This window comes from Staurois parvus, unplaced genomic scaffold (assembly GCF_062004578.1).
Source record: "Staurois parvus isolate SC_StPar_1 unplaced genomic scaffold, SC_StPar_1.0 ptg000415l, whole genome shotgun sequence".
NCBI lineage: Eukaryota > Metazoa > Chordata > Amphibia > Anura > Ranidae > Staurois > Staurois parvus.
The window spans coordinates 2217025-2338920 of record NW_028318211.1 but is presented as its reverse complement, the minus strand read 5'-3'; the positions used below and the strand labels follow the sequence as shown (position 1 = coordinate 2338920).

The 121896-nt window shown below is 40.2% G+C and overlaps 4 protein-coding genes and 1 pseudogene across 4 annotated transcripts; 3 read left to right on the top strand and 2 right to left on the bottom strand.

Moving 5' to 3' along the window:
- Positions 1-2041: 2041 nt before the first annotated feature.
- Positions 2042-26187, bottom strand: OSGEP (O-sialoglycoprotein endopeptidase). Its single transcript, XM_089687027.1, has 12 exons — positions 26065-26187; positions 24692-24814; positions 24092-24211; positions 22073-22248; positions 17127-17222; positions 15984-16033; positions 11854-11932; positions 10242-10307; positions 9287-9377; positions 5734-5809; positions 5242-5340; positions 2042-5121 (listed from the first exon to the last, which is right to left on the bottom strand). The coding sequence occupies exons 2-12, from the start codon at positions 24804-24806 to the stop codon at positions 5082-5084; spliced, it is 1008 nt and encodes a 335-aa protein (XP_089543153.1). The 5' UTR covers positions 24807-24814; positions 26065-26187; the 3' UTR covers positions 2042-5081.
- An 11-nt stretch (positions 26188-26198) lies between these two features.
- APEX1 (apurinic/apyrimidinic endodeoxyribonuclease 1) lies at positions 26199-36277 on the top strand. The gene is made up of 5 exons (XM_089687029.1): positions 26199-26317; positions 28706-28818; positions 28896-29068; positions 31365-31557; positions 33330-36277. Exons 2-5 carry the CDS (start codon positions 28764-28766, stop codon positions 33842-33844), a joined length of 936 nt encoding a protein of 311 aa, XP_089543155.1. The 5' UTR covers positions 26199-26317; positions 28706-28763; the 3' UTR covers positions 33845-36277.
- A 2911-nt stretch (positions 36278-39188) lies between these two features.
- LOC149454845 (solute carrier family 12 member 3-like) lies at positions 39189-65989 on the bottom strand. The gene is made up of 27 exons (XM_089686951.1): positions 65807-65989; positions 65297-65761; positions 65004-65189; positions 64815-64890; positions 63733-63828; positions 62052-62191; positions 61752-61862; positions 61538-61649; positions 60211-60341; positions 59985-60069; positions 59737-59891; positions 59005-59112; positions 58069-58192; positions 57806-57907; positions 57031-57186; positions 56420-56519; positions 56221-56332; positions 55226-55348; positions 53239-53345; positions 52707-52789; positions 48937-48996; positions 48512-48616; positions 47528-47639; positions 46835-46921; positions 45289-45406; positions 42765-42832; positions 39189-39429 (listed from the first exon to the last, which is right to left on the bottom strand). Exons 1-27 carry the CDS (start codon positions 65987-65989, stop codon positions 39288-39290), a joined length of 3447 nt encoding a protein of 1148 aa, XP_089543077.1. The 3' UTR covers positions 39189-39287.
- A 29701-nt stretch (positions 65990-95690) lies between these two features.
- Positions 95691-96845, top strand: LOC149454844 (olfactory receptor 11G2-like). Its single transcript, XM_089686950.1, has one exon. It carries the CDS (start codon positions 95691-95693, stop codon positions 96516-96518), a length of 828 nt encoding a protein of 275 aa, XP_089543076.1. The 3' UTR covers positions 96519-96845.
- A 13560-nt stretch (positions 96846-110405) lies between these two features.
- LOC149454843 (olfactory receptor 10A7-like) lies at positions 110406-111335 on the top strand (annotated as a pseudogene).
- The last annotated feature ends 10561 nt before the right edge of the window (positions 111336-121896 follow it).

Genomic DNA, 121896 nt, shown 5'->3' with positions numbered 1-121896 from the left:
GTTCAGTAATCAATTTCCAAAAATCTGCTTTCCAGCCTTCTCTTCACCTGGAATACTAAGGTCTGGTCCTCGACACATCCCAAGCAAAGGTTTTCCTTCCACAAAAAAAAAACAAAAAACTTCCCTTACTGCCCACACTTGAGATTTAAGATCAAAAAGACATCACACAATGAGATTCTCTATGAGAGTTCTATGCCTCAAGGTAGCCTCTTCTGGGGCTGTATCAGTCCCCAATTTCATTTAAGACCTTTCCAATACTACATCTTGTCAACCTGGAGTAAACATGCCACTTCTCTCGACCTTCCTATGCTCCTGTCCAGCCAAGCAAGGAATTCCCTAACTTGATGGCTCTCCAGCCCAGCCATACGACTAGGGAATTCATTCCTTTCTTATCACTAGAAAGCGATAACAGATGCCAATCTTTTCCGAATGGGAAGTGTGCCAATCCCTCATGGTCTAGGGAATATGGTCACCCATGGAATCCAAGCTCTCCATTAACATCTTTGAACTCTGAGTAATACAAATGGATCTGCAACCCTGGGCCACCTCTCCAACAACACCCAAACAGGGTATGGTCAAACAATGCCACTGCTGTGGCCTACATCAACCATCAAGGGTGCACCAGGAGTCATGCAGCCTTGAAGGAAGCAAGCCAGATAATCTCATGGATAAATACTCACTGTCCAGCATGTACAAAGTGGACTACCTCGGCCGCCATCACCTGGATCAGGGAGAATGGGCCCAACGTCCAGACACCTTCAATCTGATATGTAAGAAATGGGGGACCGGGTGTGGACATCCTAGCCTCCAGATTCAACAAAAAATAACCTCTGTACCTAGGCGCTGGCTTCAGGTGTCTTAATAATTCCATGGTCTCAGGTCAGACTAATCTAAGCCTTTCCCCCATTACAAATTCTACTTCGGCTATGGTAGGTATGATTAAGGCCTCCTAAGGTCAAACACATAAGCTGCTTGTCTTCTGTTTTTTTTTTTTACCTCTAACTATACTAAATAAATAGATTTTATGCGGGGGGAAATCTGACTACATGCATTTGTTTCAAATCTTCATTACTGGCTTGTGGAGCCTATTGATCGGTTACCAGAGCAAGTCTTTCCTGCGGGACTGGATTATTGTGGTAGTAGCACAATTTATAGCTATAAATACTTTTTGCCTGTGTCCTGTACTATACTCTAAAAGATATGGAATTTACAGGCAAGTCAACATTTCTCTTTCTGCCTATGGACAGATAAATACTGTGTATACCGTTTACATTTATTAGTTAACACTGCAATATTACAAAACACAAATACATAAAGATTGACGATCTTCTTTATGAAGAATATATGTAAAACGATGTCCATAAATTTTATTTTACTCTGAGAATGGCTTGGTGCCAGATACCACAGCATACCTTCAGAGGGCTAGTGTAGTCCATGCCTCAACAGGTTACGGACAGCTCTTTTGCAAAGAAGAATAGGCAAAAATTTCACTCTAGCTGTGCAAAGCTGGTAGAGACATAAACCAAAAAAAGACTTGATTGAGATGTGTACACACACACACACACACACACACACACACACACACAAAAGTATTTAGTCAGCCACCAATTGTGCAAGTTCTCCCACTTCAAAAGATGAGAGAGGCCTGTAATTGGCATCATAGGTAGACCTCAACTATAAAGAGACAAAATGAGAAAAAAAATCCAGACAATCACATTGGCTGATTTGGAAATAATTTATTTGCAAATTATGGTGGAAAATAAGTATTTGGTCAATATCAAAAGTTCATCTAAATACTTTGTTATATATCCTTTGTTGGCAATGACATGTGGCCACAGTTGACCTGCAATCCTGAATCTGACTTTGCTTGCTAGTTACTTACTGGTCTGCAAAAACCAAGTATTCAGTAAAATTAGGAAATCTTTACTCCTGCATACATTTTTATAGTGCAGGCACACTGCAATGCCATAGTGTGCACAGGATATAGAATTATTGGGAGGGTTCTGTCAGCAATATCCAGTCTAAAAATGTACGGACTGACTAAAATTTACTAAAAGATTTATTATTGTGATTTAAACAAACTTTATTCAATGAGGTTTTATTCTTTACAGTATAGGTTAACCTGCATTTACAGCACTTTGAGTCTTAAGAGTAGTGACTTGAGGAGAAAAATATATATACATTTTTTTTTTAAATTTAAAAAGCTTCCAATTTTGTTCAGGATAAAAACAATCCCATTTGCAAGTAGAATGGCAAATTTTGTTGCAGGGGCTTATTAACTTAATTTTTGTAAATAGTGGGAAGGATATATCCAGTGAAGCCTGATACCTTCACTCTTACTAAAATACTATTCCCAAAATAGGGAAAAGAAACACCACAGATTTACAAGTTTGTAAAGCAAGATCAACAGCAAACCTAAGACCCATGTGACACTAGTGATCCCTTTCTCTTGAAGCAACTCACCAGCAACAACATGGCTTAAATAGACCCTGTCATTGACTTAAAAAAATTCTAGGTCAAGCACAGAAAAAAAAAAAAACAAAAAAAAACACAAAAATATTTAGAAAGCTTACTTGCAGCATGTTTCCTTTCTATAAACTTTTCTTCCTAATGATTTGCAATTTGCCTCTGAATTTTCTAGAAAACTTGATTACTTCCTGAAGAATCAGTTCTCTAGAACAGCCCCTTCCTTCTTTGCAAATCATAACCCTCTCCTCTTTTTGAAATGTCTGTTTTGGCCTAGCTCTCCTGCCCCCCTCATATCTCTCTGTATAAGTTATGTAACACCCAGGAGGGAAAGGGGGTGAAGAAAAATACTGTCTATGACTCCAAGTCTGTTGGGGCTTCTAAAATCACATCTAAGATGGCAGGGCCCTGCAGAAGTATAAGGGCTTTAGAAGTTCTACACAAGGAAAGCTGTTGCATGCAAAAAAATATGCCTACGAGATGTTAAAATGTACATACTCATTTCAAAAACTATTTTCTAAACGATTGAGCTTGTGACAAGGTCTACTGAAGGGAGCACTGTTTCTGTTGTGTTTTGTCTCTGGCCAAAATACTGGAAAAACTAGTTCTGTAGCAATGAAGAAGTGACAACACACTGCTTCCACCAGCAAGCAAGTGAAGTCATGGAAGCAGGTGAGTGCTTTTTGCTCTCTCAGCAATTTTATTCCTGGTGAATTGCTGCCAGTATGACATAGGCCTAAGGGTGTTGGTGTGGATGCACACTTTAGGCGGCCTATAACTGGAGCTCAAAATACTGTTGATGCACTTACAAAGTATATCTGGCTGTATATTAACCGCTTCCCCACTGCCCTATAGCAGAAATACTGCTACAGGGAGGCAGGGCTGCGCAAAATCATGTATATATATTAATTTACGGGTAGGGGCGGGTGAGCGCACCACCCTACCTGCATCACCATTGGCGGCTACAGATAATCGATCACTGGGTCCCAGCCAAAAATTCCCCGCCATCACCCAGCAATTGCCAAGAAACAGTGACAGGGGAGAGACCTCTGTGTAAACAATACAGGTCTCGCTGCTGCCAGCAGTAACATGCTGCTGTGTATTTCTCTGCACAGCGGCATGTTTCCCTAGTAAAACACACACAGCACACACAATAACACAGTACACAGCTAACCCTTTGATTGCCCCAGCTATTAACCCCTTCCTGCCCAGTGCTATTAATACAGTATCAGTGCTTTTTATTAGCACTGATCACTGTATTAGTGTCATTGGGATGTCAGTGACAGTCCGTTCCCACCCAGTGTCAGAATGCCCGCAGCAGTCCCACTATAAGTTGCTGATTGCCACCATTACTAGTGTAAAAGGAAAAAAAAAAAAAAAAAAAAAATTCCACTATATATACACACTGCCATTTGTAGACACTATAAACCAATTAATTTACAGGTATTGGGATTTTTTTTTTTTCTTTAGCAAAGACATGGCAGAATACATTTTGGCCGAAATTTACGATAAAATTTGATTTTTAAATTTTTTTTTTACTGGATAGGTTTTATAGCAAAAAGTCAAAAATATTATTTTTGTTTTTTTCAAAATTGTCGGGTGTTTTGTTTATAGTACAAAAATAAAAATAACGCACAGGTGACCAAATACCACCGAAAGAAAGTTCTATTTGTGGGAAAAAAAGGACATATATTTCATTTAGGTACAGTATTGCATGACCACGCAATTGTCAGTTAAAATAACGCAGCGCCGTATCGCAAAAAACGGCCTGGTCAGGAAGGGGGATAAATCCTCTGGAGGGCAAGTGGTTAAAGAGAAAAGCTATTTTTTTTTTCCCTTTACATTTTGATTGCAAAATGACTAGTAGCAGTTTTATAAGTCATGACAATGTTTAGCAAAACTGGATTCTTCTATTAAAGCGGTAACAGAGACAAATTTAAGCTTCTTCAGTAAGGGAGAGCAAAGAGAAAGAGTCCAAAATTTACTAAAAAGGAGAACATCTAAGCTAAGCTTAGTTAGAATATTTCTAATTGGTTACCAAGGTTCCTGCAAGGTCTTGCTGCATAATCGGAGAACATTCAACAGAACTTAAAAAGCTGCCATCAGAAGCATAGTGTGCCACTGCAATCCTTTAATTGCACTATTTGAGTCACTAATGTTGACTAAAGGAGTGTTGAGTGAAGTCTTGATTTGCACTCTTGTTGTATATTGATGGCTCAAAGTACTTAAATTTAGTCTGTCAACATTACAGCAAGGCATCCAGCTTTCATAGAAAATCAGAAATGGTAGCCAGCATATTTTCTTTAACTGCAGTTTTCTTTGTATCCTGATGCTTTAATCTGAAGTTGACATTCTGGGCACTTCTACCTGTTGTGAGTTCCCTATAGATCCCTACAGACCGGACACAAATGGCAGAACTCACAGGATCTAGGGGTACTCCGTAACAGGCACTTTAAGGCAGCAGATCGCATACACAAACAGAAATGTATCTTTCGCATCATTGCCTGATCCATTGATCTGCCCTCTGTTAGACTTCAGGTTTTAACTGGCCAATAAAACGTAAAACTGAAATATTAAATACACTATTCCAGTATCTTTTTAGAATTTCTCTGGTTTCAGTCTCTCCATGTAACCTCCACCTCATCTGTTCTGAACCTGTGGAGAGGATAGCAAATACAATTAAATCAAAACCACAAATCACTAGTCTTACATTCTATATAGGTGACAAAATTAAACCAATCTAACGAGAGCATAGCATTGATAGAAGAAGCTAACCTTTGAGTTATCCAGGAGTCTTGCAGCAGTGTGATGTGACCAGAGCGAAACATTTCCCATCCAGCTTGGGCAATCATAGCACCATTATCTATGCAGAATCTTAAAAGTACAGAGACACACATATATTGGAGAACAATGAAATGGTTTTACATTCAAGTCAATGCATGACTGAAGAAGAGAAAGAGAATCAAACGCTAACAATGAATTAATTCATACTCTGGGGCCTCATTCACATGGGACACACAAACCCATACACCATGCAGTGAACTAGGTTTGTGCCTGTGCTTCCCAAGCAGATAGACAGACTGCATTCTAATCAAAGTATTGGTCCTGCATGGATATACACTAAAAAATGCATGCAAAGATCCTTGAAACTGCACACCTGTATCTTAATGTCTGGCTGCGTGGACCATTTGTGCTGAGTGAAAACAGCTCTCTGCATGCGTCTACATGAATGAGGCCTAATAAATCAGGATAGTGGCCAATACTAACCTTTCATCTGTTGCAAACAATTTGGCACCTCGTTCCTTGCACATAACTTCCATCATCTCCTGCAAGCGAACATTACCTGAATGTAGAAAAATAATAATATTTGCAAAATTAAATTTAGAGTTTGACTCGTATGTTGCGGGAGTTTCAGTTGTTATACCAGAGCTGATGCCCGCAGCTGATACGGTCTTTTAGAACTGGTGGAGCACTTTATTGTAAAAGCTATAATAGCAGCGAAATAGCTGCTGGATTGCTTTTACAAGTGGCGGAAGGGGGGCCCCCACTCCCCCATCCCACTGTGGAACCCAGGACTGCAGCAAGCGGTTCTGTTGGCTGACCATTTAACTGATCAGGGACCGAAATGGCACCGATCATTTCTATGGTCTAGGAAACTGGAAGTGATGAGTATTTCACCAGTTATAAACAAACCATTAATAGTTTGAAAAAAGCATCTGATCATACTGATCTCGATGTAATCCAAAGCTTTTAAAAGGCAGAAGAGAGATCTGGGGTCTAATAGATCTCTCAGGAAAAAAGTACCTGTCAATGCCCATGCGATCACAAGGGATGTATAGCAATAAAGTTGATAAAAAAAAAAAAGTGTAAAAAATAAATAATAAAAAAAAAAAAAATTAAAGCACACCCATCTCCCCATACTCTCATACAAAGGCATATGCACACGTTGGTCCCTTGCTGCAATGTAAAACACGATCACACCACACATGTATCACTGCGAACACCAGACCGAGAGCAAAAATTCTAGCACCAGTACTTCTGTGTAAAACTAAACTGATAACCTGTAAACACTTTTAAAGCATCTATAGATAACACATGTACGTAATGAAAATCGTGACATATTTGGTATCGGTTTACTCATCATAACATCCTTTATATTTTACCAAACAACTGTATATTTAAAAACAAAATGCGTTTGAAAAACCGCTGCGCAAATACTCTGTCATAAAAAATTGCAACGCCCACCATTTTATTCTCTAGGGCCTCTGCTTTAAATGCATATAATGTTTGGGGGGTTTGAAGTCATTTTCTAGCAAAAAATACAGATTTTTACATTTAAACAAAACGTGTCAGAAAAGGCCTGGTCTTCAAGTGGTTAAACGTTAAAGTAAACAGGGGCTGTTTTGGGTTTGCTGCTAAAAGTGGTTGTAAAAGCTGAAGGTTTTTTTTACCTTCATGCATTCTATGCATGAAGGTAAAAAAAAAAACAAAACAAAAAAAAAACAAACACCTGTGTGTAGCAGCACCCAACCCCCCCCACCCAAAAAATACCTGAGCCCCCTCTCGATTCAGCGATGTCCACGAGAGGCCTCGGTTCTCCGGGGACTCTCGCGCCGGACTAAGGCTGCTGTCAATCACAGCCAGATCATGAGAGGGTGGGGGGCGCCCAAGCCGCAGCTCTGTGTGTGAATGGCCACGCAGAGCCGCGGCTCGGGAGCATGCCTTCCCCGGTGCCCCCTTAGCAACCTATTTGCTTTGAGGACACCCGACAGGAGAGGAGGAGCCAAGAGCGCCAGTGGGGGACCCGAGAAGAGGGGGATCCAGGCTGCTCAGTGCAAAACCACTGCAAACAGCAGGTAAGTATAAAAATGTTTGTTTTTGTTTTTTTTTTATTAACAAAGACATTAGTATCACTTTAAGCAATTGCTGCAAACAGTGTTGAATGAGGAAGCTCTGGAATATGGTAGATATGCCGTCTGACAATGGTTGTCTATACCTGCGTTATTATTGTTGGATTGAATTCTTATAAGAAACTGCCTTCTCAAATAAAACTAGTAAAATGAAATTATATTTAAAGTGTTACTAAGCCCAGGACTCTGCATTCACTATATCTGGTCTCCCACATTACATACAACATGGAAATGCAATTATTTTAGTAAATATAAACTGCTAAATACCTTTTTTCATCAGCAGTTAGAGCAGTCTTGTGAATTCTATCAGTGTTCAGCAGAGCACTGGTTAAAGCTTGTAGGAGTTTTCTTCCTGCTCTAGGATGCAGACCCCCTGACCTCTGTCTGAACACTGCTGATTGGCCCTGTGCTCATCACATGCACTCTCCCAAGAGAAAAAAAAAACAAAAACACGTGTCTAGCAATACACACCAAACTGAGCATGTGCAGTGTCTCCACACAATATATATGTCTTATCAAAAGATAAGAGGGGAGCACTGGAAAAGGAGAGGATCAGAGAAGTCAGAATCAAAACAGCATTTTTACACAATGCAGAGGAATATCCCCCTTAGGTTCCACAGTGAGTATAACATGCATGCTTTACTGCATATACAGACTGATTTTACTGTTGTGGTTTTAGTAACACGTTAACTATATATATCACACACATAAAACACCTAGCATAGAGTAGATTAAATAGTAGTGAAGTTAAAGAGTACAACCAAATTGAAATAAATAGTAGTGCAGTTAAACTTAACTGAAACGCTTACAGTTAAATGTTTGAAAAACCCTGGAACCCCAAGAAGGGATTCTGCTACTGGACCTTCTCTATGCAGCTAGTGCACCACTTAGCTTTCTCCCCAGGGGGGGGGGGGTTGAGAAGCAACAGTCATTCAAAGAATATATACAAAACATTATTATGCTGCTATTATTTGAATCACTCACACTATTCAGTCCCATAATGTGTTTTAACATCACTTCAGCATACTACTAATGCTGCGCTTCACATCAATTATACATTAAAACTGAAATACGTACATGCAGTTGTACTACAAATTAATAAATCTCAATATTCTTATATAAATCACTCTTGTGAAATCTACATCTATCCAAAAAAAATAATTAAAAAAAAAAAAAAAATCAGTCCAAAATTTTGTCGCAATATCCCAATATTGGGACTAAATTTTGTACCGATTTTTTTATTTTATGGATAGATGTTGATTTCACAAGAGTGATTATATAAGAATATTGAGATTTATTAATTTGTAGTGCACTTGCATGTATCCCAGTTTTAATGCAGAATTGATGTGAAGCGCAGCACTTAATTAGTAGTTTACTGAACAGTCATTCTAGGGAAACACCACTGAAATGCAAATGAACTTTAGGTGTTTCCAACCGTTTTGTGAATTTGCAAAATATCTTAAAGTATAAAACTTTTGCCAGGCTATGGAAATTCCTTTTTTACAGGATTTTTTTTTTTTACAAATTCCAAACAACCAGATATTGAGATTTAACATGAGCCCTCACTGACCTAGCTGCAGAAATTGTGGAGCTATTCAGTCTCAAAATTTACGACAGGAATACTTTACAGCCTAACTCCAGGAATTTGTCAAAATCTACCCTTGCAGTAGTTTTCTTTTTTTATTTCATTTGTTACCCTGATTAAATGTTCACAGTGCTTACAGAATCTATACAGAAAGTAAGCATGCTTTCTTTCTGTATACATTTCAAATGGAGCAGTTATTTTCTATGTCAAGAGGAAATATTGAACGTTTTTTACACCACTGATTTCTGGTTACTCAACAGCTGGTATGTAGTTCACAATTTTCTTAAACAAGTCTTCAAAATATTCGAGTCAGTATGCCACTTACATCCAACTCCACCAACTATTAGTACTTCTTGTGAGCCGCAATGAGCCATAGCCCGTTCTGTGATCTCCACAAGCATAGCAAACAAAGTCTCCTGTCAGAATGGAAAAGCTTAGTAAATTTAATCTAAGCAACACAGGTGTTAAGAATTGGAGAGCTGCTTACAGTTGGGTATAGGAAAGATGTGGAAATCACATACAGCACAGTGAGAAATGTAAGCATCTCAGCAGTTTTATTTGCTTAAAACTACAGTCACAAAAATCTTGGGATTCAAGTTAGCCAAGGTGTCTAAAAATATATATGTAAATAAAAAAGCTGCTGCTTGTACATACACCATATATTTCTGACAGCAACCACACCATGGATGAATTTAGACCAAATGTTGCCATACGAAGGTGGGTTAATCAAGCAGTAGCCTTTGAAGCTAACAAATTACACTACACAAAACAGCAGATTGCACTCGCTGCACAGTCAGCACATGGCACCCATACAGTAAATTGATTTTTCAGCAGCCACTAAAACCACTGTTAGCTGTTGGAGGTGTTTATAAATGTAAAAGGGGGGAGGGAGAAAAAGAAAAAGGAAAGAGAAAAAGAAAAAGGAAAGAGAAAAAGGAAAAGGAAAGAGAAAAAGGAAAAGGAAAGAGAAAAGGAAAGAGAAAAGGAAAGAGAAAAGGAAAGAGAAAAGGAAAGAGAAAAGGAAAGAGAAAAGGAAAGAGAAAAGGAAAGAGAAAAGGAAAGAGAAAAGGAAAGAGAAAAGGAAAGAGAAAAGGAAAGAGAAAAGGAAAGAGAAAAGGAAAGAGAAAAGGAAAGAGAAAAGGAAAGAGAAAAGGAAAGAGAAAAGGAAAGAGAAAAGGAAAGGAGGGAAATCCCTGTGATATTGGGATATAGTAAACCAGAGACATTCATTTTTCACATGTAATGAAATAACTTATGATTATCATGTGTATCTTGCAAACCTGTAAAGAGAAACAGAGGTCCTCTGGGGTACAATCTCCTGAAGACAACATTTTGTGAGCCATGTCCTATAATGTAAATGGAAAAACAAGCTCAAATAATGGCAGCAGTATAAATAAAGCCAGGAGTGTTCTTATAGATGATGGATGTCTAGTAAAGTCACTATAGGGATTCTTTGCTCTACAACCACCACTTTCTCAGTGAACCCATTAAGCAGATGAAATTTAACATGTGAAGTAAAATAAAATAAATAATACTTAAAGCAATGCAGGAAGTTGTGCCCTTAGGTTCTGGGAAGCCTCAAAGTAAATGCACAAGTTACTGATTTGGCACCTAGCTTTTACTTTTTATGGCATTTCCCGTGTCTCACAACATTTAGGGAGAGATTGCATGCGGCTTTACAGTGAACATCTCTGTCAATAAGGACCACTACAGCTGCTATGGATATCTAAAGAACAGATATGGGGTGTCAGGGCCTGGATCTGAACTCAGAACCTCTTGTGTAGGGCAATGTATCTTCTTGTTGAGCAACCTGGACATCTCCCTGGACAATTCTTTGAATGATTTTGCCTTGTACCTTGTTTGTCTCGAAGCTTGAACCCTTTGCTCCTCCCATGAATATCCTTATTCAAGCCATGTATCTGCACTTCCTGTTTGCCAGATTATTGTGCTCTCTCTCCAGCCAATATCTTGCTCTCGACTTCTCTGCTGCCACTTGTTACAGACCTTTGGCTTGTTCCTCAACTATGCTTCTACCTGATCCCAACCTGCAATTACTTGTTGCCTACCACTGGCTTGTTTTAGGACTACACTTCTGTTTGATCTTTACCTGCTATATCCGCTACTGGACCACAGCTTGCTCATCTCCTGATGGGGCGATTCTGGGGGAACACAACCTGGTACTAAAATGCATTAAAACTCATCTCCACCATCAGGAGCTCTGGCGAACACCAGTTAGTACTTAGACTCCGCACCTCAGGTGGGCCCATGTGATCCACTAGGGTGACCGGCTTGTATACCTAGCCTGCAGGTCGGTGGAAGTTCCTTTAATGTTATAGCCTCTGGTCTCTGAGCCTGACCCTTGATTGTGACATGGGGTTGGTAATAACTTGTAAGTGGGACATCTCAAATCACTTCATCACAGATACGACATCAGCTAACATTTTGCTCAGTCTTAAAAAGACAAAAGTGAGTTTTTCTATAAGAAGCATCTTCTGATGTTCATAAAACATGAATATGAAAGTTCTTATACCTGTACACAGATAGCCAACTTGAACAGTGCTTTCATTAGAATATGAAAATACTGGCCACTTCTATATCATCTATTTATTAGATATTAATATTTTTGATAGGCTACCCAATTGTATACAAGGTACCTAGTTAATCCTACTAAACACAAAACATTGTAAATAATCATGCATGAAAATTCTGTAATGTATGTGCTGTAAATGCATAAGGCACATTCCAAAAAGATCAAATCACACTCTTTTAGGATACCATTTTTGTTCTATGAATAAATCACGCACTGATAAGAGATTATATAGACCTCACTAAATCATGAAATGTTATGTTGGAATCCTATCCATGCCATTTTGTTATCGCAAGTGTCCTTACCTCAATGTAAGAAAGAATGCCAGAGAAGGACACGTCCATTCCTTTCACAGTGTATGGCAGCTCCACAAATATTTTGCCCCTAAAAATCAAAATCATTAAACTTTTCAACTAAAGAAGGTACAGATTAAGGAATTTATCATCAGCATAATATCAATCAACTTTTTTTCCCAGCTGCTCATGATGCCAATAATTGATGTATGCTGGTCATTCGGGAACAAGGTCTCTAGCAACCAGTTTGCTTCTTATAATCCCCTATCACAACAACTATTTTGCCAAAGATATTGACTAAATATGGGCATATGTCCATACAAGGGCACTAATGTCACCAGCATTCCCCTTCTTTGTTTACACTGCAAGCACTGTGTTGCTACAAACCTAGTTTTAACTTTAGTATACTAGAAGCACCACATTTAACAAGTAACTCCACTTTTGTTGAGAACAGCTCTGATCAGTGGATTGTCATCTGCTAAATCAGAGCTATTGGTTTCTTCAGCACTGACAGTAGACACTGAACAATTTTTCTACAAGCTCATGGTCAGTGAAATGACTATGAGCTTATAGCAGAAGGAGGAATGTCAGGTCCAGGCGGCATACGGACCTGGCCAGCTGGAAAACATTCTGTAGGTATGTACATCCTATGGGCAATGAAAAAACAGCCACCCAAGTAAGCGGGTCAGCCTACATAATGACTCTCCGTTTCACCATAAAGATGTGGGAGCAAAATGTAAAACAAAAAACAGCCATAGACAGGCTTTGAAAAAAGGCGGTTCTAAATAATCCCAAGCAGAGTAGTATATTGCAGCTTAATACGAAAACCTTTATTACAAACCTTGATCAATAAAGTAAGACTGTGCAAGGTAATCAAACATATAAAAACACACAACAGTAAATTTAAAACTGTGATATCAACAGGCAGGAAGTAACATCAATTAAAGCAGCCACGAGCCACACGGGTGCCCAAACAAATGCCACTGAGAATAATCAACCTTACTGGGAGTATATGAGATAGAACAACAAAGTGCTGTAGATGAAATAGATGTGAAGAGGGCAAAATGGTCATCAATATCACAGGTGCTGCAGAGCAATGTCCTTTATCATGAATGATCATATGGATTGGGTATACAGATTCCAGTAACCCTGGAGTGAAAAGTTACGAGAGCCGTGTAGCAAATTCAAAGGACACGGCAAAATCATCCAAACATAGCCATGTAAGTAGATCATGTATATCAAGATTAATGCAAGCAACAAGTACCATTCATTATTATTAACAAGTACTGCATTATTCTCAGTTAGTGCTGTCCAGATGTCCCTGGCAATGACTCCCTTAACCACTAGCCTACAGGGCACTTATACCCCCTTCCTGCCCAGGCCAATTTCCAGCTTTCAGCACTGTTGCACTTTGAATGACAATTGCGTGGTCATGCAACACTGTACCCATATGAAATTTTTATCATTTTTTTGTGACAGATAGAGCTTTATTTTGGTGGTATTTAATCACCTCTGGGTTTATTTTTTCCTAAACAAACCAAAAACCACTGAAAATTTTGAAACAAAAAGTCCTCTTGGTTTTTGTTATAAAATGTTGTAAATAAGTGATTTTTCTCCTTCACTGATGTGCGCTAATGAGGCTACACTGATAGGCACTGATAAGGAGGCACTGGTAGGTGGCACTGATGAGCATTGACCGGCATCACTGATGGGCACTGAAAGGCAGTTCTCATATATGGCACTGATAGGCAGCTCAGATGGGCACTGATATGTGGCACTGAAATGAGGCACTGGCTGGTGGCATGGATGAGCACTGTGAGCTGGCACTGATGGACACTGACAGGTGGCGCTCCAGGGGCTACGCAGATCATCAGGTCACACTGATAATCAGTGCTCTGATGATCTGTGTACGTCCCCTCCGAGGAATGCCGATTACCGGCTCTCCTCACGAGCTGTCTGTGTGACAGCTCGTGGGGAGAGAAATGCCTATAACCGGCATATCCCTGTTTACATGTGATCAGCTGTGATTGGACGCAGCTGATCACATGACCAAGTCGACATCTTCGGCTCTTTCCGTGGATCGGTGATCCGCTGTGTCCGAGGGACACAGCGCACCGCCGATCGCCGCGGTTAGAAAGGGAGGACGTCCTCCCAGAACGAGAGAAACGCCTTGTGTCCGTCATTTTACTATATGGTGGGCGGGAGGTGGTTAAAAGGCAGCATGCAAGGCATTGTGGTGTTTAGGCATAACACGTGCGGTTCCAAATTCTGCCTTGTTTGTTCACATACTTGTAAAGGCGCTTGTGGACATCGCGTCCGGGTGCGATGGAGTCACTACATTGACGCCTTTCATCCACCAATCACTGCAGACTTCGTCTGATGGCCATATGCAGATAGAATCTAATGGAAGTGTGCAGAGAGATCAACTACTCATTAACAAGTCATGAAGTGTCTGGTACACTCCTCGTGAGTGATTCAACTGTGATCTTATGCAATTACCTACTTTCACTTCAGCTGGATCTGTATCAACACTAGATCGGATGCTGAACTGTCAGACCACCATGTCATTTTAAAGCCAGCACATAAGGCATATATTATGTGTATTTAGCTGGAGCAGCTGCAATTCTTCCCAATTCCTGGCTCTTCATGTGTTGCAGTCATAATAGACGGTACTTGTTGCCTGCATTAATCTTGATATACATGATTAACAACTTCAATACCGGGCACTTATACCCCCTTCCTGTCCAGGCCAATTTTCAGCTTTCAGTGCTGTCGCACTACGAACGACAATTGTGCGGTCATGCAACACTGTACCCATATGAAATTTTTAGCATTTTTTTCACACAAATAGAGCTCTCTTTTGGTGGTATTTAATAATGTACAGCGCTGAGCGAATCGTTGGCGCTTTACAAATACTGTATAATAATAATAATCACCACTAATTTTTTTTATTTTTTGCTAAACAAAAAACACCTGTAACTTTTGAGAAAGCAAAACAAAAAAACAAAAAAACAAAAACAAAAAAAAAAAAAAAACGCACTTTTCTTCGTTTGTTATACAATTTTGCAAATAAATAAAATCTCTTCATAAATTTAGGTCAAAATGTATTCTGCTACATTTCTTTGGTGAAAATAATAATAGAATTTGTATTTATTTTTTTTTTATTAGGTTTTCTTTTTCTTACCAATTTATTTTTCAGCACACTGTGACCAAAGCAATACAATGTTACCATAGTAACATTGAACTACTCTGGGCAAGCGATTAGGATTTTTCTTTTTTTTAGCACATTATGATTGCTAATACCAATGTATTTCATTGATATTTGCAATCATTGTTACTGAATTAAACTGATTCATTCAGTCTATTGTGATTAGGCAAAGCTGATCACATAATACAGATGGGCGGTGATTGGCCCTGTCTGTATCATGTGACTGCCTTGACCAGTCACAGCTAACAACATAATTGTATAGAATGGATGGCATGACATGAAGCCATCCATTGATTGGTCACAGCAGTCACATGACACTGGCAACGGGCCAGTGTAGCGATATGTCATCAGCCGCTGCACAACCGCATGAGCAGCTCGTTTTGACAGGACGTCATATTACGCCCAGTCACAAAGGCAAGTGTCCTGCCCAGCCATCAATCTGCTATAGGCTGGGCGGGAAGGTGTTAAAGAAGTTCACCTTTGGGAACATGGTACACCCATTTTTGGGGTGGAACATGTAACAAGTTTCTGATCGTGCAGCCACCGCCCAAAATTCCCCCCATGATAGCTGTCACTTTTTTAAAAAAGCGTAGCTGCATGGGGCTCCGCCCACATGGTCGCATCATTCACAGTGTTCTGTGAATGAATGGACTACAAGTACCGACAGCCTTAGTGGATGTTTGCTTGTAGTTCTCAATGAACTACCATTGCGCTGTGATCTACTTCATAGAGTCTTCCTGTCAGAAGTATCGGCTTGCCCGTATGGGATGTACGAGCAAGCAGATACACCGACAGTCTGCAGGAGACCTGCATAGCATCAGCGATCTACTGATCACTGGTGCAATGCTGTTGGCGCTACATAAATCCTGAATAATAATAATAAATAATAAAAGGTAGAATACAATGCTTTGGAAACATGCATGAAAGTACTTACTTCTTGGCCATTTGCTCAATATTATATCCAGGACTGGGATCATTTGAGATCTTGAGGAAAAAAAAAAAAACCCAGAAAAAACCAAATAAGATGACTCCCTATTGGATTCACATGACAGCCAATTAGAACATGAATGACAAATGCTAGTTAACTGCGAGTACTGTATAATGATAACTTTACATTGACAATATAGCCTAAATGAAAGTTAGGACTCGAATACAAATGTGTGCACATAAAATTTCTTTATTCAGAAAAAACAAGCTATAATTTGTTAGAAACATCACAAGGGACAATTCCAATTACTGGTATAGGAAAAAAGGTACTATGCAAAGTAATCATGTACTGTTAGCACAACTGTGTTGGTTACCAGGAGAAAAAGGATGACCTTAGGAGACATTCCTGCAGTGCTGACCACTTATACAAATCCGAAAAAAATCAAGTCTCCTGCACTCTATGATATACAGTGCCTTGGTGATCAGTTTACATTTTTTCTACTCTTGACAACAAAAATGGACACGCTCCGATGCATGTTGGCAATTTTCCAATCTCTACACAACATGTAATACTTCCTGCTTCCTCATTTTGCCACTTCTTTGATACATCCATGCTCTTCCATTATATCACTAAAATGATGTGCACACACAGCCAGATCAGTAAATCTAACACTCTGCAATGATCACTGTGCCTTCACTACCGGAGCATAATTACTGCTTCTTGGGCAAACTGAAGAAACACGCACAGTTAACATTTCCCTGACTTGCTGAGTCAACATCTTACGAAGTGTTACAGTACTGACAGATGTCAAGGACTAGCAGTACAAACAAATCTTGATGCATAAGCTATAAACTGACAATATCCAATCTTTTTTGCACACATAAAGTGACACTGTCAAGAAGAAGAAACCACCCATGCGATCAGGCTTAGACTAAAGCAGCCATTCCTTAGCGCAAGTGTTTCGATTTGTTTCAGGAAGTGATTCAGAGTATAAATTCAGTTCAATGCCCCAGGGAATGGCTGAGTCTACCAGGCTGTATGCTTTATGACAGACCCCCTTTAATTACAAATCTCTACAACACTAAATCTTCATACCATGAAGACTAGGGTGTCCTAATGCCTTGTGGTGGGGCCATCAACATGTCTTACCTTTAGGACTCTAGCAAACCGGTCCAAACAGTTTCCTACAGCAATATCTATTGTCTCACCAAATATCCGATACCGGCGCTCAGAGTATGCAATGACCTGTAGAGGCAGGAATCACAAAATATGTCACATCTGCTTTCTGGCAAGTGGTCATTTACATTGCTTGCTTTTATCAAGCGGTTTATCACCTAATGACTGTGATTGAGATGAGGTTAAACAAAGCATAACCTCCCAAAAAATGTTATATACTGTAGCTTATCAGTTCTTAGATGTGGTGGCTGCATTAGTCCCTGTTCTGACATATCTGAAGTCCAGCCTGTGTAACAGCCTTGGCTCCTCTAATAGATAGTGCGGACGAAAATTCAGCCGATAAACGACCCTTCTATGGCCTGAATAATGCAACCCCTAATATAAAAACTGATATATTGCAATTTACGTGTTAACAGAGTATATTGTTTTTTTAATCAGTTTATACCTGCAGTGCCACCAAGCACGAATCTGAATTATGTAATGTGAAATTATGACAGCACAATCTACATATTGTATATATCTACAACAATAACATTCAATGAAAACATTAGTTCAACTAAAATGGAACTTTAGCCGAAATAGTTCTTCTTTAGCTTACAACAGAGTGAGCAAAGCTTAGAATCTGTCAGATTTAATAGCGGTGTCCCTGTTGGGGAGATTTCCCCTCACTTCCTGTGTGGTGACCAAAACAGGACACAAGTCAAATGCCTGCAATGGCAAAGCAGCAATTCAAGCAATAGAAAAAAAAAAAAAAAAAGATTTAGAATCATCTAGGAGCTCAATTATTGGCATCTTCTCAGTTGGCTTCTTGATCTTTGGCTATCTTGACTGGTCAAGCCAGGATTTAAAATGTTACTAAACCATGGACCCTGCATTCACTGGTCTCCCACAGGACACAGAATATGGAAATGGAATTATTTTAGTAAATTTGAACTGATAAATACCTTTTCTCATCTTCAGTTAGCGCAGTCTTGAGACTTCTATCAGTGTCCATCACAGCACTGGTTAAAGCTTGTAGCAGTTTTCATCCTCCCTTGATTGTCCTATAAAGCTACATAACCCCTGACCCTTTTTCTGGACAGCACTGATTGGTCCTGTGCTGATCACATGCACTCTCCCAAGACAAAAAAAAACACAAACACACAACTATCTAGCAATACACACCAAACTGAGCATGTGCAGCTTGCCTCCAAAGGATCAAATATCTTTTACACAATGCAGATGATTAACCCCTTAGGTGCCATAGTGCGCATGCACTCAGGGTGCTGTGATTGTGCAATGAGCTGCGCATGCCAACTCTGATTGGAAGTGAAGAGGAAATCCTCCTGATACAAACAACTAGTCAACATGGGTTTTTCCCCTTCTTTGCTATATCCAGAATGTACAAAAAAACAAAACAAAAAAAAAAAAAAATAGTTCTGGCTGTAATACCAGTTTAAAAATAGATTGCCTATTCAGAAAACTTTTCCTCTAAAGTTAATAAACTGGTCTTTCCTTCAAGACAGTGTACACTATAAAATGCATGAACGTACCTCTTCATTCTGTGCCCTCGCTCTTCCAGTGGCATTGCTGACTTCCAGGGTATAAGGATAGGATGCATGCTACCTGTCTCCACCAAGTGAACATTATGCCTGTCCTGAGCAGTGTCATGTGACATGAGGAGGGAGTGCATGCCCAACTCCGTGCATATACAAATTTATATGAAGTACTGCATAGGTACTACTGCAAACCGCAATATTCCTAGGAACATTGAACATTAAATTCACCTTACGGTGCTTCCAATATTGGGGATTATTAAGTAATATTATCAAATGTAAGCACAAGTCACTTTAATCGGATTTACTGCGGCAGAGTGGCCCTGCTGTGCCGAAACACGCACATGTATGTGATCTGGCTCTTCCCGATAGGGTGCACGAGCATGCTGTGTTGCCATTTGCTCCAGCACATGCCAATCAGCGGGCCCCAGCCAAGGATTTATGGCTGGGACTCACTGATCGGTGGACAGAATGATAGGAGAGAACTCTGTGTTGGTACTGACAGCAGCATTATGCCATTTTTTTTCTCCCTGCAAAGCAGAGAGTAAAAACTAGCACATTGCTTAGTGAAAACAGCACACTGTAAACACATTACACATTGTTAGGCAAAAAGTTAACCCTTTGATTTCCCCAAATGGTGATCCCTTCCCAGCCAGTGTCATTAGTACAGTGACGGTGTATATTATTAGCACTGATCACTGTATTCATGTCACAGGATGTCAGTGGCATTTAGTCAGTTCCCACAAAGTATCAGTTAGTGTCTGATTGCCTGCCGCACTATTACAGTCCCACACTGATCGCCAACATCACTAGTATTAAAAAAAATATGAACAACAATTCCAGTATATATCCCATCGTTTATAGACAGTAAAACTTTCATGCAAACCAATTAGTATCCATTCATTGGGATTTTTTTTCTTACCAAAAGACATAGAATACATTTTGGCCAAAATTTAATTTTTTTAATGGATATGTTTTGTTGCAGAAAGCAAAAAAAAAATTTTTTTCTCTTTTAATTTTCTGCCTTTTCCAGTTTATATAAAAAAATAAAAAAACCCAGTAGTGATCATATACCACCAAAAGAAAGCTGTTTGTGTGAAAAAAATTACATATATTACAGCATTGCATGACTGTGCAATTGCCAGTTAAAGTAGCACAGTGCTGAAGAGCAAAAAATGGCCTGGTCATGAAGGGGGTAAAATCCTCTGGAGCTCAAGTGGTTAATGGATAACTATGCATTAATATAAACCAAATTAAAGGCCCCATGTACGACCCAATAAATTTATTTACCACAACAAAGACTTCAGATTGTATCATCCTCTTGTAGAGCATATGAATACAACTGTTAGCCAGCCAGCAAGCAGTATTGCATCCACGTAAAGAGTAATAGCATAGCTCTCCTCTTGCTAGCTTGCAAAGGAAAGGCCTTCTCCATTAAAATGTATAGAAAAAAGCCACATAGAGTAACACCGGCTCATAGAAGAACTAAAATAAGGCCTTGCTGATCTGAGGTTTTTGGTGGGCTATATGTATTTCATGGGGAGGGCAAGGTAGAGCTTCACTTAAATCAGACAGAACTAACTCTCCAGTGCCTCGAAGGAGAAAATACTAGGGAGAGGCCAGGGATCAGGTGTGTGGATGACCTATGGATAAAGATCCAGAGCTGCAGCCCTCCTCAGATGGGGAGATCAACAAACTGGAAGAAAGCATACAGGTGGCGCAAACCCCAAGGTTTATTAAAAAGTATAAAACGACAAAATAAACAAACATAGTGCATATAGAAGGCCTGTAAGGCCACAGAGATGGCCGCAATGATGGCAAAGTGTCCGACAGGTGGTACGGTTGGCTAGCTGACGCAGTTTCGGGAACGTATCCCTTTCCTCAGAGCCATCATTGATCAGCTGGGAGGAAAGGGATATGTCCCCGAAACGCTTCAGTGGCCGACCCTACCACCAGTTGGGACACTTTGCCATCATTCCGGCCATCTCTGTGGCCTTACAGGCTTTATATATGCGCGGTTTGTGAGTATGCTTTTGGTCCTTTTATATTTTTTAATAAACCTTGGATAATACGCTAGGTGTTTGCGCCACCTGTATGCTTTCGACTTAGAGCTTCACTTAAAGGATGGCACTCTCAGCTGTTTTAAGTGGTTTTCTTTTACTTCTCCCTAAAGTGACATACCCACTTCTTGCAAATTAAGGGTCTATGAGACTTCTTCCCATGGGACAGTGCTGGTGCTGGATGACTGGCCATTTAGGCCCGCAGCTTGCGTAAACCTCCATGTAATGTATTACACAGGGCTTTCTCTCTTCAATCCCAGCAGCTGACTAGAGTGGTGAAATGAAGGTAAGCTGTGGGTGTCAAAATTAACATTGAAGTGGTATTAAACCCCAAACTATAAATGTGATCTATTGCAGCTTACCAATCAGTAGATTTTCTTTGGCTTATTTTCCCCTCACTTTTCACCTGGTGATCTGGCCAGTAACACATCTCCTGTAAGAGTGAGACAACTTTGGAGGAGTGAAAGCAAGAGGCACAGCAGACAGCCGCAATGGCAGTCTGGGGGGAAGGTGGGCTGCAGCGTTAGCTGTATTTAAATCTTCTGGCACATTTAACACTTTATAATCAATAACAGCAAACATGTTTTTCCTTTTGGGATAAAGGTGTAATATGAAGAAAAGCTGATCATTTTAACACCTGCTGTGCTAAATGGTCTGTCTCATGCATGTAAACGGATACATTCTGCTAGAGAGCTTGTGCTTATGCAAAAATAACAGACTTACTGGCTGGATCACCAAATGAAAATAGAAGACAAAGCCTAAAAAAAGAAAACCAATACAGCCATCACATCTAAGAACTGGTAAGATGCAATATAATAAATATAATACAATTATAGAATACAACCAATGCTCTTTTGGCTGTACTTCTCCTGTGGATCACTAGATTGCAGTTCGTTCTACACTCCTGTGACCAGTTTTCAGCAGACAGTGGGGGCAGAGCAGACAGTGGTGACTGACAGTCACCGCTCTCTGCTCAGAGCAGCTGAAATAACTCAGCGATCAGGGGTCATGTGATCGCTGAGTTCTCACACTTAGAGTCGGCGGGGGACAGAAGCAGCATCGGAAACAATAAGTCCACACTTCTCTTTTAATAAGGCTTTAACTTGTTACTTCACCCTGCATGAGTTTAATGTTACCCATCTATTCAAAACTGCCTGTTCAGTACACATTTTGGTCAACGTGTTATACCCAATAACACATGATTAGCTTGGCTATCCTTGGTCTTAACTCCATCGTATTTCCCTTTTGCTCACTTGTGTGTACACAAATGTTTCCACCAATGATGTATAAAATTCAAGTACTGATCATTTTTCTAATACTCTACCTGTGTGTTGCCTCCACTCACATACAAAACAGTGGGGTTTTCCGCACCAGTAATCAGTCGCCCCATTTCAATATGGCCTATGCAATGATTTACTCCTATCAGAGGTTTATTCCAGAGCTGTGCTACTGTGCGTGCCACTATTGCTACCGAAAGCAAAGGTGCTCCCATTCCAGGTCCTAAAAAAGAGAAGATCATTGAGAACATGAAGACAGAACAATACCTCAAAATAAACAAAGCAGCTCTTATTTTACTAAATTGTCTCATTTCTATTTAGACAATATTCAGAACCTTGGACTTGACCAAATGCATTCAGTATAACAACCTAGGAGTGGACAACAGTCTAAAGCATAAAACCTTCCCAATCTATTCCTTCTGTATCATCTCAGATATGTCAGCGAAGGGCATAGCACTCCCATAGTTCTGGAATACCTCTGGCTATCCACATTACATTAGTTCTGCTGCTGCGTTTCTAATAGCTTTTTCACCTGACATATCTGTGGTTCTGTTTCACCTGACATATTTGTGGTTCTATTCAACTACGCTTGAAACTGATACATATCTGCCACTTTAAAGGTTAGGTCTACCTTTAGAACATGTCACATGTTGTAGCACATCTCCCTCAACCGCTGAGACCCCCTTTCCATGTGAAAGAGAGCAAGGTTTCTCTCCTCCACAGCTATCACCTTTAGCTAAGTCTCATCTTCCATAGCGGCAGATGGCTTGTAGTTTAATGGACTATGAATGCGCTGATCAGTGCAATCGTAGTCCATTGACTCTTTCTCCAGCTTTCTAACTGAAAGCCCATGCTAAAGTACAGGCAGAAAGCTGGAAAGAGAGTGTGAAGGAGCCTGGCACTGCACCTGCCGTCCACTGATCATGAATGCAATACTTCGCAGGCTTGTGTGTAGAAAAAAACCCCCCAAAAAACAAACAATAAATGCACATTTTTTTTTTTTACCTGCAAAAATAGGTCCATATATTATTTTTTACTTAACAGTGATTTTTCCTTTCAAGTAAGCAGTGAGATCGGATCACTTTCCTTTCCCTACCTGCTGATTTGCGTTGCGTTATTGTACCCTCTACATTGGCAGTGACAGTTTAAAAGAAATATAAAAAAAGATAAATCTGCAGACAAGAATGATCAGTTGGTGCAATAATAGAAAGATATATACTCTGCCTGTGAGGGAGTAAAGTGGAGCACTGGGCAATCTATAGTCACCACTGCTTTTTTTTTTTTTTCTTCTTTCAAATCAGCAACACTTTATGAAACTGAACAAGCTTTTCCAATGTACCAAAGCCCTTGCTAGGCCAATGATAGTCTGCTGGGAACTGCCAACAGATTTGTTCACACTCCATTCATTGGTGATATTTTTGTTTACATTTGAGCTAAAAGTCTTTGAATCAGAAGAAAATCTATGGCCATTCTTACCACATTGGAGGATTTCATAGGGTTTAAAGTGTTACCAAACCCAGGACCCTGTATTCACTTTATCTGATCTCCCACAGTACACAGAACATTGCAATGCACAATGTACAATTATTGTGGTAAATATAAACTGATAAATACCTTTTCTCATCAGCAGTATACGGCAGTTTTGTGACTTCTATCAGTGTCCAGCACAGCACTGGTTAAAGCTTGTAGAAGGAGTTTTCATTCTGCTGACTGTTCTATGAGGCTGCATGACCCCTGACCCTCTGGGAGGGTGCATGTAATCAAAACAGGGCCAATCAGCCCTTTCTTGACAAATGGAAAAAACCCTCTAGTAATACATACCAAACTGAGCATGTGCAGAGCGACTCCTAGGGCTCTGTTCTAGCATCAGATGGATTGGGGACAGAAGAAGAAGGGGAGGATCAGAAGAGACAGGATCAAACAGCCTTTTTACACAATGCAAAGGATTAGCCCCTTCGCTTCCACAGTGAGTATAACAAGCATGCTTTACTGCATATACAGACTGATTTTACTGTTGTGGGTTTAGTAACACTTTAACATACCCTTATTTTTCTAATTGGTCATACCTTTTGTGTAAGCCACACAGTCTATATCCTTTGGTTGTATCTGTGCTTCCTCTAGAGCCTCATGTAGCACTTCCAGTATACAGGAGCGATGATGACGAGCAGTGTCACTAGGAAGGAAACCTGCAGTGTGGTAGAAGTATCTAGCGTTATTTTCCCTTCCTCCAGTTAGAACTAATACACTGACACATAGCATACCTCTTCACTGGCCAGCACAGGACTTTACAATAACAGGGCAAATAAAAGGAGGTTTCAATCCCCTATCCAAATATGACTTGTTTGTAGGGGAAAACACATTGCAAGAATGTATAGGAATATTTTCCTAAATACTCGCATCAGCCTGTAAGAACCCCACTTGTATATTACAAAGCTAAAAAGGGCGACAAAGGGTAAAAGCCCACTAGGTCACTATTAATTAAAAATGTGAGGGTTGTAGCAGAGAGGGGATCCACAAATATAAAGCTTCTGATGCACTTTGGTCACTATCTGAGTTTCAATTGTCATAATATTGCTCTAACCTAAAACATGCATCTAAAAACCATAGTAAAATATCTTGCAATCGCGGCTGCATTCAAATCCAAGGCTTCTCAATTACAATCTCACCTTGCCCTGGAGGGGTTATATAGGTTCTTCTTGGGTTGCTGAGAACCTTTCCATCTTGAATAATCCCAACACCAATTTTGTTGGCACTGCCTTCAAACCCAAGTACAATAGTCATTGTGACTGCTAGAAAGAAGACAAGTATAAAAACAGCTCAGTAAATTTTATGAATCAAGTTTTTAGGTAGGGTTTAACTGCTTCACTGCCACCAATGTAAAGCTTATATATATTTATTTATTTCAGGTACTTATATAGCGCCGTCCATTTACGCAGCGCTTTACATATACATTGTACATTCACATCAGTCCCTAACCCTCAAGGGGTGTACAATCTAAGGTCCCCAACTCACATTCATACATACACATACTAGGACCGATCGGCTATAAGGTTGAGAACTCCTCAATCAGATAACTGCTAAATTCTCACAAACGCTCTGAGCAGCGTAGTGACTGGCAGTAACTGCCATCTGCTCTGCCCCCCCGGCACTCACCGGATTGCTGGGCTATGGAGGGGCAGGGAGATTGAGAGGCTGAGCCAGGTGTCGCACCAGACTCTGGGGTGGATCCCAATTTTAAAAATCAGGTTATTTCCCCAGCCTGGCCCAACTGAGTGACATCAGCAGCAGAGGGCTTCAACCTGCTGTCAGCTAAAAACGAGTCACTCTTGTGATTTACACGAGAAGTACAGCCAAAAGGATTTACTTACCCTACCCTCTGCTCCTAGACTGATCCCCACAGGCTTCCCCCGCACACTCCAGTGGTCTACAGTTTCTGATCTCATCCAGGGCAGTGCAGGGTCCATAGCCCTGCACTGAACATGATGACGAAGAGGGACCGTCTAATGCTGGAACATGTGGGGGTGCCACTTACTAAGGAAGCGGAGGATCAGGTAAGCAGAACATTTCAGGCAAAATCAGGTGATAAGCCTCAACTTGACCTAATATAGTAAGAGATAGCAGCTCTCCTATGAGCCCTCGTGTACTCTACCATCTCATGTCCTGCTCCAATGCCCACTATCCCCTTGTGTACTCTCACATCTCATGTCTTGCTCCAATGCCCACTATCCCCTTGCGTACTCTACCATCTCATGTCCTGCTCCAATGCCCACTATCCCCTTGCGTACTCTACCATCTCTTGCTCCAATGCCCACTATCCCCTTGTGTACTCTACCATCTCATGTCCTGCTCTAATGCCCACTATACCCTTGCGTACTCTACCATCTCATGTCCTGCTCCAATGCCCACTATACCCTTGCATACTCTACCATCTCATGTCCTGCTCCAATGCCCATTATGCCCCAGGAGCTCTTCTACATGCTCTGGGACCTCCCTCATGTATAGCAGCAGTATGTCCACACCTATCTCCATCCACACTCACGTTCTCTATTCCTCTGACTTCCTCCTATGGCAGTGAGCAGTCCTCATGTACAGCAACTTCTCTTCCCAGCTCCGCCCCCTCCTGTCTGGATGCTGGAGCGTCACGTGACCCAGCAGCGCGCCGATCCCCACGTGTCTGTGTTGTGTGTGTTCCTACGTGTTTCCGGTCTGCAGCGCGTGGAGCTTCCGGTCCGGTGTCTATTGTGTTGTGTGTGATCGGGCTGCAGAGGGAGAGCCGGACCAGGGATCGGTAGGTGCACAGGGGATCGGCTATGGAAACATAATGTATACACGCACTGTTCTTGTGTGGGGGTGTATGGTGTGGAGGAATCTCATACTCCAGCATGATTAGCCATACATTCATTGCATGCTGTCTGCAGCCACATGGGCTAAACAATGGCTGACACTACAGTAGATGAAAACAATGCTTTACATGTATGCTGAATATCCGATCTGACCTATTATATGGAGAGAGGAAGGTAAAAAGAGAGAAGACAAGACATCCATTATAAAATCTGATCCAGTTATTATTATTCATATGTTTTACATGGTGCATGGCCCAGATTATTATTATACAGGATTTATATAGCGCCAACAGTTTGCTCAGCGCTTTACAATATAACGGGAGACAATACAGCAACAATACAGTTCAATACAAGAGGGATAGGAGGGCCCTGCTCCTTGGAGCTTACAATCTAGGAGGGAGGGGCTACTGGTACAAAAGGTAGTAACTGTGGGGGATGAACTGGTTGGAAGAGTAGAAGGATAGGGCAGGATAGGATCTCTAAATTGGCCTAGGGAGAGGTGAAACCTTAGTACACAATGTTGTGATTGTTGATATGTTCACTAGGCAATTTGTAGTCCGTAACCATTTTAAGACCCGTGCTTTTCTGACGATTTGTTTCCATGTAAAAATCTGTATTGTTTGCTAGAAAATTACTTTGAACCGCCAAACATCAAATTAAATTTTTTTTGAAAAATACACTTTTATGAATTTTAATGCACAAAAACACAATATAATACCCAATGGGTTGCTAAATGGTAGGATAATGTTACACTCATTAAATGGATACCAAGCATGTCACTTTTTAACCACTTACCCTTCAAAAGATTTACCTCAACTTCCTGACAAGTCCATTTTTTTTTGCGATACGGCGCTGTTACTTTAACTTACAATTGCGCAGTCATGCTACACTATATAAATGAAATTTGTCATTTTTTTCCCCACACATAGAGCTTTCTTTCAGTGGTATTTGATCACCTCTGCATTATTTTTTGCACTATAAGCAAAACAACACTGACAGTTTAGAAAAAAAATATTTTGCAATACAACTTATCCAATAAAAAATAACAATTTTGTCACAATTTTAGGCTAAATATATTCTGCTACATGTCTTTGCTAAAAAATCCCAATAAGTGTACATTGATTGGTTTACGTGAAAGTTATAACGTCTACAAATGGTGGTGTATAGATGCTGGATTTTTTTTTATAGTAATGGTGGCAATCAGTGACTAGTGGGACTGCGGAGGGCATTCTGACGCTGGTGATGTCAATTGACTGTCATTGACACCACCGGTGATACTAGTATAGTGATCAGTGCTAATAAAAAGCACTGACACTGTACTAATGACACTGGGCAGGAAGGGTTTAACATCTGGGGTGATCAAAGGGTTAACTGTGTGTTAGGGAGTGATTTTGTTATGTACTGTGTTGTGTTTTACTAAGCAGACCTGCTGCTTTCCATTTCTCTGCTGTGCAGAGGGATAGAAAGCAGCATGTCCATGCTGACAGGAGAGAGATCTATGTTGTTTACACAGAGATCTCTCCCCTCTCAGCTTCTCCGACGATCACCGAGTCCCGGTCAAAAATTGCCGTCTAGAACCCCAATCGGTGTGATCAGATGCTTTCCCAATTTAAAAATGGGGCTGTTTACACCTGGTCAATGAATGCTCATTACTTTAGGTTTCATGTACCATAGAGTTGCTTAAAACTTTTCCAGTTTCTGATTACCTTGAAATTGCCGGCTGGTCACTCAGGTTTCCCAGTGGGACAGGAGAGCCCGAGAGAGCCACGGGAGGGGGGATGTCCCCTCCCACTACCTGTAAAAGCAATCCAGTGGCTAATTCGTTTCTATGATTGCTTTTACAAGAAAGCTGACCATCAGGTCTAAAAAAATAATTCTGAGATTATGCCTGCAACTGCAAGCATCATACTGGTATAACCACTTGAAATCCAGTGACATACGGGTATGATCATCAAGTGGTTAAAAAAGAAAAAAAATTCTGTTCATGCTTTAGGCCTCTTCAGACATCATTAAGGACCTGTTCACAGTGAGAAATTTGGAATTGTTGGTAGAATCACAGCGATTCCAAATCATGGCAAGATGCATGTTTGGGTGCCATTATCAAAACACGCAGGTGATGAGTGGAGGGTCAATTAAGTAAAACTGCTTTTCGTGCCCCTAGACCTAAATAAATATTTAACTCATGCAGCATTGGGGTAGCTCCACATTAAGGGAGGGTTTTTCCTTTTCTTGGAGATGGGCTTTAAAATACTGGTACTTATGGTGGTTATATTTGGCTGCTTGTTGAGAAGAGACATAGAAGTTGGGTTGACATTTTTCCGTTGTGTATGCAGGTAGAGCATTCAAGACGATCCGTGCTCTGTTTTGTGTGCGTCTGTTTTCTGTCACCACCAGAATGCCAAAACGTGGGAAGAAGGAGGATGCCAAGAGTGAAGCTGTGCAAGATGAGGGTACGTACAATGATGGCCATGTACAACAGAACAGGGAATTGTCTTCATTTTTCATCATATCCATGTATGCTTTTCAGAACCAGAGAACAAGAAAGGGAAGAAGGGAGGAGGAAAGGATGCAGAACCTGTTCCAGTGTATGAGGATGCTCCTGATAATTTGACTTCTGATGATGGCAAGAAGTACACATGGAAGATAAGCTCATGGAATGTTGATGGAATCAGAGCATGGGTCAAAAAAGAAGGTGTAAATGTGAGTATCTCTTTGTAGCTACTGTACATAGCAAGGTGGAGAATTAGAAAGCAGTCTCTGATATTCAAATTATCCATTCACAGCAAAAAAAAAAAGTATTATACTTGCATGTCTTGCCACCCTTGCCTAGGACTTCCTTCTCTGCAAGAGCTACACCAACCAAAGGATCTGCAGTATAACACACTCCCAGGTGTGTTGGATGCTTGTTTCCTCGTTGCATACTGTGGTCCTACCTGCTGACTGCTTCATTACAATAGTGGCCTGTAGTGACTTAGCAGCCAATCATTGGAACCACAGCATCAGCAGGGTACCAGACATCCAACACTCATATAATTTCCAGATACAGAATATTAAGTGGTTGGTATAGCTCTTCAAAATAGCAAATGTCCAAGGCATGGGCAGCAGGACAGGTAAATATAATACCTTTTCTTTAATCGCCCCCCGCCTGCCATATAAGGTAATGACGGGCGCAAGGCGGTTCTCTCGTTCTGGGAGGACATCATATGACGTCCTCCCACTCTAACTGCGGGTGGGTGGCTCTGGGAGTGCGCAGCGTGGCGATCGGTGGTGCGCTGTGTCCCTCGGACACAGCGGATCACCGATCAACGGAAAGAGCCGAAGATGTCGGCTCGGTCATGTAATTAGCTGTGTCCAATCACAGCTGATCGCATGTAAATAGGGAAATGCCGGTATCGGCATTCTCTGCTCACGAGCTGTCACGCTGACCGCTTGAGAGGAGAGGAGAGCCAGTAATCGGCATTCCTCAGAGGGGACATCCACACTGATCATCAGGGCACTGATGATCAGTGTAGCCCCAGCAGTTCCACCTGTCAGTGCCCATCAATGCCAGCTGTCAGTGCCCATCAATGCCACCTGCCAGTGCCTCATCAATGCCACATATCAGTGCCTACCAGTGCACATCAATGCCACATATCAGTGCCCATCTGAGCTGCCTTTCAATGTCCCCTATTAGTGCCAGTCAGTGCCACCTATCAATGCCAGTCAGTGCTGCCAATCAGTGCCGCTTATCTGTGTGCATCAGTGCCTTCTGTTAGTGCCCATCAGTGCTGCCTAACAATGCCAGTCAGTGCTGCCTATCAGTGCCATATATGAGTGCCGCCTATCAGTGATGCCTGTCAATGCCCATCAGTGCCACCTACTAGTGCCTCCTCATCAGTGCCACCTATCAGTGCCCATCACTGCAGCCTCATTAGTGCACATCAGTGAAGGAGAAAAAAAAATCACTTATTTACAACATTTTATAACTAAAACTAAGATAAAACTTTTTTTTTTTTTCAAAATTTTCAGTTGTTTTTGGTTTGTTTTGCAAAAAATAAAAAACCCAGAGGTGATTAAATACCACCAAAAGAAAGCTCTATCTGTCTAAAAAAAACTGATAAAAATTTCATGTGGGTACAGTGTAGCTTGACCGCGCAATTGTCATTCAAAGTGCGAAAGCACTGAAAGCTGAAAACTGGCCTGGGCAGGAAGGAGGTATAAGTGCTTGGTAGGCAAGTGGTTAAAAAGGTTTTTTTTCTTTAAGACAAAGCCAATATAGGGCATACACCTGACATTGATAAATAAAAAGGATACAGAAGTTACTGAAAACTGTCATTTATGAGAAAAATTCCCATTATGATTGGGTGCAGGGCAACACTCTTCCTACTACCCATAGTGTTTTGCTTGCTGCCTGCATAATGGGAACATGTGCATCTTCAGCTTAACCAGCAAGCCAGAATTTCCACAGGAATCTCAGGCTTCCTGGTTTACTATACAGGAAACCCATCATGATAGAAATATAGAAACTGACAGGTTCCTTGGAAGACTGACACACTTCTGATATATACTAGAACAAAACGGCAAGAAAAGTAAGACCCAGGGATACTTTGCCAGGGCTCCCCACTGCTCCTTTCTCTGTGACAACCTTACTTAAACCCCCAATGCTGGCTCATGTCAGAAGCTAGGGGAAGCAGTGATGTTCTCCCTCAGCCATGTGACAGCGTGTGGCTCTAGCAATTGGCTGCTAGACCCCAGCACTGTCACATAATTCCCCCGGAAGCAAAAATATCAGATATCGTCACTCGCTGTGAAAGAGCAGGACTTGCAAAAGGGCTTTTTTGCAAAGACGCTGACTCAATTTGCTCTGAATGGGCAAAGTGACCGTATTCTTTAACATTAGTGAAATTGGTGTTAAACATTGAATATTTGACAATGGACTGTGTTTATTCAAATGTTTTAAATGTAGTATCTCCATAGTGTATTTCTTATAACAGAGTAAAAACTTTTTTTTTTATAGTGGGTACGAGAGGAGGATCCTGATGTCCTGTGCCTGCAGGAGACAAAGTGTGCAGAAAAATCCCTTCCTGCAGAAATTAAAGACATGCCTGAGTACCCTCACAAATACTGGGCTTGTTCTGATGAAAAGGAGGGCTATAGTGGAGTGGCAATGCTGAGCAAGAAGAAACCTCTAAATGTCTCCTATGGCATTGGTATGTGAAATATTTACATTTCTTCACAGTGGAATTTATATGTAGTGTGTAGTTTAAAAAAAGATTTTAAAGTGGTAGAAAAGTCCACTTTTTGTTTATACCTACAGGTAAGTCTGTAATATCTCCTGATCGTGTACCATTTAGGAGATATTATTATTATTATACAGGATTTATATAGCGCCAACAGTTTGCTCAGCACTTTACAATATAACAGGAGACAATACAGCAACAATACAGTTCAATACAAGAGGGATAGGAGGGCCTGATCCTTGGAGATAATGACTTTAGTAGCAGCCAGTGACGTTACTGGTGCATATGCACTGCTCCCTTAATAGATGGCATGCTGTTCCTCCCATGCACATTTGCAGGAATGGTGTCATGGCTGAGCCATTCAAATGGCCAGAGCCTGTGAACCTAAAAGGAAAACCGGTTTCAGATGAAAGCCCTGTCAGCAGTGACAACGTGCCGCTGGAGAGCTTTGTTTTAAGGGAAGTCTCTAATGTTGGCATTATATAAATCCTGCATAATAATAATAGTATGTGACACGTACTAGCACTTTATGACATTATCATACAGGGGCAAATTTTTTTTTTTTTTTTGCAGTTTACTAACCGCTTTAAGAGAAACTTCAGTGGTTTGGGATAAATGTTATTTTATTTTTGGTTATAAAGTTTTTTTTAACTGGTGGTCAAGACCTGTGTAATACAGAGATCATGTCCATTAAACTGTTGTCATGGAGAATTGTTTTTTTTTTTTTAATAAAGCAGAGTGAAAAGCTGTGTGTGCTGGTCTGAGCATAGCATGGGGAAGAACGAGTCAATGGTCAGATTCATTCAGATGTGTTTGTAACACAAAATAACAAAACTGTGCTTGTGGTATAACAATAAAACATTGAAGCAAAAAGCTCACACAATTTTGGAAACACAATAAATAACTAAAATAGCAAAAAAGTGCAGTACTAAAAGACAGCTAATTCAATAATTGTGAGTGATGCACAATTCAAATTAGAATAAACATGTGAACAATAAATGAATCTAAACACAATAATCCTCATACACCAAAAACTCAGTGCATTAATCATAAAGTACCTAGTGGCGTGTTGTTATAATGATCATACACCAAAAATTCCATGCGGTAAGTAAAAGGTGCAAAAAGCATGTTGCTAGAACACTCAAAATGTTTGTAACACAGGAACTAAAGCTGGCTCTACATTTTTAAATACTTTTTGTTAAGCCTACGGTTTAAACAAAAAAAAAAATCTAACAAATTCCTGAATCCACACTGTGCAGCACAGCTATTGTATTCTGACATCTGTTGCCTGTCAGAATAGCCAAATAGTTCACCCAATGGTTTTCCATCTGGCTCCTTTGATTTTTCAGTGAAAAGATGTTGGGCAGGAGGGTGATGACAGGGCCTAACACAGTGCAAATTGCATCCAGTTCATCCGGAACGGGCCTAAATTTGATCAGTGTTTAGCCAACTTAAGAATAGACAAGTAAATGTGATAAGGAGTTTTTTTTTTTTTTTTTTTTTTTGCTTTTTTTTTTTTTTTACCTGTGTGCTAGAAAGGAAAACGCAAAATAATCGTATGCAATTTTTCATATTGATTTGTAACCTCGCTAATCCTAAATAAATAAAAAATGTACCTAAGAGAATTAAGATTTTTTTTTTGTGTGTGTGTGTTTTTGCCCTCACTGTAAAATAGGCATATTTGTTTAGGTTAAGACAGCTTTTAAAGTTTTGTGCTTGTCTTTTGTGCTTTGTTTCATTAGGAATTGAAGAACATGACAAGGAGGGCCGTGTAATTACTGCCGAGTATGAGTCCTTTTACCTGGTTGCTGCTTACGTTCCCAATGCCAGTCGTGGCCTGGTACGCCTAGATTACCGTCAACGGTGGGATGTAGACTTTCGTGGTTACTTAAAAGGATTGGACAGCAAAAAGCCACTTATTTTGTGTGGCGACTTAAATGTTGCTCACCAAGAGATTGATCTAAAAAATCCCAAAACTAACAAGAAGACCCCTGGTTTCACCCCACAGGAACGGGAGGGATTTGGAGCTCTGTTGGCTGAAGGCTTCCTGGACAGCTTCCGTGAGCTGTATCCTGACAAGCCATATGCCTACACCTTCTGGACCTACATGATGAATGCTCGGGCCAAGAATGTTGGCTGGAGATTGGATTATTTTGTCCTGTCAAAAGCCTTGCAGCCAGCCTTGTGTGATAGTAAGATCAGGAGCAAAGCTCTAGGAAGTGACCACTGTCCTATAACCCTTTATATTGCTATATAACGGAATTAAGTGGTTACTACCTGCATTCAGTATATGGGCATTTATCTAGTACTGTGGCTACTTAATTGTGACACAACATGGCCCTCACACCAGATACTTGTCCATTATACATGGTTCTAGAAATGTAGTTGCTCAGTTTAAACTCGTGCTCCTGTGAATAAGTGTTTCTTCTATATACAACCAATATAAAGCATGAAAAGTATTTTTGCTGACTAGCAGGAACCCATTGAAATATAGCAGTCAGGACCTTGTTCTTTTTTCGTTTGGTCCTTTTCAGGTCAGTTCTTTTCTTCATATGGTCATGCAAGTGAGTGTCCAAACCTCTGAAGAAGCCAAACTTGATGGTGCTTTCTCTTCATGCAACTGCCAAATAGGGATACATTACACGCTTGTTCCACTATAGTGCAGTCAGCAATGAGCCTGAAACTGTGGTTTCACTACCTCCTAGCTATAGTAAATTGAGGAGCTGGAGCTATGACTCGTTCAAGGAAATCTGTACCAAGACATATAAGAAGGCTGCCATTGCTGAACACCTCTGGAAATGCTAGCTGCCTGGCTGTCTCTGACTTCATCACTTTTCAAGTCAGTGCTTCAGAAGGTATCAAAGCTATTGTGCCAGTATAATAGCCAGGCAAGTAGCATTTTCAGAAGTAAAGTATGGCAGCGTCCCTTTTGGTTTTCTTGCAGATTTCCTTTAAGTCAAACTGCTTTTTAAAGTGAATATAGCAGCAGCTTAACGAAGCCAGGTGCATGAAGTGCTGATGGGGTTTTCATGCTATAGTTAGCATTTGAAAGCCACATAATTAGTGTAAATGAAACCATAGACTGGTTTGAGATTCAAAACGAGTTTTTGATTTACCAGGGTGCTTCAGGATACTCTGTTCCATTGTGTTCTTGTTACTGTAGCCTTTTCCCAGCTTGTAGTTTTTATACATGCACTGGATACACATAGCTTGCCTTTTTTCCTAGTTTGTCTCTGCCCTTTCTGAATATGTTTGATTTTTAGTTCAAGTGACAAAACTGTTTTATAATAGTTGAGGCCAAGATGTACTTCATGCAACTTCACGCTAAGTTATCCTATGTTCAAATTGTAATAATGCTTTTGTCTTCTTTGTTCAAACATACATTTGACTGGTCAGATAATTAGCAGCAGGTTATGGAGAGTGAAGTTTTGTTAGATCGTACAGACCAATCAAATGTTCTGACTACACTAAAACCTGGGTGTCTGAGTCACTGAATACCATTGTTTACAAATGTGTCCCTACTGCTGATTATATATTGATAAGACTAGAGTACAATGCTAAAAATGGCATCTGCTTTCTCTGGAATGGGGCACACTTCAATCCTAAGCTAGGTCTTTAGTTCTGCTGGGCTCCCAGATGACAGTAAACACTTATCAGAGGATAAAACACTATCTCTGTCAAGTTTGGGTGAACTGCTCTTACTCTTTCTCATCATTTGTTTTCTCTGCATCCACCTCAAGAGAATTATCAAAAGAGCTGTATATTTTCCTTTTGTGAACAAAATAAATGGGAATGACCTATAGATTTATCATGATGGTGGCCTGGTTTATTAGCTACTTATTGTCTGCCTCCTGAAATTCTGTCTTTCCAATGAGATTGGCCGCATTAGATGCACAGTATAGGGGGGCATGCATACAGGTGTATTAAAATATTCTCATCTACAATGGATTTTTCTGCCAGAAATATCAGTGTAGGGCCTCTTACACACCGGTGCCTGAGCCCATTTAATATAAATTCCATACATTTTTTATGCCCCTGAATACTCCTCTAAAATACATATCTAAGCCAACAATGTGCATGGACACTGCCTAAAAAAGAGCTATGCTAGAGGCATAAAAAATGGAAAATGCCTCTAAAAGTGGACTTTTTTTCTCTCCATGATTGAGGTCTAGTAAATATTTGGCCCAAGTCTCAGTCAAAGGATAGTGAGCCAACTGAGCAGTGCATGCTGCCATAGGAGGGCACATTTATAAGAGAAGAGAAGCAAGTGGCAACATTGCCCAGATGTTTGATATAACTAAAAGCTGCTTGGTAAACCTTGCCAGTCTTTTTGTGTAATATCTAATCCTTGAAGCTGAAAATTCATGCTATCTAGATAGTGTCAAATATTGCTTGCTGGCTCATCATTCTCTGTGCTCTACACAGCCATTTTTGCAGATTTGTAAAATTCAGGTGAGTTTGCTGAATTCATGATTTAACATGTAAATATTGTTCATTAATTAACCATTTTCAATATGGAGAGGTACATTTGGGTGAACATTTTTTTTTTTACCTGTAGCACCTGTAGTTTGAAAGAGTAAACTGTGCTAAAAAGTGCACTGTGAATAAAATTAGTTTTTATACTGTATCCTTTTAAATACAGAATACTATTCTGTAGTATATACTAACATAATAAAATTGAAAATATTTATTTCTTTTTTTGATTTGGAGTCTGTGAACATGTTTAGTATGCTTACCCTGCCAATGGCTTTAAAGTTTGTGAGACAGATCAGTTATTATGGTGTTTTCATTCACTCAGAGGTGTGTGTGTATATATATATATATATATATATATATATATATATATATATATATATACCGTATTTTCTGGCGTATAAGGCGACTGGGTGTATAAGACGACCCCCTAATTTTCCAGTTAAAACATAGGTTTTGGGCTATACTCGCCGTGTAAGACTACCCCCCTTCTGAGGCAACACCATTTTTAAAAACTTTAAATTTTTTTAATTGAAATGGTTATGACTTACCGGTACTTAAAATCCTTCAAAATCCTCATGTTCATCCTCTGACATCATAAGTTCATGAATGACATCTTGTGATACATTTGTAAGACAGTCATCATATGGATCAAATTCCAAATCAGATGGTTACCGCTGGATGTGCGGTAATATGGTAGCTTCAGCTACATACAGTATACAGTATATATACAGCCTGCTGGATGTGCAGTAATGTACATACGGTATACCGTGCTGAGCCGAACTGGCTCAAAACAAATGTCCCTATGACAGAATAATCTGTCATCCCGCTGGATGTGTGGTATATACAGTATACTGAGTATATACCACTGTAGTATATACAGTATACTGAACCAAGCTGTTTCAAAACGTACTGGTACGTCCCTACGGTAATCAGACCGCTGGATGTGTGTATGTACAGTAGCTGAGGCTACATACGGTATACGCTGGGCCAATCATGGCGAGCCATGTATTCTACTAATGAATAAAAAGCCTGCTCGGATTGGCTGAGGTTGTGACATCATCAGCCCACCTCTCTGACTCAGCCAATCCGAGCAGGCTTTGTAGTCATTAGTAGAATACATCACTCGCCGTGATTGGCCCAGTGTATAATGTATGTAGCCGCAGCTACCGTACATACACGTATCCAGCGGGCTGATTACAGTAGGGACGTACCGGTACGTTTTGAAACCGCTTGGCTCAGCGCAGTATACTGTATATACCGCACATCCAGCGGGCTGACAGATTAATCTGTCATAGGGACATTTGTTTTGAGCCAGCTTGGCTCAGCACGGTATACTGTATGTACAGTATTACCACACATCCAGCCAGCTTGACCCAAACAAACTCAAGGTTCACATTTTATACCCCGCATATAAGGCGACCCACAATTTTTGGGGTATATTTGTAAGTATAAAAAGTAGTCTTATACGCCAGAAAATATTGTATATATTTCAGGTACTTATATAGCGCCATCAATTTACGCAGCGCTTTACATATATATTGTACATTCACATCAGTCCCTAACCCTCAAGGGGTGTACAATCTAAGGTCCCTAACTCACATTCATACATACACATACAGGGGACAATATAGACAGGATCCAATTAACCTACCAGCATGTCTTTGGAATATATGTCTTATATATATTTATATATTCCTGTGAACGTGCTACTTAAACTTTTAGATTGTGTTATGTCTTCAAAAAGTGGTGAGATACTGTGGGACTGGACTGGACGTCAAGCTTTAAATTGGGTCATGTAAACTTTAAAACCAAGACTAATGATAGCCAAGGAACCAGCAGACATACCGTAGGTGCACAAAGAAAGGAGTAGGCACAATGCATAATGTTCATACAAGCTCTTGCGGGGTTACATTTATTTTGGTAAACGCTAGTTGCAGAGGGACGGGGCTTGGTAATTCTCCTGGAAAAGGATGTAGCAAAGCAATTCAATAATTGTAGCTACATCACACTTGTACAACAGATTTATTACAAACGCATTGTATTTACAAGATATATTACAGGTTTACAAAGAAATCAGACTTCAAAAAAACAATTTTAACAAAATTATTAAAATGGCAGAGCCTAACCCACCTAGATATCTGCTATAAACTGGAGCAAAGGAAAAATGAAGTGTAGGTCACAGCAATTAATAAGGTGTGGAATGCCTTATTTTAAGGTGTTACTAAACCTCGGACCCTGCAATCACTATATCTGGTCTCCCACGGTACATGGATGTGCAATTACTTTAGTAAATATATACTTCTAAACACCTTTTCTCATCAGCAGTATATAGCAGTCTTGTGACTTCTACCAGTGTCTAGCTGAACACTATTTAAAGCATATAGGAGGAGTTTTCATTCTGCTCTGACTGTCCTATGAGGCTGCATAACCTCTGACCCTCTGTCTGGACAGTGCTGATTGGCCCTGTGCGGATCACATGCACTCTACCAAAGGAAAAAAAAACTACCAATTCACACCAAATGGATCATGTGCAGAGTGACTGCACAAGATATTTCTTATCAGGAGATAAGCGGGAAGCACTGGAAAAAGGGGAGGGTCAGAGAAGTTAGGATCAAATAGCGATTTTACAGAGGCTCTGCGCTGTCAGAAGGTGGATTGTGGACAGTAGAAGAAGGGGAGGAGCAGAAAAAAAAAGGATCAAATGGCCTTTTTATACAATGTGAATGATTAACCCCTTAGGTTCCACAGTGAGTATAACAAGCATGCTTTACTGCATATACAGACTGATTTTACTGTTGTAGGTTTACTAACACTTTAAGTCTACATACTATAAAATGACAGCTAAAATCCAGGTGCTATTGACAATGCTTCTAATTTGTCCTTCATCCAGTATCAGTTTCCCCATTGATAGAAGAACAAATGTCACATTAAATACCTTTTTAGTAGTCAGGAATTTGATTTTAAATGGATATAAATTTGCAGACTTTATAGCTTTAACAATACTGTTGGTGTATCTGTACAAAGAGATCCCTGCCCACTAATTCTACTGTAAGCTAAATATTTTCATAATTACAGTTTTGTGGTAAAGTAAGAATTTGCATATACAATTTATTTGTTACACCTTGAATTTTATGCAGTTTGTATTCATTTACATATAATCACAACTTGAAACATGAACTCTAGTCATTTGGAGATCTTTACATTACTCTGTGATAGCATGTAGCTCACTGGCAGTATATTGTGAGTGAGTCCTGCTGATTACCACGGATGAAGACAACTGGAGGGCTTATGTCACGGGATAACATCTCTAGCCATGCCAGATACAGGGAACTTGGACAAGCCATTTTGCTTGCAATTGGAAGGCTTCTGCAAATAGAATCAGATGTGTAATTAAGATTTTTTATTTAAAAAAAAAAAAAAAGTCAAAGGGTTGTGACTCAGAAAGGGGCAAAATAGCAACCCAATTAGGTCCTGGTGCAGGCTTAAATCTCCCTCAAGACCTTCTGTAACCTACAACCTCCCACCTAGCTATGCTCTAACCTGACCCCCTTTCTACAGTATTCTTAGACTGCTAAGACTGTGGCTTCTCCATTTCTCTGCAGGTACTCCCTGAAAGTCTTCAACCACAGATGTGTGTGTATATACTGTTAGACTATTGAAGCTGTAGGCAGGAGCCATCAGTCAATGAATCCGTTGCGATTGCCACTCAGATCTCAGTACATAAAACATTGGTGCAAGGCTGTTGCCTTTTGGCACTGACAGCTCAGACACCAACTAACTAAAGCTTTGGTTATTTCATTTAAAATATTAGGTTAGGCTTTAGAGATTTTTTTTTTCATGCTAAGTAAAAGATTGTGTTAGGGTTTCAGTAATATGAGGCATTAGGCTAAATGTTATGCTTAAGGCAGGGGTGTGGACATTTTTGAAAAAACTACTTGTCCAGGGACTACATCAGTGTCCCAATCTACTTGTCCCTCATGACAATCTACTGATACAAATAAATACATTTTAAACAAAACCGTATTAAAATCTGCTTTAAGTAATGTCTGGGGCTTTTAAAAACAAAGTTGACCAAAGTTGAATAATACCCTTTTGATAGGTGTAGGCCATTTATGTACCTTCTGAAACTGAAAAACTCCCAGAGATTGCATCATCTCGTCCTGCCTTGCTGCTAGGACCTTGCTAAAAGACTCCAAGCTTTTCCTGATGACCTCCATCACAGGAGCAAGCTCTCAAATGATGCGTTTAGAGCTACTGCAGCAGGGGATAGAAAGCACATGTGAGAGGGATTGAGTCAGAGAAAGAGCTCAGTCCTGTGAAGTTGGAGGTGTAAGGAGCTTCTGGCTTCGTCCAACAGGAGATACTTAAATGACATAATACACCAATAGAAAGGGCATTACTGTATTCAACTTTGGTCAAAGCTGCATTGTGTGTTTTTATCTACATTTTTGTGGTAAAGGTGAACTATACCTTTTAAAGGTTAATTTACTAAAGGTTAAGAGGATGTTCTCTTTGCAAAGCAAATTTTTACCACATTCACTAACCTAAAAGAAAACTCCCTTGCAAAGTAAAAATACCTTTGCAAATTGAGCAGTCTATTTGCCTTTCTTAAATCAACTCCTTATAGTTGGGTTAAGCTTAAAGTGGAACTTTATTCTCTCAATCAACATTGACTATTTTTAATCCTTATGCTGCTAGCGTTAGTAAATAGATAGGAAAGTATAACATGTTTACTTGTTTTAAACAATTTTTTACATTTTTCGTTACTTCCTAGTAACCATGCTTAGGCAAATTATATCATACATTTCAGAACTGGAGGAGGGGCTTCCTCAGCTAAACACACCCTCTTGGCTGTATGTGTAATTGTAAGGGAAGATGGATTTCAGGAAGTAATTGCTACAGGTATCCTCTGTCCTTACTCATAGCCACGGGCAGAAATGCTAAGGGGTTGTTCTTCACAGTGATTTCTCAGCAAATTAAAGCAAGGAGACATGGATTGATGGGTGGGGTAGTTTGCTTTGAATATTAAAAATGACTTAAATACTGCTTTTAGTTTGTGGTGCTCAGATACAGCGTAGTCCCGCTTTAAGGGCAATTAAATAGCCTAGGCTAAGGATTAGGGATGGATTCAGTGTGAGAGCTTAGTTAGATAGACGCTTAAGTATGAAGGCCAAGATAACCAGTGGCCATAGTTCAGAGGCCTGATATACACTATATTGCCAAAAGTATTGGGATGCCTGCTTTTCTGCGCACATGAACTTTAATGGCATCCCAGTCTTAGTCCATAGAGTTCAATATTGAGTTGGCTCACCCTGTCCTCAAGGTTTAGGAGGGTGTCTATGGGAATGTTTGACCATTCTTCCAGAAGCACATTTGTGAGGTCAGGCACTGATTTTAGACGAGAAGGCCTGGCTCACAGTCTCCGCTCTAATTCATCCCAAAGGTGTTCTATCGAGTTGGGGTCAGGACCCTGTGCAGGCCAGTCAAGTTTCTCTACCCCAAACTTGCTCATCCATGTCTTTATGGACCTTTCTTTGTGCACTGGTGTGCAGTCATGTTGGAACAGAAAGGGGCCATCCCCAAACTGTTCCTACAAAGTTGGGAGCATGAAATTGTCCAAAATGTCTCGGTATGCAGACGCCTTAAGAACTCCCTTCACTGGAACTAAGGGGCCAAGCCCAACCCCTGAAAAACAACCCCACACCATAATCCCCCCTCTACCAAACTTTACATTTGGCACAATGCAGTCAGGCAAGTACCGTTCTCATGGCAACCACTAAACCAAGATACATACATCGGATAGTCAGACAGAAGCGTAATTCATCACTCCAGAGAACACGTCTCCTCTAGAGTCCAGTGGTGGTGTGCTTTACACCACTGCATCCAATGCTTTGCATTGTACTTGGTGATGTAAAGCTTGGATGCAGCTGCTCGGCCATGGAAACCCATTCCATGTAGCTCTCTATGCACTGTTGTTGTGCTAATCTGAAGGCCACATGAAGCTTGGAGGTCTTTAGCTATCGTCTCTGCAGACAGTTGGCGACTTCTGCACCCTGTGCACTTCAGCATAGCTGACCCCGCTCTGTCATTTTACGTGACCTGCCACTTTGTGGCTGAGTTGCTGTTCCCAGTTGCTTCCACTTTGTTATAATATCACTAACAGTTGACCGTGGAATATTTAGTAGCAAGGAAATTTCACGGATGGACTTATTGCACAGGTGACAACCTATCACGGTACCACGCTTGAATTCACTGAGCTCCTGAGAGCGACCCATTCTTTCACAAATGTTTGTAGAAGCAGTCTGCATACCTAGGTTCTTGATTTTATACACCTGTGGCCATGGAGGTGATTGGAACACCTGAATGCAATGATTTGGAGTGGAGTCCCAATACTTTTTCAATATAGTGTATGAGAAATTGCCAACAGTTTTATACTAGTTTTCAGTGCTGAAAGTCCCTCAACAAGAAATACTCTGCTGCCTAGATAGTGGAAAACATCTTGTCTATGGATTGTCTAAAATGTAGTGTTTTTTGCTAGTTCGTCATTGCTGCCAGAATTCCAGGCATTATAGTTCCAGTTTGAAAACATTCATCATACTGTGTAAGTATAATACTGTCGTAGCGCTGAAGATATTTTAATAAACATACCATGTTAGAGGAAGTATATTAGTAGAATACATTTGGTACCAATGAGTACTTACATTGCAATAAGAGCGGTATCCTGGGAGTTCTCCTGGAGGATCTCATTTAGTCTCACATATCGTTCAGACTGAAAAATAGACAAAGATGAAGATAAGGAACCAGTCATACAGTTAATGATATGAATCTTCAGATGCTCTAGTTAGTGTATTGATAGCCTTGCCAATTTATTTTATGCTGTTTGTGTTGCATTGGAGAAATTTACCTTCACGACCTGACCCAGAGAGGCAACAGGAAGTTAGAAGAATTCTTCCAACGTCAGGGGAATTCCCCTCTTAGACAGATGTCCCCATTGGAAGATATCCACTTACCTTTTGTTACGGGGAGAACTCTAAATTTTGTTTTCCCCTTGACTTTCTGTTTTAGTGACATGACAGAGTAGTGATCTACACAATATACAGCAATAAGAACATGAAAGAGGGCCTAACCTCTCCCCACACCATCCAAAACTATATATATATATATATATATATATATAAAAAGGTTTGCCAAGAGAAACACTTTCAGCTGATCTTTTATACAGTATTCTCTAGACATCGGGATGTGGCTATTCTTATATTGTGATATTGTGATCTGTTCCAAAGTTGCTAGTTGCCTGACTGTCACTTTGTTTGGCATCATTATTTTCTGAGTTGCTAAACCAGAACACTTGTGCAGATCTGCAGTTTGGACCTAACATACTGTATGTTTGTCCGAGGGCATTGAGTGTGAAGACTGCCATTGCAGACCTCTTCTTTTAAAAATGCCGCTTTTCAATAAACTAAAGCTGCTGCAGCCCGAAATGCATTGATTCATTGACTGATTTGCTGGAGTGCAACAGGCCAGATCAGCATCTGGAGATGGTATAAATATCAATGTCTGGGTTCTGAGAAGCTAGTATTTTGGCTTTCATGCGCACCCTTACTTCAACACTTTGAGTCACTATCCTGGCACAAGAATACAGATCTCTTAGATTGTAAGCTCCAAAGAGCAGGGCCCTCCTATCCCTCATGTATTGAACTGTATTGTCTCCCGTTATATTGTAAAGTGTTGAGCAAACTGTTGGCGCTATATAAATCCTGTATAATAATAATAATAATAAGATCTGACCTCTGATCTACATGTTTGTTCCTGGTTATTGATTCAGTATGTACTGAAGCCAGAGACAGCTAGGCAACTAGTATTCTTAGAGGTCAGCAACGGCAGCACTGTTATTTTGTCTCAGTGCTTGTTTCCTTTAAGAAACCCATAGGGGGTAGATGGGCCCATCACAAAAATGAAATAATGTATTGTTTCTGTGTGTGCTTGACATGCACACACTTTATACCATCACCTGTACATAGGCTGTGATTACAAAGAAGGATTTGTCCAGAAGATAATGCAGATCAGGTTGAACATTACAGTTTAGCCTATAACCATCTATGTTACAAACCCCTAAAGTCTGCTCAGCTGTTAAACTGTTATTCATAATCATTAAATAAAATACAAGTAGTGCAACACTAATCAAAAAACAGTAATTGATAGAAAAGAACAGGAAAGTGATTATTGGAAATTAAAGCTAACATATGTTAATAATCATGCTCAAACATACTATATTTGAGAATGATTATTAACATATGTTGTTTTTTCATTTCCAATGATTACGTTCTTTTCTATCAATTACTGTTTTTTTTATTAGTGCTGCACTGTTTGTATTGTATTATTTGAGGGTTTTTTTTATATCTGTTAACCTTTGTCAGCAGCTTTTTATTCTATTTTTTGGGCACTTTGATCTTTGCGTAGAAATACACATGTTCATATTCTAAATTATTGCCAGTGAACAATATGTTTGTGGGGACCATTTAATTATTGTATGCACCTTAGCAAGCACCCTTGTATATTTTCTATTTATCAAATAATTCTCAGTATATGTCTACCAGGTGTTCCTCCTGATAGTACTGTGCCCATGTTTAATCTTTTATTGAATGAAAGTATGTATGAAAATGAAAGCTAGGTTCACACCTGAGTGTTTTCCGCAGCATTTTGCAGAAACGCACTACAGTCCATTTAACATGATTTCCTATGTTCAAAACTCCACGTTTTCACCTGGTGCGTTTTTTGGAAAGGGTCAAGGCCTTTTTTTACAATGCAAATAGTTGCGTTTTTGGTTCTATAGACTTCATTAGAGATGCTGCAGTAAAGCATATAGTGCATTTTTGCTACGTTTTGCATTTTAATCTGCCTAGCAACAAGAAAAACCAGTAAAAATGCGTGTGCAAAAATGCCAAACTCACCACAAAACGCACTGCAGAAACAGATCAAACAGAAACTGCATAGGTGTGAACCTAGCCTTACTGTTGAAAGTGCATTACAGATACATTTTAGTGCTTGCAGACCTACTGTTTGACCAAGGAAAAATGATCTACTAAAAAGTGAGCCTCCCATGAATTTTATGTCTCTTTCATATGTCAAAGTAAAAGAAAAGGAATATTCTATAGACAAGAAGAATTTGATTTCATGAATCTGTGATACATGACCAGTAAACCTGGTAACGTTTAATAGTTGTACCTTAGATGCATAATGTACAAGGTCCATTTCACGTATTCCCCATGGTGGTATTTGTGAGTCCTCCCCTCTCTGCTCCTCAACACAGTATGGAGCAACTAGCTCTTCAAACAACTGCATGCTGTGAAAACAGAAGGAAAATTACATTATAGATTAGTGTTCTTAAGCAGCATGTGTGCCTTCCAAAATAGCCATTAATATGCCTTAACAGCAAATTGTGCTGCAATGTGCATAAAACTGCTCCATGCTGGAGCAAACGCTGCTCTAGCCTGCAAGGTAAAATACTGTGTTTACGTGTGGCCAGTGAGTACATAGCCTAGACAGAATTCATCACACCTATTTGTTGAGGATGGTGCTATCTTCTCTTTAGTTTGGATCTGTAGATGCCAGGGGTGGACTGACAACTCATGGGGCCCCCGAGCAATAGGGGATCATGGGGCCCATGTCCTTGCCCAAACTCAAAAAAGCCTATGAAAAATGTACCAGGGGCATCTTATGGGGCCCCCTACTGACCCCAGGCCCTCAGGCAGTGCCTGAGTTTCCAAATGGTTAGTCCGCCCCTGGTAGATGCTATGATGCTGCACAAGTAACCAGCTATGACATCAGTCATTTAAGGGATTAAAAGTCCATTTGGGAGCCGACATGAGTAAACTGCATGAGGAATACATTGAATAACTCATACATAGTGTATTCTCTAGTAGGCAAAATGTGAAAGCAATACAGAAAACAACACTGGTATATTTGATTAAGCCTGGACAAATGTAACTACGTATATAATATATCCAGCCAATATCCCTGGAAACTGAAAACCACTGATGTAGACACTGCTATTCCAGTGGTCTACACTAGCTTTTGGGTCTTGTACAGAGTGGTCACCTTGCTAATTACTGAACACAGGAGGTTGCTTCTTCCATATGGACGCCATTCAGAGATTGCGTTTTATTTTTTCAGTGAATGCACAGCATTCTCTGACTGGATGAGATGGAGAGAGGGGCAGTGAAGTCACATTCTCCACCTTGTTCGGTCAGAGAACATTTTGCATGCATTGAGAAAATGTAAGGTTCTCTGAAAAGAACCCATGCCAAACAAGCAACCTCCTTTGTTCAGCAAGCAGCAGGGCAGCTGCTTGGAACAGGACATGAAACGTAGTGGAGATCTCTGAAGTAGTAGTGGTTTCCAGCTTCCACAGGGATCCCACAGGCATGGTATATGCATGGTTACATTTGTCCAAGCTGTATCAATGTAAAATATCTATACCTGGAATTCAGCTTTAACAGATCCAGTAATGTTTTTACTGTAAATATATCAATTATTGATGTAACACCAATGTGACCATTCCTCTTAGTGCACTACATTGAATTGCAAACTTCAGTAAAGAGCTTTATTTCTAACAGCTAAAGAAAGCCATACTTAACTAAATCTGATTATTTTAAACAGTTTTAGTACAAGGAGGCTAACGGATTGGGATCAATATTCATAAAAAACTTTTCTATCAGACAGAGGTCTCCAAAAACCATCAACTAACATCACAGTGAGTTCCAACACTTACTTTTTGGGATGTGGTTTTTGACCTATGTCAGTCAGCACAACAACATCATGGAATCCCAGTCTGAACTTGTGTAGAAGAGACTGCATTCTGTAAAGAGAGATAGAAATTAGATATTTTATGAAGCATAAAAACTAAAATTGGGTTCATTGTGTCAGCCTTTCAACCAGGGTGACTTCTGGCTCGTTCAGGTGTACCTTTGCAAAATGCCTAAAAAAATGTCCTAAAAAGGCAGCTTGTGGATCAAGCCTGCCTTTTAGTTCACAAAACCACAGGTTTTTTATTGTGCACTTTTATGACGTTCTAACTGCCGTCCTAACAACCAATGACATTATCAGTTTATAAGGAGGCCATCGGGTACCTGCACAACATCTTTGTTTACCCCTCCCTCCCTCTCCATCAGCACTGGGGTCACATTAGCTGAGTGATGGGAGAAACACTCCAAGACTAGTCCGTACTAGTGTGTGCAAAGGTATATTTGCTTTGAAAGAATAAATCACCTCTAACATTGGGTGTACTACGTGTGTGGATGTTGCTGTGTAAAACTATTCATTTTTTTTTATGTTTTAGAATCGGGTGCCTTGGGAGCATCCATAATTTTAAAGGGTGGCTTGACTAAAACAGGTTGAGAAACTGCATTGGGTTGTTGCCAGTAATATTCTTTGGACAGGGTGATGACTGTTATCTGGAACTCACTCTCTTCTTTCTTCCTCTGCACTCTCCTGGCTTCCTCTGATGTAGACTCGTACTTTACACTGGCCCCAACGCTTTCTGCGAGTCAGCAAGTATGGGATAAGCAGGGTGAGACCTTCAGGGGAAAAACAGCACTTGGTTAGTTTCAAAATAAATTGAAGGACTCACAGCTCCAGTTTTACTAACTCTACTTACTAAGCTTCAGTTTTAATCATTTTTGGTAAGCTACAAAAAGTCTTTATTTTTTTAAGTTGAGTTTGAAAAGTTTACCCACTTGTTGTCCATGCATTAGCACAAGATTCAGCACTATTAGCACACAGAAATCTATTCTCTATACAGCAGGATGAATTTTTAATTGGTGACATTGCCTCGTTCTTCTGTCCAGCATTCCAGACAGGCAACCCATCTGTTGAGGAACATGAGAACCCAGAGCTGCTTCCTTTTTACACCAGTTGAAAGATTAGATTTTTCTGAACAAATGTATTATTATTACACAGGATTTATATAGCGCCAACAGTTTGCTCAGCGCTTTACAATATGAGGATAGATGATACAGCAACAATACAGTTCAATACAAGAGGGATTTGAGGGCCCTGCTCCTTGGAGCTTACAATCTAGAAGGGAGGGGCTAGTGGTACAAAAGGTAGTAATTGTGGGGGATGGACTGGTAGGAAGAGTAGAAGATTCCATTATTAGCTGAGGGCAGGATAGGCTTCCCTGAAGAGATAGGATTTCAGAGATCGCCTAAAAGTGAGCAGAGTAGGCGATAGTCTGATAAATAGGTGTAGCGAGTTCCAGTGTATAACTGAAAAAGTAAAAAAAATGGACCCCCTTCCTTTTTTGCTGCAAACCCGTCAATTAGTTTCCATTGGAAAGGCCCAAATTTTGCTTGACCAAATAGGACTATTTGCTAAGGCAAAATCATTCAGTTATTTCTTACTATGACAACAGTGGTATGAGGTCATGAGTTTACAGTCATGTGATTACCTCCATCATCGTACAGCCAGTATATGTGGATGCTTTTCTTTCCCTTGCGACTCTGAAATTCTGTATTAGTTTGATTCAAGTTCTCTGGAACTATGCAAGGGGGCTCTGGAAAAAAAATAGCGACCAGTTCATTCAGGTAACATAATATCAGGAACACTATACTATGGCAATTTTTCATTTTACTATAATTTTATCATATCATTTTTTTCGTGTTAGAAATACAGGGTTCAGTTTATGAGAAAGGAAAAAGTCCTCTTGACCTTGGCAAGCGTTTTAGCTCAGGATTTAGCAGGAATTGACTAGCTTATAATGAGATAATGAAACATGTCACGTAGTTGGCTGCTATGGCCATCTGGTACTTGACTATGTGGATCAGTCTCAGAATCCACAATGTGATTTACATGGTGTAAATAAAAAAATCTAACCTTTTTCTGTTTCCTTATCAGATATTGCCTCATTATCTGAGTCCTGGAAAGCCATGTTATCTGTGGGTAAAAGAAATCATTTAAAATGACATATTATTGTACCAGCTGCTCAGTTATGCATGGTACTGCCCATCATACACATTTTAATTACAAATTTGTTTAAATTCACTTCAAAGAATATACCCCTTACTAAAATAGATGGTGATTTACTTACCTATCTTACAGAAGACGGTGCTCTGGGCTTCCTTCAGTGAAGGCTACACAACCAAATACCAGAGCACTGATCATGTCATATGACCTGTGTTCCAAAATTCGGTCATTTGGCTTGCAGAGCACCATTCCCATAAGAAAAAAAGTATTTATATCAGAACCCCTCTTAGAGGTTGATTTACTAAAGGCAAATAGACTGTCCACTTTGCAAGGAGAGTTGCACTTTGTAAGGGAATTTTCCCCTGCTCTGCTGACTTTTATCATTCAATCATGTGGAGCCAAAAAATTCAGGTTTTTTTTTTGCATTTCCTTGGGTATGCTTTGCAAAGTGAAATTTCTCCACATTCACGAAACTCTGAGGCAAATAACCATGCAATGTGCATCCTTTTTTTTTAGCAAAATGAACATTCTTTTTCCATTTAGTAAATTAACCCTTAGCATTTAAAAATGTAATAGAATAGGATAGTGACATTGGGGGTATGATTTTTGCTCAGGACTGTTTTCCTGCCAGAGCACCATCTCTTATTAGTATGCTGCATAAATCTACCCCTCGGCTCTGCTCCCTGAAACCAACTAGGGTGTAGTATTTTCAAAAATGGAGCAGCTGTTCATAGCAACCAATCAGCTCCTGTCTTCAGCTTGTTTAGTTAACCACTTCAAGTCCGGACACTTTCACCCCCTTCCAGTCCAGGCCAATTTTCAGCTTTCAGTGCTATCACACTTTGAATGACAATTGCGCGGTCATGCAACACTGCACATATATGAATTTTTTAGCATTTGTTTGAGACAGATAAAACTTTAGTTTGGTAGTATTTATTCACCACTGTGATTTTTATTTTTTTGCTATATAAATGAAAAACATTTTGCACAAAAAAGTGTTTTTCTTATAAAATTTTGCAAATAAATAATCTTTCTTCATAAATCTTGGTCAAAATGTATTCAGCTATTTTTTTAGTAAAAACAAATAACCTGAATTAGTTTATAACCCAAAATTATAATGTAAAAAAATTTTGTTTACATTTTTTTTTATTATTATTTATGCTTTTTTTTTAAACATACGGTCACCCTAGCAGTACAGTGTCACCATAGTGACACTGTACTACTTGTGGGGGGTGATGAAGATTTTTTTTTTTGTTTAACACTGATTGCTATTACACCCATAAAGGCTGTAAAAGCAATCATTTCTCCTTCTCTCTGCCTGCATTCTTGCAGCCATTGAGAAATACTGTGAGAGCTGTGATTGGTCACAGCTTGTTACATGGTACAAGGCTGTTGTGAATAGTCTTGTACCATGTGACATCTGCTTACTACATGTGAAATATGTGAAAGATCACAATGTACCATGTGACCTCTGTGATCATTCATAGATTTCACATGTAGTAAGCAATGATGTCACAAGTGACATCTTGCTTACTACTATTCATGTAATCACTGATTGGGACCTCACACAGAGGTCCCGTACAACGATTGGACACAGCGGACACTGGATCGCGGTGCTGTGCTCTCACAGGGAGCACACATAGGCAGAGAAGCGGGAGGACGGTTATAAATGGCCACCCGCTCCTGCACTGCTCTCGTACAGGCTGTTTATGTGCATGGCCTGGATGGGAAGTGGTTAAAGAAGAACTAAACTTACCTTTCCTTCAATGGTCCCTGTCCCTTGCTGGTGCCAGTCTTCATTGCCGGCACAGGGTGATAAATTCCGGGCACACAGGGTCTGTGCCGGTAATGTAAGCTGAGAAATTGCACGACTCCTCTGCAATGAAAACCTTCCTGCTCACTGTTTGTGAAAGCGGAACTAAACTCATTGATTTACCAGTTTCAAAAAACAGTTACATTCCCGGCACGTGCCGGGATTGCTGTCATGTTTGCTTGTGTCCTCAGCCAAGCTGTCAAACCATCAAATGGCTGGTGTCATCACTGATCACATGTGCAGCAGAACGGCAGTTGAAAATCAAACAGAGGCTAAAACCCCGAACACACGGACCGAGATTAATAGAAACCGGCTGGCATTCAGCCCATGTTTACAAACGCCAGTCCAACAGAAGTCGGCCGAACGGTTGGCTTCTGTTGAATGGGCATGCTGGAAAACCAGCATTCGATTGGCATTTGATCAGTGCCGACAGCCAATGACTGCCAGCGCTGATGTGTTCTGGCAGGTGGGGAGATCACTGTACTAACATCAGATATTTAGAACAGCGAGCTACTCCCGAGCGCTTCAATTTTTTTTATTCAGCCTCTGAGTTGAACGAAAAAAAACTGATGGTGTGTACCCAGCTTAAGATGGCTGAAAACAATAGGAGGCTTTAGTTCTGCTTTAACCTTTGAATGAAAGCTAGAAACTGATTGGTCACAATATACAGTATCTGCTCTGTTTTTGATAATTATCCTCTATGCATTTTGTGCAACAGAAGCACCAGTTCAACTATTTATTTATTTTTTGAACAACTGGAAACTAAAATGGCAAAATGTCCCATGTACTAATGTACAGTGCTGAGCGAACTGTTGGTGCTTTATAAATACTGTATAATAATAATAATAATGTACTGGAGGAATTCTGTAAACTTACGTAGAAACATTTGTGACTTTGATTTTAAGCTACAACATAGTATGTAAAGAGTGCTTCTGTTTGAGCTGTTTTCACACAGTTGGAGCAAGTGGTCTTGGTGTTTGTAAAACAAACTGAAACATTGTATAAACTGCTAGGTTGCTTTTTTTAAAGTGTTCCTAAACCCACAACAGTAAAATCAGTCTGTATATGCAGTAAAGCATGCTTGTTATACTCACTGTGGAACCTAAGGGGTTAATCCTCCATATTGTGTAAAAAGACTGTTTGATCCTGTCTTCTCTGATCTTCCCCTTCTACTGTCCCCAATCCACCTGCTGATAGTACAGACCTCTAGGAGGCATTCTGCACATGCTCAGGTTAGTGTGTATCGCTCGAGTTTTTTTTTCTTTAGATTGATGCATTTGATCAGCACAGGGCCAATCAGCACTATCCAGACAGAGGGTCATGGGTTATGCAGCCTCATAGGACAGTCAGAGGAGAATAAAAACTCCTCCTACAGGCTATAACAGTGCTTGGCTGGACACTAATAGAAGTCACAAGACTGCTATATACTGGTGATGAGAAAAATTATTTAGCAGTTTCTATTTCCCAAAATATCTGAATTTCCATGTTTTGTGTGCTGTGGAAGATCGGATATAGTTAATGCAGGGTCCTGGGTTTAGTAACTTATGTACTGCATGTTCACATTCTGCTGTCTTTGGAACAGACTGCCTCAGTCAAGATCTGCATTGTATATCACACTATTCTCTACAGACCTCTACTTCTATATTGTGCTAAAGTTACACTTTATATGCTGTTATTTAAAAAACTGTAGGTTCTGCTGGTTTTACATACTGATACCAACCGCTGTAGTAACAATAATGTGCATATATTTTCCGCAAAATCTATAGACAGTAATTTACTTATTTTGCTGTATGGTATACTTTTGTATCCAGACTTATTTCTTAGTAGCAAATATATTTCATGAAATACATTGTACTGTTGCACTTACATTGTCCCTGCATTTTCTGTGACACATCCAGGCCATCCTTCAAGTGTAGAACACATACACCAAACTGAGCGTCAAACGCATCACTGGAAGAAAAAAGGATTGCATTGGTTTTCTTGCTGCAAGTTCTATGAGGCCCTAACAAGTAACAGTAACTGTCAAGAACTACACAGCAAATTATTTTGCAAAGCAGTAGGAAAACAAGGACAAAAAACTATGCTTGTAGTGCCAGCCACACCAAAAGAACTGAAAACCCACCTGTAAAGTACTGTGAGATACAGCATTGTATTCCTATAATAGAAAGCACTGAAGGCTAAATGGGGCACAAATGAACAAATGACATGACTTGGCCTATTTACATAAGCAGAGACTGAGTTTTTAGTTTCTGGGTTTTGTGCTGGAAGTAAGGATGTGTAAATACCTTCTGCTATAAGACAATGTTGTATGTCTTTATTCAATGCAAAAAAAATTATATAAAAGATGAAAATTATACTATAGGGGCTAATTATAAAATAGCTTTTGAAAGAAAACTTACTGAATGACCCCAGCGTATTCCTCCAAGCACTGCCCTGGCACCGTTTGCCAGTTATTCTTATAGCCCAGCACCAAAGTGTTTGGCTTTAAGCGACCCAGACCAGAAACCTGCATAGGTAAAGAATTCTATTAGTAACACAAAATACATCAATATTTGTAGCTTTCACAGTCACTAGTTGTAACCAGGGTCAGACTGACAATTCATGGGCCCCCCGGGCAATAGGGGATTATGGGGCCCCTGTGTCATTGCCCACACTCAAAAAAGTATATAAAAAAGGTACCAGGGGCATTTCACTGGGCCCCCTACGGACCCTGGGCCCTCGGGCAGTGCCCGAGTGCTCGAATGGTCAGTCCGCCCCTGGTTGTAACTCATGTATGAATGGTTACAACTGCTAATCATATGTGTTGCAGCTCTTTAAATAAATGGAAAGTCCTATTTCTTATAGAAATACAAGGAAGATTGATGATGCGCAAAGCATACTAATCCATTGTAAACAGTGACAGTTCACTGTTCAGAAGTACTGACACTATTTGTGAATCCCATAAAATTCAATAGGGAATGAAACAGATTCAAGCAGCTTAGAATCAGGCTAAAGCAGATCAGACATTGGTCAGAAGAAGTTTAAAAGCAACTAAGAAGGATCTCAAATGCAAGCCGAAAGCATCTACAAGCATGTTGCATTTTGCTACCTACACAAGCCCAAAATCAGCCAAAACATTACAATAGCTGTATGACTGTCATGGGCCACTTTACTATACATGCTGTTTTCTGGTTTATTACATTAACAGAAGGGATATAATTCCATAAAAAAATAAAAGTCAGCATTAAACTTTTTTTTACCATCAGTAGGTATTAATTGTAACGTACAAAAAAAAAATGATAATGGTGATGACTGCTTGAGCATGACTGATATACTGTATATCATTGCATAAAGAAGGAAAGCATAACCTCTTTTATTTTAATTGAAAAAAAAAAAAGGAAAAAGGTCTTTGGCATCTCTTAAATTATTCTCAACATCTATAGTGCGTTACATTATTGGAGTGTCATTTATCGAAAAGTTGTGGAGGATTCCAAATATCTAAATTTCTATGAAGTAAATAACTTTTAATTATTTTTGAATGCATAATCTTATTATTATTGGGTAGCACAGTGGCTAAATGGTTAGTTCTTCCGCCTGGCAGCACTAGGGTCATTGGTTCAAATCCCAGCCACGGCACCACCTGCCTGGAGTTTGCATGTTCTCCCTGTGTCTGGGTGGATTTCCACCAGGTATTCCAGTTTTCTCCCACACTCCAAAGACATACTGGTAGGTTAATTGGAACCTGTCTAAATTGGCCCTAGTATGTGTATGTATGAATGTAAGTTAGGGCTAAATGGTTAGCACTTTCACCTGGCATTACTAAGGTCATTGGTTCAAATCCCAGCCACGGCACCACCTGCCTGGAGTTTGCATGTTCTCCGTGTCTGCATGGGTTTCCTTCAGGTACTCCAGTTTCCTCCCACATTCCAAAGACATGCTGGCAGGTCAATTGGAACCTGTCTAAATTGGCCCTAGTATGTGTATGTATGAATGTGAGTTAGGGACCTTAGATTGTACACCCCTTGAGGGTTAGGGACTGATGTGAATGCACTATATATGTAAAGCGCTGCGTAAATGGACGGCGCTATATAAGCACCTGAAATAAATAAATAGAATTATTAGTATACTGAACATATCAGAATTCTGGATGTGGATTAAGCCATTCTAAAGAACTTCACTGCCATCTAGTGTACATCTTATGATATTGCATTTCTTAAAACAAAATTTCATTTTGACCATGTTATGTTTTTTTTTTAGATGATGTTTATCGAGTGGCAAGCAGTGCACATTGTTTTGAATAGACATAAATATTCAGGGCACTTCAGTACTTTACTGTTGATCAGCACAAGGCAGCATTGTGCATATAATCATGCAGGTGAGGTGTGCTGCAGTGGAACATGACTGTACCTGCATGAGACTTTTGGCTCCAATTCGCAAAGTGTTTTCACGAATTACACTGTAGAATGATCTCACTTTCCTGGTGTTTAGCCATCGCAGATGTCCCTCTGAGTCTGGCACTTTATCAGTTTCCTGTAAGAAGATAAATAGGGAACTTATTCAACTGGATACAACGGGTGTCCAACCTTTTGACTTTTATGGGCCACATTGGAAGCAGAAGAAGTGTCTTGGGCCACACATAAAATACACTAACATAAAGCATAGCTGATGAGCAGAAAAAGTCAGGCAGATCACAAGTTAAGGATCACTGATACAGATAATGTACCTATCTGAGTAATAAAACGTAATTCTTTTAAATGATAAAACTAAATGAGGGCAACATAAAACTGTTTAGATATATGGCAGTGTTTTTGATAAACTGACACACCAATATCTGGTTCCATGGATCTAATAGCAATTCTCAGTAAATAGTCGCTCACAAATTGCTGAAAACTGCTGACATGAATAACGTGTGATTGTAAAGTGTGGGGTATTTTTCTTTGGGAAGATAAAACTTCTAAAAGTCCAGTAAAGAAACACTGTGAAAATTTTCTTCTGTGGCATGTGTTCACTAAGTGTAAATGCATTTTTACAAAATAATTCCAAAAAAGATCAAAATTTTGAAATAAGTGTATGATTTTGTGTTGGGCCACATTCATAGCTGTCTTGGGTCGCAGGTTGGACACCCCTGGTATACAAGATGGTAGAAATTGATAAACAGCCATAAACATCTAAATCAATATTGTTAATAAAAAAATTAGAAAAATATCAATTTTGACCTTTTAAATTTTCTTAGGGAGTATAGAATGAAGCGACACATCTTTTCTCAGAACCATAATAAAAACATACATTATAAATTCCATCTCAACCACTGATATGTCTCAACACTCCAGTACACAACCTTCTTTCTCTCAATGTGCAGTATTCTGAACGCAATGTTCATTGTTAATGAAAAGTCTACTCACAGTTACAACATTGCCACAGATCATTAAACTTGTGTTCTTTGTCACGGAGCTGGCAAAGTCAACCAACGCAGGACGAAAGTTTGGAGGTCCAGTGAGTACAAGACATTGTGGCCTAAAGGTAAATAATATAGCATTGCTAGTATATTAACAAGAAAACAAGAAAATATCTACAAATCATGGTATGTTATAGTGAGGGTACCTAAAGTTCTTGACATGGTCTTGCACCCCTGTGAGGCTTACACTGTAGGTCAGTGCCATGTTGTAAGCTCCAGCCTGTACTGAGGATCCCCAGTTCACTTCTATAGGTTGAAAAAAAAAAGTGCTGGTAAATGTTAAAGAAAATCTCATTATAATTAGTAATTCTACTCTGCTTGCCCAGAAATCAAGACATAAAAGCAGTGGTGTATTTAGGTTTTGTCCTGTCCTAGGCAACTCAAAAATCGGACCTCCCTCCCACCCCCGCAGAGACAGAGCCTGACACTGACCAACACCAGACCCCCCCCCCCCCCTTTCCGTGGAGAGAGCCTGACAGTGATCAAAAACACCCCACCCGAGAGAGCCTTCCACTAACACCCCCCCCTTCCCCCATGGCAACAGACAGAAAGATACTCAACTTCACAGCTCTGAACATCCCTGGGAATAACAGTAGGGCTCTGCATACACCATCAGCCTCTCTCGGATCCCACCTGGTCCCCATGCCGCATATGTCCCTTTTTCCAGGGGGCAGTGCTGCCCCCCTAAAAAAAAAATGCCACCCTTGGCAAATGCCTTGTGGTAAATACACCCTTGCATAAAAGTTAACATTCTCACCTGGCTTCTTGTATGTAACATATCCCAGAAGTATTACAATGATACCCACTGCAATCAGAGCAGCCCACCAAGTCAGGAGAAACATAATAACCACTGACACTACAGCACCAAAAAGGGCGGTCCATTTACTGTAATAGCGGAAAGATGGACGCCATCCTGGGGGGGGAAAAGGAATAGAAAATGTCAAAAATAATCTTGAAAAATTTATCACAGAAAAGGGCTTATTGAATAAGCTGATTTTAAGTGCACAGGTGTGGTAACCCAAAGCTGTCAGTTATATTTTTATACCAGTTACTGTAACACTTTATGAGGTGTTCAGTTCATAAAGTTGTAGCACAAGGATTAGCATCTTTATTTTAGCCATGTGATCGTAACCTTCAAATCTCACTGGACTCAACTGAAAATAACTGCCATTTTTTTTTAGAGAACGTGTATCCTTATCCTGGTGTGTTAGCTTGGTGAATTAAGCCATTTTCAGAACACTGAAGGCAGCTAACAGACATAAAGTGCAGGAACCCCGAATGATCCAGTATTTATATGATACTGGCACAGTGATGAATGTTGAACATAAAAACCAAGGCTATGATCTTCATATAATCCAACATATGCTCTTCTGTTCAAAGCTGTTTAGGTTTCTGTGTTTGGATATGTGAAAAAAAACACACTGGCCCCAAAATATCATTGTATTTGCTATAGCTTGCAAATGGTAACCTTAACATCATTTGGATGGGAGAAGGCTTTAGTGAAAGAGATTTAATAAACCCAAGGAATTTACCTGGTGAATTTGTGATGGATGCATGGAAACAGCTAAAGTTGATGAGTGCATAGGAGCAGAGGAAGAAGTTTGAGATGATTGGAGCAATGGTGTTTAACTCAGCTGATGAGAGAGGATAAACAAGAACTGATGAGTTGCAAAGTCTATTACACATCCACAATTTCACGGTTGTTACTGTATACTAAGACTCTTTGCTATAGTACTGAAAGTTATATAATTTGCAAAAATAGACTTTTTTAGGATGGACTGTAAAATGCACTTACCAATGAGGATAAAACCAATAGCAATGATGAAAGCCAAAATGTAGCCACGGATAGGTTCATTGTTCTTCCCATAACCCTTTCCAAAGAATCCAATAAAGGGGTAGAGCCTGTCTTTGCAGAGACACTGCCAAAAGGTAAACCATGTTAATGATAGTAATGTAAAGAGAAATAATGAACTTTAAATTAGATCTTTCAAAAACAGCACTTAAAGGAAATCCTTCAAATGCAACAACATGTGTATGTAGGTGATCCTTGATGCTCCAATTTGCTTTTGTACATATTTTGCAATATACTATACATTGTATAGGACAAAATGTGCGTATTTACAATATATTTTGAGTTCTTTGCTGTAGACAAATACAAAATATTGCATATGAATAATTCTTCTATACAACTTATAGCCAGCAGGTGGTTCTTTATACTGTATTATTTTACTGCCATGCTGTGAATAGCATGTAGGTTGTAATTTGGTGTCCTGCTGTTCAGCTCTATTCACAACACACATAACAGATGAATTAGTCAGAGGTGGCATCCCTCATCCTTGGCTGTAACTGCCATTGAATGATATGGATTCTCTGATAGATATTATCTTTATTATATTTATATGCTTGTAAGTATTAAAGCACAGTGGCTAAATGGTTAGCACTTCCGCCTGGCAGTACTAGGGTTATTGGTTCAAAGCCCAACCATGGCACTACCTGCCTGGAGTTTGCATGTTCTCCCTGTGCCTGCGTGGGTTTCCTCCCACACTCCAAAGACATGCTGGTAGGTTAATTGGATCTTGTCTAAATTGGCCCTTGTATGTATGAATGTGAGTTAGGAACCTTAGATTGTACACCCCTTGAGGGTTAGGGACTGATGTGAATGTGCAATATATATGTAAAAGCACTGTATAAATTGACGGCGCTATATAAGTACCTATAATAATCCTTTTACCTGAAAGACTTTAGGAGCTGACACCAGGCAAGCCAGAGCAGAGGAAAGAGTGGCTGCAAAGATCCCTGCTGTGATCAATGGGCTGAACGCTGACACCAAACTCAATGCCTGTATAGGAAAAGGACAGTAACTACACAGAAGATAAACTTAACATTTCCTCTAATGAAGCTATTGCTTGTATCCTCTTATATTAGATTTCATCCTTTACACCTGTTTTGACATGGTATGGTAACCACCTAATCTATGTGCTCAGTATGCAAACTGTGACTTTAGCTGCAGCTTGGAGCTCTGGAAAAACTTTCCCCATATCCCACAACACATATCTAACCATATACCATACAGCTAAACAGGTACCATACAAGCTGTAGAGAGGTGCATGATTTGTATAGGGATACTACAACTCTTAACATGCAGCTAAAGTAACTATATACTCATTATGTCCCAATTAATGGGATGCAAAGGAAGTCATAAGAAGAATAAACAATAAGGCATATGCAGGTACATTGTGGTTCTTGCCTTCTTATGTTAGTACATTTAGTCTCCAATATAATTTCATATGATCCTTTATGTAATGACTACATGACCATTTACCTATCCAATTTAGTAAACTATTTTAAACTTTAATGGTTAACCTAGATGTACAATGGTCACAAACTTCAGTAGGCAAGTGAGTGGGAATGAAGAAACAGAAGCCCTCAAGTAACCCTTGTTATAACGGAAACATATACATGCCTGATAGTGATTTGACAGTCCATAGTAGCAGCTTTCTGTCTCTTTGCAGGAGGTGAAATTCCAACCAAACTGGCAGCTTAGTCCTTCACAGTCTGTCTCATTAATTGGTATGGTATCATTCAGGTTGCCAGAGGCATCACGGATAACGCAAGATCCTGTACAGAGGAAGAAAAGCAGAAGGGATGATTTTGAAAAGCAGCTAAAGGAAAGAAAGTATCATAATTTTTAATTATCCAGCAACAGCTCACCTATGGTCGCAGAAATCGCAAGATAGGAGATTGTAGTCCAAAATATGGCCATTAGTGTTCCTTTGGGAATGGCCACTGCTGGGTCCTAAAATACATATATAGTGACTAAACAAAATGCTTTCACACACAGTCCATAGTAGAGGAAGTGGATTAATCAAGCTATAAATGGGTTGGGTCAACAATGGGACAATGTTTGTAGAGTGAACAATATGATATATTACTATACCTTTAGATCTCCTGAGATATTAGCTCCTGCTAGGATTCCGGTAGCAGATGGGAAGAAGATGGAAAACATGCCAAAGAATGTTCCAGCCTCCCCTCTCCAGTTAGGAACAATGTTTTCCATGAATATTGATCCTGTGATTAAACAGAAATATGGTTGATTAATGTAATATCAGAGCTGTAATATGAAAAAAATAACAGGGCAATAACATGAATTTTTGGAAAGACTCAGAACACATGAGTTAGTTGGTTAAATCTTAATTTAACATTTTAATGCTCTCTTTGTTGTAATTATGTAAACTTTAAAGTGATACGTCACTCTCACAATCAACATGGACTATTTCTAATCCTTACGCTGCTAGCATTAGTAAATAGATAGGAATGTATATCATATTTACCTGTTTTAACTTTTTTTTGCATTCCTTCATGTACTTCCTGATTTCCATGCCTAAGCAAATGAAGTCATACATCCCTGGAGGCTTCAGGAGGGGAGGGAGGGTTCTCAGCTCAGCCAATGCCTGAGCTAAGGGCAGATGGATTCCAGGAAGTAACTGCTACATGAATCATCTGCCCTTACTCAAGATGACCACTGCCAGAAATGCCAGGAGGTGTTTTTCAAAATTACTTCTCAGCAAAATAGAGCATGGAGACATGGATGGAAGGATGTGTTTGTTTTGAATATTAAAAATGAATTATATAGCATTCTTGGTTTGTGGTATTCAGATACAGTGCAGTTCCACTTTAAACCAACAGTGTATACCATAGTTTTGCAGTGTAATATAAACCTTTTTTAATACTGAAGATTTCCTTACTCCTGCAACCATGTCTCTTGGTCCTGCAACAGCACCAGTGCAAGTGACCAATTGCCACTGCAACCTATCCACTTAGATATCAGTTAGTCTTTCAAATGTATATAAAGGTAGTTGAATTACCAGTCAAATGTTTAATAGCATTCAAAATAACCCAGAACCATGAACATTATTTCTTTATCTCGCTAAAATACCAATATTTTACCAGGAGCACACACAGAACCAATTACGTTTTTACTGGGCAAAAGCAAAGCATTTAACAACCTATGGGCTTCTCAGGAGCAAAGGAACAGTCTGCAGCTTTTCTAATCTCTATTCTTAGAGCACTATGCACAAGGAAGTATGTAGTTGTGGTATATTAATATTAGAGTGGATAAAAACTTATAAAAAAAACTGATAAAAAGCTTAGCTTGATCTATGTCTCATTTATGTATTATGCAGTAATGTATTTGATCGAATAAGGATTTATGGTACTATGTAACCTGGGAACTTGGTCAGTAGATGTTACCAACAAATACTCACCTTGGTAGCCGAAGAAACCTTTGGATTGTTTTTCTTCACTAGCAGGCATGACTGTGCCCACCAGGTAGCTTGCAAATGATATCATGATGACAATAAAGAATATTATTTGTGCCTTTACAAAAAATAAAATACAATTATTTAATGTGAATGGAAATGATTTTCTCAAAATCAGGATAACAATAGAATCAACATGAACATATGCTTTTAGGTATACCTTTGCCTCCCATTCCATTCCAGCTAATGATATGAAGAGAAGAGCTGTCACAGTTATAACTCCAATAATCCTGATGTCATTGACTGGGTCAGAAATTACAGCATTGTATTCCTAATACAGAAAAAGGTAAAATCAAATAGTTAATGAGTAGAGAATTATACAGACCTGTGTACCATATAAAATATGAACAACAGTGTCTACAATCCACTGATTTTAGTTATATGTACTCAAGCTAGTACACTTAAATTTAAACTCAACCTAAACTAAATGATCAATGTTTATCACATAAGCTACACTTACTATGAGGAGGTCCCGTACAGTTTCTGAAAATCCTACTGTATGCATGGCAACTGCAACTGCATTAGCAAAGGCAAAGATGAGTCCAATGGAGCCTCCTAGTTCGGGGCCCAAGCTTCGAGAGATGAGGAAATAAGTTCCACCTACAAGTCAATAAAATATTATTTTTATATTGTAGGGTATACTGACCAGCAGAACACATAATGTTAATTAACACCTTTATGTTTACTTGGAAGTTCATTTTTGTATGAAATTGATAACCTAATTACATTTATAGAAATAAATCATATTATTTGTAACTGATGAGACCACCTAAAATGGATATTTTAATTTCTAGATGTTGAGAGATTAAGTCACCTAATAATTTCCTAAAATATATGCATAGCCATAACTTTGTTTCATTTTGGATAGGGTAGGGATAAGTTAAAATCCCTGTAATTTAATTTTTTTTTTTTATTCCATTTTCTTCCTGTCCCTGAGATGCAAATGTACATAAGAGGAAATTTTACACAAAATGAAAGGGATTTCCCCTTTTATAAGGTTGTTGCCAAAACAATATTGCCCATTGGAATGTTTTTCTTCACTTCTTGTTCTGTGCAGCTCTAAAATGTTGGATCATGTCCTATCACTTTCTCTCTCTTTGTGAAAGTGGTCATCAGAACAAAAGGAAAGGATGGATCTAGCAAAAACATAGACAGCAATAAAAATTGTATTTTCACCCTTCGTTATTTTATCCACACAATAAAAAAGTGTGGGTTATACATGCCATTTAAGCTTTTAGGGAATTTAGTGGTGATGTGTTTGTACATGAGTTCCTAGGTCTGTCCGCCTACTGTACTTACTGGAATGGGGCTCTTTTTTTTTGTTTGATTCCTAATTTTTATTATATTTTTTTTTTCTTTTTTTTTTCCTATAACGTTTTATTAGGAACAAGGAAACAGTACAAGTCAAAAGTACAGCATAAAGGGATATCATGTAGTTCTGAATGTTCAAGGCATACATACAGGCACATACTATTAGGCAGTATAGATAAACTGAAACCCACAATCAGTGCATACTGTGAAGAGGAAATACAGACTGCGAGGGGATAAATCCAAAGTAGAGGAAGGTTTGTTCCAAACCGCAGTTTTGGTGGAGGGCTCTCCATGGGGCAAAGATGTCTGTCTGGTCTGGGAACATAATAACCTGAAGTCCTTGGAGGATCAATAGGAGATGGGGCGTGGAACAAAACCACATAAGTCTACATAGGAGGGGGTTGTGGGTCGGAATGTCTAGTAGCTATTTAGCAAGTCAAAGGGTATGTGTATCTACCAGTACCAATCTGTGGCAACTTAGGAGAGTGTGTATTGGAGAGTGCTGATGATGGTGTGACTTGTGGGAGAGAAAAGATGGTAGAAAAGAGTAGAGGAAAAGGAAGGGGGGGGAGGGGGGAAGTTTCTCATGCAGGAGGAGACTAGGAGAGGGGTAGGGGAATTTTTATTATATTATGTAGAATAGAATGCAACAGGAATAATAATAATACATGAAGGTGGTCAGGAACAAACTCCTAGGTGGACAGAGACAGAACCCAGAAATGTGACAGGGAGAAAATGTTAAACATATGGACTGTAGACAGGTCATCATTAGACCATAGAATATAATAAATGATAAGACATTTTATTTTTCCTTGTAGTGCTTGACCTACCTGACTTTACTTTTCCATTTGTGGAAATGGCAGAAATGGACAAGCCTGTGATAGATGTCACCAGCACAGACATTAAAATAATCAACCAAGTGAGTCCTGAAACAACACAAAATGATATTGCAAATTACATATTTCTTCAGATCACCATGAAGTAATTGTTACAAAGATCACTAGTGGTAAGACCATTTGCAACAAAGATAAAAGCATCAATATAAATTAATAAGGGATTTTCAAATGTTAAATATCATATTTCATCTGTCCAATGAGCGAAAACAACACTGAACTGGGGATTGCAATTGAACTATTATGAGATGGGAGGGATGCCTCCATACTACTACACTTCGGAGTAAGAAGCAGTAATTAAACTTTATGTGGGACATATCATTTGCAATCATTATTTCAAACATACTTTTATCAGCAAAGACTAATTTGTTTATCCATATTTTACCCAAAATTCACCTTTGGGAGCATGTTACACCCATATTTAGGAGTGTAATGCCTGACATTTTCAAGCAGCCCCCCGCACTGCCCCCAATCCTCCCCAGTGACAGCAGTTGGGGGTTCTCTTCCTCACACCTGACCACATTCTGCACACATAGCCGTGTCATTCATTCACAGCGAGCTGTGAAAGAATTGACTACAAGTACTGTCTGCCAATGCAGCACATTGCACTTGTGAGCTCTCTCATAGTTCATTAATCTTCCTGCTCTTCAGTAATTGTCTGCCCATACAGGCAGACAGCTATACTAAGTCTGCTGGAGCCTGACATTGCACCCATAATCTACTGATCACAGGTGCAATGCTTTCCTGGCTCCTGCAGGAAAAATAATAAATGCAAATTTCTTTCTTCTGTAGAAATATGTGCATCTATTAATTTTTCCCAAAAGGTGAACTTAGCTTTTAAGATAGAAGACTATAAAGTACATAATATTATGCTAAAATCTAGAACATTTTAATAAACAAATTACTCTATATTAACAGCTTAACCTTTCAGTAAATTTGACCTAATCTATATATTAGACTAACTCTACATAGTAAGCATTTTGCTAGCATTATTCTTGATTATAAAGTGTTATCCATACCTATTCCTGCCTGGGCTGTGATCCATGGTAACCTCAAGTATAAGATGACTCCCCATATATTTAACATACATCGGATCTGTTGAGAGAATATCAAATAAAAATCGCATTAGGTAATTAATGTATTTTGAATATAGTAGTGTAAAAGTAGCATTGTTCAGAAATATTAGATAGTTTTGAACTGATGCTTACCATAACACCTTTCATCCAGCCAAACCGAACAGGACCTTGGGGTTCTTTTTTCTTCCTAGTCAAAGAAAAAAACGGGAATCTGTTTTTCTTTTTCTTTTCATTTGACTCTTCCTTTAGGTCATTTTTGTCTTTGTCACAGGTTTCTACATCTTGATCCAGGTGGACTGGAACCATTGCCTGCTCATCCTGTAAGATAGGGTTTGAAATGAATATTAATTACCAGGAATATTGTTTGCATTAATAATATTGTCAGGGAAAAAAAGCAGTAGTATTTTGAACTGCATTGTACTTACTATGGCATTTCTTAAAATATCCAAGGAGGGACGACTTCTCTTCAGTCTTCCAGGTGCTACTGAATTAACATAGAACTCATGTCTGGGTGTGGCATCTAAGGTATTGTATGCCATTTGCCTTTTTGAAGCCACTTTATTACAGAAAGGCAAGTTCGCAGGACTGAGGTAGATTCCAGCTGCCAGAGAATTCCCTGGCTCTTTAGGAGTGCTGGTGACTTCTGGTTCTGAATTATCTTTGGAACAAGGAATCATCTGTAGTCCTGTATTAAAAGCTTCGATTGATTGGTTAAGATGATCTAAAGCTTCTTGTACATTTTCTTCTGGAACATCCAAAGCCAGACCATCAATAGTAGAGGTATATCCAGAGGAAAGCTCATCACTGCCAGATGAACACTCCAGTGACTCCAAACTTTCGGATTTGACAGTAAAGGCTACTTTGTTTGACATATTTGGCAAACATGTACACTCATTTCTGTTATCAATTTTAATTTCATTCATAGCGAAATGAACAGGATTACAAGTGTGATGATCATTCCCATGATCTGACTTTTTATCTTTGGAACTGGGAATCCCAGAAGCACAAAGGTCATGGAGATTGTCATTAGGAGTCCAGCTTCTACAGCGGCCAGACATATGAGCTTTCTCTATGGTGAACCTTCCGATGGAGAATGGAGTGCTTTCTTTGCAATCCATTAACTCTGGACAGATGATCTGTTGGACCTGTGGATGCTAGTATCTGTAAGAAAGAACACAACAATACACCTTATGAGATTTTACCACCAAATCTAGTGAAATTAAAGTTTAGTTCCTATATTACTTCTCACACCGTAAAATACTCTAAAATATAAAACATGTTAACTCTCATGAATGGAAAATAAAATTGTATATATATATATATATATATATATATATATATATATATATTTAATGTACAAGTTCTTTTCAGCTGCTTCAACACATGTTGATTGTCTGTGTATTTTACAGATAAAGGACAGGTGGCTTGTTGTGTCATTCAATGGGATGTCACAGGAATTTGTGTAACTAAGCTTCTGTTTGTTTTATGTGTATCAATTACCTTGTGTTTTACTTATGTGCCTCTAATATACTTCAATAATTTCAAACATTTCTTCCAAATAATAGTTTTTAGACCCTTAAATTTTCATTGTTATCTAACTAGTATAGTTCCACTAAACAGAAACATATTATATAGCATTAGTAAATATATTCTGCTTTAATATATGGTGGTAAAGATTGGACTGGGGTAAAGATGAAGATTGGGGCAATGCTCTGATGTACAAATGAAATATGGTCGCTATAAGTAAAACGGTAAAACTTCAATAAAATAATACAGTTTAAGTACATAGTTATTCTGGCTGAAAAAAAGACAAATGTCCATCCAGTTCAACCATTAAAAAAAAAGGAAATGTTATAATCCTATACCCACAGTATATGAACTGTTTGTCAACTGTGTTGATGCATACAGTATGGCACTAGTTAATTAAAACATGTTAAAACTGTTAAAGTAATAGGGCTTATAAAATAAGCATACTGCAAAGAAGGCAGAACAAAATAATAATTATTTCACTAAAATCTGATAACTCAGCATTCATGACACTCAGCAAATTGTGTATCAGTTTTAAAGAGTATGCAGTTCTTATTATCTATGTAGTTAAAATAATATTATATAAGGAAAAATGGTAGTGATAAAAATATTAAAGTGTATGTAAAAAAAAATATTGTTTTCTATAGTTTTGAATGGAGTTGGGAAGGGTTGGACCCTTTGAGTTTATTGCTGTCTGTATCCCCACTCGGGTTTTACCTCTCTATTTGCCCTGGTGACTAATATTAACGAGACAGAATTTATAAGTAAAATTTTAGAGTTGTCACAAAAAAAAAAAAGAGATGAGGTGAGTGAGGAAAAAAAACGTTATAAAGGTCTTAACCTTTCCCTTCTCAACCCAAAAAATCTACATGAAACCTAAGACAGGCCTTTTTCATGTATAACTATGAACAACATTGGTAACAAGGAACAACAATGAACAACTTTGGTACTGAATCTCTTATTAGAAAGTAGTTATTCAGAAGGTTCAGAAATCTGGCAATTCACTTTAGGGAGTATTTTCATGTTAAAAGTATATTGTACTAAAAATGACTATTTTCTTCTATAGCAACTATTTGGAGCTGCATGCATAATGCATGCAGTTTTTTTTTTTTGTATGGTTTAGATATTGCAATACAAATTAAACAAAACAAATACAAAAACAGTTCAATTATGGCAGAAGATAATAATCTTATATGTAAAATATTGTTTTGTATATTATTTAATCCAGTTATATTAGCTAACTTTTTGTTTCATGATTAATGTCAATGACATGAAATTACAAAGCAGGTAAATTTACCAACAGAAAATACTAAATTGTAGATTTTGTTTACTCAGATTGAGTTGATTTCTTTTTTAAAGCATAAATGGTACTTGAATCACAGAAAATATATGATTATTGTCTTTAAGTAATAAAATGAAGTTTACCTGTAAATATGTAGATGTTCTTACACTTCTGAAGATGTATTGATGTATTCTGTCTCTCCTTATGATGAGGAAGATATAAAAACCCAAACAAGAGACTTAGCAGAGTCTCAGATATTTACTTCACTCTACTGGTCAGAAATCTTCAGGCTGGAGAAGACACTTCTCCAATCTGATTGTGGTCATCACTGAGAATCTTTCCATTCTCCTAGCCTTATATCCTATGGACAAAACAATGCACCTGTCCTACCCTGCCCCTTTAACATGAGGTAAGCATGATGCCACAATCTCTATCACAGAATCCTCCTACTCAACTAATTTGCATTATCCATCACCTGTTGCAGAATAATTGACAAAGTTCTACTATTGTGAAGCAAGATGGTCTTGATGGCGCCAATCTACATATTACAGGTGCATTGTCTAATACAGACAGCAGTAAGTGGAAAACAAACTCTACAGTTTCTGCCATGGCCATTCATGACTTCTTGAAGGGGTTTTAATGAGTTTCAGTTCTCTTTAAAAAGAACAATAACTAATCAGATATAAAGCTAATTTAGCAACAATTACTCGTAAAGGTTATACACAAATCTGACTGTGTAATATACAACTTGATTACACATAACCAGCAAAACTGGATACTAGAGTGTTTATTTTGAGTATTGCGGAGTAAGTAGATGTGATACAGTATTACAATTATTATTTAATATTTATGGTTGTAGCATACTACGTAAAGAGGTCCATACTTTAAAGGTTCTAAATCTATAAGGGCTTGTTCACACAGGCAGCCTGGGAAGAGGTGGTAGAAGCAGGTGGTTGGGATGTGGTTTAAATGCCCTCTCTCCCCCCACTGTCCACCTAAACTAATGCATGCAGCATCTTAGGGCTGCATACATGGTATGAAGCTTTGCCTCACAACTGCGTAAAAAAATAAAATGGCATTTTACTTTGGGCAGGGGGTACTGTCATCAGACTCGACTGATTTAAGTGAATGGGCCCTCAACCTCCTTGTAACCATGTGCAATGCAAGTTGTTGCAGCACAGTGGGTCAGCATGTTGAGGTTTAAATCAAATGGTGAGGAGGCGACATATTACCATCTCACCATCTGTCAAATGCTCTCTGAAAAGCAATCCATCAAAGATATATTTGAATAGTATAAATCAGCAGAGTTTGACCTCTTTCACTAAGTTAAGGGGAAGTTTCCTTGCAAAGTAAACAGCCTATTTGCCTTTAATAATTCAATCCCTATGCATGGGCACTCTAAAAGCCTGTTCACAGTAAAGTGCTGTTAAAAGACTTTTACTTTTACTCGTATACAGCAAGTGTATGGTACCAGCGGACTGACAGAAAGCTAACATGGCGCTAATATTCAAAAAAGGACCAAGATACATACCATGAAACTACAAGCCAGTCAGCCTTACAGCAAACTTTTCTAAACTATTGGAGGGTATGATAAGGGACCATATCCAAGTATTTGCTGATGAAAATAGTGTAATTAGTAGTAACCAGCATGGGTTTATGAAAAATCATTGTTGCCAGACTAACCTTTTAACATTCTATGAGGAAGTGAACTGCTCTAATACACTCTGCCACTGCTCCTGAACTGACCTGTACTAAAACCACCCTTATCAAGAGCCATACCTTTGTCATGCCAACTACACCTTACCAACCGTTCAGTGTTGCTACCACTCTCTGCCAATCCCTCTAATGGCCTCTGCTCACCCAATGACTAAAATTCAAAATACTAACAACAACATATAAAGCCATTCACTACTCTCCCACAGCTACATCACCAACCTCTTCTTAAAATGCCAACCAAGACATTCTTGTCTGACAAGACCTCTTGTTCTCTTGCTCTCTTATTAGCTCCTACCATGCTCACCCCTAGAACTTCTCAAGAGCTAATCTCATCCTCTGAAACTCCATGCCCCAATCTGTCTAATTATCTCCTACTCTGATTTCTGAAAACCCATCTCTTTAGGAGGCCTATCCTGCCTCTAAACTGAACTTTTACTTTCTCCATCTGTTCATCCCTAACAGTAATTATCTTTTTGTATCACTTGAGCCTCCCTTTAGATTGTAAGCTCTCATTAACAGGGTCCTCTGATCCCTCTTGTGTTAAATTGTATTGTACCTGTACTGTCTTTCTCCATTTTGTAAAGCACTACTTAAACTGTTGGTGCAGCACTATACAGTTGCAAGAAAAAGTATGTGAACCCCTTGGGATTATGTGGAGTTTTGCATGAATTGGGCATAAAATGTGCTCAACAATAGAAGAACACAGTCTGCTGAACATAATACTACACAAACATTAGATGTTGCCATGGTTTAATTGCACATAACATGTAAACATTCACAGTGCAGGGAGGAAAAAGTATGTGAGGCCCTAGCCTAATGACTTCTCCCAGAGCTAAGATTGAGTTGTTTGGGAAGAACACACAACACTATGTGTGGAGAAAAAAAGGCACAGCACACCAACATCAAAACCTCATCCCCACTGTAAAACATGGCGGAGGGAACATCATGGTTTGGGGCTGCTTTGCTGCCTCAGGGCCTGGACGGATTGTTGTCATTGATGGGAAAATGAATTCCAGAGATTATCAAATCATTTTGCAGGAAAACGTACGACCATCTGTCCGCCAACTGAAGCTCCGCAGAGGATGGGTGATGCAACAGGACAATGACCCAAAGCATACAAGTAATTCAACAAAACAATGGCTGCAACAGCACAGAATACACCTTCTGGAGTGGCCCAGTCAGAGTCCTGACCTCAAACCGATTGAAATGCTGTGGCATGACCTTAAGAGAGCGATTCACACCAAACATTCCAAGAATATTGCTACACTGAAACAGTTTTGTGAAGAGGAGTGGTCCAAAATTACTCCAGATCGTTGTGCAGGTCTGATCTGCAACTACAGGAAACGTTTGGTTGTGGTTACTGCTGCCACAGGAGGGTCAACCAGATATTAAGTCCAAAGGTTCACATACTTTTTCCTCCCTGCACTGTGAATGTTTACATGTTATGTGCAATTAAACCACGGCAACATCTAATGTTTTTGTAGTATTATGTTCAGCAGACTGTGTTCTTCTATTGTTGTGACTTAGATGACGTTCAGAGCACATTTTATGCCGAATTCATGCAAAACTCCACGTAATCCCAAGGGGTTCACATACTTTTTCTTGCAACTGTAACTACTAATATGGATAACAATAATAATACACTTATGACAAAAATGTGTCTGTTTGGCACCCGTGCATTGAACCCTCATAGACGTCTATGAGGCTATCCCATGGAGTTCTTTTCTTGGGACAGCTACATACTAGGCTAGGAGGGCTCAGTGCATAGGCGCCATGGCACTGAAGAGGAGTGGTTCAGGTACACTGGTAAGTAAGAAATGTTGACCATACATTAAAATAATTTTGTTTGAAAACTTTTGATTCATGAACGTTCTTTTAACTTTTGAATGGGGTCAAATCAAAATTTATTTTTTGCCAGAGTGACAAGGAAAATTTGTAGGAGTAGGATGGAAAAATGTTTTCAAACAAATGAATTTCTTAGAGTGAATGTGCTTTTCATTCAGTATATAACATTCATTACAAACAAATGACATTTTGAAGAATCCTATAGTGTTTGGCCAGCTTAGATACTGGTTGGGGGTTAGAGGGATTTAGCATTAAATTACAATTATCCTGTATGCAGGGTGCAGGGGTCTTCACAACCTATCCTCACATTAACAGGAAGAAAAGCTCCATGTACCACTCTCCTTTTGGAAAATAAAGACATTAGTGATGTAAGGACAACTTTTAAGTGCTGTATATACTGTCAATACACAATACGTCATAACTTTATATATCGGTAGCTTATGTAAGAAGTATCACAGCTGTCACCCACTGATTTAAATAGTATTTTTTTGAATTTCACTGTCAACAACTTTGATATCACTAAGGCTGCATTCACACTTGAGTGATTTGTAGCTTGAAACGTAAAGCTCCAAAAATGCTCAAACTTAAAAAAATCAATTGATCACCTGAACTTGCGAATAGGCACCATAGAGAACAATTTATATTTTAAGTTTGAGTGTTTTTGGAGCTTCAAGCTACAATTCGCTCTAGTGTGAATGCAGCCTATGGGAGGATAAGGCCTCATGCACGCTGGATATTTTGCTAACTCTCCTAGACACCTGTACTCCTGGCAGCTGTGTTTTGAGCAGAAAAAACACTTGACACTTTTAAATTCATGTAACAAGTTTAGATGCGTTTAGGCAGGACAAGCATTAATTCATTTCATTGGCTAAAATAATAATTGCTGGCCATAGAAATACATTAACATTTAAGTGCTAAACGCCCCTAGTGCTAACGCCCGCTTATATGCATTTAGACGTGTTTACCCACCTTCCGCCCGCCCTGTAGAACAATGACGGGCGCAAGGTGGTTCTCTCGTTCTAATAGGACGTCATATGACGTCCTACCATTCTCACTGCACATGCGCGGCTCAGGGAGCGTGCAGCGCAGCGATCGCCAGTCTGCTGTGTCCCTCGAACACAGCGGATCACGGAAAGAGCCGAAGATGTCGGCTCAGTCATGTGATCAGCTGTGTCCAATCACAGCTGATCACATGTAAACACGGAAATGCCGGTTATTGGCATTTCTCTCCTCTCGAGCTGTCAGCGTGACAGCTCGAGAGGAGAGAAATGCCAATAGGAGAGGAGAGCCGGTAATCGGCTTTCCGCGGAGGGGACATGTACACTGATCATCATGGCACTGATGATCAGTGTGGCCTCAGAAGTGCCACCTGTCAGTGCTCATCAGTGCCAGTGCCCATCAGTGCCACATCAATGCCACATATCAGTGCCTACCAGTGCACATCAATGCCACATATCAGTGCCCATCTGAGCTGCCTTTCAATATCACCCATCAGTGCCAGTCAGTGCCACCTATCAGTGCTGCCAATCAGTGCCACCTATCAGTGCCAGTCAGTGTCACATATCAGTGCCAGTTAGTGCCAGTCTGTGCCGCCTATCAGTGCCAGTCAGTGCTGCCTATCAGTGCCAGTCAGTGCTGCCTTTCAGTGACAGTCAGTGCTGCCTATCAGTGCCATATATCAGTGTTATGTATCAGTGCTGCCTTTCAGTGCCCATCAGTGATTCCTGTCAATGCCCATCAGTGCAACCTACCAGTGCCTCCTCATCAGTGCCCATCAGTGCCACCTATCAGTGTCCATCAGTGCAGCCTATCAGTGCCCATCACTGCAGCCTCATTAGCGCACATCAGTGAAGGAGAAAAATCACTTATTTACAAAATTGTGTAACAAAAACGAAGAAAAATTTTTTTTATTCAAAATTTTCAGTGGTTTTTGGTTTGTTTAAGAAAAAATAAAAATCCCAGAGGTGATTAAATACCACCAAAATAAAGCTCTATCGGTCTCAAAAAAATTATAAAAATTTCATATGGGTACAATGTTGCATGACTGCGCAATTGTCATTCAAAGTGTGACAGCGCTGAAAGCTGGAAATTGGCCTGGGCAGGAAGGGGGTATAAGTGCCCTGTAGGCAAGTGGTTAAATGTGTCAGGCATTTTTTTTCTTGTGAAAACGCCACTGCTCCTGTATGTGCTGGCAGTTGATTTTTTTCTGCCTCTACACACCCTGCCTCTACATTCCTCTAAATGCCTATGTGTGCATGGATACATAGGCTAACATACAAAGGTGTTTAGAGGCAGGAAGAAAAAATGTCAGACGCACCTAAAAGCAATTAAAAAAAAACGTCCTATGTGCATGAGGCCTAAAGATACCTTCTCTTCATCTTTTTCACAATTGTCTATAATGATACTGTATATAAGGACCATATACTCCCCTACTATGAGCCACATAGCTCTTTGTTTTGGAGTGGATACCTTTTCAAAATACAGTATGTCTGCTTTGAACCAAAGTTGCCCATGTACTTACACAATACAGAATTAGACGCAATGGACTGTAAGAATCATGAGATTAACAGAGATTCTTATGGAGATGATAAAAGCATGACAATGAGCACCTCCAACTATAGGAAGCACTTGTTAGCCGGCATAGAGATTTTTCACATTTGATTGTTCCCTTTCCTGTGTACAAAAGACAATGTGCAGCTCAACATATGTAAATCTCATTTACATGTTGGTTGAGCAAGATAGAAGATAACAGTTGGCCTGTGCTGGTTCTAGAGGTGAGGATCCTTATTGTTGCGCTCTCTGTGAGATATGTATTTGGGGTTGATTTACTGAATAAGCTGTTCACTTTACACGGACATTTTCACTTATCATAGTGGTGCAAATTCACTTTGCAAAAAGTACCCAGTCATATGCAAGAAAAATAAATTAAATTCTAAGTATTTTGCTTGCACTTACTTAGGTCTTAACATTCTAACCAAAACTGTCTCAAAAATGGCCTACTTTTTCCCTAGACTACACCTTCTCCAATTTTATTACTTAACACCTGTAACTCCTGTTTGTTGAGGAGTCAGCCTATTGCTTGTGACCATTGCAGCATAGGAATTTTTTCAGGGTTAAAGGTCAAAGTAACCCTTTTATTGTCTCAAGAGAATGACATCCTTTTTAGTGGTAAAACTAAGCTTCTAGGTGTTAACCGATGTATTGATGAATAATTAACAATGTCTCACACATTAAAAAGGCTAATGATAAAGGCTTTTATTATACACATTTGTAGCTGTGTATGATAACAACCATTGATCTAAGGAATTATCAGATTGGATATGTACATACAAAAAAAAGGAATTGTCTGAAAGTATCACACTATCTCTTTCAGCATGAATGAAACTCTGTAGATCTTTTTGAAGAAGAGATCAGTATTGCTGTCCACAAACACTTTAATCTTTCAATTGATATAGGTTTAGCACCTTGCACAGCTTGACAAGTGTAGTGATGAATTATATTTAATTTATAAAAATGGGCTATATTCAGAGGCGTCCCTAGGGTTGGTGTCACCCGGTGCGGTAACACTTGGTGACACCCCCTCCAACGATCTCCGCAGAATGGATCGGATCTGCAGATTGAGCATAATTGATCGGACTCCGATCCATTATGCTCAATCCGCAGATCCGATCCATCCTGCGGGGATCGTCAGCTTTCTTTACAACTTACCTTTCTTGGAGCAGGTCCGGTGTCACCCCGTATATGTTGCATGCCGGCGATCCTCGCAGAATGGATCGGATCTGCGGATTGAGCATAATAGATCAGAGTCCGATCCATTATGCTCCCCAATTCGCAGATCCCATCCATCCTGCGGGGATCGCCGGAATGCAACATATACGGGGTGACACCGGACCCGCTCCAAGAAAAGGTAAGTTGTAAAGAAAGCCAACGATCCTCGCAGGATGGATTGGATACAGGGGCGGACTGACCATTTGGAAACTCGGACGATGCCCGAGGGCCCGAGGTCAGTAGGGGGCCCCATGAGATGCCCCTGGTACCTTTTTCATAGGCTTTTTTGAGTTTGGGCAAGGACACAGGGGCCCCATGATCCCCTATTGCCCGGGGGCCCCATGAGTTTTCAGTCTGCCCCTGATCGGATCCATCCTGCGGGGATCTTCGGCTTGCTTTACAACTTACCTTTTCATGGACTGGGCCCGGTGTCACCCCGTGCGGTTGGTGTCACCTGGTGCGGGCCACACTCCCCGCACCTGCCTTGAGACACCACTGGTTATATTAATAAAGGATTCATGCAGTTCTGGAAAATAAAACTCCATTTGGTCCATTCAGCCTCCTCTGCAATCTAGTAAATAAAAAGCCAGACTTTAAATACGGACTTACGTAGGTATACATTCCTGGAGTTGCTTAATGTCTTGCAGTGAGCTAGAGCCCCAACACAGGTGATAGGGTTTAATAGACAACTTATCTCTGTGTCACCCACTGTTACATACTTTCTCTGTGCTTTTAGTCTGCTCTATTTCTCTGTTGGAGCCAGTAGTCCAAACCCTATGTGTCTTGTATTGTGTCAAAACGTAAAGGATAAGTCCAATTTTTTAAAAAAAATAAATATATGCACATTTTTTTTGCAGGTAAAAAAATGTCCATTTATTATTTTTTTTATTTGGAGCCTGTAAAGCATTGCACTCACGATCAGCAGATCACAGGTACCATGCAGAACTCCTGCAGACTTGTCAGTGTGTCTGTCTGCTCATATGGGCAGGCAGATACACACTGACGGGAAGAGACAATGAACTATCAGAGTGCTCAACAGTGCCATGGTAGTTCATTGAGAACGAAAAGCCGACATTTGTAAAGGCTGTCGGTACTTGTAGTTTCCCATTCACAGAACTCTATGATTGAACGATGCAGCTGGGCTGGCAGGCAGAGCCCCGCATGGCCATGTTTTTTAAAAATATGACGGCAAGTGGGGGGAGAAGATCCCCGGATTGCTGTCACTAGAGTCAGCGGAGCGGGCAGCAGCTGCAGAAGTTAGAAGTTACATGTTACATGTTCCACCCTAAAATGGGTAGAAAGAGTAACATGTTTCCAAAGGTGAATTTATCCATTAAACAGGCTTCCTCTGCTACTACACATTGCAGTGTTTGGGCCTGGTGCAGGGGCGGACTGACCATTTGGAAACTCGGGCGCTGCCCGAGGGCCCGGGGTCAGTAGGGGGCCCATGAGATGCCCCTGGTATCTTTTTCATAGGCTTTTTTGAGTTTGGGCAAGGACACAGGGGCCCCATGATCCACTATTGCCCGGGGGTCCCATGAGTTGTCAGTCCACCCCTGGCCTGGTGATTGAGCGCTCAAGTCTGAGCATTTCACTTTAGTAGGAAAGGAAGAGATGACATGCTCTCCTGCACCTGGAAGAACCTGGAGAGATAAAAAAAAAAAGCAATGGAGTGACAGAGGAGCACAGTAGAATTGGTGGTTGGTGGGTTGTTTTTTTTTTGTAAAGAACCTGTTGCTTATCCCTGAATTTGCAAAATGACTGAATTTTTTTTAACTATCTATGGTATCACAGTATGCTCAGGCAATAGGATTGCAAAAAGAGTTTTTTTTAGAAGATCTTTCCATCAACATGTGTCCTCAGATTTTTCAGCATGTGCACCAGTTGACCAATTGAAAAGTTTTGTTAAGTCAGCCATAGATGGGTTGAATCTGGCCAGTTCAGCAGGGGCTGGCTGAGATTCGATCCATCTATGAGCAGGCTGATTGTACCCAAGTCGATCAGTCAATCGACTTGGGTATAACCAGCATGTCAGACCTTTAGCATGCAAATATTGCCAGCAGTTATAGACACTAGCAGTAATCACTGTGCTCTCCTGGCAGGGATGGCGCTCCACCCCCCACACCGGGAGAACAAAATAGCACTATGGGAAGGATTTCCACATCAATTCTGATTGTGTTGATGGGGGAATTGAGCAATTTTCTTTCCTGCAACCTGTGGTTGCAAAAAAAAAAAAAAATCACATAATCTATGACCTGCGTAGCAAACCCTCAATAAAGTGAGATCAGAGGTTTCCACCATATTGTCCTAGTTCCCATAGCCTCTAGAACTGACTTGATTCTGTTGGTCTTAGTATCTCATACCTGTGGATTTACATAATGCTACTTCACCATCTAATTAAACACTCATAAATTTGTTTTTTTGGGGGTTTTTTGTGCCCAAGTAAAATCAGTTTGGATTGTTTTAAAATGTAAGTGCAGGTCTCTGAATACGCTAACTTATCTCTACATTATTACTAATAGAAGTTATTAGAGAAAGTAGCAAAAAGGTAGGCGATACTTAAGCCTGAGTGGTTGAACATAATAAAAAGCAAATTTAAAAAAGTCAAAACTTGAATAGTGTATCAAAAAGTCAAACGTGTACATGTGCAGATTATCATGTTATTATAATAAAGATCTCTCACATCTGTGTACTTGATTTTTCCAGGTATTTTTTGCTAACATATAATTTGAACTATTTTGGGATCAGAATTTTTTGTCCTTTTTAATGCTGTAACCGTTTAACCATGAATAACTTTTTTTGGTAAGGTATTTTGTTGACTATTATCAAGTATGTCAATGGCCAGCCTTTTTTTTCATAAAAGTGTTTTCTATAGATTATACAATGCAATAAAATGAATACTTAAAGCAGGCAACAAAACAAAAAAAATTAAAAAAATGTCACAGTATCATATGTGTATGACAAAATCAGTGCAGCTGAAAGGTCACTCTATTGGTCCAGGGGATGATTTTAAAGTGAGAGGAGGGAGTGGTCTAGGTTCAGGGGCGGACTGACAACTCATGGGGCCCCCGGGCAATAGGGGATAATGGGGCCCCTGTGTCCTTGCCCAAACTCAAAATAGCCTATGAAAAAGGTACCCGGGGCATTTCATGGGGCCCCCTACTGACCCGGGGCCCTCGGGCAGTGCCCGAGTTTCCAAATGGTCAGTCCGCCCCTGTCTAGGTTCATATGACTGTTAAGTTCCAGCCGTGGAGACCATGTTTTAGGAAATTTAGGGTGGGTATCCTTAACAGCTTCCCACCTGGCCTGGCGTCCCTTTTTTGAATGTGGGGAGTGATTGGCTGTTATAGTGGTCACATTATTGGAAGCCAGTCCTTCCAGCTACTGATTGTTATTGGGGACTAAGAGCTGTCTTTGACAGCTTGTTGTTTGTGCTGGGAACCATTGGCCACCCAGTGCCGCGTGTGCAGTGTGTGAGTGTTAAAGCCAACCCTTTTGCCATTGCACATACTGTATATGTTATGCAGCCAGCAATAGGTTAAGTATTGCAATGAGTTTCTTGTGCACCTTGGTGCCCATCACTCTCTGTTTCCTATGGCCAGCCTTTACTTGGATGAATTAAAGTGTGCCTGTGCTCAGACTATTGTTCTTGAAAAAAATACATACTCCCACAAGCAGTAAATAAAAATTTTAAACCATTCCATTCCTGACCTCTCTGGAAGATATAGATGCCTTTAATGTGTAGTTATTTTTTCTGAGAGGTCCTCACAGATCGATGCAAAAACTCTGAAGTTAGATTTCTTTTGGTTCCCAACAGCTTAGAAACAATTGCTGCTTTTTTACATTGGAGGGCTTCCAGGCTGCCATGATTCTCTTTTCATAGAAAAACACAGTGCAGTGTTCAGAACTTTGAAATGATTTTCTTCACAATGGTTATAGATACAGAGATGAAAAAGACCTTAGTACAAATATTTTCACTGTGTCTTCACAATTAGTAAATACATTAGCCTGCATAACCTGGGCACAGGTTTTCTTTAAATATATGTTACATAATCGCATGTAATATGGTAAAAAGAGTGCAGGCTCTGTGTACATTATTAGCACTTTCAGGTTAGCCAGACAGGTGAATATACAAAACCATTCTCTTTGCACACAAACATTTTAGCAAGGTCGCACTTTGACAAGTTAGTGCTAAACAATACAACACTAATGTTTACTGTTGACACAGGAATTGAAAGGAAATCCCTCCAAAGTGCGGGGAAAATATCCTTTGAGACAGTTGTCATCAGAACAAGTGTCCTAATTGCAAAATATTCCTCTTTATTTCTGTTCTAGTGGCATCTAAACATTTTGAATTTCCCCTAACTTTTAGTCATGGTGGCACTGGTTACCAAGACAAATAAAGATGTTCAATCTCTCTAGTGGGGACAAAGACTGCTATTAAATCTTGACAGGGGTTTCAAACCTTCCCAACTACATCCAAACCTAGGAAAAAAGTTTTTACTTTAAACTTTAAAAAACTGGAGGGTATCCTTTTAAGTAGGATTGGTCAATATTAGAAAAAAAAGTTTGCCTACTTTCTCTATGGTGATTGATTATGCCACTGTCTATAGATAAATAAAAATCAATCACCATAGAGAAAGTAGGCGGGGCCACAGGAGTGGTTGCCTAAGCGCAAAATTCTTATGGGTGCAACATCATACCTCTCAACTGTCCCAGATGCCACATGACCCCAACGAGTCCCAGAAGCCAAAATAATGGGGGAATATGCCTCTGCATCTTATGGAGCGAATATGGAGCAGCCGGTATTCCCCGTCGCCGCTGCCGTGTTATAATACCAGGCCGGCCGCTCAGCTCTTCTGTGCAGCAGAACCTGCAGACCTCCAGCGGTGCTACCTGTTCCTCCGTCCAGCAGTGTGCTCACCATTTTTTCTCCCTGGCGCTGGCATCTTTATTGTGGGCACCCGGCTGTGACAGCTTGTGGCTTCATGGCCGGGTGCCCACTGCGCATGCACGAGAAACGCTACACTTTGTGAATGGTCCTGTAGTCTTCTGGGACCTGTCATGTGTCCCAGAAGACTACGGGGAGGAAGGGGGAAGGACAACTCTGTGGAAGTGGGAGTGGGTACCTGTCAAATTCAGACACCTGCTCCCCAAAGGTCCGCAGTCTTTGGTCATCTCCTGTACTATGTCCGCAGTCTCCGATCATCTCCTGTACTATGTCCGCAGTCTCTGGTCATCTGTACTATTTCCGCAGTCTCTGGTCATCTGTACTATGTCCGCAGTCTCTGGTTATTTCCTGTACTATGTCCGCAGTCTCTAGTCATCTCCTGTAGTATGTCCGCAGTCTCTGGTCATCCCCTGTGCTATGTCCGCAGTCTCTGTTCATCCCCTGTATTAGATCTGCAATCTCTGGTCATCTCCTGTACTATGTCCGCAGTCTCTGATCATCTCCTGTACTATGTCCGCTGTCTCTGGTCATCTCCTGTACTATGTCCGCAGTCTCTGGTCATCTCCTGTACTATGTCTGCAGTCTCTGGTCATCTCTTGTACTATGTCCGCAGTCTCTGGTCATCTCCTCTACTATGTCCGCAGTCTCTGGTCATCTCCTGAACTATGTCTCCAATCCATTGGTTCAGAATATTTTTTTTCTTGTTTTCCTCCTCTAAAACCTAGGTGCGTCTTATGGAGCAAAAAATACGGTAAGTTCCTCCTCGGTTCAGATGTGTATCATGCATGTAGCGTCACCCCTGTAGGGGCCACTGGGAGATCATGGTCCCTAAAGGTTGCCCTGACCTTGAAAGCCTTCAGACACCTCTGACACTCCAGGTTCGGAATTACACTTGCAACGACACCAAATTTAGTAAAGCAATTGAGGTGTTTACTAGAAGTTGTCCAGTCGACAGACAAAGAGACAAAGACAAAAAAATAGTTCAAGAAATTACCTGTGGTAATCTGTTTAGACTTGAGGGTATAGGTCACAGATATGCAATTAAGGTAAATCAGGCAGCAATTATAAGCAGGATCCCTTTGACAATGTGAATGCGCACAAAACGCGTCATTGAGGAGCCTTGCCGCATTAACGTCACGCCGCAGAGGCCGCATGGAAGGCCGGCGGCCATTTTGACTATTCCTTAGAGTGAGTGCTGACAACCATCAGCTGTTAACTTATCTGTTAACTGCAAAACAGGTTTATCAAATATCAAATATCAGCAATATCAAATATGGCCTCACAAGCGGATATACTTGAAACCCAATGCAAAAGGAACAAGACCGGTATACAACCCTCAGAGGTAAAAGGACAAGAGGTGATTAGTAATAAATTTCAAGTTCATAAAAATAAATAAATAGTCCATATACTGTAATATAATGAATCCAATAGAAGGACTATACTGTAATATAATGAATCCAATTGAAGGACTACACTGTCACAGTGTCAGCAGTGTTTTCTGTTTTCACATGTGACCCTCAGATGATTTACTGATTTAAATTGTATGAAGCTCTATCTGTTCTCCATTTGATGAAGACTATATTTCCTTAAATGATAAGTTCACCTTTTAACAAAAAATAATAAATGCACATTTTTTGTACATAAAAAAAGTGCATTTATTATTTTTTGTTTCTGAAGGCTCTAAAGCATTGCACCAACGATCAGCAGATCACTGGTGCCATGCAGGTCTCCCTCTGACCTTTCACTGTATCTGCTTGTTTGTACATCCTTTGTGGGCAAGCAGATACTTACTAACAGGAAGGCTCAATGAACTGCCACGGCGCTGTAGAGTGCCATTGTAGTTCATTGAGAACTACAAGCCGACAGCCTCAAAGACTCTCGGAACTTGTAGTTTTCCCATTTACAGAATACGTTAAATGAGTGTACCCCTCACGGCCATGTTTTTTTTAAATTGTGAGAGCTAGTGAGGGGGAAGAAGATCCCCCGCTAGTTGTCACAACCGGGATGGATGTAAATATGGCTATAACATGTTACAAAAGGTGAACTTATACTTTAAGTCATTTTGGAATTGTTTTTACAATGTTAATTACCAAAATTGTATATTTTTCTAGGAAAGAGTAGGTCTGGCCCTTAGTAGACAGAACATGGTCCTTTGTGAATTTGCAGATTTATTCCACTCAGTTTGGCCCTCTGTTTATGTATGTAGAGTAACCCAACAAAGACAAGATCAAATACAAAAGAAACACAAACACAATGCAAGCAGCATTCAAACAAAATCTACTCAGAAATATTCAGGTACTCTGTCATACACACGTGCAAGCAATACAAATGGACAAGTGGTCATTCCCCCACTTCAGGATGACATAGCTAGAAATGTCTAGGCCAGAAAAAAAGCTATACTCCTGTAACGCAGATGTTCTTTTCATTGTATGCTGTACTCTCAGTCACAATAATGTCATGGAGGCAGTGGTCACAGACACAATTTTCTTAGCTATTGCATTGCATAGTTGTTGCCCCTCAGTTGCAAAGAAGATGCAAAGATTTATAATATTGCTTAGAAATTATTGGTTTGTGTATGCTACCCCCACACTGGTGGGATACTCAGAACAATTGCATCATTTCTCATTTTTAATGAGATTCACTGCAAGCTATGCATATATTTGCCTTTAATTTATACAGGCAAATGGGCATGGGTCTTCTCGACATAACTTCAGTTAGTTAACTAGATATTATAGATATTTATCTTGTTGTAAGTATTAGGGAAATTACCTCAAGGCAGTGTGATGACTAAATTAATAGATCATTATAGTTTCCTAAATAGCAAGTCAATTACTGTGAGCTTGACAATTCCAAAACAAAAGGCAGTTTTCTAGGGAAAGCTGCTATCTATCCATAATTGTCCAAAGTGACCCATCTTAGGTTACTTCTCTAATTCTTATGCAAGGTGTTATACTACCTCTCTCTATTCTAAGCAAAACTGCTAGGCAAATAGAAATGCTCTAGTCTGTCTACCTTCAAAGGCCAGATTAGATGTCCTAACAAGATATGTCCTTAGTGGGAGAGAGCTTGTTTGCTAAGATATATTGAGGCTTCCTATGGCCTTTGTTTCCATGTAGTTGAAATTAACAGTGCATTCAATTCAAAACACTTGAAAGCAGTCATCTGATGTTGTCTCTCACCTCTACTTATCACATTCTCTAGTTTCCTACAGTTCAGAATAATTGACCTCTATAATGGCTACCTACCCTTAGAATATATATGATTTTGAATGTATAATTTGGTGGGTGCCCTGCAAATCTGGCTGAATAAAATGTCCTGTTCTCAGTAGCACAAATCTGTTCAACAAACTTTTCCTCCATCTATCAATTTGGTCATCGACTCTGAAAGGGTTGGGCAGGCCAGGTCAATGCCATTTGGACATTTTGTGCAGGGGACCATACAGCCATTGAAGGACTGTGTACATATGTAAATGTTGCATTACCCAACTAATACATTTCTAGATACCTGAGAACCATAATATGCAGCTCACAGTAGAATAAATAGCGGCATTTATGTATTATTATGTATTATTTTAAAATTTAAAAACAAGTAACCATAATACAGACTTCAATGGAGTTCCTTTGGTAGGATTAATAAAAGGTCAATAAAAGTAAGATGCACCTCACTAGAAAATTATACTTCATTAAAAAATCAATATATATAAAGGGGAAAACCAACAACTACCTCTCATATAACTGTCCTAGACAAGAGATAATAAATATTAACATACAAAATATTCAATGTACACTTAGTCCAATTGGTGCACACATGACCTGAAAAAACATCATATGGTCCTGTGGCACCAAACCAGTGGTATATACCACTTTTGGTAAAAATGTTTTACTATAAACTGATATCCATTGTTAAGTCTCATTGACAGTGTTATTGGGACCACTGTAGGGCTTGCATTGGCAGATTACCACTATGTGATGACTATTGTCAATAACATATGGTGACTCCTATTAATGAGTGATGTAATCCAAAGGAGTAATGGAAATGAGAATATTGCTTCACATTCACTTCACTTCTTTATAGTGGTATTTACTAATTTAGTGTTCCTATTAACATGCCTATAGTGTTCCCATTAACATGCTTTTGATGAATGATGAATCATGGTTATCAATTTAGAGCAAAACATTTTTGTCAGTTATGATGTACGCTACATTTTAGCCCCTCAGGATTGTATGCTTTTTCTATTATGATTGTAGGTGTACCAATTTAGGTTAAGTGTACATTGGATGTTTTGTATTTTTATGTGTAACGAGACCAGGTTTATAGAAGGTTTTAACTATTTTCAGTGTGATTTTTGTGATAACTTTTACTTTTCATGTAAGATATTTTAATGCACTTTATTAAAATCACTGGAGGAACTCCATGGTAGTACATATGTACATGTAGTACATGGTAGTCCCTTCAATCTAAATTCCTATGTTAAATTGTTAGCCATGGATTCTACAGTTCTTTCAATAAGTATAACTTGGTCCTTGCTGTTGTTCCAATCACAATGCACAGTATATGTATTACTTTTGTCATTAAGGGCCCTCTGTTTCCTCTTGTACCAAATTGTATTGCAACTGTAATGTGTATCTTCATTTTGTAAAGCGCTGTGCAAACTGTTGGTGCTATAATAATATAATAATAATAATTAATGGCCATGCCCAAACACAACAAGTATGAGTGATCCAATCAGGTGGCATTTCTTCAACCCTGTCTAAACAGATAACCTGGTGAATAACTTTTAGCAAAGAGGTGTAAATGAGCATTCCCTGTTGATTATCTGCTGTTAAAAGCCCTTTAATTGTATTTGTAAATTGTTTCTTTAATCCTTAAACTAAATGTAACTGTAGCACCCTCTAGTGCAGGGGTGTCAAACTGGTGGCCCTCCAGCTGTTGCGAACTACACGTCCCATCATGCCTCTACCTTTGGGAGTAATGCTTGTAACTGTCAATCTTGCAATGCCTCATGGGACTTGTAGTTTGGCAACAGCTGGAGGTTGTAGGAAAAATCATTGTGAAAGACTCATGGTAGTTGTGTAAGTCATGTGATTAAGGTTGGGTTATTGCAGGTCAGCTGGATGACTCAACAGGTTGTGGCTCTATTGCCTCTTCCTGACTCTGGAGGACCGTAGAACCTTCCAGAAGTCGGTAAGAAGGAAGGGGAGGAGGCCTAATCTGCATATTCATGGGGGGTCTGGACAATTCCAGGTTTGGAGGCCCTGGTGGAGTGATGGATTGGCCTATAAATATTGGTGAGTCAGGCTGACAGGGGAGTCATTTGGAAGATGGAGTGCTGAGGACTCTGTCGGTGTCTAAGTGGGGCCCCCTAGGTTTGGGGGGGATGCCTTTAGGCTGAGCTCAGGTTGGCTCCAGAGGATACATTCTGTGGAGACGCATGGATGGGATCAAGGCTTGGATTAATAGGGAGCAAAGAGGACAGTGGGAGTACAGCAGTACACTTTGTGATCTACAAGGGGATAGACTGCCAAGCTTTCTAAGGACAGCACTGGGCTCAATCCTTTATCCTTGTCCCGAGAGATCTTCAGAGAAGCCAGGAGATCTGGTAGTGCTTGCAGGCTGTGGAGCTGGGAGCAGCAATGTAAGGGGGAGAGAGGACGTCTCTGCATGCAGCTACAAGAAGTAAAGTGATATCTGAGGGGCTGCTAGTTCCTCGCCTGTAAGGGGCAGCTGCTACTGATCTGCAACGGCTGATGGCTTTCAGGAAAAGAACAATCCAGGATCTGCTTTGTACATAGAAGGAAAGCGTCCCCTTTCCATTGTTTCAAGTCAAATTTGCATCCTATAATCCCCATTTCCCTATTCAAGTTGAATTCCCCTAATAAAACAGCAAAACCATGTTAATGAACTGGTCGCTGTCTTTGGATGCAAGTCGGTGTGAAAAATACCTGTTGCCTGGCTGTGTGGCGGGATGCTTAGAGATACTCACAACACAGGGTAGCGTTACATAACATTTGCTTAGAGAGTTTTAAACTGGCTATGATATAAAGGACGGTAGAATTAAAATGTTAGTTGGATATTTTCCCTTCTTGATACTCTAATAGACATGGATGCTTGTGTCTTAGTTTTCATGTGTATGTGACAGTTACACTCCTTCTTTTACATTGACAGTAATACAGAAAACAGTAGGCTATTAGCTTAACATTATAGGTCCGGCCAACAGCCTCTTTTGCTGATGGTTATGATCCAGCCATGTCTGATGAGGCTTGGGATATTCCATAGACACCCAGATTATCATTCATACCTGTGAAAACCATAGACTTTAGAGGACTGTTATCTAAATATTATGGGTGCCTTTTAATCCTGGTTGGACATTAGATGACAATCTGATCAATTCAGTGAGAAAATGCGCCTGGATTCCCCACCACCTACTTAATTAAAAATGATACATCTGTAATAAGATTGTTAGGAGAATTCCATTTCAATCGCATGACAATCGTGGCAAAACCACACCATGTTTTAAGTGCCATTAAAAAGAAATGGCACACAAACATGTATAGTGCATTTTGCCAGCTTTGTAGTGCGATTTGGAATTGTGGACACAATGGCTGCAGTTCTGCCCGCGATCCTAAACTGTGAACAGGACTTAAGACCTTAAACCTATAGATATTATGCTCAAGATATAACGAACAGATGAGTGCTTGCTTTTACTTCCAATCTGAATGCAAATGTTCTGTGCTTGTTATTCCTTGTCCATGCAAGATGTGTGTCCTATGTGTGTGATAAGACTTGGGGCCAATAATACTGCAGAACAAGGCACTTTATATTAAGAGGACCTATAGAAATAGAATACTATTCACAACTATTGATTGCAATATCTACTCACTTTCTTTACATGAGGAATATATTTCTCATAAAATAGTGTTTTCACAGTATTTTTCTTATCAATGTTTGCATTACAGTGCATCCAGTTTCTTCCAGCCTTAGTCAACACAGGTGCACATTTTGGAGAAAGTTGCGACCCTATAGCAGAAAGTGTCTGAACAAGGATTGACACTGAAGAATCACCAACTATTATTTTATTCAAAGCTACAGATGTCAAAAGACCTTCTGACATGTTAAAGGGAATATGAGATTTTAGTGACAGGGCTTAGATCTATTTAACTTTTAAACTAATCCTTAAGCTTGCCATAGATGATTCAAATCTCAACCGGTTCAGCAGGGACCAGCTGAGATTCGAACTATCTATGGGCAGGCTTATGCAGGCCATAGATTGGTCGTTTATCGGCAGAATTTTTGTGCGCACGAAAAATCGGCCAATATTCACACTGTTAGTGGGGCCAGCCTGTCATCCGTTTTTCGCGGATCTCCTCATTTATTTTTATCGGTAATGCTGGAAAATCATTGGTGGCAATATCGGCAACGGGGCCAACCGATTTTTCGTTTATCGGCCGGCATTTCGGTCGATAAACAGCCCATCTATGGCCTTATTGTACCCAAATCAATTGCTATATGACTTGGGTACAACCAGAACACAATAGCTCAGCAGGAGTGATTCCTCCATCAACCCTAACTGTGCTGATAGAGGAATCAATTTTCTTTACTGCAACCCATGGTTACAGAAAACCCCTCTTCCCCTCCTGAAGACTCCTGGGATGTATGACATAATTTGCATAGGCCAGAAACCAGGAAGTAACTGAAGAATTGTAAAGAAAAAAGTTACATCAAGAAAATATTATCATATCTATTTACTAATGCTAACGGCATAAGGATTAAAAATAGTCAATGTTGATTAAGAGAGGGAATTTCCGCTTCACTGTCTATTTGTAAATCAAAAATATGTTATATAAACAGTGAAAAAATCAAACTTCCATTTATAAACTTAACACAGTCATTGGCCCAAACCCTTTGTATTTTTAAAATTTTTTTTTTATTTGTAAGAACATTAAGGATTTATTCCATCTGACAATCCCACAAGTTTTGTAATTTAATCTCCAATTCCCAGAGAGCTTTAGCTTTAAGTGAAGTTGCATGAAAATCCCCAAGGAACTCATGTTAAAATAAATAGACCACAGTAAGAGTTCTTATTCATCACTGTTACAGAGCAGCATGGATGATTCTGACCCTCTTCTGAATAAACAAATTCTTGTTCGATGCTTTAAAAACGGAATATCCACTTTAATGATTTTTTTTTTTGCAGATATTTGTTAACAGCTTAACCTTACATGAAGGTAAGAATACATTCTTGTTCTGGAAGTTCATACATTCTGTTCTATCATCCTCCACTAACAATGTTTAAAAATGAACTGCAGCCCAAACCAGATATTCCAGTTCCCTACTAGCTGTAATGCAATAAAGGGTTTCCACCATGGGACCACGGACAGGTTCTAAACATTTTGGACTTTGTCGAAAATTAGAAAATATCTTCAAAAACACCTTAGTAACCTAAAAATTGTACATACAAATTTTGTATGGTCAACTAATGTGAAAAAAAAAACCTGTAGCCTTTTTTTTTTCAAAGCAAAATATTATTTTTAAAAGAAATACAGATTTCTTTATGTGCAACAGGGTTATATAGTTAGTCTGGCTGAAAAAAGACAAAAGTCCATTCAGTTCAACCATAAAAAAAAAAAAAGTTATAATCCTACACCCACAGAGGAAGGCAAAAAACCCAGCAAACTATGACCTAATTTGCTCCTGCAGGGGAAGAAATTCCTTTCTGATCCCTCAAGAGGCAATCGGATATTCACTGAATCAACTTTACCTATAAATGTCAGTATCCAGTTATATTCTGTGTATCCAAGAAAGAATCCAGGCCTTTTTTAAAGCAATCCACTGAGCTGGCCAGAACCAACTCTTGAGGGAGTCTATTCCACATTTTCACAGCTCTCACTGTGAAGAAACCTTTCCGTGTTTGGAGATTAAATTTCTTTTCCTCCAGATGTAAAGAGTGCCCCCTTGTCCTTGTGATGACCTCAAAGTGAATAGCTCTACACCGAGTTCACTATATGAACCACTGATGTATTTATACATGTTGATCATATCCCCCCTTAATCTCCTCTTCTCAAGAGAGAATAAATTCAGTTCCTCTAATCTTTCCTCATAGCTGAGTTCCTCTATGACTCTTATCAGTTTGGTTGCCCTTCTCTGTACTTTCTCCAGTTTCCCAATGTTTTTTTGTGAATTGGTGCCCAAAACTGAACTGCATATTCCAGATGAGGTATTATTAATGACCTAATATGAAGTAATTAGCCCTGTCACCATGATAAATTTAGTTTCTGTACCAATTCTCTTTACTCCATATTGCTGGTTGACAGTACAGTCAGAGGAAAAAGAACATTTCTTGCTTTAGCTTGGTGTAGCAGGTTGAAGATGAGTTGCTGGCTCCGAGACACTGGCCTAAACATACATGAAGGTAAGGCAGTTAATGACTTTTGGATCTGTCCAACTGTTATGGAGGTCTGCATAAACATTTTTTATCGAAATCCAATAGGCATATTTATAAATCAGTGAATTTGGCATTCAACAAACGTTCACTACTGCTGAATTAATCACTGTAATTTAAAACACTTGCACCAAGAAGATACACCTACAGTAAATGTTTGGTGAATGTCAGATTTAGTGCTTTTTAAATAGTCCTGTATTGTGTTTACTTGAGTTCTTAAAATTAAAAAGACCAGTATAATAGTAATGTTGTTACCATTTGATAACCTTTTACAATTTCTTCATTTATTAATTTTTTTTCTACAGAATATATATTTATATATATATATAGCTTACATTTAATTAGTACTGTTTTTGCCATGAATGTACTTCTATTTGCTACAGGCATTCGACAGCTGATTAAGAAATAAATTCATACAGAAATGAAGAATCATAAAACTTGTATATACACAGAGAAGGAAAGGATGTTGTCCCCAACCTGAATGAGTCAACTTGCATCTCAAATGTAGTAATATTCAGCCTGCATCTTAAAATGTAAATAATTCCCAAAATAATGTTTAGCAGATTTATAAAAGAACAGAATGGACTGTACTTACTGAATATACGGAGTTACCATATATTTGTATTGGTATCAGCTATCATTGCCACACTTGAATGAAATGACAATCAGTTAACAGGAAATTAAATTAAAAGTTTGACACAATAAACAAGGGGTATCAATTACAATGACCAAATCTACATCTGGACAATACAGCATGTCTGACTCAAATGCTTACTAAATGAGTGGAAATATCACGTTTTGAGGACGATCTTTACTAAATCAATTGATGAGTAAAATATGTATTTTGAAACTATATGAACATATGTTACATTACTGAAATAGAGCATTATATTAACCTTTAATTAGCTATTCTACTCTCAACTGTTGAAATGTGATTTATGATTACTTTGTGTAGATTATGGCCCGCAACTAAAGAACTACTGAATTTGACAGCTGAGAGAAAATATATATGATATGTTATGGCAGCACTGAATATGCTGCAAGATGTATACTTCTATATAACATTAGCGTGTATTGCTTACTAATTCTACACTACCATTCTGCACTGATTGTCACATTGATATCACAGGTATGCCTAGCTGATGAAATGAGATGTTGTTTTGATCACAGATAGTTTGCAAAGGGCCTTTTTGGAGGAAATGAGACTGGATTGTTTTTAATATGTCAATTCTCTATTTTCATGTAACTTAAAGTAGAGCTAAAAGCAAAACCTTTTTTCATTTTGGATGGAGTAAGGGAGGGTTATAACCCCTGTCAGTTTTTTTTTTGCTGTCTCTGTCCCATTGGGAAGTTTTTCTTATACCTCGTGTCCCATAGCAAAAACATGAAGTGAGAGGAAATCCCTTCATTATTATTATTATAATACAGGATTTATATAGCGCCAACAGTTTGCTCAGCGCTTTACAATATAACGGGAGACAATACAGCAACAATACAGTTCAATATAAGAGGGATTTAAGGGCCCTGCTCCTTGGAGCTTACAATCTAGGATGGAGGGGCTAGTGGTACAAAAGGTAGTAACTATGGGGGATGGACTGGTTGGAAGAGTAGAAGATTCCAGTATTAGCTGAGGGCAGGATAGGCTTCCCTGAAGAGATAGGTTTTCAGAGATCGCCTAAATTGGTAGTTTCTGTACCAATTCTCTTTACTCCATATTGCTGGTTGATAGTACAGTCAGAGGAAAAAGAACAATTCTTGCTTTAGCTTGGTGTAGCATGTTGAAGATGAGCTGCTGGCTCTCGAGACACTGGCCTAAACTTACATGAAGGTAAGGTAGTTAATGACTTTTGGATCTGTCCAACTGTTATGGAGGTCTGCATAAACATTTTTTATCGAAATCCAATAGGCATATTTATAAATCAGTGAATTTGGCATTCAACAAATGTTCACTACTGCTGAATTAATCACTGTAATTTAAAACACTTGCACCAAGAAGATACACCTACAGTAAATGTTTGGTGAATGTCAGATTTAGTGCTTTTTAAATAGTCCTGTATTGTGTTTACTTGAGTTCTAAAAATTAAAAAGACCAGTATAATTGTAATGTTGTTGGAGTAATCTCCTTCGCTGCCATTTGATAAACTTTTACAATTTCTTCATTTATTCATTTTTTTCTACAGAATATATATATATATATATATATATATAAAAATATATATAACATTTAATTAGTACTGTTTTTGTCATGAATGTATTTCTATTTGCCACAGGCATTCGACAGCTGACTAAGAAATAAATTCATACAGAAATAAAGAATCATAAAACTTGTATATACACAGAGAAGGAAAGGATGTTGTCCCCAACCTGAATGAGTCAACATGCATCTCAAATGTAGTAATATGTTGTCCCCATGTTGGATGGGGGAAGCTCTGGAGAAATCCTGGAGACGAGCATGGGAGGAGGAGACAAGGGAGCTAGAGAATAAGAGTCTTGTGAGGAGTGGAGAGTACGGTTTGGGTGATATTTAGAGACAAGATTTGTGATGTAATTTGGGGCAGAGTTATAAATGGCCTTATACGTTATTGTTAGTGTTTTGAATTTTATCCGTTGGGCAACAGGAAGCCAGTGGAGGGATTGGCAGAGAGGGGTGGCAGATACAGAACGGTTAGTAAGGTTGATAAGTCTGGCAGCAGCATTCATAATAGACTGAAGAGGGTAAAGCCTGCGATGAGGTAGGCCAATGAGGAGGGAGTTACAATAGTCAAGGCAAGAGATAACAAGGGAGTGAATAAGTTGCTTAGTGGTTTCCGTGGTTAGGAACGGGCGGATCTTGGAGATGTTGCGGAGGTGAAGTCTACAAGATTTGGACAGTGATTGGATTTGGCACTGGAAGCACAGATAGGAGTCTAGGATTACACCTAGTATCCTAGCATGAGGGGAGGGACTGATGATTGTGTTATTGATCTTGATGGAGAAGTCAGGGGAGAGGGCATGGGATGGGGGGAATACTAAGAGCTCAGTTTTGGAAAGATTGAGTTTGAGGAAGTGGAGTGACATCCATGCAGCTATGTCACTCAGCCTTTAGTTGTATGTTATTCTGTAGTTTCCTTTAAATCCTCATTACAGTGCATCCAGAAAGTATTCACAGCGCTTAACTTTTGCCACATTTTGTTATGTTACAGCCTTATTCCAAAATGGATTCTTTTCCTCAACATTCTTCAAACAATACCCCATAATGACAATGTGAAAGAAGTTTGTTTTGAAATCTTTGCAATTTATTAAAAATAACAAACCACAATAACAAAAAAACCCCACGTGTACATAAGTATTTACAGTCTACCAGTTCCTGCCGCTGAAAAACATCCCCACAGCATGATTCTGCAACCACCATGCTTCACTGTAGGGATAGTATTGCAAGGTGGTGAGCGGTGCCTGGTTTCCTCCAGACATGACACTTGGCATTCAGGCCAAAGAGTTCAATCCTTGTTTCATCAGACCAGAGAGTTTTGTTTCTCATGGTCTAAGAGTCCCTCAGGTGCCTTTTGGCAAACTCCAGACGGGCTGCCATTTGCCTTTTACTGAGGAGTGGCTTCCGTCTGGCCACTCCACCATACAGACCTGATTGGTGGAGTGCTGCAGAGATGGTTGTTCTTCTGCAAGGTTCTCCTCTCTCCACAGAGAAATGCTGGAGCTCTTTCAGAGTGACCATGGGGTGCTTGGTTACCTCCCTGGCTAAGGCCCTTCTCCCTCGATCGCTCATTTTGGCCGGGCGGCCTGCTCTAGGAAGATTCCTGGTGGTTCCAAACTTCTTCCATTTATGGATGATGGAGGCCACTGTGCTCATTGGGACCTTCAATGCAGCAGAGATGTTTCTGTACCCTTCCACAGATCTGTGCCTTGATACAATATTGTCTCGGAGGTCCACAGACAATTCCTTGGACTTCATGGCTTGGTTTGTGCTCTAACATGCACTGTTAACTGTGGGACCTTATATAGACAGCTTTATGCCTTTCCTAATCATGTCCAATCAACTGAATTTCCCACAGATGGACTCCAATCAAGTTGTGGAAACATATTAAGGATGATCAGTGGGAACAGGATGCACCAGAGCTCAACTTTGAGTGTCATGGCAAAGTCTGTGAATACTTATGTACATGTGTTTTTTTTTTGTTTTTTTTTTTTAATAAATTGCAAAGATTTCAAAACAAACTTCTTTCACATTTTCGTTATGGGGTATTGTTTGTAGAATGTTGAAGAAAAAAATGAATTTAATCCATTTTGGAATAAGGCTGTAACATAACAAAATGTGGCAAAAGTTAAGTGGTATGAATACTTTCTGGATGCACTGAATGTACAGGCTTCACTAAAGACTTTGGTAAAGTTTTTAAAGCAAACTTCACATCTGGAATTGGGATGTAATCATAGATTTTAATGGGACTGGTGATTGTCACTTTGCTAACCCCTTCATGACCAGGGCCAAACCTTTAAGCCTAGTACACACTACTATTTTTTTTTCCGTTTATAATGCTGGGCGAAATGAAAAAAACCTGACAGCTCAGGAGGGACGGCTGTACTAACTATCTAACTGTTAGTATAGTGATCTTCTCTGCTGTGCTATTGTGTTTTGACAAGGGGAAGGGCCCCTCACCATAACACTCTGGCCATCAGTCTCAGCCATTGGCTGAGAGCGTTGATCAGAAGCCAGTCGGCAGACCTTTTCAGTCATGCACCTTTGACATAAGCCGACTGCTGTACAGACAAACTGAATGTCGGCCAGTTTCTATTGAACTGGCCGATGCCGCCAGACATTTGGCACAGTTCAATAGAAACTAGGCCTAACGCTCAAGCCCAATTTTGCAACTTTCACATGTGTTAATAAAACTGTACATATCGTCACAACTAGTTAGTGTATCCAGGTGCAATATACCTTGTTTTTCTTTCAGGACAAGGACAGATTTGACTTTTATTGGGTAGGAAATGTTAATGGATGTCTGACTTTTTTCTATTATCAAAAGAAAACCGGCCCAAAATAGTAAAAAAAAACTATTTTTTTTAAATATAGCTGTATATGTTTATGCCATTACCATGTACTACCACCAAAAAACCCCCTGCAATATAAATTCTCAGACTCTTGACAATCGCAGTAATACCACATACAGTACGTGTGTTTGTGATTTGTTCTTTACGCCCATAGTAGGGCCACTAAATGATAATACACATTTTTTTTCTCCTACCTAAACACATTGTCACTGACACTTGTACTCATACTGACACTAAATATAAAACCTTTTGTTTTCTTCACTGAAACATATGGATGCTAACACTGCCACTAATTGTCACCTGCACTGTCACTAACTGACATGACTAATGGACACTAACTCTAACTGACAATTACAGTGGCACAAACTGAAACACTGTCACTAACTGACACTTACACTGGCACAAATAACAATAAATACCTGATCAGTTTTCTAATTCCACTCCACTCTATCTAAAACTACAAAAAAAAATGCGTTTAGGTATACTTTAAGGCTTCATGCACACTGGATGTTTTAAAAATGCTCCTCCTCTTAGCAGCAGTGTTTGGGCAGACAAAATGTCAGATGCTTGAAAAAGCATTTAATGCTTTGACAAGCGTTTAGGCATGTTTACAGTGCTTGGTCATTAAATAATTTAATTGACCAGAATAATAATTTATTCTGGCTATTGAAATGAATTAACTATCAAACACTAAATGCACCTAGAGTTATCACGGGTTTAGGCACGTTTACATGCATCAATCTTTTTTTATGCCAAAACGCTGCTACTCCTGGACCCACTGGCCCTGGGTTTTTTTTCCTGTTGGTAATCGTCCCTGCCACTAAAATATTCTAAAAGTCTATGTGTGAATGGACAAAGGATAACACGAAGGGGCATTTGCAAGCAGTAAAAAAAAAATGCTTGACGCCCCTAAAAGTGGCTGCAAAAACACCATGTGTGCATGTGTGCAAAGCTTTGCTTGTACTTGCTGTGCAATTGCTGTTGCACGCACTGAAGTCTGCACGTGCAACATCTTATCCTTGTGCGTGATTTTGTTACCATACACATATTATTTTATGTATCATAGCAAAAAGACTTAGATAGAACATAATGATAAAGTACTTTTCTCTCTCAGGTATGCCATTTATGAATCAGAGTATCCTATCAAACTTTGTCCTTTTGGGATTCCCAGTGTCAAAAGAATTACAGCCATTTCTGTTCCTTGCTTTTTTGATCATATATTTAGTTTCCTTTGCTTGCAACTTCCTTATAATGGCTGTTGTTTGCTGGGATAATAAGCTTCACAGCCCAATGTACTGTTTCATTTGCACCTTTTCATTTTTAGAAATCTGTTATACATCAGTCACTATGCCTAGACTTGTGATTGATCTGAATTCGGATGACAAAATTATTCCTATCCCATTGTGTGTGGCCCAGTTTTATTTTCTTTTTGTCTTCGGTTCAACTGAAAATTTCTTGTTGTCTTCTATGGCTTATGACAGATTCACAGCTATTTCCAATCCTTTGAGGTATAATAGTATTATGACTCCAAAGGTATGCATATTCTTAGCAGCAGCATCATGGATAAGTGGCTTCCTGGCCCCCCTGATTCCAGCCATATTCCTCTCAATGACATTATTCTGTGGCTCTAATGTAATTGATCACTTCTACTGTGACTTTTCTCCATTACTTCACCACTCTTGTGATACTGGTGGTGTCTACATTGTTGAAACGGCCTTCTTCTCTTTGGCTTGTTTGGTTATACTAGGCAATTTTGTTTTCATTAGTATGTCCTATGGGCTAGTTGTGGTTATTATTGCTAACATACCTTCTTCCAGAGGAAGGAGGAAGACGCTTTCCACTTGCGGTTCACATCTGACTGTTGTCTGCTTGTTTTATGGCTCCATCATCTATATGTATGTCCGATCAGACCACAGTATTCCCTCCCATATCGATAAAGTGGTGTCACTATTCTACTGTGTCATAACTCCTACCTTGAACCCTCTAATTTATGGTCTCAGGAATCAAGAAATGAAGCAAGCAATTAAAAGAACAGTCAAATTTACAACCTGCAATGAAAATTCACTGTGCTACCTTTAAATATTAAAATACCCAAAAGAGAAGCTCCAGTCTCCCCCCAAACAAAATACTTTTAAAGGCAAATTTGTCTTTATTATGTTTTACATAAATTTTAACAATACAAAACATAAGAAATAATAATAACATGGACAAGTAAGTGGATACAACCTGCAACAAAAATTCACTGTGCTACCTTTACATATTAAAATACTAAAGAGAAGCTCCAGTCTCCCCCCAAACAATTAAAAGACTTTCCCGTCAGGGGATACGGGCATTTACTGAGTTGTATACATGATCCGAATTTAACCTGTATATGTTATCATTGTGCCTCTTTTCTCAATAAAATTGTTTTTGGAAAAAAAAAAGACTTTTAAAGGCAAATTTGTCTTTATTATATTTTACATCAATTTTAACAGTACAAAACATGAGAAATAATAATAACATGGACAAGTAAGTGGATACAACCTGCAACGAAAATTCACTTTACTACCTTTACATATTAAAAATGCCCAAAGGAGAAGCACCAGTCTCCCCCAAACAATTAAAAGACTTTTAAAGGCAAATTTGTCTTTATTATATTTTACATCAATTTTAACAATACAAAATATGAGAAATAATAATAACATGGACAACTAAGTGGATGGAAAAACATCACAGGCATGTCTATAGTCCATGCGGACGAATGAGAATGATTCTAAACAACAGCAAAATGGAAGTGTTTCAATAACACATATTACGGAAATTTCCAGAAAGAAACAAAACAAAAAAACATAGGTTCAAAGGGTGCATCTCCAGATGAAATACATGTCACAAACTGTGATAACTCTGTATAACCAAGAGTATGAACCCAAACAGAAAAAAAGGAGAAAAAAGTGTACAGAGAAGAGAAAAAAGAGAAGTCAGTTGTAAAGATAGTGAGGGAGAAGAAGAAAGCCGGTTGGAGGACGGATAAGGCAAAAAACGGAGTCAAGGTGGCCCCACACCAGTATCCCGTTAGAGTGACCCCGCTGCTCGCACCTGGTACGGGCCGTGGGGCCAAACCCGTGAATTAAAAGACTTTTAATATGGGGACACTTACCTGTCCAGGAATCCAGCTCTGTCCTCACCTAGCCAGTTTTTCAATTGGTTTTGGGTCCCTAGCGCTGGCATCTTAAGTAAGGGAAACGGGAAGTGAAGTCTTGGGGCTTCACAGCTGATTTCCCACTGCACATGTGTGAAGCGTGCTGCTTTTTGTGAATGGCCCCGCAGTCACATCACAGGTCCCAAAGGGCTGCGGGTGAAGGTGGGTGCGAACTGCATTTCAGATCGCCTTGGCAATCCGATTGGAAGTGGGAGTGGGTGCCTATCAAAACCAGGAACCCACTCCTCCCCCCCCCCAAAGGTGCCAATCATTAAAGAGGAGGGTGGATGCAAACAAGCAGATCTTCCCCTTTTAGGTGAAGTTCCTCTTTAAAATTGCAGCGCTGTCCTACTTTTTTTTTTTTAACTTAAGTGATAACTATTGTTTCACTTGTAGATGCATGTTGGTACACTTTTTGAAGCATGTCATTCTTGGGACCCAGAATTTCTTTGTGTGCCATGCATTTCTTAGTGTCTTTCCTTTCAGTATTGCTTGTTGTATGTCTTATTGCCCCACCTCTTTTCTTCCTTCCTTCTCTGGAAGATTTAATGTAAAGGAAGCAAATAAATATAATACAATCATTTTCTTAGAGACCTCTTTGACTTCACTGTTTTGTTACTTTAAAAAAAATAGAGCTGCTGCTACTAGGTCCAGCCCCTGGATTTCTACTCAAGATGTCTTGAAAGGTACCCCAGGTCCAGGCCTAGCAACACCCCTAGCTCCCGTGGTTCGATGATTAAACAAAACTGCTATTTGGAGGTACCTACGTAGTCTTAGTAATAACAAGAGCTTCCCTTGGCAGACCTCCATATCAATGTCTGCCCAGGCTTCTCTTCTTCTCTGTGTATTATATGGCAATCACATGAAATGCAAAACCATGCAATGTAAAGTCTGGGAGAACCTATTAATCCACAGAGGATATGTGCTCCAACAAAATAATTTTGATAGAAGCAAATTGGTGATTTTTCTTGCAAAGCTACTTTGGTCCAGGATGGATCAATAAAATATGCATATGTCATACCTGACTGATCCCCGTGTGGCCTGAACATCACTTTAATAATCGTCCTGACTACTGTGACAGCAGCATTCTTCTAAGTCAATTGCTGAGTGGCTGCCCTTCTGCATAGTAACCGAAGGGGGTGATTACTTGACACTGCCGCTATTTCGAGAATGCCCTGTATTTTTTCAATGTTCTCTGATTGGATGAGGTGGAGATTTTGACATCACTTCCCCACCTCTCCACCTCATCCAATCAGAGAATGCCTTGTTTTCACTGAGAAAATTCCAGGCTTTTTCTGTATGTTGCAGTGCTGATCAGGCAACTGCCAGGCTGAACTAGTAAATTATAAGATGGAAACAATCACCAAGTGATTACACCCCATACATGAATGCCAACATTACCATATATCTCTATGAAATTTTTTGTTTTTAAATTTGAAGGCATTCCACATGTCAACGCATAATTATATAAAACATATATGGAAGAACTTTCCCCAATATGTCTTGATCAAATTTTTGTGGTCTTATGTTTATTTTTATGATTTTTGTTTTTATTATTTTTTCTACGAAAATATATTTTGTACAACTATAATTGTTGAAATGTGGAATGCCTGTCAAAGAATAAGTTCAGCTTTGGGAATATGTTACATGTTCCACTCCTTTTTAGGGTGGAACATATAACATGTTCCTGCTCCTGCAGCCAACTCTGCGGCTGACAGCTTGTAGTTCTCAATGAACTACCAGGGTGCTGTTGAGCACTCTAGGTAGTTCATTGATTCTTGCTGTCAGCATGTAACTGCCTGCCTGCCCTACAAGGTACAAGCAGACAGCTTACACTGACAGCCTGCAGGAGCCCTGCATTGCACCCACAATCAGCTGATAGAGGGCGCAATGCTTTCCAGGCTACTACAATAACAAATAGAAAATGCATCTACAAAAAAATGAATTCATTATTTTTTTTTAAAGAGGAACCTATCCTTTAAGTCCAATCAAAATTCATATAAAATGTTTGTATAGTGAACTAGTAAATTAAAGAACTTATGTTTCAACAGCTGGATATCCCTTAGTCACTCTTTCCTGTTCCTCCAAAGTATCCTAATACTGGGATGAAACATTAGAGAATTCATTGTGCTCTACACAGATATTTAGAAATGATGTGTCAATGGACATTGTAGCTTATATAATGTTGTTTTATTATTATTTATTACAGGTACTTATATAGTGCCATCAATTTATGCAGCGCTTTTACATATAGTACATTCAGATCAGTCCCTAACCCTCAAGGGGCATACAATCTAAGGTCCCTAACTTAAATTCATACATACACATACTAGGGCCAATTTAGACAGGAGCTAATTCACCTACCAGCTTGTCTTTGGAGTGTGGGAGGAAACTGGAGTACCCGGAGGAAACCCAACCAGGCACAGGGAGAACATGCAAACTCCAGGCAGGTGGTGCCATGGTTAAGTTTCAAATCAACGACCCTAGTAATTCCAGGCGGAAGTGCTAACGATTTAGCCACTGTGCTGCCCATGTTTTGAAAAATATTGGCCCCCTAGGTGCACACGTTAGGCTGCCATCACTCAAGTGTTTTCGTGCTTGGAGGAATGTAAGGTAGATTGCTCTTTTTGAAAGGATACCTCAATGAAAACAAAACTGCACCTACCATATGTTTGTCTATATAGCACACCACAACATGGCAAATGCATTGTAGCGCACTTTTGTACAGGCGCATTAGTATATGCTGTGTATGTGCATCGTGTCCCTTTTTATATGTGTTTTATTATGTTACCAAAATCACTCACATATTTTAGCCATACCCATTTAAAGTGTTACTAAACCCAGGACCCTGCATTCACTACATCTGGTCTCCCACAGTACACAGAACATGGAAATGCAATTATTTTAGTAAATATAAACTGCTAAATACCTTTTCTCATCAGCAGTTAGAGCAGTCTTGGGACTTCTATCAGTGTCTAGCCGAGCACAAATTAAAGCTTCTAGGAGGAGTTTTCCTTCTACTCTAGGAGAATGCAGGGCCCCTGACCTCTGTCTGGACAGTGCTGATTGGCCCTGTGCTGATCGCTTGCACTCTCCCAAGAAAAAAAAACTCTCTAGCAATACACACCAAACTGAGCATGTGTAGAGTCTCTCCACAAGATATGTCTTATCAGGAGATAAGAAGGAGACACTGGAAGAAGGTGAGGATCAGAGAAGTCAGGTCAAAACAGCCTTTTTACAAAATGCAGAGGATTAACCCCTTAGGTTCCACAGTGAGTATAACAAGCATGCTTTACTGCATATACAGACTGATTTTACTGTTGTGGGTTTAGTAACATTTTACAGTTGATGCTCATAGTTGGTTGGTTGATAGTTTGATTAATGAATCCGTAATTCTGTCTGGCCAAGCACAAAGCCAGTTTAATACAAGAGTCCTGACTTGAGGTAATGTGTCAAGCGAAAGGTTTCAGTATCTCTAAGCTGTATCACAAGAATAAGGACATTTTCAGACAAGTGATGGGAACTTTCAGATCCCACTTAGGTGAAAATAACCGTAACTTTTATTTTAAAGCGAAACTCCAGAATTCCAGTATTCCTAACATAACTGTAACCCTTAACATAATAACCTAACCCTATTCTGACACTCATTAAATGCTAAACTTACTTTATCTGCATCAAAACTATTGACACTGACACTACGAGTTAAAGTGTTACTAAACCCACAACAGTAAAATCAGTCTGTATATGCAGTAAAGCATGTTTGTTATACTCACCGTGGAACCTAAGGGGTTGATCCTCTGCATTGTGTAAAAAGGCTGCTTGATCCTGAGTTCTCTGATCCTCCCCTTCTTCCAAAGTCCCCTTCTTATCTTCTGATAAGCCATATTGTGTGGAGACATTCTGCACATGCTCAGTTTGGTGTGTATTGCTAGTGAGGATTTTTTTCTTGAGAGAGTGCATGTGATCAGCACAGGGCCAACCAGCACTGTCCAGACAGAGGTTAGGGGTCCTGCATCCTCCTAGAACAGAAGGAAAACTCCTCCTACAAGCTTTAACATGTTCTCTGCTGGACACTGACAGAAGTCACAAGATTGTTCCTACTGCTGATGAGAAAAGGTATTTAGCAGTTTATATTTACTAAAATAATTTCATTTCCATGTTGTGTGTACTGTGGGAGGCCAGATATAGTGAATGCAGGGTCCTGGGTTTAGTATTACTTTAAGCTGAACACAACAGTAATAGTCTAAATGTACAATGTTATTTTCAAACTAAAAGAGAGAGTGAGAGAAAAATATCAGGCAAAAATGGATGGATCGTTTGTTCACTAGTAAGGCCCTTGCAGTACTGGAATCCTTGGTTCAATGAACTGTCTGAAGTTTAGTGACTAACACATTGGTCTCCAAACTGCGGCCCTGGGGCCAGATGTGGCCCTTTGCTTGCCCCTATCAAGCCATTGCCCCTATCAAGCCACCAACTGATACCAATGATGGAGCACTATCCCCCCTACTGGGGCATATTCATCTCATTGATATCAACAATGGGACACCAATCCTCCTATTAAAACCAATGATGGGGCACTGATGCCTGAGCATTTTCTACTCTCACTAGCCACAGCCCAGACCCCCCCCCCAAAGCCTGAAAGACTAAACTGGCCCTTTGCTTTGAAAGTTTGGAGACCCTTGGACTAACATATTGCAGAACGCCTTAGGCTGGCCATGAAGAAGTGTAGTTGTAGTAGTGAAATGAATGATCTAGGCCAGGGGTGTCAAACTGGCGGCCCTCCAGCTGTTGCCAAACTACAAGTCCCATGAGGCATTGCAAGATTGACAGTTACAAGCATGACTCTCAAAGGCAAAGGCACAGGGGCGGACTGACCATTCAAGCACATGGGCACTGCCCGAGGGCCCTGGGTCAGTAGGGGGCCCCATTAAATGCCCCTGGTACCTTTTTTATAGGTTTTTTTGAGTGTGGGCAAGGACACAGGGGCCCCATGATCCCCTATTGCCCGGGGGCCCCATGAGTTGTCAGTCCGCCCCTGCAGAGGCATAATGGGACTTGTAATTTTGCAACAGCTGGAGGGTCGCCAGTTTGACACTCCTGACCTAGGCATCACAGTCATTCAATGAGTGTTGGAGACCTGTGGTTAAAGGCCATGAAAATATAATCAACTTGATGAATTAGATATGGGCACCCTAGTTTGTAGCAGAGTAAATGATATGCTAGCCAAAAGAAGGCAGCCAGTCTGGGAACTGAAAAGAAAATCTCAACGCCAGCAGCAAAGCATTTGACTCATTCAGCTTTTATGTCAAGATGGTGTCATTAGACTCACGTAGTCTTTAATATACAGTATACTGTTATTTATATACAGTTTTATTTCCTAACCATGAAGAAAAACTATACAATGCTATCTGCAGTTCAAATGCCACCTCTGGGACTGTCTTACAATGATATCTTGTAGACTGTTTGCTGTACATATGTGGAAGAGATTGTCCTTGGATAAGTGCCATAAAGTAACCTGTTGTTTATCTGTCACACATTCACCAATGACCTAACTACAGCACCTGCAAGATTGCAATGATTTATGGCGTACACTATGTATTCACAGCATTCTGCTTTTCATCAGTAATTTATACAGTAGATGGTAAGCAGCTGAAGATACGGTAGTTACAATCAGAATTTTTTTTTGTACAATGTGATGCATTCAGTAGGATATAATAAAATTTGCAAGGATTTGTATGTTTAGGTTTGTGAGTACAAGGATCCAGTTAAAACTCTATGTGTTATTGCTGCACCCTAAAGTCACTTAAAGTGTTACTAAACCCCGGACTCTGCATTCACTATATCTGGTCTCACATAGTACACACAACATGGAAATGCAATTATTTTAGTAAATATAAACTGCTAAATACCTTTTCTCATCAGCAGTCAGAGCAATCTTGTGACTTCAGCAGAGCACTGGTTAAAGCTTGTAGGAGGAGTTTCTTTCTGCTCTAGGAGGATGAAAAATCTCTGACCCTCTGTCTGGAAAGTGCTGATTTGCCCTGTGCTGATCACATGCACTCTCCCAAGGAAAAAAAAAAAACCTTTCTAGCAATACACACTAAACTGAGCATGTGCAGAATGACTCCACATGATATGTGGTGATAAGAGGGGGGCATTTAAACAGGAGGAGGGGTAGAGAAAAGAGGATCAAAAAGTCTTTTTACACGATGCGGAGGATTAACTCCTTAGGTTCCACAGTCAGTATAACAAGCATGCTTTACTGCATATACAGACTGATTTTACTGTTGTGGGTTTAGTAACACTTTAATGTGAAGTGTCCGCTAAGAGTTGAGAGCTGGTGGCTAGTGGCTAAGGATGTTGGATCTTGCTGTTGCATAATAAATTTAACTTTTCCACAATAGGTGCACTGTTAATAGAACTTACAATTCAGCATGCTTTGACACATTGTAAATGTTTATTGCATGAAGCTATTTTTTAACTGTTTACAGTGCAAATATAATAAATGTTCTTTTCTGAGACTTATGCAGGCCATAGACGGGTCAAAAACCGGCCGTTTAAAAAAACAAAAAAAATGAAAAATCGGCCGTTCAATAGGCCGACGTTACCACCAATGGTAAAAAAAATCGGCCAATTTTCGTCCCGTCTACGACCGGCATTTAATTACTTCTGTCCCTTGCAGAGAGCTCCGCTATTATATTTGACATGAAAAAGTATTGCGGGTGCAACAATGTATCTATTTGTATCCATTTCGGATACAGATGTTTTTATTCGGATACAAATAGATACATTGTTGCAACCGCAAGACTTTTCATGTAAAATATAATAGCGGACTGGAATTCTTCTTCTTTTTCTTCTTCTTTTTCTTCTTCTTGCAGGTCACGGCTCATGTGCAGATTTTTTATCGGTAAAACGATCGACCGATTTGCCCATCATTGCCAGGAAAATCGGGCGATCGGCAACATCGGCTGATTTTTTTCCAACTTTACCGATAAAAAAATGTGCCAAAACCCCGAAAAACGACCGACCAATTAACTCATTAACGGTACGAAAATCGGACGATTTTTTTTCAGCCATAAAATCGGCCGATTTTCGACCCGTCTGTGGCCTGCATTAAGTTGGCCATACGCTAATAGATTTCCATATGTAAATCTGTATGAAAATTCTCAGTGCATTCAATGATTTGACTGATGTTGTTTGAAAGTACTTCAAAACACTGTTGGCTTTAACATTGTACTTTGAAATAAATGGACTTGACAAAATGAAAATCGCATACACAATTTGTTTGAGAAAGAATTTCCATCCTGCTCCTTCGAATTTTCTCAGCACTGTGGTCAAAAATTAATGTCGACTTTACCCCATAATTGATTTGGAAACTGAATGAATGTTCTTAAAACCCTCAAAACTGTGACCATGCTGTCTCTGACAGCTCAACACCAGCTACCAACGACTGGGGGTTGGTAGGATGGGCTCCTGATTAAATTAGAACTGTGCAGCCAATCACAGTATCTGGAGATCAGGAGCCTCTCTTAATGACCCCATTTCTTGCTGGCAAAAAGGATTTAACAGAATAGGTAATTGGCTGAATGATCAGATGGGGGGTAACATTAACTTGTAGGTAACGTTAGAAGCAATAATGAAAAAGCAGGTTCAGGATAGCAAAAAAACATTCATACACGGCTGAATAATGAAAGCTGCACAAACATATGAAAGCTGCATAAACTCTCAAAGTGTTACTAAACCCACAACAGTAAAATCAGTCTGTATATGCACTAAAGCATGCTTGTTATACTCACTGTGGAACAGAAGGAGTTAATCCTTTGCATTGTGTAAAATGTTGTTTGATCATGACTTCTCTGATCCTCCCCTTCTTCCAGTGCCCACCTCTAATCTCCTGATAAGACATATTGTGTGGAGTCACTCTTCACTTGCTCACTTTGGTGTGTATTGCTAAAGAGTTTCTTTTTTCTTAGGAGAGTGCATGTGATATGCACAGGGCCAATTAGTGCCGTCAGGGGTCCTGCATTCTCCTAGAGCACAGTGAAAATGCCTCCTACAAGCTTTAACATGTGCTCAGCTGGGCACTGAAGTCAGAAGACTGCTTTAACTGCTGATGAGAAAAGGTATTTTGCAGTTTACATTTACTAAAATAAGAGAGAGAGTGAATGCAGGGTCTTGGGTTTAGTAACACTTTAATAGCAATGTCTCTGTGACTAAATCAGGGTAACAAATGACTGCATATTATAGTCTCTATAGGAATCTATAACAAGGGGGGGGATTTATCAAAGCTGGAGCAGACAGAATCTGGAGCAGCTGTGCATAGCAACCAATTCGTTTCTATCTTCAGCTTGTTCAGTTAAAATTTTACTAAACCCAGGACCCTGCATTCACTATATCTGGTCTTCCACAGTACACACAACATAGAAGTGCAATTATTTTTGTAAATATAAACTGAGAAATACCTTTTCTCATCAGCAGCTAGAGCAGTCTTGTGACTTCTATCAGTGTCCCGCAGAACACTGGTTAAAGCTTGTAGGAGGAGTTTGCATTCTGCTCTAGGAAGATGCAGGACTGCTGACTTTTGTCTGGACAGTGCTGATTGGCCCTGTGCTGATCACATGCACTGTCCCAAGAAAAAAAAGCTCTCTAGCAATACACACCAAACTGAGCATATGCAGAGGACTCCACAAGATATTTCTAAGATAAGCAGGAGGCACTGGAAGAAGGTGAGGATCAGAGAAGTCAGGTCAAAACAGCCTTTTTACACAATGCAGAGGATTAACCCCTTAGGTTCTACAGTGAGTATAACAAGCATGCTTTACTACATATACAGACTGATTTTACTGTTGTGGGTTTAGTAACACTTTAAGCTTTGAATAGGAAAGATAGAAGCTGACTAGTCACCAAACACAGCTGCTGCAGATTATGGCTGCTCCAGTTTTTAAAAATTCCCCTCGGAGATTCTAGCTGAGAATCATTACTTCAGCACTACAGTTCAGAACACAAAGACTTGTAATTATACTCATAAAATAGAACTTCTCTCAGTGAAGTGCAGGGTAGCTTTGGTAACACAAACTGCTGGAGAGATCTCATGCACAAGGGCATAGTGCCACCCCACTGGAACTGAAGTATTCAGGTAGCATCTGGGGAGGGGATTCCCACAGTAGATGGGACTTTAGGAGAAGTTGCATGACATTGGGCTGCTGTCCAGCTGCCCCCACATTGGTCCTGTCAGGGAAGGGCCCCTCACTTGGATGTACAGCAGATTCAGAACATGGGTGGTATAGATGGTGCCACAGCTTATTAGTTACAATCACAGAATCCCAAAATATTTGGGCTATTAAGGTACCAGATATCAAATAATGACAACTACATAACAAATTTTTATTTTTACACAAAAAAAGGGATTATACATAAAACACATAAAAAAGGGAAAGGATTCTGAATAATTAATATGGATGAACCCAAAACAAATATTCAACCCTCTATAACCATATTACACTAATATGTCAATATAGACCAGCATTTTTCAACCACTGTGCCGCGGCACACTCGTGTGCCGTGAGATATTGTCTGGTGTGCCGTGGGAAAAATTGCAATTTCATCCGTAACATGTGGCCTCGGCTCACAAATAGACCAATCATTAGAACAGCAATGGGCAAACTACGGCCCGCGGGCCGTATACGGCCTGGCGGACCTTTTAATCTGGCCCGTGGAGCGTGATACTGTCAGGATGATCTGTCCCCCTCGACGTATCTGCGCATGTGCCGGAGATCGCCGATCGGCTGCTAATGCCTGAAACTGGCACATGCGCAGATACGTCGAGGGGGACAGATCCTCATAGGAGACAGATTTTCATGCTACACCGGAACGGCGAGAGGAACGCGTGGAGCAAAGGTAAGTGAATTGACACAGGGGGGGCTTGGGGACTTAATATGGGGGATGAATTAATATGGGGGATGAATTACTATGGGGGATAAATTACTATGAGGGATGAATTACTATATTGGGGATGAATTACTATGGGGGATGAATTACTATGGGGGATGAATTACTATAGGGGGGATGAATTACTATGGGGGATGAATTACTATATGGGGGATGAATTACTATGGGGGATGAATTACTATATGGGGGATTAATTACTATGGGGGATGAATTACTATGGGGGATGAATTACTATATGGGGGATGAATTACTATGGGGGATGAATTACTATATGGGGGATTAATTACTATGGGGGATGAATTACTATGGGGGATGAATTACTATATGGGGGATGAATTACTATGGGGGATGAATTACTATGGGGGATGAATTACTATATAGGGGATGAATTACTATGGGGGATGAATTACTATATGGGGGATGAATTACTATGGGGGATGAAATACTATATGGGGGATGAATTACTATGGGGGATGAATTACTATATGGGTGATGAATTACTATGGGGGATGAATTACTCAATGGGGGATTAATTACTATGCTTACTATGGGGGAATATTACTATACTTACTATGGATGACACATACACATCATTCATCTACTCTTGGTCCGGCCCCCGGGTCCAATTATAAAATACTTTATTATTTCATAATAAAGTAATTATAAAATAATTTCTTTGTGTTTGATTCCTATTCAAGAGAATTACTTTATATATAGTCAATATAGGCACAGAGGTAAATTTTTTTAACATTTTCTAATGGTGGTGTGCCTCGTGATTTTTTTCATGAAAAAAGTGTGCCTTTGCACAAAAAAGGTTGAAAAACACTGATATAGACAATTGCTCTGTCCAAAGAAGGACCATGTGCAATACTATAATTACATTTTATACAAAGAAGGAGGAAAAAGGGTCACCATTGATCTCAGGAGCAGTACATATCAGAATCTATTTACAATCTATAAAACAAAAAACAGTAAGTATGCACAATGACAATTTCATCTACAAATACACATCACATTTTCTCTTGATACGTGTAGAGCTGAATGGTGACCCTCTTTTCTCCCTCCTTGTATAAAATGTAATGATAGTATTGTACATTGGTCCTGTTTACCTGTTTTTTTTTTTAACGCTGCAGGATTGAAATGAAAGTTAAACATATGCACACATTGAAATCACACCATTAAAACAGCCCTCTGCTAAGAACAGTTTGCATCTAAACTGACCCCATAATTCTTACACAAATTAATGAAAAAATCCTAAAAATTTCTCTTGAAAAAGCCAACGGTTAAACATTATTATTATACAGGATTTATATAGCGCCAACAGTTTGCTCAGCGCTGTACATTATAAAGGGAGACAGTACACGAGACAGTACAGTAACAATACGATTCAATACATGAGGGGTTTGAGGGCCCTGCTCCTTGGAGCTTACAATCTAGGAGGGAGGGCATAGTGGTACAGGAGGAAATAGCTGTGGGGGATGGAGGAGTGGTAGGAAGAGAGGAGAAGTTCAGTAATTAGCTGAGGGCAGGGTAGGCTTCCCTGAAGAGATAGGTTTTCAGAGTGCACCTAAAGGTGAGGAGAGTAGGTGACAGTCTGATGGATTGGGGTAGGGAGTTCCAGAGAATGGGGGAAGCCCTGGAGAAGTCCTGTAGACGGGCATGGGAGGAGGAGACCAGGGAACCAGAGAGTAGAAGGTCTTGTGAGGAGTGGAGAGTACGTTTTGGGTGGTATTTGGATCCCAGATCGGTGATGTAGTTTGGGGCAGTATTATGAATAGCTTTAAAAGTCAATGTTAGCATTTTGAATTTGCTCTGTTGGGCAATCGGAAGCCAGTGGAGGGATTGGCAGAGAGGGGTGGAGGATATGGAGCGGTTAATAAGGTGGATAAGTCTGGCCGCAGCATTCAAGATAGACTGAAGTGGAGATAGCCTGCAGTGGGGTAAGCCGATGAGGAGGGAGTTACAGTAACATAACATAACCAAACCTTGTCCAATTTAAACAAATGGTGAACAACAGTCTTTTGTGTTTCATAGTGTTCTGGAACTTCAACAGAAAACTGACAAGTCTACAACAAAAATAGATGAAATAAAGCTGGAAACAGAGAAAGACAAAACAAAAAATCTAGGACATCTAAGGAAAATTTGTATGTATGGTATAGATCAATTAATAGTTAATTTAGTAAAAACGTAATGAGCTTATTGAAAGGGAATCCACAAAGGACTTACTAGCAATTTGAAAGAATTCTTTGGAGACTTTATTAAAATCTGTGTTTCTTATGCCACTGTGCACTGAAACCTACCACCTACCACCAGGTAGACTATAAATCAGTTAGTATCTGACACTTGTCATTAAACTGACATGTACTAAATCAAACATGAATCATTTGACCATATCTTCACTTCTTCAGAGACAATTACAAACATAACACTGTTTTCTAAAAAATAACAGGATTTATGGTAGATATACTATATAATGTTTTGGATCACAGTTTTTTAACAGTAATTTGTATTCCTAGAAAAAAAAACATTGTTTAGGATTTTATTGTTGTACAGACTACTCAATCAGAACACTTGTAGCCTGTAAAGATACATTTTAACAAATTATTTACTATGTATAAAACACAGGTAACTTAAGAAATTGGGTGTTAAAATCATTGTAGCACTTAACATGCTTGAAAGACTGACAGAATGTTATTGATAACTTCTATTGGCTGGCATATTATTATTTCGTATAAGTTATTACTACTTTTTATTTTACTTTACCTTTGTGTATATCTCTTATTATTTAATGTTTCTTATCTCATTGTGTATGTTTTTCATTAAACAGATACTATGAAAGTATGGCATTGCAAAATAGCACACAAGTTACAGACTTTATTTTGCTTGGCTTCTCCTTGTCTCCAGATTTAAAAAAAGTTCTATTCATCTTAACACTGGCTTCCTATTCTATTACCTTATTGGCCAACATGCTAATTATTACGATTGTTCGTATGAAATCACAACTTCAGATACCCATGTATATTTTTCTCAGTCACTTCTCTCTGATGGAAATGGGCTACACAACAGTTATCATCCCAAAAATGTTGCAAGGTCTCTTGTTTGAGACTGTAACTATATCCATGCATGGGTGTCTGACCCACTTTTACTTCATATTTTTTTCCGGTACTCTAGAAAATCTTCTTCTGGCTATCATGGGATATGACCGTTACTTGGCCATTTGTAATCCTTTACGTTACTCATCAATAATGACCCACTATGTTTGCTATCAGCTGGCCTTTGCATCTTGGATAAGTGGGTGTCTTATTCCCTTTATGCCAACAATTTGGGTGTCAAAGTAATTTTTTTGTGATTGCAGAAAAATTGACCATTACTTTTGTGATTTTGCACCGTTGGTGAAGTTATCCTGTTCTGATACCTCAATAGCAGTTAAGACTTTCTTTGGACAGGGTATTATACTAATATTAAGCTGCTGTTTTGTGATCTTAGTATCATATATCTTCATTATATCCACCATTCTTACCATGTCTTCCACTAGAAGTCGTCAGAAAGCTTTCTCTACTTGTGCATCACACCTTACAGTTGTAACTATATTCTATGGAACCATTATTTCTACATATGTAAGACCTTCAACTGGAAATTCATCTTACATTGACAAAAATGTATCTGTATTTTACTCTGTTGTGACTCCATTGCTTAATCCTATAATCAACAGCCTAAGAAATTCAAGTATTAAGTTGGCAATACAAAACACAATCAAGCAGCTACTGTAATTTCATGTAATTACAATTGTCCTTTTCAAAATTGTCAATTCTAATAGCAGTTAAAGCTACTGTCTGTGCAACCTCTCCCCCTCATAGCCCCCATCCCACTTCTAACTAATTGCTGACAAAAAAAATAAAAAAAAACAACTAAAGGCCCATTTTAGTTACGTAAAGCCCTAGTCACCTGATATTCCAGTCTTGAGAATACCAAGTGCAGGCACTTCTGCAGTGCTGGACTATGAGGCTCCCATACCCAGGGTGAATTAAGGCAAGTCTAGAATTCCTTCACCAGGTATTCCAGCAAAAAATGCTAGGGGTAAGAGGGTGATCAGAATGAGGGGGGGGGGGGATTGGTGGTGGTGGTAAAACTTTGCCTAGCCAAAGCCTTGGGCTTTAAAAAATATCTTTGGATGCTTAGCAGTGCTATTTGCTATAAGTTGGGTAATTCACAATGTACTACTTCAAGTTCTGCAGCAAAGTTAAAACCTAGATGGAATTTGAATAATTCAATGTAGACTGTGATAAATGCATGAATGACCAGCTGAGACTTGATGTTGATTTACATTCAAGAATATGCTACCCCAACATTTCATATTTCTGAACAGAGGCATAACTAGAACCTTCAGGTCCCCGATGCAAGAAACCATGATGGGCCTCCCTTCCCTCTGGGTCTGGGAACCTTCTCACTGAACCCAGGGCCCATTACTACCACTGCAAGATCCTTTATTTTGGTCCTGCAGCTGGACCCTTTCATGTGTTCTGTGGAGGGTCCCCTTCCTGCTACCTTGGGCCTCCCCATGGTGGCAAAATGCCAGAGCCCAGTAGCAAGTGTGACCTTTTTTGACCCTGGTAGTTCCACCATTGGTGTCAATAGTTTTCTTTTTTCATTTTGTATTGTTTCCTTTGTGTGAAATACCTGGTATTCCTGCCAGTTCCCCTGCTTTCCAATTTTGAACTGATCATTTTAGGCATGAGAACACATCTATCTAATAGTGGTCAGTTTTCTGGCTATGCAGCCTGCCTTTCTTCCAATGATTAGACACTTGCTGACTCCCTCCCCCCTGCACAGTTATTCACTGGGAAGATCAGAGTACTGCTATTTCCCCACCCCCTGCTCTGTAACCCCCATATATAGCTGAGAACAGAGATTATATGATCATTTATATAAAATAGAAAAATAAAGCATTTATATACAGTATAAATAAATAATTTACTTTCTATTTTAAACTGAATGGGCTACTTTAAAGGTGAGTCTCCGTACTCCCGTACTACTGGTTACCATGATAAAAAAAAATGATATTGATTTTCAGCTGAGTCTAATGAATTGAGAAATTTGCAGCTGCATGGTTAAAATAAATATTCTTTTCCTTGTGCTTAATCCTTTTGTCTATCTCCATATGTTTAAAGCCCCATGTGCATAATCCTATGTAACTGTGCACAACATAATGCTCTCTTTCTGTAGACCTTTGTATGTTTTTACTTTGTGATCTGTGCTATCAGCCCCTATATTCATAAGGGCCAAATGTTTCCATATTGTTAAACAGTTTTATTATGGTCCATGTGGGGAATGAAATCAGAATTCTAGGCAAATATTTTTTAGTCATAAAAATAGTTACCTCTAGTAAGGTGTATCCCACATCCAGGATTGCTGTGCTTTTGTGTGTAGAACTTATCCCTGTAGGAGCTGGTTGAGGTGAAGGGCTCTCTGTTCTGCCATGACTCTTTAAGCTGCTTGGTCCCCACTGACACACCTGGTTGCAGGTTGAAGGCTGCTCACACTTCTGTAACTTAAGCATTACTATTGGCATTAATTAACCAAAAAATAAAGCTCCTCCTGTGTATGCTATGAATACAGTCCCAAAAGTGGGTGGGTGCATGAATTCCTGACAAAGAGATAACCCTGAAGGTGACTACAAGTACCTAGCGATTAATTCTCAGTATTAGCCTGTTTTCATTGGGGCCCTTCTGCAAGGTGGTGCACATGAAGCTGTACCTTAAAGAGTGTATAATCGATGGCTGATGGACTGCTAAGTAAAGAGCAGTCTCTATTGCAGTAACTGTGTGCAGCAAGGAATTAACCTTTGTAGTTACACTCACCACACCACAGGCAACAGGTCTGGTCCCACACACTTGGCAGTCAGTTATCCCAGAAGTCTCAGTCATCAGGTCCTCATGAATAGGTCCTCACTGGCTCCCCCTGACTGTAGGCACACACAGAAATGGGTCCTTCCAGCTTTGAGTTCCAGCACAGCAGGAGAATTTTCAATGTCTCAGTCCTTGGTCTCTGGTGTGGGCATAGAGACCCCAGCATAGGTCTGCACTCTCTCAGTTCCTGCACCACTAAGATGGCACCCTGATCTCTGCACAGTCCCAGCCAAGGATATGGCTTGGCTTTCTCCTGCAAAGGACCGAGATCTGTCCAGAATTACCCAGGAAACTTTCTGTCTCTCCTTCTTATGTCAACAGGGATTTCTGAGTATGGAAGTCCACATCCTTATAGACTCCATCCACTTGTATTGAGCAGCACTACTTTACCTAGAAATCTAAGTGTCCCCTGTGTGGCTGCACAGCACGTTCTCTCTGCTCTGGTTTGCTCAGAGCCACTGTTGCCAGGATGGAGGGGGAGTAGGAGCAAGGGGGATGAAGTGGGCAGGCACACACAGTCCACAGCTGCACCTGTCAACAGTTCCTTGCATACAGCCAGCAGCAGCAAGGGATCAAACACACACAGAGCTGCTCCAGCAACACAGCGCAGTGGGCAGAGAATGGGCGGCAGAGAACACAGTTGGCAGCACCTGACTACACTTGTAAATTTACACTTTGTGCAGTTGTGCATGGTAGCCAATCAGCTTCTATCTTCAGCTTGTTTAATTAGGCTTTGACAATAAAACCTGGAAGCTGTTTGGTGCACATTCCAGCTTATGTAAATAACCCACCATGTGTCTATGTGTATCTGCACTGACACTGTTTTGCACTTCATTTGCCTTGTGTCGTAAGTAGGGGATTGTTTACTGCCTTCACTTTCTGGCATCAGGGGCGTATCTGCCGCGAGGCAAACAAGGCGTTTGCCTAGGGCGGCAGTTTACAGGGGGGCGGAATGCCCCCCAGGCAGAAGGGACACTGTGTGTCAGCGGCAGTGCCGCCATGGCTGAGGGTAAAGCCGATACACAAGGAGGGTCACCCGGGCCATGGACCGGCTGCAGAGGAGAGCGGAGTGGTGGGCGGATCATTGGTGTGCACTCGGAGCACGTGAGGGGCGGGGAGCACTGTCAGTGCACGCCGGGATGTGCAGGAAGGCCAGAAGGTGCCAGCGAAGGAGGAAGCAGAAGAGGACGAGGTCAGGGTGGAGGAGCCTGCCTGCTCTTTTGCAGCCACCGCTGCCAGAGATCCTGGGGGAGAAGGGACACATGCACCCGACCTGGAGTGATGCTGACACCATCTGGAGGAGCTGCTGCTGGACAGGTAAGTGCTCGGAGGACTGGTGCTTCCCACTCCTGTCTCCCTGTCCCCCCAATACACTGCCCCCCACCTGTTCCACTTCCCCCCTCCTGTCCCCCATATTGTCCTACTACCCGCCATCTGTCCCCACTGCCCCCCACCTGTCCCTCTGCTCTCCTCCTGTCCAGCTGCCCCAATCCTGTCCCATGCCCCCTGTCACGCTGCCCCCCACCTATCCCTCTGCGCTCCTCCTGTCCCTCTGTGCTCCTCTTGTCCCTCTGTGCTCCTTCTCCTGTCCCTCACCTGTCCCACTGTGCTCCTCCTGTCCCACTGCCCCTCACCTATGTCATTGCGCTCCTCCTGTCCCGCTGCACCGATCCTGTCCCATGCCTCCGTCATGCTACCCCCCACCTGTCCCTCTGTGTTCCTCCTGTCCCACTGCCTCTCGCCTGTCCCTCTGTGCTCCTCCTGTTCCACTGCCCCCCACCTGTCCCTTTGCACTCCTCCTGTCCCACTGCCCCGATCCTGTCCCTTTGCACTTCTCCTGTCCCACTGCCCCTCACCTATCCTTCTGTGCTTCTCCTGTCCCACTGCACTTCTCCTGTCCTGCTGCCCCGATCCTGTCCCATGCCCCCCCCTCATTCTGCCCCCTACCTTTCCCTCTGCGCTCCTCCTGTCCCACTGCCCCTCACCTGTCCCTTTGTGCTCCTCCTGTCCCACTGCCTCTCACCTGTCCCTTTGCACTCCTCCTGTCACGCTGCCCCGATCCTGTCCCATGCCCCCTGTCCCACTGCCCCTCACCTATCCTTCTGTGCTCCTCCTGTCCCTCTGTGCTCCTTCTCCTGTCCCACTGCCCCTCACCTGTAACACTGAGCTCCTCTTGTCCCACTGCCCCTCACCTGTCCCACTGCGCTCCTCCTGTCCCACTGCCCCTCACCTGTCCCACTGCCCTACTCCTGTTCCGCTGCCCCGATCCTGTCCCATGCCCCCGTCATGCTGCCCCCCACCTGTCCCTCTATACTTCTCCTGTCTCACTGCCCCTCACCTGTCCCTCTGCGCTCCTCCTGTGCCACTGCCCCTCACCTGTCCCTTTACGCTCCTCTTGCCCCGCTGCTCTTCACCTGTCCCATGCCCCCTGTCATGCTGCCCCCCCTCCTGTCCCTCTGTGCTCCTCCTGTCCCACTGCCCCTCACCTATCCTTCTGTGCTTCTCCTGTCCCACTGCGCTTCTCCTGTCCCGCTGCCCCAATCCTGTCCCATGCCCCCTGTCACACTGCCCCCTACCTGTCCCTCTGCACCCCTCCTATCCCACTGCCCCTCACTTGTCCTAGAGGCATATTTGCTGCGAGGCAAACAAGGCATTTGCCTAGGGCGGCACTTTGGGGGGGGGGGGTGGCACGATGGCAGCACCACCCCCCCTTTCCCACGGAAGGGACACTTCCATGGGAAGGGACAGGGGCTGCTGTGTCTTACCTGACTCCGTGTCCCACGTCGATCCAGTCCACAAGGCGCTGCTGGAGGAGGGGTGCTGAGGGTGTCCGTCTGGTGTCTTCATCTTCCTGGATCTTGATTGCAATGTGGGCAGGATGACAAGCCACCCCTTGAATCTGGCCACACCCCTGGGATCACTGGGCAGCCTATGGCAGCCTGTCCCTCCCTCTGCAAGCTCCGCCTCCTCACCGGTGATTGGCCGTCAGATCTGTAGCTCAGAAAAGGCACACAGGCGGCCAATCACAGGTGAGGAGGCGGAGCCTGGAGAAGAGCTGAGGAGCAGTGCGAAGATTGAAGATCAAGTGAGGGAGCAACTGGAGCAGCTGGAGCCGGTGAAGAGGAGGAGAGTGGCTAAAGAAGGAAGACAGCTGATGGGTAAGTGTCTGTGCCTGAAGGAGGGAGCCCGGGCAGGAGCAGGGGTCAGCACAGCGATGTAAGTATAATTGGTGTCAGTGGGAGTAATAGTGCCCCATCATTAGTGTCAGTGTGGGAGGAATAGTGCCCCCTCATTGGTGTCACTGACACCAATGAGGGCAAACTTTTCTTCCCACTGACACCAATGATGGGGAACTTTTCTTCCCACTGACACCAATGATGGGGCACTATTCCTCCCACTGACACCAATGATGGGACACTATTCCTCCCACTGACACCAATGATGTGGCATTATCCCTCCGGGCCTCCCACTGACACCGATGATGGGGCACTATTCCTCCCACTGACACCAATGATGGGACACTATTCCTCCCACTGACACCAAAGATGGGGCACTATTCCTCCCACTGACACCAATGATGGGGCACTATTCCTCCTACTGACAATAATGATGGGGCACTTCCTCCCACTGATACCAATGATGGGGCACTATTCCTCCCCCTGACACCAATGATGGGGCACGATTCCTCCCACTGACACTAATGATGGGGCACGATTCCTCCCACTGACACCAATGATGGGGTACGATTCCTCCCACTGACACTAATGATGGGGCACTATTCCTCCCACTGATACCAATGATGGGGCACTATTCCTCACACACTGACACTAATGATGAGGCACCATTATTGGTGTCAGTAGGAGACAAAGAGAAAGCAAATTTATTAAATACCTTCTTCAGCTCTGTGTATACAAGGGAGCATGGGGGAGCTCTTGTCCATAATGGGCATGGTATTGACACAGCTCCAGATGATCCACATTGGCTCACAATTGATATGATCCAAAAATATTTAGGCAGAATAAAGGTGAATAAAGCACCTGGACCGGATGGCATACACCCACGGGTCCTTAAAGAATTGAGCTCTGTCATTTCAAAGCCATTGTCATTTTTAGGGACTCTTTATTGACTGACATAGTACCACTGGATTGGCGTAAGGCCAATGTGGTGCCAAAGGGGTTAAAATCTTTACCAAGTAATTATAGACCTGTTAGTTTAACTTCTATAGTTGGGAAGATACTGGAGAGTTTAATAAAAGACCACATAGATGAGTTCTTGCTGGAAAAAATATTTTAAGCAACAGACAGCATGGATTCATGAAAGACAGAAGTTGTCAAACAAATCTGAGTTTTATGAGGAGGTGAGCAAAACCTTGGACAGAGGGGTGGCGGTGGACGTGATATACTTGGATTTTGCAAAAGCGTTTGACACAGTTCCCCACACACGGCTAATGTGTAAGGTAAAGTCTATGGGCTTGGAAAAATCTGTATGTAAATGGATAGAAAACTGGCTAAAAGATCGTATTCAGAGAGTAGTGGTTAATGATTCATACCCTGAATGGTCTAGGGTTGTCAGCGGTGTATTTGGGCAACTATGTGGCAAATGAGGTTTATTGTTGATAAATGTAAGGTTATGCACTTGGGGGCTAAGAATATACATGCATCATACATACTAGGGGCGTACAACTGGGGGAATCAATGGTGGAGAAGGATCTGGGAGTTCTGGTAGATCACAAGCTTAATAATGGCATGCAATGCCAAGCTGCGGTTTCTAAAGCTGCACCTGCTGGGAAAATAATTCCTTCCTGATCCCCGGAGAGGCAATCGGATGTTCCCTGGATCAACTTTACCTATAAATGTTAGTATCCAGTTATATTCTGTGTATCTAAGAAACAATCCAGGCCTTTTTTGAAGCAATCCACTGAGCTGACCAGAACCAACTCTTGAGGGAGTCTATTCCACATTTTCACAGCTCTCACTGTGAAGAAATCTTTCCGTATTTGAAGATTAAATTTCTTTTCCTCCAGATGTAAAGAGTGCCCCCTTGTCCTCTGTGATGACCTCAGGGTTAATAGCTCTACACTGAGTTCACTATATGAACCACTGATGTATTTATACATGTTGATCATATCCCCCCTTAATCTCCTCTTCTCAAGAGAGAATAAACTCAGTTCCTCTAATCTTTCCTCATAGCTGATCTCCTCCATGCCTCGTATCAGTTTAGTTGCCCTTCTCTGTACTTTCTCAAGTTCCCCAATGTTCTTTTTGTGAATTGATGATCAAAACTGAACAGCATATTCCAGATGAGGTGGTACTAATGATTTGTACAGGGGTAATATGATATCTCTCTCTCTGGAGGAGAGAGGATTTTGCTCACTTTAGAAACTGCAGCTTTGCATTGCATGCCATTATTAAGCTTGTGATCTAGCAGAACTCCCAGATCCTTCTCCACCATTGATTCCCCCAGTTGTACCCCTCCCTAGTATGTATGATACATGCATATTCTTAGCCCCCAAGTGCATAACCCTACATTTATCAACATTAAACCTCATTTGCCACATAGTTACCCAATTAAACAGTGCATTGAGGTCGGCTTGTAAGTTGAAGACATCCTGTAAGGACGTTATTCCACTGCACAGCTTGGTGTCATCTGCAAAGACTGAAATGGGAATTACCTGTGTGCAAGGTAATTAGATCAGGTCAGGTTTTTTTTAATGGCGAGTCATCATGATTGATGATGATTTACGAGAGACATTTTTGGGGATTTCTGATTTTTTAAATAAAGGATTTTTCAAACATTTGGGTGTTTTTACTTCCAGGGTACATTAATTTTTTGTGAATGGGTACACGTATTATGTACGCTATACTCATTCACTTGGGGGGGAGGTATCTGGGGGCCCCCTTATTATTGGAGGGGGCTCCCAGACTCTGATAAGCCCTCCTCCCACAGACCTCCACAACCATTGGACAAGGGTTGTAGGGAAGAGTCCCTTGTCTTTAACAACATGGGAACAAGTTGCTTTGCAAAGGGCTGTCCACCCTGAAAAGGCACCCCCTCGATGTTGTGGTTAAGTATGTGGGATGGTGCAAGCTAGTTTCCCCCCTTTTCTGGACAGTCAGGCTACTTGTATTACGGGTCTGCTATGAATTTTTAGATTGAGTAGAAACAATTTGTTTTTGTATATGACCTTCCCCTTATATTCTGAACCAGACCATAAGTATCTGGTATGGATATCCTGAGGGACCTTATGCATTTTTTCAGTTTCTTTGTTGGTTGAGGAACCCACTTAAAATCCACACCTGGTATGCATTTTGTGGGTGTATTTTTTCATTCATGCTGTAGGATGTGCTACAGCAAAAAATTAAATTTCCAAAGAAAGAAAGAAAAACTATATATACAGTTTAAAATGCTCGTATCTTAAAAAAAGCACACAAATCCCTGCAAAAGTCACCCAAGATAGATAGCAGAAGTGGTCAATGACAGCTGTCAAAGTAATTTGTTGACTATTTTAAAGCTTTTTTCCTTTGTAAAAATAAATGCTGCTGCAGCACTTTTTGTACATCACAGAGATATGCCTCTTCACAGGCAGGTTTAGGAAACCCTCAGGCATGTTATTTAAAGGAATTGGACATTTTTGTTTCACTTGAAGTAATTCTAAAGGCTTATTTTTTTTAAAGAAAAAAATAACAAGTATGTCTATAATCCCCTAATGTTTGCAGTGGTTTTACCCATCCTGGACTAATCACTAATCTCTATGTGTGTAAAATGATACAGATGAGACTGATGATGCTTGAGGAATGCAGAAATTCACATCCTTAAAGTCTAAGTTTTTTTTTATTTTCCATAAAGTCTTTTATTGAAGACAAATGGTATCAACAAGAACAGCATTGGAAAATTATTTTTAAGTGAGAACATTACATCAGAAAGAAAGAAAATATGTGGAACAGTCACATACAGTCAGTTTAGAACAAGAAACAACTCAATCCAACATCAAGGTACTACAGAGGAATAGGAGCATGCAAGCTATATTCTGTCAGAAGATTAGTTCTATCAACCTACTGGGTATACAGAACAATCAATAATAGAATTCCATCCTCAGCTGTAGTACACCAGGATTACAAACACAACGAGACTGCAGAGAAAGAAGAGAAGAAAAAAGAAGAGGGAAGAAGGGAAAAAAAAACCCCAAGAGATGAGCGAATAACAAACAATTGGTGCTCCTCTCCTACAAGCACATGACCTATCACCTCAGAAATTCCAAAGATTCCACAGCTACCCCCACTGACAGTGTCTGGGCAGGAAGAACTGAAGAGGGGCATCTCTAAATGCCCAAAGGAAGGTCATCCAGAAAGATCATTCAAACAGTACTCGGGTAATCCGCAGTGGACGTAAAGCGTAGCCAGTCAGACCAAACTGTGAGAAATTTCTGTATATTTTCACATTCACGTGAAACAGAAATAAGCTCTTCCATTTCCTCAGTTTTATTAATTCTCATAAACCACTCTCTAATCGGTGGGACAGTCTGAGAGCACAAGTGAAACGGTATACACATTCTAGCCGCATTCACTATGTTCATGGCTAGGGACTTGAAACATGCTCTTTGAGGGATGGTAGAGTGATGAAATAGATATTGAGATGGGGTGAAATTCAAGGTAAATGCAGTAATTTGACAAATAAGTTTATGTACAGCAGACCAAAAGGGTGTCAGAAGATCACAACTCCACCATATATGAAGCATAGATCCCTCCTGTCTCCCACAACACAGGTTAGATACTAAGGGGTAGCATTTATGCAAGAACACCGGAGTCCTATACCATCAAGCTCTAACTTTGTAGGCATTTTCCTGAACCGCTACGTTAAGGGAGCCCTTGTGAACAGACTCAGTAAGCTTTTCCCAGACTTCATCTGGAAATGAGAGCTGGAGCTCCTTTTCCCAAGCCCCTCTTGCCTTATCCGATAGATCCAAAGAGCAAGCCAGCAACATGGAGTAAATTTTCGAGATCAAATGGGATTGGGGTCTCTTTCAATTACACAAGGATTCAAAAGGCGTTAGGAATCTAGACCACGGTTGTACAGTGGTGGTAGGATGTAGGAAATGCTTAAGTTGTCTATAGGTCCAGGGCGAGAAGGTCTTAGTAGAGGAGATGGACTCAAGATATGTAAGCTAGACAAATTTCCCCCAAAGAAAAAAAATGACAGCTCAAAACATCTCTGTGGGGCCACTCTAAATTTAGGAACACGCCTGAGAGCCCAGGAGGAAAATCCGTATTATCTCGGAGGGATATTAAAGGACCAGGACTAGACGAAAAAAGTGGGGATTTACACGACTCTTGAAAAATTTTAAGTGACGGGCCTATAAGAAAGGTGGTGTAGCACACCTTTCAGCCAATGTTGAGGGGAGGTCCAGGGCAAAAACTGCACATGTCGA

Coding starts and splice junctions, on each gene's coding strand:
- APEX1 (XM_089687029.1), top strand. CDS start 28,764: ATGCCAAAACGTGGGAAGAAGGAGGATGCCAAGAGTGAAGCTGTGCAA. Junction 29,069..31,364: donor TCAAAAAAGAAGGTGTAAAT/GTGAGTATCTCT, acceptor TTTTTTTTATAG/TGGGTACGAGAGGAGGATCC. Junction 31,558..33,329: donor AAATGTCTCCTATGGCATTG/GTATGTGAAATA, acceptor TTGTTTCATTAG/GAATTGAAGAACATGACAAG.
- LOC149454845 (XM_089686951.1), bottom strand. CDS start 65,989: ATGGATTGCAAAGAAAGCACTCCATTCTCCATCGGAAGGTTCACCATA. Junction 61,863..62,051: donor CTGTACGGGACCTCCTCATA/GTAAGTGTAGCT, acceptor TTTCTGTATTAG/GAATACAATGCTGTAATTTC. Junction 57,187..57,805: donor ATCCATCACAAATTCACCAG/GTAAATTCCTTG, acceptor TTCCCCCCCCAG/GATGGCGTCCATCTTTCCGC.
- OSGEP (XM_089687027.1), bottom strand. CDS start 24,806: ATGACTATTGTACTTGGGTTTGAAGGCAGTGCCAACAAAATTGGTGTT. Junction 22,249..24,091: donor CTGTGTGGCTTACACAAAAG/GTATGACCAATT, acceptor TCTCTTTTTTAG/GACCTGGAATGGGAGCACCT. Junction 17,223..22,072: donor TGAGTGGAGGCAACACACAG/GTAGAGTATTAG, acceptor CTGCCTCTACAG/GTCATTGCATACTCTGAGCG.
- LOC149454844 (XM_089686950.1), top strand. CDS start 95,691: ATGGCTGTTGTTTGCTGGGATAATAAGCTTCACAGCCCAATGTACTGT.